Raw genomic sequence first — 144,179 nt, forward strand, 5'->3', positions numbered from 1 at the left:
GAGGACCTGAGTTCAAATCTGGCCTCAGAAACTTAATACTTCCTAGCTGTGTGACCCTGGGCAAGTCACTTAATCCCAATTGCCTCAGCAAAAAAAAAAAAAACAAAAAAAAAACAGGACTGATCAAATAAGGGGAGGAAAGGAGAGAAATCAATTAGGAGATCTACTCCAGATATAAATTAAGATTTTAAAATAAGTTAATAACAGTTTAAAATGGTCAGGAAATAAATTCTAGGTATATATTTTAAGAAAGAAATTGACAGAACCTGACAACTTGATTGAATAGTGGAAGATGGGAGCCTGGGTGAGCTGAGACTTAGAATACTACCATAAACAGGAAAATGTGGTCAAAAGGAAATAGCTTTGAAGAAAAATTATTCAGACTTTAGAATCATCACAGAAGTGACAGTGAGAAAAGCAAAAAAAATTACTAACAAATAGTTAAAAATGTGACACTGAAGCTTGAAGGAGAACCCAGGGAAAGAAGTAAAGAATTCAGACTCATTCACTAAAATATTTGAACACCTGTTCTATGAAAGGCACTATAATCATTTCCATTCAATTCAATAAACATAGGAGATGTGATTACTATGTGCACAACACTGCACTAGGTATCAAAGATATAAACAAAATAAGTCCTACACTCAAGGAATTTAATTTAAGGAGGTAGGACAGGAGAGAAGGACAAATAAATTGCTATGAAAAAAAGGATGACAAAAGTAAAGGAGGCCTTAAAGTCCTATGAATAAATTTGAGTGTAGAAAAATGGGAGAGTGGGGGGGATAAGGAAAGAGGTTTCTTCAAAGTCATTGCACAGTCAGAGAAGATTGGCAGGAAGATGGACTTCAAGGGAAAGGTATTTCACTAGAAAGATTTGAAGGGAAGGACCAGGAAGAAGCATTGTTAATTCCAGTAATAATTAAAGTGACATGGGTAGATGAGGGAGACTATGTATATTAGACAGGAGAAAAGCTAACACAGACACCAAAAAGTGAGGGAAAACAATATATCCCAGAAACCAAGGACAGAAAAGCTATTCAAGTATAAAGAATTTATTAAGTGTCAAAAACTACATAAACGTAAAAGAGTTTTAAAAATGCTACTGAATTTGATAACTGGGAGTTATTAATAAATATAATTTCAGAATAGTAAAAAAAAAAAAAAAAAAAAGAGTTGACTCAGACCACAAGGGCCTAAAGAGAGTAAGCAATGTGTAACTAGAAGCAGTCTTAGTAGGTGATTTATTCCAGAAATCTGACAGTAAAAATAAGTGAATCTGATAAAAACTAAAAGTAGAATCAAACAAAAGCCAGTAGGATGAAAAGGAAGGAAAGAAATGAAAAATATGACTAATACTTATTCTAATACTGCTGGAAAGGAAGAAAGAATAAAAATAGGTATAAGAGTTTTTTTTTAAAAGAAGATGAAAAAAGCCTCAACTTTTTCATTAATGAGAATAAGGGAATAGGACTTATGCCCTCCGACAGGAGCACAAGTCTGAAAGGGTGACTGGGCTTAGGCTAAGAGACAAACAGAATTGTCGAACAACAAAAGCTTAGTTTAAATTAAAAGGTGGAGATCTGTAATGAAGAACTGAGAGATATAAACCCAGGCTACATAGGAGGACAAAGTTGATTCAGAGTTTTATTTACCTCCTGTTCAACCTTTGATCCCTTATCATGGACAAGCAAAAGTATTTAGTTTTGTCATATTCCTTCCACTTTGAATGTTCCCAATTTCTCTACTCACCATGTGTTAAGTGATTCTCACCAGCTACTTCTGCTGGACTTTGCAAAGGCTTATTCATTTGAGTGTCACGTGCCTTTTTAAACAAAAGGCCTCACAGCAATCCTCTCTTTTAATCCCAAGCAGTCCTTTTATGAGGTCACCATGGAACTCTGTTAGCTATCACTTGACTGTAACAGATTGGTTACATTTGGAGGAACATCAGGACAAATATGAAAAGGATTCCACAGCCCAAAACTGGAAGAAAATGCTACAAAGTACACTCAAAGCAACTTTTTCATTACATTTTAACGATTTGTCTTTTATTGACGATATGATAAGTGTGAGCTTACAAATAAAGTTTAACGACCAAAATTATAGGACATTATCTCAAGGAGAAATGAATACAAATAATCCTATAGGATGGTATGTGTACAAACAACACACTCATGCAACAAATGGAAACCAACAAAGGGTCCAAATATGTAGAGGTTACCCAAACCAACAGTCAAAAGTTAAGATAATTCTACTCCTTTTTGTATATGTCCCAAAACAGTCTTGGAACTGGGAAGCTAGCAGTACTTAGTAAGAGGAAGCAAAGTAGAAGTAATAACAATTTTAGAAATTTATGCCTTAGTACCATTTAGTCCCTGGCAACCCAAAGTAGTGTAATTACTCATTCTAATTCATGGTACTCCATATCATCTTAAGGACAAATGCCTAAGAACTAAATAAATAAAGCAATGCCAAACTAAATTAAATTATTGATGAATAATTTAGCAAAACTTTATTTCATCCAAAATATTCAAAACCCAACAGAGAATATCTATATCCATCTGTCAAGTTTAAAAAAAAACAAAGATATAGAAGTAAGTTCTAGGTAGTTGGGAACTCCCATTTTAAGTCCTAACTCCAGTATGGATTACTGCTATGTAACTTAATGTGGGAGAGCTGCCTGCAACAAGAGAATGTTCCTTGGTTTGTCTATAGTCAAATGGCTAGTAGGTAGTAGAGGTAATACATGAACCCAAATATTGCTAATTCAAAGGTCAATCTACCCCATAATATCTTTCCATGTCAAATTAATATACAAAATTTTGCTGTATCCTAGAAAAATAAGAGGCTTCTAAATTGCAAGTTCCCAAAAGAATAATTATTAAACTGGATACTTACACTAGAATTTTAATTATCAAAGTCCTTAAACTGTTAATTAGGAAAAAAATATCACATTAAATATCCCTGAAAAGAATTAACACAAATATTTACTTTTTCCCAAAAGGTATGAATAGTTCAAATGAAGAACTGAAAACCAGTAACAACTCTTATGGGAAAAAAATCATATATGCTTCAACTTCACAAAGAGCAAATTAGCAAAAATGACAAAAAGGCTGACTGATTTCATTTTCAAGAGCTACAAGACAGACACATTAATACACTTGGTAGAGCTGGGATTGGTCCAACTGTTCTAGAAAGGAATTTAGAATCATGTTAAAAAATGACCAAAATGTCTATACCCATTAACGCAGTGTGCTACTAGACACAGACTCAAGGAGGTCAAAAACAAAAAGCTCCCTATACACCAAAATATTCATAGAAGCCCTGTTTGTTATAGCAAAAATTGGAAACAAAAAGAAGTTCCATGAACTAAGGAATGGCTAAACAAACTGGTAAATATGAATGTAATGCAATATCACTGCACTTTAAAAAAGGCTAAATATGAAGAATTCAGAGAAGCATGAAAAGACTTATATGAACCAAGCCAGGAAAACAATGACTATAGCAATAAAAAGATGGAAATTAAAAAAAAATAAATAAATAACAATTTTCTTGGTCCTGGAGAATTGAGAAAATATACTTTCCTTATTTCTATCTAGATATGAGGAACTATAGATCTTACTAAATTGCAAATGCTATCCAATTCAGTTGGTGACTTGGCTCATTATGCTGAAGTTCTTTCTCTGTTTATGACAGCATTCTGGTCAGGCAAAGGGGGGAAGAGAGATTGATATGGAAAATTTATGTACAAAAAAAAAAGTAACAATTTCTAAAATCACCTTTGTGTAATGCAATTTTACCATCACTTCAATTAAAAAAAAGGTTATTTCTACTCAGATTTCTTATGAATTTTCATAACCTTCCATATCCCATCAATGTTTAATTTTTCAATTTCCCATAATCAGTCTATTCTCTCCTTCCCAATTCCTTGCTGCTACTCCTAACTACACATACCACACACACACACACACACATACACACAAGATGAGGAGCCAGAGACAGAAAAAGAAAATGAAAGAAATAAGTATTCATCAATTGCTCAAAGCAAATAAATGCCTGAAAGCAAGCCTAGTGTTTTTGATAAACTTAGGAGAATGAAAATTATGCAAAAGTCACTGAAAAAAAATCACAAAATCTTAAAAAGGAGCTGGTGATGAACTACTAGTTCAATTCATACCTCAAAAATCAAGCATATTAAAATATAAGATCCTTTAAAGTTTATTTTGTTCACTGTATCTCAACTGACTGATAAAATGCAAAAAAAAAAAGCATAAGAGGCCTTAATAAATGCTTAAATGAATCATCTAAACAATAAACATCCTTCCCAAGTGATCATCCAGCCTAAAATTAAGACTCCAATTCCTCCTAGTAACAGAATTTACTAATTTCTGAATAAAGTTTTTTGCTTCACTACTGATCAACTATTCCCGTGTGTGTGTGTGTGTGTGTGTGTGTGTGTGTGCGTGTGTATGTGTGTGAGAGAGAGAGAATAAAGAGATGGAGATGGAGAGAGGGAGAACAGAATAGTTATAACAGCACTTTTTACAGTATCAAAGAACTGAAACAAGATAAATATCTACCAATTAGGAAACACCTAAACAAGTTATAGCACATAAATATGAATTTAGAAAAAATGGAAAGACAAATAATTGACGCAAAACAAGGAAAACAATGACACAATGTAAATGGGACAAGAACAAAATAACTAAAACTTGTTTCAAAATTGTGATGAGCAAACTTAGACTCAAAAAAAAAAAAGATATGAAAAGGCATCTCCCCAACCTTTTTCAAAAGTAGAAAAATACAGATGTGTAATAATGCTTACATTTTCAACCTGAAACTTTTCAATGTTGGTCCTTGTAAGCAACCTCCCCTTTTTTTTTTTTTGCCAAACAGATTGATTTTCTGGGATCAAGAATAAATGTAATCTTTTTTCCTTGTCAGATACTTGAAAATAAAAGTATCATGTCTCCCGAGTCCTCTCCAACTCTTAAAAAAAATCTCAGTGATAAACTAAACCAAGCACTATAAGAAGAGTGCTAGAACTTAAAGTTCCTTTCATTCACCACATTCCCAATGCCTAACACATTGCAGGGCAGTTCTTGGGTCATCCTTCAAGGCAGAGAGGTAGAATATTGAATTAAGCATTGAACTTAGAATCGAAAAGACCCAAGTTTGAATACCCTTCTCAGGCAGCATTGAACTTAGAATCGAAAAGACCCGAGTTTGAATACCCTTCTCAGGCATTTACTAGCTGTCTGACACTTAACCTGTCTCAGGCTGCTTCTTAACTCACACAGGATTGTTGAGGAGCAAATGAGAGGAAAAATGTAAAATTCTTTTGCAAAACCAGAAAAGCTGCATATTAACTATGGTTATTATCCCCACTTAATTCTAGTTCCTTCAGTAACAGAAAAATATGGAGCCTTGAACTGATTGCAACACTGCAGTTTGTGAATAGAGTAAAAAATGAGGAAGGACTAGAATTTCCCTCACTCTAGAGCCCAAGAGCGCAATATCTGAACTTCTATTCAACTAAAATCCCTATCTTTTGTTCTTCAACTGTTCATCATTCTGTCCCTTAGTACAATGTTCAGAGAAGACATGGATACAACAAAATTTGAAGATCCAAAATACTGTTAATCAAGGATGGCAACAAGTGTTAGCATCAGTATCAATAACAACTCTTCAAGTTTAAACTTGTGCATTTTAAGATTTATTCATTAAAGTCTTTAGACCAGTTCTACATAATGTCAAACTGCTAAAAAGGCAAATTAGTAGCAAAGAAATTATCCTTTTTCCTTTCAAACAAGGTAGTTTGAATTCATTCTCCTACAATATACTAGGACTGAAAAGGAATCCTAAGGAATTTAGTCCATTTTACAAAAATTGAGGTCCAATGATAGAATATTATTTTGCCAAGGTCACACAAGAAAGGGAACTTAATCAAGTCCATACTCAAGTCCAAATCTCCTCACTCATATCAAATGCATCCTTCTCTCCTCCACCTACATAAAGGACCTAACTCAAATGCAAAGAATTCAAAATATGTACAAGGAAAGAGTTAAACTATAGTATGGTTTCATTCACATTCCCCATTATCGTTCCCCATTCTTCCCCCGCTAAGGAAAAATAGCATTTAATTCAATATAATTCCTCAATCCATTTTGATCTTTAAAAATATCTGCAGCAGGGAATAGGCATAGAAGTCAGAAGTTTGAGTTAGTCAAGCACATCTGAAGAGCCAGGAAAATAAATTCACTAGTTTCCTGTGGGGTAAAAAAATCAAAGGATAGTCAGAACTTTGATCTGCAAACTAATTGTTAAAAAGTGAATGTAACAAGGCAATACACTGACGTTTAAATGACTAAATTTTATATGTTAAAATATAAATATGAATGTGAATGATAAATATGTTCTTTCAATCACTTTACAAAAAGGGAGGGAGGTTAAAAACAAGACTTTAGTTCAAGTTTCTATAGTGAACAGTTTCATTGGCTATTATGGAAGGGATCTTAGAACTTTTTTTTAATTTTTTTTTTTTTTTAGAACTTTTAAAAATACTAGAACTGATAAGGAGACAGGGGACTACCTAATCCCACCCTTTCGTTTTACAAATAGGAGAAACTGAGGCTCAGCTTGGGAACATGACTTGCACAAAGTGACACAATAACATGACTAACTAGATTTCAGCCCTTCTCTCACTTTAATGTCCCTTGTACATAATTAACTCAATTGCTTTTAATTCAATAAAGACTTGGGCTGGAATCTAATCATCTGTATTCTTTATCTGTTTCTACTCTGAAAGCTTGAATTTAGACTAGCTTTAGTAAGAATATTATTATGATCTCTGAACGTGTTGTCTTATACTCTTACTCCTGACTTTTAATATTCTTGGAGCAGCTGATGGCACAATGGATAAGAGCACCAGCCCTGAAGTCTGGAGGACCCGAGTTCAAATTTGATCTCAGACACCTAACACTTCCTAGCTGTGTGTCCTTGGGCAAGTCACTTAACCCCAATTGCCTCAGCCAAAAATAATAATAATAATAATAATAATATTCTTACTAAAGGCTTGTTCTTAAGATTCCCTATTTTAATAATCGTTTTCCTATACTTAAGATTTGGATGTCAAGTTTTACTTGTGTCCATTTCAAATTGTTAATAATAAGAACATTACCATTCCAATCAAAACTGACACAAAATGTATACTACCTCCAATGATTTCCATGTATCAGAAACTTTCTGAAAACTTTGTTCCATACCTGAAATTCAAGAGTTAATGCCAGAAGGCATTCAACAGATTAAATTTGTCTTTGTCCTCTCCATGGACATCATTACGCTTAATTAACCACAAAATAAAGTCCTAGAGTTGTCATTTCTAACTATTTCCCATCTGTTTCCATTTCTATGACTCCCTCAGCAGCCTAAAATAGCTCATTGAGACAGGTAACTTCATAAAACAAAAAAAAGCAAACTTTTTAATGGAAGAAGTCATCTTCATTACACTGAAGTGAAATTTTATTTGCTAAAGCTGATAATCAGTGCTTAAGTATTTTTTTTTCATTTCTATTTCATTTTCCTTTTATAATAAAAGAAAAAGAATAAAACAGATACCCTAAAACCTAGTATTTTAGGGTATCACTTCTGCTAATTCAGGAAAGAAAATATATGACATGATAATAAGCACTGATCTGGGGATGAGAAACCCTGGTTTTTCAGCTTCCGATCAGTTTTTCATCATGGGTCATGGATGGATGGATAAGTCAATTTTCCACTACGTACCTGCTTATTAATGTATAAAGGGAGTTGGATCAGAAAATTTCCAAGTCCTCTCTAGTTACGATATCTTAGGATGGTCTCATAACTTGATTTATTAATTTAAAAAAAGGGGGGAGGGGAACTGTAGCTCAGGTCTTCAAATGATAGTTTGGGGTCAAAGACTGTATCTCTTTACAACTAATCATACAGTATATTCTCGAACATTATCATCAGGCACCCGTCTGTTTGATCTTTACTTTGCATATTCATAATACTCTGACCAAGAGACTTTTGAAATTGTCCTAATTTCTTGATTCCTCATTGTCATAATCAAATTAGCATATCAGAGTTCAAGCTCTAAGAATATGGACTAACTATAGGATCACAGATTTAGACTTGGAAGAAACCTTAAAGATTATTTAATTCAAATCCCCTTACTTTATATTAAAACAACCAATCCTGGTTACACTTTAACTTACTAAATGAACACCAGTAGTACCATGGTCAGGAGAATAAGACAACATTACAAAAATGAGGTCAAGAACTTCCTCTCAAATTTTATGTATTCACCAACATGAAAATTAAACAGTTCTACAAAGGGTCAAAAATTAAGGAGTAAACAAAGGGAGGGAAATTTATTTTGGGCCTTTATATGAAGGTTTTAAATATGTGTGATTTCTCAGATAGAATCAATGATAAAAGTTATAAGAAAAAATAGTGTTAAAACTAGAGACTGAAAAGCAGAGTTTTTTTCCAAAAATCTGATACATTGAAACATGAGGAAAATTTTATTTTGCTCATTAAGGATCTTCATCCCAACAGATGAGAGTACAGAAAATAAGAAAACAAGTACTAAACCAACAAAATGACTCATCACATTATTATGTAAGGTTCAGGTTCTTCAGTTTGATGGCAATTACTTCCTGGGAATAAGCTACAGAAATCATTACGCAACATAGAATAACAAATCACCCAATTACCATCACAATGGCAATTCAGGATTTATTTAGGATGAATTGACTTGGGATGCATAGAATAAACTACATGTATTAAGTTGCTATGTCAAAAATTGATTCCATTTTTTTTAAAAAAGTTTTTGCAGACTTACTCATCTTAGTTGATATAAAGTATTCTTTGTTGGATTAAAAGTAAAATAACTAGCTATCCACCTAAGAATTTTGATCAAACAATAGAATTGTAATGTTTATTTTCTAACTGTACTTGACTATAACTAGAAACAAATACACAATGACTGAGTAAAAACAGGCTTTCAGATTGGAAGGACCTCAGAAGTTAACTAATCCAAATCACCTAAACAGTAAAGAAAAAAGTAAATTCAGAAATAGAAGTATCTAAATTAAAACGTGAAAAAAGTCAGTAACTGAGCTAAGCATAATGAAACCAAAACTTTTCTCAAAAAACAAACCATGAAAACATAGCAGTTTATTGTGGGGCAGTTTGAAAAACTGATTTAGAAGATTCCTATTCACTAAATAGAATTCAGTAGATTGAATTTGAAGCAACCATGATGAGTCAAAATCATATCTTCACTAATATGGTAAGGTCAAAGGGTGAGTATTGGTCTGAAATTCAGTCACAACAGAGAAGTTTCCTAAGCACCCCTTAGGCAGCATACAATATGTCAAAAGAACACAAACTGCTGATTAAAGTTTACTGCATAAATGACCTAAATACAAATTACTTTAATGAGATTGTATAAGTATCAACCACAAAAATTCAATTTGATCAACACACTTCAAAGTCCTAAATTAGTGGTTTTGCACCTTACCAAAGCAACCATTTAGATTAGATGATAACATGATTCTACAGACATCACCCCAATGAATTCAATGTGTTTCTGTGTGAAATTACTGTTTGTCTAGTTCCATGTTAATTCCTTTACAAATAATGTAACATATTTAAAAAGATATTTCTTCATATAAGGGTTTTCGTGTTTACATAGGTCCAGACACAATTTTCAACAATCAGTATTTTATATACCATTAATAATTATGCTCAGTATTTAAAATGGATTTTACAAAAGGCTGTCCTTTTTCTATTTAAGTTTACACCAAGCTTATTAATGTAACAAACGTTTCTTTGAAGCTACTCTTGAGAAATTCATAGTATGAGGAAAACAGCCAATTTTTTTTTTTTGTATTAAGTTTTGTTTGCTACTTTGAAGATACCCAAAAAAGAAGTAGAAAAAAATCCTTCCTTGACCATCAGTGAGGGGGGGTCTAATCCTATATGTCTTTATAAAGAGAATAAGGAGTATCTACCCTGACAATGATTCAAGGATAACTGGTGTAGGGTTAAAATGAAAAAGACTATCTAGAGAACAAAAGAATTTGAAACTTCAATAAGTTAAAGGATACAAAAAGAGTATCCACAATTTAATCAAGTAAACTGAGTCATGGACTATCAGCATCTTGTATTTTGAACCTAATAGACCCAGGGCATGACAAACTTCAGAAGACATGACACTCTTGAAATACAGAACTTTATTTAGAAACTGTTTAAAGTAGAAAAAAACCCTGTCAAGAAAGACCAGGTGGAATATGGTTTCCCAGTTAAATGGAATTTTTAGGGCAACAAAAGTCTAAAAGGCCACAAGAGAGAAATAGCACCACTGTAGTTTAACAATGGCGAGTTACTTGCATTTTTGGCATTATTATTAATATTCACTAATTTGGGGTTTTCCTCAGAATTCCACACAGATCATGCACTACACAACAATTTTTATCATAAATGCTCGCCTTCTACACACATTTTAGGACACCAGAATCTACCACCAGAAACAAATTGATACAAGAACATCAGAACTGATCAATCCCAGTAGTAGGTAACTGAGAAATCTGGCAGGTTCCTACCAAACAAAAGTGATGAAACAGGCTGAGGTGCAAAACAAAAAAGATGGGAGTGTTTAGGAATGAAATATTTTAAATATTAATATTTAAATTAGACATGGTACTGTATTTTCTGCAAAAAAAAAAAAAAAATTAACATTTAGTAACACACTCTAATGAATTTTATCTCCAAGGAGATTAGTGCACTGGCAACTACTATTCAGATACAGTGAAGGCTGTGGACAGCAGGTACCAAATAAAAAACAAACAAAAAATAAAAAATAAAACCCAGGCCTACAGATCACAAGGTAATCTCAGCCTTCACAGATCACTCCCCCTCTACCAGAGGTCCAGAAAGATCATGGAGCATGATCACCTGCCCACGGTTTGTCTGTTCTCAGCAGCATGCTTTAAGGGGCAGAAAGAAGAGACCCCAAAAGGGAAATATAAAGGAAAAGGAAGAATAAAAAAGGAAATGAAAAGATAGAATGGAAGTCAAGGTAATTTGCTCCCAAGTAAAATTCATTTCCAGGGAAGCAATTTTGCTCTCCAAAAGCAATTTTTAGGTAATAAAACTGGACACATCTTGCTTTCCAGAAATTACAATGCACAGAAAGTTTGGAGTGACATCAAAAAAACTACTACAGAAATGCTCAACAAAAAAATAAATTTGAGCTCTTCAACTCAATCATACATCTCAGAGTCAAAAGACTCTCTCTGATTGTTCAGCAAAAATCTAGCCTATTCTTTCATGGGGGTTTAACCACTGAGACATACCAAAAAGCGCTAGAATAAATTTCTTTATTTTGCATTTTGATCAATTTTTATGCCTGTAAATACTATGAAGAGTACCACAATGTTTCAGACAGTCATATATAAGAAAGGTTAGGTTCTTTCTAACTATAATTTGAAGCACACAGAATCTCCTGTCACATTACATTTTATAATTTGACATATGGAAACATTTTTAAATACTCTTAAGGCATTTATTTAGTTCTATGCTGAGATTTCACATTAGCTAATCCATTCTGTGAGTTTTCCTAACATTTTTCTATTTTGAGTTTCCATTTTTCAGTTTGTTACATAAAAACAACTTTTTCAGTTATCAATATATTTACCAACAACCAAATAGTCTGCCTCTTTGTTCCCTAAGTGAACCAGCTAGATGTTAATACTGCTCTGCCACAAGATAAAAGCTCCTAAAACTCAAAACCCATTGGAAAAGGAGTGAAACTTCTGCAAAGTGCACTTTAAGAAGAGGTACTTTTTGCTTATGAAAAGAAACCAGTGAGTCCTCTAAAAAATAATAAAAGGGAGTATTTTACAGTTAAGCACATGATTTGGGGTGAAGAATTCAGATGTTGCTGCTCTACTGGTACAGTACTTGAGTTATTAATACTCTTCTTGCTCCTCTTGTGGACCCCCTTCATCAGGTATCACAAAGCCTTCCTAAAAGAGGAAAGGAAAAAATGGTTTTATTCAGAATGGTATATAATCATTTACATTTACATACGGCTTCACAGTTTATAAAGTTATTTTCCCACACAACTCTGTATAATAAATATTGCAAAAAAATTATCATTATACACATTTTAAAGATAAGGAAAAAGAAGTCAGAGAGATGCAATGCAATTTACTAAAAAATGATAAAACAGTGAGATATGCTAGAGTCAGACCTTTGAACTTGATTGATCTAAATCTAAGTTCAAAATATTGTGCACTAACATTTGAAAACTGCACCATGCTAACAATTTACTGGCTATCAACAGTAACTGAACAACATATTAATATATCTACAACGAGAAAGAACTTGGAAAATGCTTTATATCAATCACCTCACGAGCCTCACAATAATCCTATGAAGTAGATGCTATTATTTCCATTTTACACAGTAAAATGGCCCAGTAATGCACTCAGAGTCCCAAGCTATTAAGTGTCAGAAACAAGATTTGACTCAAGTCTTCCTGACCGAGTCCTGGCTCCACCTTTAGCACAATGACTTCCATTAAAGCATTCTTTGATTTCAATAACAGGAGCTTGTTAGGAGAAAGGGGAGAAGAGAAAAGGAGGATTGGAGAAAAATATTTAAAAAAGAACATAATCCCTGACTACACAATTTATAGTTTAGTTAACAACTGTCTATAGAAATTAAAGGATAAAGAAGCATAAAATGCCAGATTTTTTTGGTACATTAGTTACTTTTGCTGAACGGTTTTAAGTTTTGTTCTTTTTTAAAAGGAATGAATCTCTGGGAAGAAGAGAAAACAAGACTTGTAGGTACCACCGTCCAATTTTCCTTACATTTCTGTGAAAGGAAAATTTTAATACTACATGTTTTTAAGTGTCAAGTCTGTCAACTATTAGAATTCAGTTTTCTGAAATATACATAACAAATAACAAGTTTCAATGTAGAACTATATACTATATGTACTCAGCATGTCTTCCCCTTCTAAACTAGAAAAAAAAGGAAAGAAAAAGAAAAACCAAAGACAACCAATGTCTAGAAAAGAACTGAGATAATTAAATTCTCCTTCATTTAGCACTCATTAAAGACACTCACATCTGTGGCATAGAGAATCTCCACAATCCTCTGCAACACTGGATCACTTTCCCCTTCATTTTCTTGACAGATCAATTCAATATTCCTTAGCTTTCCAAAGTAGAAGTCTCTCTCTTTCTCCAAGTCTTCAACAGTAAGCTTCAATACATTGATCTGTATGAAAGATAAAATAAATGTCATTACACCTGACAGTCTCATATCTAGTTAAAAATCCTAAAATGCCTCTTATATATTACCGTTCCCTCCTATTCTTGTGTTATTGGATAGAGAAATAGACCTGGAGTCAAGAAGACGAGGAATTTATTATTTTTAATTAACAAAAACAAAACAAAACAAAAATCTATATTTTCTTGTTTCTACTCCTCACTGAAGGGGGAAAAAAAAAAAACTAAGTCCTTTTTAATAAAATTGGGTATCATCAATCAAAACAGATTTCCTCAATGGTCATGTTCAAAAAAAATATGCCTCACTCTACTAGGTCCATCACTACTCTATCAGCAGGTGATTAGCATGTTTCATCATGATTCTTCTAGAATCAATTAATACTGATCATTTTGTTGATCAGTTTTTAAGTCCTTCAAACTGTTTTTTTTAAAATATGGTTGTTGTAAATTGTTCCCCTATTATAAGCTAAGTTATGAATAAGCTGTGATTTATGCTACTGAAGAATTTCCACACCAATGAAATTAAAGGACCTTATACTGATCCAGTATTTATCTATTTGTATGTTACTTCTTCCCTTTATAATGTAAGCTTGAGGGAAGGGATGATTGTTTTTATACTTGTATTCTCAATGCACTTTTGCACATGGAAGATATTTAGTAATGTTTGTTGAATTTAATTAAAATATTATCATTTACATAAATTTAACAGATAATTCCACTTCCATATAGTACATTTTCCTAAATTTGAACTAGCCCCCTACAAGTATGTAAAAACACATGGCTTAAACATTCTCTCTAACATTACAATGATAAGTCTCTACTTTAGAAAATAGTCTCCCTGCTTAACTAGGTTAGTGATCTTCAGTAACAAAATTAATGTAGAAGGTAGAAAAAGAGAAACATTCATTCAAGAAACAATTATTTATCCAATGCCAACAATGTATAAAACATTTTGCAAAGATAATTAGAGCAAAGTTCCTATCCTAATGCAACTAACAAGACAGCATTTACATACACAAATACTTAATAATTACAATGTAAAGTGCCACCACTGCTGATTAAACACAAAGAAATGTAAAAACTGTTCTAATACAATGATCAATCTTAACTCTAAAAGTTTAATGATGAGACATCTCCGTTCTCTGAGCAAAGAAGTGATACCTTATGGGTGAAAAAATAAAAGCATATGCTGTCAGGCAAGATCAATAAATTGATTTGTTTTGCTTAACTATACTTCTTTGTTCTAAGAGTCTAATTAGGGCAATGAAACTGTGAAATGGTAGTATGCAAAAAAAAAAAAAAAAACCCAACAATAACAAACATTTTTAAAGCATGCTGTAATTACTAAGTATACAATAAATATAATTCAGTAGAATATAAAAACATAACAGCAAATTCACCTGTCTATTCCCTCTCTTATTTGCATTCCTGAATCCTCCAAGAATTACAGCATGTCAAAAACTTAACATGCCTTTCCCTCCTTACCCCCTATTATCCTATTCCTCTCAACCTTCATAATTATGTTGATATTATTTATCATTATCCCTAAAATCAACCAGTTTTAAAGACTTTCTGTTCCTTCTGGATTCTTTCTTTTAACTCACCCCCCAAATTCAACCAGTACTCTTGAGTTTGAACAATTCAGAAACTCCCCGTTGCACTGCCATCCTAGTAGAACCCTTATCATTTATGCTCTTCCTGCCTCCAATTTCTCCTTTCTCCAATCTAACTTTCACTGCCAAAATAGTCTCCCAAATGCACAGGTCTAACCATATCACTATATTCCTTATAACCCATGAAATATAAATCCTTCATTTTATAATATAAGGTTCTCAACAATCTGGCAAACTCTCTGCTCCAATCAAATAGTGACCAACAATGCTCTGTCTTGTCCTTGTCTCCCCCCAATCTTCATGTACTAGTAAAGATGATATCAATCCATTTTAGAAAAAAAAAATTGTTTTTAATTAATAAATTGAAAGTGTTGTTTGTAGAAATTTTCAAAGTAATGAAAACCCAGTCATCACCACAACAAATCATTTTGTTTTCCATTAAATAAAAATTTAAAAAAACCCTGAAACTAGTCATCAAATTTTCAACATCTTTCACTTTTGATACTTAATTCCTCTGCTGCCAATTATTCCCTCCCTTCAAACTTTCCTTCTATTTCCATCCCACTCCTCTGGCTGTCCTGTGCAGTGATTTCAGTAACAGAAACAGTCACCACTCAACCTTTCTCACTGCATATGTCAAGTTTTATTTTGGAGGGATGGGAGGAGGAAAAGCTTTATGTTTGCTTTTCCCAAAAAAGTCATGTGTCAATGGAATGAATGAATGAATGAAAATAAATAGTATTAAGTGCTTACCATGTGAAAAACACTATGCTATGAAGATACAAATAGAAAAGACAGTCTTAATTCACATTTTAATGAAGGAGATATTTAAGTTTCAAAGAATCAAAGTATTTTATTAATTCCTATACAACTGAGTGCAATCATTTCTGTTTAATTCTAGGTCCTATTTATTTATTATCTCTCTCTGACTAAGACTTATGTACTGATAGACTAATCTATGGATTGTCTTTCCAACTATCCAACTAATAAAATATAAGCTCCATGAGGGCAGGAACTCTTCAGTTTTATTTTTGTAACCCAGAAACTTCAATTCTTTTCTGGGTCCAAAATTATTTCCAAGAAAGTATATGCTTTCTACTAAAGGTTCTTGGGAAATTTCTCTGCAGCTTATAATACTGATGATGAGCGGGTCACTTGAGTTAAATGTTTATTAGAAGCTTAAAACAAGCTCATCCTGACATCAAGATTAACCCTCAATTTCCTACACAACTCATTTCTCAAAATTTCCTTGTATATAGCAGAAACAATAAATGTCTGTTGAAATATCTGTTGGATAGTTAGGCCAAATTATCCCATATCTCACTAGGGCAATTCTACAATGCTTCAGAGTTTGATGAAATCAAAACAAAGTCAGTCAGGTGACTGACAAACAGGAACACCTGCAAAATACTATCTTAAAGAGAATTCCTCTTCCGTTTGGAGTCTTAAATGAATATTTTTCATGGAAGTGACAAACACCTTTGAAAAGTACACATCTACACATATTTGTGTTATGCTTTACTTGCTATTAATAACAGCTAATATATCTGTAGCACTTTTAAGGTTTATAAAGTACTTAAGATATATTATCTCAATTGATCTTCTCACTTCCCTGGCAAAGTAGGTGTCAGTCAACTGGTATCTACAAAACAATGCTTGTTTCATAATTTTTAAAAACTTTTGTTTTGGGACCTGGTATTACAAGTTTTTTTAAAAATAATGAAACAAGCATTGTTTTGTAGATACCTAAAGTTACATGAACACTTGCTAGTGTTCTATGAACCAATGCCATAAATTGTTTTGTTTTGTTTTTTCATTCTGGTAGAATTAAATAGATCATTTTTCCTATTTTCAGTTTATGAAAACATTATTTCTGTTCCCTTCTACTTTATAAGTACAAGAGTTCTTAACCTGGAGTCCATGAACAGTCCAGTGGTTCACAAATAAACTTTTGGACAGAAAAGAAATTACATCTTTTATTTTCATGAACCTCTAATTTAATTTTCCCTTCAGTTATTTAAAGACATTCTGAAAAGGGCTGCACAGGCTTCACCAGACTGCCAAGGGGTCCATGGCACAATCTCCAGTGTAGTTATACATTTGTACCTTAAATGATACCAAGAACCAAAAAGCAAAAACTACTGTACTTCCGTATAGCTTTCTTAAAGTTCCTTTTGCAAATCCTTAGAAGTTCTAAGAATCATTCTTCATGAAAATGAAAATTATGATAAATATACACAACAGAACTGTAGTGCTTCTAAGAAATGACAAATATGAAGAATTTGGAGAAAGAAAAGGTTGATATAAACCTATGGTTAAATGTTGGATCTCACCCTTAAACACAATCAGTTCCTTAATGAAAAACTTTGATATTCCTTTAATCTACCATGGCCTCCTGTAATTTCATCTCTCCCTATACCTGACCTTTCTTAAAGCCGTTCTTTTGCCAATTGCCCATGCTCTATTTCACTTTTCTCCCTTTCCAATCTTGATCTTATAGTTAGCCTATTCAATTTTATAATATCACCATTTAATTCTTGATAAATATCAATTTCAGAATATTCTCAACTTATACCAACTACACTCTTATATGCTGGTGACTGGAGCTAAAGGGAATCACTCACCTATGCTAACTATATATATATATATATATATATATATATATATATATATAATGAATTCACGTTATCCAATTTAAATTGGATTTTCATTACAGTATGGTGATCCTTTTATTTCTCCATAATTTGATTTCCTATTTCACTTCCCAAAATCTTTTATCAAGGTTTCTCTTCTCTCAAACCTTACAACTTTACTTTCCCTTCCCAACCAACTTCCCCACCCCCACTTAATTTACTGAGGCAACTTTAACTCAATATGACCTCTCTTCTCTCTTCTTCTCATCTCAAAACACTTTGACATCATCATCTACTATCTTCATTTCTATAAAGTTCTGCAAAGAAGTGGTCTTTTCTCCTTGCCAAAGCCAATCTATATGTGCCCTTGGTTCTATTCTTTCCCAGCCTTTCCAGCACACTGCAATCTCAATCACTTCCTTCTCCCTTTCTAATCTTCAACATCTCTACATCTCCTAATTCATTCCCCCACTAATTTCAAATAAGACCAGGTCTCCTTACAAAACCCTTCCTTAGACTATTAGGCTGCTGTCCTTTATCTACTGTTTCTCAACCAAACTCCTAGGGGGAAAAAGTTGCCTATCATCATCACTCCATTTCTCTACCAACTCATTATTCAAGTCTTTTCATTCTGATTTCTGACCACAAATACTAAATTGCTCCCTCCAAAGTTACTAATGATATCCAAATTGCCAAATATGAAAATCATTTCTTAATCTTTATCATTCTTGACTCCCCTGCTGCATTCGACAAGGCTAACCATCCTTTCCTCCCAGATAACACTTTTAGACAGAAAAATGTAGACAGAAAGCCTGTCTAGACTTTCACTACATTATTTTCTCCTGATTTTCCTCTAATTCTTTCTAATCCTTTCTAATTCTCAGTCTCATTTGCAAGTATGTCATCCATATCACAATCCCTAAGCTTTGTTTCCCAAAGTTTTGTCCTAGGCTCAATATTCTCTACTCTCCACATTCTCTCTTGGACCTCATCAGTTCCCATGGATTTAATCATCATCTTCATCTCAATGACTCATTGTCTCTATCTGACTCTATCTCAGATACAGATAAAGAAGTAGCTCCACCCTCAAGTTCACCTCCAAGCTTCAATTCCATATTACTATTTGCCTATCAACATTTCATGTCTCAAGAACTTTTTATGTCCAAAACAAAAGTCCTTACCCCCAAAACCAGTGCCATTTTCCAAATGTCCCTAATTTCTTTCAACGATACCTTCTTTCTTTCCCTTAGGTGAATAACCTCTCAGCATTATTCCCCAATTCTTCACATTAATTCAAATATCTAATCAGTTATCAACATATCTTATACCTGACCCCTTTTCTCTACTCAGACAGCTATCATTGCAATTGAGACTTTTATCACTTTTTCCCTAGATTACTTCTAATTAGTTTACCTGCCTCAAGTCACTCCTCACTTCCTTTTATTCTACACACTGCTACCACTGTGTTTTCCTTAAGCATAAATCAGACCATGAGCCTTCACTATTCATTCAACTCCAGTGGCTCCCAATCACCTCTAGGACCAAATGTAAAATCCTCTGTATATGTGTAATGCTGCACAACTTTAAGAGTTGATTTATTCATTTTATTTACATGCCCAATGCCTAGCACAAGCTTGGTACACAGTGGTGCTTAAATATTTGAAATGAAATGAGGCAGAGTGCATAAGTAGAATTAGTAAAATAATATATCCAATGACTACAAAACAAGAAAAATGGGAAAAATCAAACTGAATCCTTTGTAGTTATAACAACCTATACATTTGGTATTGGAAAAAAATTGAAGAAAATGTTTCTTCCTTTCTTGGAAAAGTCAGGAACTAAGAGAGTAGAATACTGCATCAAATGTCATACTTGGTTAATGTGGAGACTGATTTTGCTTAACTGCCTGTTATAAGACCTAGCTCATAATGGGATGGGGGAAAACAGGAAAAGGTAAGAATGATTCAGAATTTGTGGTAAAAAGATATCAATAAATTTAAGATTTTTTTCCTTTAACAAAAAAAAAAAAAAAAAAAAAGATATCTACCTGCTGGATTAATTCTGCCGACTCATCATCTCCATTTCCCATCCCTGGATTCTTTCTGACCATGCCAGGGCCTGTCTTGGAAGGTGCCGTAGTTCTCTGTGTGGAAATGGGCCTCTGTGGAGCTGAGAGAAAATTTAACTTTTAAATGGAATAATGAAAAAAAATATATAACCAAAACAATATCAAGGAAGAGATATGCTAGTAACCAATTTACTGATGCAGGTATTTGGTAAACCAAGTCAGTCCTAGATGGAAATAAGTACAATGATCTCTATTCTGAAAGCAATTCTTATCTTGTAGCATATTCATCATTAGGATAAAGGAAGCAATCATTTTAAATTACAACATAGGATTTACAGCTTGAAAGGACCTTGGAGACCTCATATAGGCAGAAAGTAACCATGCCACAGTCAGTGGCAAGATCAGAATTTGAATACAGGCCCTTGTACTTCAAAAATCCAGGGCTCCATCTCAGTGGTCTTGTTCTAGACACTACTCCACTCATATATGTGTATGCTTTAAACAATCACTAAACCAAATCAGAAGTAGTTTCAAAGAACTAAGCAACATTGTCCAATGTTGAGAACACTGCAACAATTCTAAAAGCATCATATGAAAGGACTGGTAACCCAGTCAAAATTCTAAATTAGCTTCCTGGTTCATAATCAGGCTCTACACATGGTTGGAGTGTACTAATTTCCTACAACTAAGAATACGAAGTCTTTTTTTAAGAATAAATAGCATTTTATTTTCCCAATTAAAGATATTTCTCAATATGTAATATAAAGATAGTTCTCATTTTGATAAAAGGAAAATCAAAATAGGAAAAAAAAACCCAAATAAGAAAACAGAAGCCAAAATAATGGTAAAAACAGGATGCTCTGATCCACATTCAGTCTCCACAGTTCTGCCTCTGGATGTGGATGGCATTCTTCATCCCAAGTCTATTGGAATTGTCTTGGAACAAGATACTGCTGAGAAAAGCTAAGTCTATCATCACAGTTGATCATCATATGATCTTGCTGTTACTGTGTTCAATGTTTTCCTGCTCACTTCATTCCAGTTCATGTAAATCTTTCCAGGCTTTTCTGAAAGCAGCCTGCTCATCATTTCTTATACAACAACAATATTCCATCATATACCATAACTTATACAGCTATTCTCTAACCAATGTACCCACTCAATCTCCAGTTCCTTGCCATCTAGAGCTGTTTACAAATATTTTTGCACATATGGATCCTTTCCCCTCTTTTATGTTCTCTTTGGGATACAAACCCAGTAGTGATATTGTAGATCAAAGAATATGCAGTTTTATAGCCCTTTGAGACTACTTTCAAATTGCTCTCCAGAATGGTTGGATCAATCCACAACTCCACAAACAATTGTAGTGCATTAGTGTTCTAGTTTTCCCATATCCCCTCCAATATTTATCATTATTTTTTTCTGTCACCTTAGCCAATTTGGTGTTGTTCTATTTGCATTTCTCTAATCCATTTATTTTTTCATATGACTACAGATGGCTTTAATTTCTTCACCTGAAAATTCTTTATTTCCTATGACCATTTATCAATTGAGAAATGACTTATATTCTTATAAATATGACTAAGAAAAACATGAAGTCTTGAGCCTGCAAACCTGAGGATCAAAAATTGATCCAGAATTGTACTTCACTCAGGTATAGATACCAATGAGCCCCAGCCTGAGCAACTAACTGTATTCTTAGCTTTACCATCTTTTGAATGCAATACAAAGTAATACTACCAGCTCTGAATTATATCAAAAGGACTCCTTATAAAACAGCTATATGAAGTCCAAAGATCATTCCTTCTTTTTTATTTTATTTATTTTTTTTGCTGAGGCAAATGAGGTTAAGTGACTTGCCCAGGATCACACAGTTAGGAAGTGTTAAATGTCTGAGGCCAGATTTGAACCCAGATCCTCCTGACTTTAGGGCTGGTGTTCTATCCACTGTGCCACCTAGGTGCCCTCAAAGATCATTCCAAAGCCTATGTCCATCAATAATTTTTCTCATTCCTCTCCAAACCTTTTAATGAAGTTTTACAGTCTTATCAAATCTCCTGATTTGGCTGTTGCCTACCTACTCTTGCTATCCCTGTTGGTTCTCTGTGAAGGCACAAAAAGCAATGAATAAAATCAGGAACAAAAGAAAGGTAACAAATGTCCTTTATGAATAAATCAGATTATTTGGCATAAACCACCAAAATATTGCATACAAATTCACCATTATTATCTAAGGTAACATTAAAAGAATCTAGTCTTTTCATAAGCAAGACTGCTTGATCAGATCTAAAACACAGGTGATCACTTTCCATGACATTTATACTTAAACTTAGGACAAATGTATACTTATTGTGTATCTAAGTTATATTTTAATATATTTAACATCTACTGGTCATCCTGCCATCTAGGGGAGGGGGGGAGGGGGTTAAGAGGTGAAAAATTGGAACAAGAGGTTTGGCAATTGTTAATGCTGTAAAGTTACCCATGTATATATCCTGTAAATAAAAGGCTATTAAATAAAAAATAAAATAAAATAAATTTAGGACAAGAGTTAAGTGGCTGTCAAAATCCACAATAAGCAACTGTTTTTCTTTAGCTGCTTTACACTTTTTTTTATTCTTAATCTGATAAAGCTAGATTTTTTTTTCCCCTTCTAATTTCAAAGTTATCATCTGAGAATTGATTAAAAGGAGTAGGTTAATTTGTATAACTTCGTGTTCTACCAATCATGAGCATAAAATAATTTTAAAGAACAAGGAACAGACAGAATCCTTCTTTACCAGACCATTTTATATGAAGTCCCAACTAGAGGTGAGTAGAGTTGCCACAATGACAACTTCGAAGCCTTTACTGTCTGCAATGGAATTATAAACCTGAACTAACAAGACTCATTTTATAACAAAAATACCAAAAGTTAGTGAATTATAATAACTTTGCTGCCTCAAAGCAGCACCAACAACATGTAGGCCCAACTTTTGTTTAGGACACTACCCTTACCTGCACCACTGGTACCAAGAGGTTTTTTTGGCTTATTCAAAACTGGAGTCATGAGGGAAGGGGCTACTGCTGTTTCTTGGCCTTGTCGAGCTGCTACAGGGTCATAGTCTTTCCCATCATAGTTTGCATCAAAAAATTTCTTGAACCATTGAACAAATTCAAAATTGTCCTGAAATTTTCCTTTCACTAATTTGTCCACAGGAATTATCTAAGGAGAAGGAGAAAAAAAATCAAAATATTTTAGTCCAAAGTAGAGACTACAAACTAAAAAATCAGTACTATGGAATCCATAAAAAAAAAAAAAAAAAGTTCTAGGAAACAAAAACTGACAATAAAGCTTCCTAAAGGCAGCTAGTTTGTAAGGTTTGGATTATGTTTATAAAAAGAAACAAAGAATGAAGAGAATAATAAATCAAAAATGAATATTAAATATATAATCACATAAATCTTCATCTGTTACACACAAATTCCTACAAGAATGGTCAGTATGATACCTATGATTCTTCTGGTATCTAATATTTATACTACTCATCAGATTTAAGTAACATTTACAAAAACCCTAGCCAATCAAACCTATTACAGCAAATCTATCCTTCCCTCTTCACTTCCAGTCCACCTTTCTGACTCCACTGGGGTAACCAAGTAGGAAGAAAAGCATGGTTTTTCATTATCACTTAAAGTGAGAACTACCAATTATCAGTCTTCTAGTGAGATAGACCACCACCAAGTCTTACCATTTAGGCAGCTACTATTATCTCCAGATACCTAGCCATTGTTATCAGACCTGCTGATATAAACAAAGGACCCCAGAGCCTTATCAGCCACTGCATTACTACCCTTACAACTTCTAAGCTGACTTTGAGCTGAATGAACATTTTTTTTTAATGTTTTTCTCTCTCCCTCCCTCCTCCAATTAGAACTGAGCACCTTGGAGAGCAGGGCTAACTGTCCTGATACCACTTGTATCAGGAATTTATATACTGCTGAGAACATAGTAAACATTTATTAAATATGTTTACATTCATTCATTTATACGAGTTAAGAGTTAACAGCACTAGTATTACAAAACAAGCCTTTTATCATTAAAGTCAAAGTGCATTAAATAAACTCAATTTTTTCATTAAGGTGGAATCTCATTTATCAAAAACTGCTCAAAATATGTAATGTCTTTGCTGGAGTTCATTAGTTTTTGCCACAAAAAAATTTTTATAGGATCTCAAAATTGAAAGGGATCTCAAAGGTCATTTAGCTCAACACCTGCTAGAAGCATCTTCTCAATAGCATTCCTGAGTGTTCACCTAGTTTTTTCTTTAAACACCTTCAATGATAAAGAGCACATTTTCTACCAAGGGTCATTTCATTGTTGGATAGCTTTAAATATTTTTAGTTCCTTCCTTATATTGAAAAAGGAATTCCCTGTTATCTTTCATCCACTAGTCCTAGTCCTATGCCTGAGGGGTCAGGCAAAGTAACCCTATCTAAACTACATTTTACAACTGAATGTATCAGAAATTTTAAGACCATAAACTTGTCCCCACTGAGTTTTCCTTCAATTGAGTAAACATTGTTTTTATGATATGTGATATGTAACAAAACAGAATGTGACATATTCATAATGGAGATAAATTTTTAATATACAATAATCTTTCTTCCTTTCCTGGCTTCCCAATTAATTGCTATTCTATGCAGATGCTTAATTTATATTTTCTCTTACAGATGAGGACTCTGAATTTATAAAATAGATAATTTCATAAAAGGAATTATCACAAGATTCTTTAAAAATGTAGGTTGCCTAGCATGTTTAAAATATCCAATTTATAAAAACTAAATTAAATTTACATTCAACTTTGGAGTTATTAATTCACCCCATACTTTTCCATCTTCTCTACCTTCTGTTTCCATATGTGAATATCATCCTACTGATCCAAATCCTACCCATCCTCCAAGGTAAAATTCAAAGGAAAGCTCCTCCATGTCGTCATCCCCATTTGCCAGTCAGAAGGATTCTAACTTCTCTAATCATGAACAATATTTGTACTACCCTTTTTGCACTTAGATGCAACACAGACAGAAATGTGGTATCTGTATATATGTGCTTTAACTTTCCTACTAGAAAGTAAACTATTTGAAACCTAGAATTACATTCATCATTATGTACAGTATAATGCTACAGTTGATTAACAGTAAACATTCACTATTTCCACTCTACTTAATGTTTGCTGAATGGACAAATTTTCTTCATGAGAGAAATATATAATCCTTGTACAAAGTCTTCAAGAAGGGGTTTTTAGCCTGGAAACCAGGAACTTGGGTTTTTGTTGGATTATATTTTTTATTTTGATAATTGTACTTCAATATATATTGCTTCCCTTGTAATCCCATGTATTTTACTTAATGCATTTAATAACATTATTTTGAGTTCATAGATTTTACCAGACTACAATGAAACCTATGGTCTAGAGACACATCATAGTGAATTGAAGGCCAACCTTATAATCATCCTCCTGAGACACACTAGCTTTGTAACCATAGGCAGGTCACTTAGCCTCCCTAACACTAAATTACAAACTTGCCAATATGTATTACTGGAGGCAATTTCCATACAAGAAGTTCCCTATACTTCTGAATCACAGATCAGGACCATAAAAGCAATATGACTAGCAGAATCTTTTTCTGACTTACTTAAATATACTAGCAAGAAAATAGTCTACATAAGCACTATTTATTCTATGGAAGTTACTATTCCAAATGATCCTCCTAAGGTTCCCTGGTCTCCTTCACCTCTCAGAAAAGCAGCTACAGCAGCAGGGATGAGGAAAATAATATATACCAGCTGGGCTGCCTTTTCCAACATTTCCAGAAATAATATGTTACATCTAACTCAAATAAAATGGGAGTCTAACAGATTTGGGGACAACCTCATAACAAAAACATTAATAATTTGAAATAATGTTTATTTGTTGAATTAAATGTTTGCCAAATTTCACTTCTGGGATGAATGCTTACAATGATTAAAAAAGTCTTTTTGCTAATAATAATGGATCTATAAAGCAGGCCTTATAGCTAAATGTTTCTACATTTTCATGGCTAGCTTATTCCAGCTAAATCTATAAATTAATATTTGTACTAAACAGTGCTAATAAAAACAAAAAGCATACACTCAAAGGAAAGGACATGATTCCAACTTACTTTGTCAACACCCATTCTCTTAAAACCTGCTTGTAGAATCTTGAAGTTCTGAATGTATTCATGTTCCAGTTTTGCTTGAAACTTCACTTTTTTTAGAGCAATGGAACCAGGGAAAAGCATATCCATAAACTGACAATAGGCAGCACCTGAACCAAAAGAAGAATGAAGTCAGTCTTTTGAAAAAGCTTATAAAGTCTTAAAAGTTGAAAGGAATCTTACTGAATGGCATCTTCTCTTTAAAGCAATCCCATCTCCCCTCCCCCAACATTAGTTTCAACAATTGATTTTTTTTTTTTTTTGAGCCCTTTCAATGAGGAGTAGAGCTTACTATCTGATGATGTACCCATTTCATTTTTGGAAAAATGAAAAAGGATCATACTCATGAGTACCAAGTTTTTCCTTATATTCAGCTAAAATTTACTTCTGAAATGTTCACTGAAAATTCTTCCTTTTCCCACTTAAGATACATAATGAAAGAAAGCCCAGGAAAAGGTTTCCCTCATGCTACTGGAAAATCAAGTTTTTTTCCACAATCAGATGTGTTAACTTATTAACCACTCCCCAAGTTATTTTGCAAAGTTTACCAAGTATAACATGGGGAAAAAAATGCAAAGGAAAATTTTAGAAGCAGATTGGTGAAGGAAATAAGTGCCAAATAGACAAATTAAAGGTTTAAAAAAAAAAAAAAAATTCCTAAGAGAAGACTGAAAGAAAAAAACTATCAGAAACCATGAACTGACTTCCCACTGTTTTTATTTTTGAAAGGACAATAACACAAGGAAGACAAGAGGATTTCTGTGAGAAGGGTGACTTCTTGAGATGAGTTAAGAGATCAAGAAATAAAAAGTAAAGAAATGTCATAATAAAAGTCACAGAAAAGAACAGCCTAATTCAAAGGTTTTCATTGCATAATAAAGGACACATCTAAGGCTATCTATTAGGCTTCTGGGAAATAATGTTGCTGATCCAGTCATTTCAGTTGTGTCTGACTCTTTTGTGATTCTTTTTGGAGTTTTCTTGACAAAGATACTGGAGTGCTTTACCACTTTTTTTCTCTGGGCTCATTTTACAAATGAGGAAACTGAGGCAAACAGGATTTCTCAAAGTCATACTACTAGTAAATATGTGAAGCCAGATTTGAACTCAGAAAGATGAGTCTTGACTCCAGACTTGGAAATAACAATAATAACAGCTAACATTCAGATAGTGCATACTTTGTTCCAGGGACTGTACCAAAGAGTTTTACAATTATGTAAAGATGAGGCAGTTAGGTAGTGCAGTAAATAGGGTGAAATGAATAGTGCCCAGCCTAATATCAGAAAGATCTGAGTTCAAATCTCCCCTAAGACACTTACTAGTCTACAACTCTGAGAAAATCATTTAAGCTCTATTTGCCCGTTTTCCTTAACTGTAAAATGGGTCTAATAATAGCATTTATCTCCCAGGGTTATTGTGAGATTCAAATTCCTGAGCATAGTGCCAGGCACATACGCACTACATAAATGTTAGCTATTATAATCACCTCATCTGATCCTCTCAACAATTTTGGGAAGTAGGTGTCATTATTATCCTCATTTTACAGTTAAGGAAACTGAAGTAAAATGACTTGTCCAGAGTCACAGAGCTAGTTACATATCTGAAGTAGAAATTAGATTGATGTCTTCCTGACTCCAGATCCAGGCTATCTCCACTGTTCTACCTAGCTTCCCCTCTAAATGAATATCTCAAAATTTAAATCAAGAATTCTAAATCTAATGTCCAAAGAATAAGGTCAGTGATTTTTCTTCTGTTCAAAAACAGCGAGATACAATGAAACAAACCAGAATGGAAGGCAAGTAAAGGAATAAGCATTTATATAGTGCCTACTAAGTTCCAGACATTTTGCTAATAAGCATTTTATAAATATTAATCTCATTTGATCCTCACAACAACTCTGGGAGGTAGGTCCCTATTATTATTCCCATTTTGCAGTTGAGGAAACTAAAGTAAAAGGAAGCTAAGTGACTTGCCCAGAGCCACATATCTAGTAAATGCCTGAGAGCAAATCTGAGCCAGGTCTTTCTGACTCCAGGCCCAATACTGTATTCCCTGCTTCACCTAGCTGCCTTTGAAAATACTTACTGAGCAAGCATCTAACATATGCAAAGTACTTGAGAATCTAAGAACATAAAAGGAGAGGTCAAAAGAAAGACAAAACATTTCTGAACTATCAAAATTATAATGTATCAGTACAAATGTACAAAAAGAACATAAACTGAAAAAATTAAAGCATTAAGGTACTTATAAATGACAACATAATATTATCAAATACATCTGTTATTAAATTACTTTTTCATATCTATATACATATATTATGTATAAATTATTTCATGGTCCAAGTATACGCTACAAAACTACAAAACATATGAAACTAAAATAACCAACAAATTATATGATAAGCTATCAGAAAACAACTGCTTAAAGAGTCAGGAGGTAAAATATTAGTCACAGAAATCATCTAGTCTAATATTCTGAAAAAGAAACTCAAGCCCTAAATTGCATACCACTTTAAGTGGAAAAGCCAGGAATGCAACTCAGATCTCCAGCACAATATATTTTCTGATGATACCAGTGGTTCCAAGTTGTTCAAATATGAGGATTCCTATTTAACTTTGTAAAAATTTCTCTTACTTTGTGTGTTATTTTATAATAGTATTTGCTCATATCAAAGATATTAATACATACAAATGCATGACATTTATTCAATCTACAAAATGACAAGATTATACAGATGGCTACACAATCCCATTCAGATAACTGCACTGTCAACAGGTTGGAAACCACTGAACTAACCCACACTATTTAACCCTTATGAGGAGGAATTGAAACTTGAGCTGGTCCTTAAAGGATCAACAGAATTTAGACAAAACAATAAAAATTTGAGCAAAGGCATCACAGTAATAATAAGCACTATATCCAGAGAGATCTACCTAAATAAAGTTTGACTTCCCGTTGTTGTTTAACAGAATATGGTAAAACAATGTTATGGAGAGTCTTGAAAACTAAACATATGAATTTGGCCTTAATGAAGTTGGCATTCAAGTCACTATAGATTCGTGAAGAGTACATGATGAGAGCAATATTTTAAGAAAACTTTTAATACTCTTTAATAATAAGGTTTCTAGCCTGGAAAACAGAAAAAAAGGAGTTAGTAAGTTAGGGGAGAAGATGCTGTTAAGATTTTGATATATTTAATTTATGATGAAGAAGTGGGGCAGCCACACAGAATGGAAATAGAAAAACCAAATTAAAAATTGAAAATACTTCTGATACTCCTCCCTCCAAAAAAACAAAAATCAAAAGAAAACAAAAAATAAGATCCAGATTTTGTAATTTCATTACCATGTGTGGGGATTCCCAATATGACAGTTTCTTCCATCAAGGCAGATCTGTAACTTATGATTTAAAGAATTGCACTAAGAGATTAAATTGCTTGTCCTTGGACACATAGCATCAGCAAGCAGTTCCTGAACTCTTAGAAGATTACACAATCTTTGAATATTAATAATGCAATAAGAACAAAAAAGGAATGAATACATGAATAAAAATAAAGTTGAGTTTTCTTTTGAAATTAGCAGGTAAGACCAGAGGCCTCAAATCTGCCTGGAGATAACAGCATTTTCTTCCATGATAGATGATTGTGACATAAACCAGATCTTGCTCCTAATCGTTTGGAAAAGAGCTAGAAATTTTCCAGAATCATCAAAATTAAGAGCAGAGAGTAGAAAGGTTTAGTGGAGTTGGAAAAGCACATCTATAAAAAGCAACTACAATTCAACACCCAAAATTTCATGCCAGATAGATATTTGTGATTTTGTACACAATTGCTTTTCAACCTTGCACGCGTGCGCACACAGACACGACACACACACACACACACATCTATATATATACACACACATATGTACACATGCACAGAGACATACAGATATACACATAACTATAAACAAAACACACACATACATGAGATATATTAAGTTTAGAATAAAACAAATAAGTAAAAGTTGGTCTCAGAAATCAATTTAGTACCTATCTTTTATCCTTCAAATTCCTCATAAAATCCATTTCATTAACAGGATTCTCTAATGGCATTCTCCCAAATATCACACATAGAAAGCTGTGGAATGTTAATAATGAATACTAAACCTGTCAACTATGTTACCACAAACTTATCTCCCTTTCCTTCCCTCTTCATTATCTTATCTGGTTAGAAAAAATGAGTAAAAGCTATATATGTTCATTGGTGTTTTCAAAGAGGCCTCTCTCTGAACCAACCAGAGGTGAATTTACTTTTGAGTGCTGTCAACACTGGAATGCTTAACTCGCCAACAAAAACCACAAAAGGTTACTTGCCATTCATATGCTTTTCTTTTCCACTGAGGAATCTCCACGTACTACTGATAGCTTTTATTTAGGGGAAGGATCTAGTTTCTTTGAATTTATACTTATCTTTGAAATGTTAAAAATATATGGCTATGATCCAACAATGAAATCACTTAAGCACTAGAAAAGCATTTAATTCATAACTTTTCCCTATTATTTCATTTATGCCTATTTATATGCAATCTATCAGTTCTTTAGTTCGGGGGAAACGCTGTCTTTCAACCCTATATGGTACCATTCTGATATCAAAGATTTAATTTTCTAGAAATTACTATAAAACACAACAAAACTCTTAAGTATTTCAAAATGGAATGCTATATGAAGCATTCAGAAAGAAAAATGACTATTTATAAATTAAAGTCTGTTTATAAAACTTCAATCGAGTGCATAAGTATGAACACTTTGCATTGAAAGAAAATTTCCATTTTAAACATGGTTAAAGGAGTGAGTGCTAGAATTATTAGCAATTTTTATATATTTTAAAGATCTAAAATGCACTTCTACCAAGGACAAGGACAAACCCACTATCCAAAACAAAACAAAAGAAAAATGTCTAATATTGAAAATTCAACAACTGTGAGAATTGATGAGAGCAAAGATTAGCTTCTTTATTCTATAAAGGGGGCAGAGACCAAATGCAAAAAAGCGAATAGCCTACAGCCAAAAACTAGCCAGGGGCAGAAACCAAACTAGAATCTAGGACTTCAAATTCCTGAAGTCCAGTATTCTATTTACTATAATACTGCTATATGCTATAAATTTCACTACCAAAAATCAAATCACAATAAAGTTTTATATATTTCATTTTCAATTTGCAAAGCTTTTTAACAAAATTAAAGTTACACAATTTCTACAATATCTCAGCTCTTTTTTTCAATAAATATTTAAACACTCAAAAGAAGGGTGTTATAGAAATATAAAGTACCCATATGTACAAACATATGGCACAATATGGCATACATATACATATAGCATAACACAGGGAGCAAAGAAAACCTGGGTTCAAATTCCCACCTGAGACACTTAGGAGGTTTGCTCTCTAACTCTGGGCAAGCCACTCAATCTCTCTAGGCTTCAGGTTTTGTGTCATCTATAAAGTGAGAGCACTGTACTCAATAGCTCTTAAAGACTTCTCTACTTATCTTCTAGGGGAGGGAGCAGGAAGAAGGGAGGGAAAAAAATTTTGGAACACAAAGTTTTGCAAGGGTGAATGTTGAAAATTATCTTTGCATGTGTTATGAAAATAAAAAGTTTTAACAAAATAAACAAATAAATAAATAAAGACTTTCTCTACCTCCAAATCTGATCCTGTGTAACAGGGCTGGTTTTAAATAGCCTTGGTTAAGGGAAAAAAAACTTTGATCCTAAAAGGCCTGAACTCTAGCTATTTAATTGTTTCTTGGGGTTTAAGAAGTTTGGGATAGAAGAGGTGGCACAGTGGATAAAGCACCAGGCTTGGAGTCAAAAAATCCAAATTCAGTCTGAGATCCTGATAAAACCTAATAAACCTAATCCTGTCTGCCTCAGTTTTCTCATCTGTAAAAGAAGTTGAAGAATAAAATAACAAACCCCTTCAGTATCCCTGACAAGAGAACTCCAAAGAGGAGTCAGAAACAACTGAAATAACTGAACAACTAGGATTGGAGATCCACCTATCAAAGGATTCTTACAGAAAATAGGAGGAGGTCTAATTATCTTCAAAGTCCCTTCCAATACCATGAATGGAAAGAACCACTTTAGTTCTTCATCTGTAAAACTTGAAATCAAACTTTAAAAGAATAGTAATAGGATTAACTAATGAAAATTAAACAAATGCTACAGACAACAAGTGGTTACAAATATTGCCTTCAAAAAAAAATTTTCAATATGAGAATATTTTCAAAATAGTTAATAAAGCCCTAATAGATAAGCAGTTAAAGATTATTATTAACTTTCAAACTGCAAACTTTGAAATATGATTGTATTATACTTAAAACTGTGCTAACTCACTAATAAGAGACAAATCAAAAACCAATTCTGAGATTTCATTGTACAACTAGTAAAATTGGTAAAACTGACAAAATACAAAAATAGTCAATAGTGGGAGGGGCTTTAGAAACACAGAAGAACTGTGAATTGAACCATTCTTGAAGACACTTTGGAATTATGTTTTTAAAAGTGTACATACCCTTTGATCCAAAGATTCCACTACTAGATAAAAAACAATCCCATTTATAGCAAACAACTCATATCAGATTTTTTTCTTTGGAAGTAAATAATAGAAAACAAGCAGATTCTCATCAAGTGGCAGATGACTAAAGAAATTGTGGTACATGAATATAGAGGCATCTAGGTGGTATAGTGGATACAGAATGGTGGAATCAGGAAGCCTCAGATACTTGCTAATTTTGTGACCCTACAAAGTCACTTACCTTCTGTCTGCCTCAATTTCCTAATCTGCAAAATGTAGGTAATAAAACCATCTACCTGACAGAGTTATTGTGAAGATAAAATGAGGTAACATAAAGAAAGACCTTTGCAATCTTCATAGCACTACATAGATACTAGTGATAATGATGAAGAATGTGATGAAATATTACTACTTCATAAGAAACAAAGACTATGAAGAATACAAGGTGGCATATGAAAACTCAAAAGAAATAAGACCAATAAATTAAGTACAATCAGGAAAACAATATCAACAATGACCAAAATAACACAAACATATTTGATGCAAACAAATTAATTGAATGCTGTGCAATTATATAAGCTTGGCCCTGAAAAAGAGCTAAGAAAATCTTCATTATAAAAAACTATAGCAATAAGATACTCTATATATGATAAGATGTGATCAATATATTTTCCCCTGTCTTTTTTAATCCTTGTAACAACAAATAGATTGCTAGGTAAGGGAAAAGGGAGAAACATGTTCTGAAATTAAGGTGATAGAAAAACAGAAAACATCAACTTTAAAAACAGAATTAAAGGGAGTTACATATTTGAAAATATAATCCCTGCTCATGACTTGGCCCTAACAATATAACAAAAATGGATAAAAAATTAAATAATGACTACAGTGTATTAAGAAGAATATAGCTAGGGAAAAACTCTTCTCAAGAGTTCATAGTGGGAAGCTTTGAAGAAACACAAAGCCTAAAGATGAAACTGCTGTTCTATCTCTGAAAGCCAAAAAGAGGAATTACTTGGTTATAGGAATAGCACCCAAGGGATAACTGAAGTGAAGTTACAAATCTGATTTATATTTGTAACAAATTTAAGAAATAAGAACTAATGTTTTCAAAGAACATTAATTAGGTGTACAGGTATATGGACTGACAATAATTCCTACTATCTCAATTTTTCCATAACAAGCAGGCTAAGTTGTGTCAGTTTGCAACATACTAGGTTATTCACTGCACAGCACCAACAAGATGAAGCGCATAATAAATCAAATCTTATTCAATGTGTGAATAACCTTGACTAAAAACAAACTGTGGTTCTAAAAAGGCATGTAATCTAGTATCTCCCTAGGTTTAAGGATCTAATGTAATATAGGAAAGTGAACTAACCTTCAAATTTAAGGACATTAGTCTACTTAAACCAAACTGAAAGGTGGTAAAGGGATTAAAGAAAATGAGGAGTTTGATATTCCACTCTATATCATAAAAGAAAAATAATGAAAAAAAAAAAAGGTACAATTGTATTTCACATGCACTAGAGCCTTAACTATTATGACACTGATAATTTCTATACCATTAACAGGACTAAACTCAAAACTTCCAAAAGATTATTAAAACCATTTGTATGCTTAAGTGAGATTCTGGATACCGTCCATGAAACTCCTTTAACCAAAAAAGGGAGAAATCTAAACTTGAGGGTTTGAATTAATGTAAAACTAGAATAGTAGCACAATCAGCCAACTTTAAAAAAAATAAATTGGAAAAATTAAAAATGACTTAGTTTATTTGGGAAGTTAAATATATATAATCTTGGAATGTCATCATTCTAGTCTTTGGGGCAATGTACAAACACTACCAAAACTGAGACTATGTAAGAAAACAAATTTAAGAGATTATGAATGAAGAGAACTAACAGAAGTAGGGAAAAATCACAGAATCACAGGTTTACATTTGGGAAGTACTTGTTACAAGATACTAACAATTGATGGATTCAAGTCCTATGGAAAAATGTTCTAAATCATTATGGATTAGAGAAATGCAAATTAAGACAACTCTGAGGTAACACCTCACTTTTCAGATTGACTAAGATGACAGGAAAAGATAACAACAAACTATGGAGGGGAAATAGGAAAATTGGAACATTAATGCAATGTTGGTGGATTTGTGAACTGAATCAGAAGAACGATTTGAAATTATGCTCAAAGGGCAAACTGTGAATACCTTTGATCCAGCAGTGTCTCTACTGCGTCTGTATCTCAAAGAGATCATAAAACAGGGGAAAGAATCCAAATGTGCAAAAGTGTTTGTGGCAGTCCTTTGTAGTGGCAAGAAACTGGAAATTGAGCGGATGCTATTCGGTTGGGGAATGGCTGAATAAATTATGGTATATGAAAGGTAATAGAATATTGTTATTCTGTAAGAAATAATGAGTAGGTTGATTTCAGAAAAGTCTTACACGAACTGATGCTAAGTTATCACTGAACAGAACCAAGAGAACATTGTATACAGTAACAAGATTATGTGATCAACTGTGATGGGACTTGGTTCTTTTCAAAAATAAGGTGACGTAAGGCAATTTCAATAGACTTCAGAGGGAAAACAAAGGAGACTGAATGTGGATAGTATAGCAAATTTTCACCTTTTTTGTGGTAGTTGTTTGTTTGCTTAGTTTTATTTTTCCTTGTGTTTTTTCCCTTTTGATCTGATTTTTCTTTCACAACATGACAAATATGGAAATATGTTTAGAAGAGCTGTACATCAGCAAAATAATGTTTTGGTCATGTATACTTATTGTGTATCTAAGTTATATTTTAATATATTTAACATCTACTGGTCATCCTGCCATTTAGGGGAGGGGGTGGGGGTGGGGGTAAGAGGTGAAAAATTGGAACAAGAGGTTTGGCAATTGTTAATGCTGTAAAGTTACCCATGTATATATCCTGTAAATAAAAGGCTATTAAATAAAAAAAAAAAAAAAAAAAAAAAAGAGCTGTACATGTTTAATCTATTTCAAACTACTTGCTGTCTTGGGGAAGAGGGACAGGGGAGAGAGGTAGAAAATTTGAAACAAATTTTTGCAACAGTGAATGCTGAAAACTATCTTTGTAGATATTTGGAAAAACAAAATAAAAAAGAAATGAGCAAGCTGATTTCAGAAAAGCCTGGAATGACCTACATGAACTAATGCTGAACATCGTACATAGTAATAACAAGATTATGTGATCAACTGTGATGGACTTGGCTCTTCTCAACAATTCACTGACTCAAAGCAATCCCAATAGATTTAGGATGGAAAATGTTCATCACTTCCAGAGAGAAAACTATAGAATGAATGTTGACTGAAGCATAGTATTTTTAATTTTTTTATTTTTTCTTTCTTTCTCATGGTTTTTCCCCCTTTTGATCTGATTTTTCTTACACAATAAGACATGTATGGAAATAGCTTTAAAAGGACTGCATATATTTAACCTATATTGGATTGTGTGATGTCTTAGAAAGAATGGAAGATAAGAGAGGGAGAGAGAAAAATTTGGAACACAAAGTTCTACAAAAAATGAATGTTGAAAACTATCTTTACATTAATTTGGAAAATTTAAATACAACTAAAAAAAAAAAAAAAAAGCATGCGATGGAGATAACAGAAAAAAAAAATCTTTATTATATGTTGAATTTCAGAGACAAATACCAAACTGAGCTACTTGCTTCAAACTAGTTAATTTAAAATTTGTTCATGAACAAATCAGCTCCAATAGAACAGTAATGAAATGAACCAGCTACACCCAGCAAAAGAACTCAGGGAAATGAGTATGAACTATAGAATCCCCAATCCCTCTATTTTTGTCTGCAGTATTTTTGATTTCCTTCACAGGTTAATTATACACTTTTTCAAAATCCCATTCTTTTTGTGCAGCAAGATAACTGTATAGACACGTATACATATACTGTATTTAACATATATTGGTCTACCTGCCATCTGGGGGAGGTGGTGGGGGGAAGGAGGGGAAAAATTGGAACAAAAGGTTTTGCAACTGTCGATGCCGAAAAATTACCCATGAATATATCTTGTAAATAAAAAGCTAGAATGAAAAATAAAATAAAATTTGTTTATGGTCTATGAAATTATTCTATTAATGTCTCTTACCTGAACATAAGTGTTCAATCTTTGTCAAGGTCAACTGCAGAGATTCATTGATCCAGGCCAGCATATCATGTCGACTCAAATTATCACTAGTTACTGAAGTTGAATACACGTTAACTGCCATCTTCTACATTATGGGGAGGAAAAAAGAAAAAGTTTCACAATATGGTAAACATACTAATGAGAAAATTTGCTGGAAAATCCTCTACAATGTGGCTTGTGCACAATTAGGATTGACAAACAATTCAATTGAGACATCTCTAATTGGGTTCCAATGAACATTTGGCTTTGCATTACTTCTTAAAGGTCTAAACAGAAAATCTAGATTTTAACTACCCATCTAGAGCTAATATTAGAATAAGAATCATAGACTAACACACTTAGAGGTGTTGTGTAGTACAACTCCTTATTTTACAAATGAAGAAACCGAAACCCAAAAAGAAAAAGTAATTTGCTCAAATTCACACAAGTAATAGGTGGCAAAGCTAGAATTTGAACCCAGGTGTTCTGACACCAAATACAACTAGATTTCCACTCTACTGTTCTGCCCTAAGTTGCTTTTCATAACCTGAAATGAATCACATGAGGCCAATAAATCTGAAGGAGATACATTTTGATGTGGTCAATTTAAAACCACAATGAAAAACTAGACAATGAAGAAAATGGTGGTTAATGGCTTCATGAACTGAAACTAACATAAGGGAATAACATTTTCTATTCAAAAAGTAACAAACTAAAAAAAGTCATCCAAAAAAAAAAAAAAAAACTGGAAAAGGATCTATTTGTTCAAAAACATTTATATCAACTCTTTTTATAATAGTTTTGTAATAGAGAGGAATTGTAAATTGGATGGACAGATGTTCATCAGTTGGGGAATAGCTGAACAAGCCTGTGGTGTATGATTGTAATGGAATATTATTATAAGAATTGAAAAGGAGGCTGATTTCAGAAAAACCTAGAAATACTTAGATGCTGAGTGAAGTAAGCAAAACCAAGTAAATAACATATTATATAAACATTGTTCACTAATAGCAATACTACTCCAAGAAAAACTGAACAACTTAGCTCTTCTCAGCAACAAAACGATCCAAGACAATCCCAAAGGACTAATGATGAAGCATATTATCAGAGAAAGAACTTGATAATGACTAAATACAGACTGAAGAATGCAATTTTTCGCTAATTTTTTTTTACTTAAATCTTATATTAAATAACTAATATGGAAATGTTTTATGTAATTGCATATGTATAACCTATATCTAGCATTTCAGGGATGGGGGGAAGGAAGGAAGGAGGCAGGGATAGAATATGAAACTCAAAACTTTAAATAAAAATGCTAAATAATTGGGAGGAAAAAAAGAAAATGTCACACTTCATAACTATGAAAAATCTAATGCTATATATGCAACTAAGGACCCAAAATACTAAGAGCATAATGAGATTATCTAGAGTAAATATCACCAACATGAGTATTTATTGAGCACTAAACCTAAGTTCTATGTATTATATGGTAAAGAAGTAACCCTAGGTTTTGTAGGTTACATTAGGTTATATTATTGTAACCTAAGTTATTCAGTTCAATTATGTTGGAAAGGCCTCATATCTAGTTTTTGGAATAGACTGCCCGAGCTTTCTGAATATATGCCTAAAGAAGTAGCAAAAAGAGGGGCAGGTAGGTGGTGCAGTAGATAGAGCACCAGCCCTGAAGTCAGGAAGACCGGAGATCAAATCTGGTCTCAGACATTTAACACTTCCTAACCGTGTGACCCTGGGCAAGTCATTTAACCCCAATTGCCTGAGCAAAAACAAAAACAAAAAGAAGTACCAAAAAGGTTTACCACCAATAAGGTAGCCACCATATGTAAACAGTATGTGTGGCAAGTTAATTAGGAGTTAGTCACTCAACAATCGCCATAGAGATGGCAATTATAAACAATAAGAGAATCCGAAACATCAATTTCTGAAAATAAATTATTTAGGAAGCAATTCTTAATTAGGAAGCAATTTGGAGTCAAAATGTCTGGATTTAACCTTACCTTAGTTACTTTACTTAATAACCACACGAGCACAGGAAGCTAACTCTTCAGAACCTCACTTTCCTTATCTGTAAAAACAGACATCACTATACTTATACTACCTGTCTTTCTGGGTATCCTTGAGGGAAGGCTTTTTCCACTTTCCCACATACTACATATGTTACTGATTTATTATTCTGAACTTCTTTTAACTGTTAGTACCATAATAAAAATAGTCTTTTTCCTCCTCAGTAATGCAAGTTTTCATTCCATGATAAAACTAATTAACAAAGAAACAATTTAGATAAAGAGTAGAAATATGAGGAAAAACCTGTGAATATCTAAAATATTTCTCTCATGGCACTTCCTATTCTTTTTTACATTTACCATCTCCCAATTCATATCAGACTTATCTATGTCCACATCTGATCACCCTTGGTCCACAAGTCTCTTAAAAGCAAGAACTAGGTCTTATTTATCTCTATTTCTCATTCAAGATCTAGAATATAGGATAAAGCTCATAGAAGGGACTTAGCAAGGGTTTATCTATTTAATGCTGAACTCAGAAAAGAAAATCCCATATCTTGGCTTACAAAGTCAAATCTGAACAAAACTCCTAATATATCTCAACGTATGTTTAAATAGGAATCAAAAATTACCAAATATATAACAATATGCAGCATAGTTCATAGCTTTGCGAGCAGATATAAAAGAGAAGTCGCAGGCTCTACCCTGGAGAAGGATATATTCTTATTTACATAGCTCAAATGTGCAATGTGTGATTCATAATATGTATCATGCAAGCTTAAAATCCAAGCAGATGGAATCTTTGTCATATGTATTCTGTCCAATATACAACTGAGTATATTTTAGTCTTCCACTTTCAAATCCTTTCATTAATAGTAGATTAATAATTAAGTCACCTATGGTACAATATAGATAGGCAATAAATGGCTATTATATTCCCTTGTGTATACAAATTCAGTCAATATTCAAATGATAGATGACCTGGATTTCTGCCCTACCTCTGCCAGCTATGAGACTTTCTATGAGATTCATTTTCTTTACCTGTAAAGTGGGGTAATTTCCCCAAAAGTGACAGGTAGTTTAAATATCAATATCCTTATTTTACAATAGAAATGTTTATTAAAATGCTGTACAATAGAATGGATACTGTAGCTTAGGGAAAATGGGAAATAGAACCTCAGAGATGTTAAATGCCATTTGTACAGGATCACAGCAGTTAAAGATTTTAAGAGTAAATAAAACTTGAAACTAGCTCTTTTGACTTCAAGATTAGTAATCTTTCCCACTATATCATGCTTACTTATACTACCTACTACAGAAGATAATCATAAAGGTCAAGTGGCATAGCTATGAAAAGACTTCCTTACCTCTAATATGTAGTATAACTATTAGGAACTAGTTACGCAAATCCACATCCTCTCTAATATGTAATTCCAATCTTTAGTCGTCTCTGGGACCAACCCTATCTGGCCCCTACAGAACACTAGGTTCAACCTATCACATGACTTCTTTACCCACCCACCCCCAGACCTTTATCCCAAGTCTCAAATCTACCATGCAGCTGAAAAAACAGTGACAATATGGAGTCAAGGCATTTGGGGCAAATAATATCTGATTCTCACCACCTGTGTCACCTTGGTCAAGTCCCTGATACTCCCTGGGTTCCATTTTTCTCATCTGCAAAATGAAATGGCTGGATTACCAGGAGCTGTTAACTTTATGTGTGCCATGGACCCCTCTGACACTTTGATGAAACCAGACTATGGAATCTTTCTCAGAATGTGTTTAAATACATAAAATAAATTATCTCAGTAATCCTTTACCAAGAAAATCAGTTAGCTTCAAACATCTAACAATGTCTCACCCTCTATGCTCTTTTTCCACCCCACCCCCCCCTCTGCCTCTCTTTCTTGCTACCCCCTTTCCTCAAACAAGGATACCAGGGAGCCTAGATCTGTAAACTAAATCATCTCTTAAGATCACATATGACCATCAGTACAGGCCCTCCTCCCACAAGTAATTCCAACCATTTAGCTTCCTGGGTTGGTCTCTGCCCACTCAAATCTAGCACAATAAAACAGGATCATGTCTCCTGCTTCCTGTTCCTGAATTAACTTCAAGTAATGACTCCCCATACCAGAGCAAGAAAACTCCCTTTCACCACAACAGCCTATCATCTCTTAGATAAGAAATTGGGACTGTAAACTCAAAGAAGCAACAACACAGAGTCAAGCAAAAATGTTAATAGTTCAGTGTCCAGGTCAAAGGTAGTAATAGTCCCCTTATACAATGCCCTCGTAAGATCATAGATGAAGTTTTGTGTTAAAGATTCATGCACCACGTTTTGAAAATACTGATAAGCTAGAGAATATTGAGAAGAGTGGTGATGGATCATGAGTTCATGCCAAGAGACTCAACTGCAGGAAATATGGATGTTTGGTCTGAAGAAAAGAACACTAGAGGAAGCCACAATAATTGTCTATGAATGTCTAAAAGGTTGCAAGTTTGACCCCACCGGGCAGAATTAGGTGGAATCATCGACAAATTGCTGAGGCAGATACAGAATTCCTACGTGAAAAAACTTCCCAAAATTAAAACGATCTAAAAGTGGAATAGGCTACCTTCTAGGGTGATGGGTTCTCCCTCACCAACTGTCAAAGCTGGTCTGCCTCATCAGATATGTAACCGAGAATAAGCTCGACGAGGTAAGGCCTCAGAAGTCATTCCAACGCAGATATTCTATAATCCTAATTCCAATCATGTGAGCTACCAGGAGTATTCCCTACCATCCTACATAGAATATCTCATCAACTCCTGTTAACTACTGCTAAACTACAGAGATTTCCTGAAGGGAAAATCCCTTCCTGGATTCCCCTCCCATCCTTCCCCGCCATTTCCCCATCTCGAAAGGCCATTCTACCCCGGCTACTAGCACCCATTTCACTTCTACTCAACCCATCCCAGCCCCCTACCCCCAATACATATTTCAACTCTCCTTCCCTTCGAAAATGCTCCCACTTAGCTTCCCTCTCACTCCTCAGTGACCCCAACTTCCGGCCAAAGGATCTTCCTCACCTTCATGCCCTCCCCATCCACGCTCCCCGTATAGACACCCCTGCGCACGCGCACTCATGGGTCACGGCCCGACCCCTCCCCCACTTCCCTCTTCACAAGCTCCTCCGGCGGAGCCGCCCGGAACCCCCACAGGCCGCAGCTCCCGCCTTCTCCGGCTCCCGCTCCGCAACCCAAACACCCACCCTTCTTGGCTTCCGCCGCTGGGTCCAGACCGCGCCCCCGTCCCAAGTTCCCGTCACCCACTCCTCACCGGCTTCTCGAGACGCCGCGTCTCCTCTCTCGCCGGCACCCCAGTTCTGTCTAGGTCTTGTTCAAACCGCCCGACCCCGCCCGCGCGATGACCTTATACGCACCCCTCCTTCTCCGACGCCGCGACGTAATAGTGCGTCATCCCGCCCAGCCGGCTTCTGGGAAAGGAAGGAGGCAAAAAAAAAGAGACACCGAGTGGGGCGGAGTCTCGGGCTCCTCCAGAGCGAAGCCAAGGTGCAGGGGCGGGACAAGGCTGGGACTGGGAGGACACGTGGTCCATGGCATTCAATGAGATCCAGACTTCGGTGAAATCGCGGACCTGCCCAGAATTCTCACCCTGAAGCACAAGGTGTGGTCTGCGGTCTGCGGTCTGCGGATCAGTCTTAAAGAATTATTTGTCTTACAACACGCACTCAGAAGCTCGGAGCTAGAAGGGTGCTTGGATGTCAGATTCACAACTGTAAATATATTGATGTGACTTAATAGCGGGGTAGCTGGATGGCGCAGTGGGTAGGGGGCAGGGCCTGAAGGAAGACCTGCTACTAATCTAATCTTGCCCTAAGACCCAGGCAAGTCGTTTGCCTCAGTTTCCTCCTCCGTAAAGTCAGCTATTTTAAGGCATGTAATAATAAAACGACAGTCAGGTGATTTGATTAGAAATCAATAAATCAACAAATTCTCCTGCTCCGTGCCATAATACAAAAGCAAAAGTAAAAAAAATCCCGGTCGTCAAGGATCTTCCTCTCTCTAGGACATCACCAAATATATACAAAATAAATACAAGCTAACTTTGGAAGAGTAAGGCCTCTTAGACAATTAAGATTAAGCTAGTCTTGAAAGAAAACTAGAGTTTCTAAGCGGAGATGAGGAGGAGAGAGGACGTGCGGCATCTTGCGTGAACTGTAAGAAACCATCTAGTACAACCACATCTTTTTACTATGTACAAAAAAGAGACCCAGTGGTCTCTCATAGGCAGGAACCAGAAGATCACTTCTTCAAATCCACCTCCACAACAGCGTCAAGGAGAAAGGATGAGCCTTTTTCTTCTGGACCTTTGAGGCTGTGGCGGTCATTAAGGGGGAATCTCAAAAATATCTTATACATTTGTTTGCTTTCTCAAAGGAGAGGAGAGTGGTGGGAAGAAGGAAAAGAATTTGGAACTCCAAAAAAAATTTTTTTAATGAATTGTTAAAAAATTTTACCTATCATTGGGAAATACTTTTAACCTGAAAATTTTCGGTGTTTTTAAAAATATTTTATTTTTTTTCCAGTTACATAAAAAAACTTTCTTTTTTTTTACATTTTGAATTACAAATTGTCTTTCCCCGCCTTCCTTCCCTTCCCTGAAATATCAGGCAATTTGCTATAGGGTATATAGTCATGCAAAACCAATTGAAAAATATTTCACAAAATAAAAATAAAAAAATTAAGGAGGATATCTAAAGGTAGGAAGTGCTAGAACTGGAAATCAACCGAAACAGATTCTGTCAGGTGTCAAAAGGCAAGGCGACCTGACACAGCATGTACATCTAGGGTATGAGACTAGAAAATGTTTGTGTGAACAATCTTTCAAAGAAAAGAAAAAATGGGAAAAGCAGATTTCAATATTTATCACCATAGCATTGTCACAGGTGCCAAAGGCAAGTTGCTTCCACTAAAGGATGACAATCAAAGCTGCCTTACAGATCCTTTTAGGGAGGTAATTTTGATTCCTATGCCAAGATTGTACCTGTTTGCAGATTGCTTGCCCTTTGAGCAATAAGAAATAAATGGTTTCCTCTTAGAACAACAAAAAAAGTACCTCTGAAAAGAGTTTCCTCTTCAAAAACTCTCCTAGCCTGAAGCATGTATCCTTTCCATTACATGGATAGTAGAAGTCCCACAGGGATTTCCCCTGGAACTAAAGGCCTATTCGATGATGCTGTTTTTCCCAGATCAGTACTAAAAGTCCCATGGAAGAATCTTAATAATCTTGACATTAAAGGAACAATTAAAGCTGAAAGAACACTGCATTTGGAGTCATAGGACCGAGGTTCAAATCCCAACTTTATGTGACTGTAGATAAATCACTTAAATGCCTTGGGCCTCAATATTCTAATCTAGAAAATAGGGTAATTTAGAGGAGTTTTGAACTAATTATTTTTCAAGGCCCCTTGACTTTACATTTGTTTCTCTTGATTTGTTTTTAAGGGACTCTTGCCAAATCATTGTAGAAAATAAAGATTAAAACCTAGGTTCATTCCTCAGAAAAAACATAAAACATGAATCATTAATATTCCAAATCAGATAGGTAAACTGTCAAGTTACAGATTAAATTATATTTAGAAGGTTCACAGATAAGGTTGATTGAGGGAGAAGATATGTCACCAAGGAATCAGGAGACATTTGAGAATTTTCCTCTGGCTTTTTATCTACAGTATGTTTAAGGTTTTTAGTAAATTTTTAATACCATTGGACAGGTTTTGGTCAGATGAGGTTAATAGTAAACAAAAGTTGCAGAAGGGATAAAAGGAAATTAAATTTTTTTTTAATTCTCATTATACCATAAAATGCAATATAAGCCCCAGACAAGTCTAGAAATGCTGGGATTGACAAATACATGTTTTATTCTTTAGGTTTTCAACATTCATTTGACATTAATTACAGAGATATAGTCGCCAAAATGTGAGTTCCATGAAACCAAGTTGATTAAGTCTTCTCTACTTAGCAAATGTGACACAGAAAAGTGTTAGACTTCAGTTTAAGTTCTGATGATAATACAAACTAGATAGGTAACAACAGGCAAATCATAAGATTCTAAGAATAAACCAGCCAGGATTCTAAGCAAATTCTCTCCTTTCCCTGTTCCCAAGCCTATCACTCTTTCCATTACACCCTGCTGTAAAGCTACTTCAAACTGAGAAATCTGTTTGACCATGTTTTAAACATAAATAATAACAAAGTAATAAAAATCATACTACTCCATAAATCACAGGGTTGTGACAAGGGAAGCACACTGTTGTATCTGAAAAACATTTGTACACATGAAAACTAATGGAGTGTCATACTCAGCATTAGTTCAAAAGCCTGAAGAGAATCATCTGAAAACTAAAATTTTCCTTGTTAGGAAACCATTGTGGAAACTTGCAGTATATGCAAATAGTACTAGACAAGCTACCTCTACCAAAATGCCCAAAAATCACCTTAGTGTTTTGCTTCTCCCAGAGAGCAACTCTGCTCTGCCAAGATTATGAAATGCCTACTAATATTGTATTTAATTTATACTCTAACATACACATGTATTGGTCAACCTGCCATCTGGGGGAGGGGGTGGGGGGAAGGAGGAGAAACATTGGAACAAAAGGTTTGGCAATTGCCAATGCTGTAAAATTACCCATGCATTTAACTTGTAAATAAAAAGCCATTAAAAAAAAAAAAAAAAGATGATGAAATACCTAACCTCAAAGCCCATTTTTTTTAAGAAAGGAGAAAAAAAAAAATGGTGATTGAAACAGAAGAGAGATTGCCTGAAAAGGAAATCCTTCTTCCATGGGCTCATAACTCATTGAATTCCACAGTAAGAAAAGCATTGGACTTGGAATCAGAAAATCTAGTTATAAAATTGAAGAATGATTGAACAAATAGTCACATATTAACATAATGAAATGTCATTGGGCTATAAAAATTATGATTAGAAGGAATACAGAGAAACATGTGAAGATTAAAATTACCTGAAGCTGAGTAATATACACAGGCACAGGAAAACCATGATTTTATATACAATGACTATAATGGAAATTAAAAGGACATTAAAAGAATCTCAGCAATTGTGGTGAAAAATCTTGGGCCTAGGGAAAGAGAGAAAGAGATACATCATATACTTTTTGTTGTTGGGGGATGGGCTTTTGTTATGAAATGGTGTGCATGCTTTCAGATGTAGTCAGTATATAAGTTTTTACCATTTTCCTTTCTAACAAGAGAAAGGTGGTCCACTAAGTAAAAGAGTGCTGAGAGTGTATTGGCAGAGGAATATAAAGGGAAATATTAAAACAGAAAATAAAAAATTTTGAACATAATAAATGAATGAATGAAACTTAAAAACAGTAATAAAAACTTGGATACAGTTGCAGATCTGCCTCTTGCTACTTGTGCCACCATGAAAGAGATATTTAAAATTTTCTAATACTTTCTAACACTCATCTAGCAAATGAAACTACTTATCCCCAGAGATAAAGGACAGAAAGAGCATTGGACTGAATTCTAGAAAACTAGCCTTCAGTTCAGCTCTGTAATTTGCTAAATGTATAACTTAGTAAGTCACTTGTCTTCTCGATGTCATGTTTATAAAATTTATAAAAATTATAAAATGTCCCTCTTCCATACTCATCTGTTGTCTTCTACCAGTTTCCAGTATCAAACTAAAATCAAATCATTACTGTCAGTTACTGGGAAAGGTACAGAAATTTCCTCTTAGGGTTACATTTACAATACCTGTAACTTTCCAAAATGTGTCTCATTGACCCATATTTTATATTTGTATCATTAGAACTTAGCAGTTTGAATACAGTAAGCACTTAGTAAATGCCCAGTTCTTCCTTTCTCATTCTCTATCAACTTAAGTTATTTTTAGATTTTCTTTCTTCCCCAAATTTCCTCTTTGAGCTAAAAAATTATCTGAGTCATAATTGGAAAAAAAAAAAAAGAGTGGGGGGCTTACTTTCCAAATTATCAACGGATGAATCAATCAGCAAACATTTTTTGAGCCTAGAACATTTATTACATGCTCAGGCACTGTGTTGGAATGCTAAGGATAAAGACAAAAAAAGCAAATCCTACTCTAAGAACTTACATTTTATACATTCATAGCTTACTATGTACAGAATACAAAATGTAATCAAATCAAAATAATATAGTTCTGTGTTTAATAAATACATGATTCCTATAAAATGCTTCTGACCCAATTAATACCCCAAATAACCTTAGGCATCCCGAAAGTCAGTATGTCAAAAACAAAACTTTCCCACCAAAACCATCTCCCTTACTTCTCTCAAGGGTACCATTATTTCAAATAAACAAACAATATTCTCAGCTCTTCACTCTCCTTAATTCTGACTGCCAAACATCTCTACATCCTTCCCCTTCTATCCATTCACACAATAACCACCCTACTAGCTTAGGACTTCACCCTCTTTTATCAGAATTATTACAAAATTCTAATTGTTCTTCGATCCAAGTTCTCCCCCTCTACAAGCTCAACAAACAGCTGTCAAACTGGTATTCCCCAAATATTGCTTCAGGAATGGAAATTGTTACCTATTCTCTCTGGCAATAAACAAAAACTCCTTTGTGTAGTGTTTAAAACCCAGCATAATATAACTATCCTGTCAGGTTTATACTATTTTATTCCCCTTCCCATAGTATATAATTCAATCAATTGGCCTAGTTATTTTTCCCATTACATCCCGATCTACTAGCTCTGTTTTTGCACAAGTAGATCTTCATGTTTAGAAGGCATTTTTCATCATGTTTGAACTTCCTTCTAAGTTCAAGTGTTTTTGATTACTACTTGCAAGTACTCTTCCCATTTAAAATGCTTTGTATTAACTTTGAATATATTTCATTGTTGACTTAGCTCTAACATGTTTCATAATAAAATGCAAGTTCTTTGAGCATGGGGATGGTTTAATTTTCACTTATTCTTGGTGCCTAACATACTAATATTATTCTATATTCTATATTATTCTTGGTGCCTAACATACTAACATAACTCTCATATGATAAAGTCTTGCCAAATGACTGTTAAGAGTAAAATCATTGTCCTGGGTTTTTAGATCATCTGCAAAAAAAATAAATAACTAATTTTGTTTCTTCTCCCCTTGATTTTTTTTTTTTTTTTTTGGTCCTATTGTTTTTGCTGGCATTTCTGGCACTATAACAAATAATAGTGGTGAAAATGGACATCCTTGCTTTGCGATGTTGGCTCTTGGACAGAAAATACTTACCATATTAAGGAAAGGTCCATTTATTCCTCTAAATAGTGGTATAATTTTCCAAAAAGATGTTCAGAATCTATTGACATGTAGTTTTAGTAGTTTTCTTACGATCTATTGTATTTTATAGTTTTGTTAATATTGAATGAACTCTGCATTCCTGGTAAAAATTCAACTTGGTCATCATGTATATTTATGTGTTGCAGCAGCCTCTTTGCTTTTATTTAACTTGAAAATTCTGTCAGTTTTCAGTAGAGATATGGATCTCTAAGAATTTCCTGTTTTGGCTCATCTTGAAATTAAGCCTTCAAAGTTAATAAAGTTTGCCTAAAAATAACATGCCATTATCACTACTAAGTCTACTTCAAAGGGGTCAAATAAAAGACTTAGATTTTATAATATAGCAACAATTTTTGTGATATTAAGAACTGGAAAATTAAGGGAGGGACCACCAATAGGGAATGACTAAACAAATTATGGTAAATGAATATAAAGAAATACTGACACTATAATGGCAAAGGGGATAGGTTTAGAGAAATCTGTTGAGACTTATATGAAGTGATATAGAATGAAGTGAGCAGTAAAAGACTTTATATAAGGACAAATAAAAATCTTGAAGTATGATCAATGCAGACATCAACCTCAATTCAATAAAACTGGTGAATACACCCCATCTTCTAACACAATTGGTGGACTCAAAATACAAAATGAATATTTTTGGTCAATGGGAAATTGTTTTGGTTGACTATGCATATTTGTTATAAGGGTCCTTTTTCCCCATTTAGAATGGATGAGAAATAGAAAAAATACTTAACTGAAAAAATAAAATAAAATAAAATAAAAGGGTCCTTCTGCCTCCTCTTATCAAAGTACTTCCAATCCTTTAATATCCGATTCACATTCCATAAAATCACAAAGGACCTTAGAGGATATATAGTTGTATAGCTAAACAAAGATAATGTATACAATATCCCAGAAAGAAATCACAACAAAAAACTACCTCTAACTACAGGAAACTTACTAGCATTAATCTGACAGGCACCACATTTTTTTTTTTTTAAATCGTGTTATCTTGTCAGATTCTGCCCTTGGCTACCAGCTTTGCCTTCCCAGAATTAAATTGGTCAAAACACTTTAAGATACTGTGTCAAGCCAGTAATCATTTTCTCTCCTGTTTGTATTTCTTGCATTGTCCACATTTTTTTTTTAAACTATGTGAGTCTTGACTCTCTATGTGAAGAATATCTTGAGGGCAAGGACCTTATCATTAGAATTCACTTATTCCTTCATTTAAAATCATATCCATCATTACCTTCAAGTGATTCCATCATGTAAGACTAAAACTATTTCTTATACCAGACACCCATGCACTGAAATAGAAGGGATGGGTGCTTTTTTCATTTGTCTCTTTAATGGATGAATTTAATAGTAGCATTCAGGTACCAAAGGATATGTATGTTAGTGATCTTTGTGTCATAATTTCAACCTTCTTAGTAGAATGGCTAGACCAACTTACCAATTCACTAAAATGTTAATTTGCCCATTTCTGACATGGCACCCCACCAATACTTATCAATTTTGTCAATATAATGGGTAGGAGGTGGTACCTCACAGCTGTTTTAACTTGAATCTCTAAAAATTACCTGGAACATTTTTTTCATACATCTGTTAGGTTGGATTTCTGCTTTCAATTTTCAACCACTTGTTTATATACTTTAAACATATATCAAGTGGAAGATGGCTTGTTCCTTACTTTTATCTTTCAAATAATAGTTTTTTAATCAAAGCAGACAAGCCAAAACTTCAGAGCACCAAAAAAGCAGCGTACTATCATAGCTGACAAAGAGTTTACTGAAATCAAGAAGTCAAGTGAAATATACCTATTTGGACCTGAATAATTCAGGAATTTGCTTTGCTTACCTATTTATTAGTATGATTTTCTCTGTTTTTGTTACCCAATTGGACCCTGAAATTTTTTCCACTTAAATGTATCCTTATAATTTTCATAATCAATTTCCATAATCAAAATTTTCCATTTAACCTATGATCTTCTTTATTAGTTCTTTGACCATGAACTCTTCCCCTAGATATAGATGCAAGAGGTGACTTCTAGTTTAATCCTTTGTTTATATGATCATTAATATCTAAATAACTTATCTATTTAGAGCTAATCATAGGAGACAGAATGAGTTGTTGGTCTAAAAAGAAGTTCTGCTAAAACACTTTTCAGTTTCTCCAAATTTTGGTCAAATAATCCTGATTTTAAAATATGCTTCCCAATTATAGACAGAAAGGTATTGCCAGCCTCATAAAGTAATACAATTTGTTTTTGCTTAATGGTGGGTGAAGGTGTACAAGATGGGGAAAGAGAAAAAAAGGTATTAATTTTTAAAAGTATGCCAGAGATTTTTAACACTGAAGGATCATGACTCCTTTTCACAGTTTTTATTTAACAATACATCCATCAAAACAACTGGCCTATCCTGGTAATGCCAGGAGGATCCTAACATCACCTTATTTCTGAATTCAAAGTGAATTGGGAAGCTCGGGTATCTTTATTATATCTGTACTTATTATAAATGGCATAAATAAGACTGGATTACAAAATGTTGGATGAAAAAAGACATGAGTTCCTCTATTAACTCTATTGTTTTAAAGATACTAAGACCAAAAGAGCAAAACCAATATTCATGTGATCAAACTGCAGATTGATAAAGACCTTATAAGTTATATAATACTTTTCATATTTTATAGATGAGAAAACTGAGAGCCAAAGTCATAGTATATGAAAAAAAATTGATTGCTTTGGTGTAAAGAGCAGCAGATAAAACTCCTCTACCAATTGATAAACGCAAGTATGCAAATTAATGCATGTTTCTAGACATGGCCAATGCAGAATTTGGTTTGCTGAACTTTATATATTTATAAGAAGTTTTATTTCTTTGTCGTTGGGGATGGGGAGAAAGAGGAGAGGATGCAAACATAAAAATTAAATTTAAAAATTAATTCCTTTACCAGTGCAGGTCAGCATCTTCTCTGAAACTAAATACTGAATTTGTCTATAGCAGAGTAGTTGCTTCATTTGTCTAGAATTACACATGAACAATCAAAGAGGTAGTAAAAAAAAAGACAGCAAATTATAGATGCAGAGCATTCATCAAAGCATCCAGTAAAACAGTCAATGATTACTAGATAATACCAGAAAGGGGCTACAATAGTTATTCAAAATCCAATGGAAGGCAAAATAAAACATTCCTAGAGGCACAGTGAAAACCATATCCCTGGGACAATCAGACCACCAGAACTGTACCCTCTACTATGAGGGATATGAAGGCAAGCATTAAAAACAAGACTGGTAAGAATTCAGGGCAGAACAAGGATTTTTCTGACAGAATTTTTTTTAAGAATTCTGGAGGCAGAGTACATTATAAATAAGACACCTTCTCTCCAAAGACATTACTATGAGAATACTAACTTTTCTGAATCAATGATTAGATACAATTTCCAACCAATGATCTTTTCATCATCCTTGTGTCATTGTAGCATACTCATTGAACCCTAATCTCTCACCTCTGAAGTTTGTCCATGTTCCTTCTTGGGTTTTCGAAAACGGGCTTGTTTGGTCTGTTTCATTTTATCTCGGCCTTGAAAAGAGTACACTATGTTGCCTGAGCTTGGTGTCTAAGGACAATAAACATTTCTGATGAGCCAGATTTGAGCCACAAAGGAATAACATGTTTTATTATGCTAAAGAGCTCATTTAGCTCATTAGAAAGGAGGTACATGCTCATCGTCTGTCTTAGCAACCTCAAACCCTGAGTTTCTAATTCCTAAAGGAGCCCTGGCATTAGAAGGCATTTTTCCACAGAATCAGACTCTGGAGGATTCAATTCTACTAGTTACCCCCTTGGGCAACTATCTTCTCTCTAGAATTCCAAACGAGGGGATTAAACTAGTCCTGAGGTCCTAAAAGTCTTCTGCAGCAGATACTCCCTCTATAGCACCTAAAAGATGGATGATGGCAGCCACTGCATATTCGTGAAAACCTTCAGTGAGACTGTGAAGGGGTCGTCCTCGTGTCACTTCGTTTCATAAAATGGGCAACAATGCATGTTCATTTATTCATCCGTGATGAGTATATGTATCTGTGGTTTAATTGTTTGGTTCTGAGAAGGGGACATGGAAGACACAGAGAAATGCAATTCAGATGCATTTCCCCACGAGGGATAGATACCGCATGGTAATGTGTTTGTTTTCCAGTCACCCTCATGCATCTTATCTTCCCCTTATGACATTTAATAAAAACAAAAGGAGGCCATAGAGAAATACTGATTTTTAATTAAACCATTATAATAAGGTAAACTCTAGGCATTCATCAATTTCCATTCTAAAAACTGGGAAAACTTTAAACAAGGCAGTTTTTCATTTGTTATTTGGCTATTGTTACCAAAAAAAAAAAAAAAAGAAAAAAGAAAGAAACACAAACATAAAAAGATAGAAAAACTGTCAACAGTAATGTCTTTATTCTAGAAAATAGCACCAGTAAGAGTAAAAGGCCTTAAAACCATTACAATAGCATTTCTGAAATGCTGCCTCCCCAGTTGCTTCCTCCCCTTAAAAAATTTCCTATATGGAATTAAAAGACAGGTGTCATAGCAGATAAAAATTTTCTGGAGGAAGCCTCAGGGTTATTACAGACTTTCCATCTTTTAGATGAAAAAATAAAAACAAAAAATGTGCATCTGAACCCCAAACATGACCACTACAGGAAGGTGATTCAATACAAGATTGTGGGGTTATCATGCAATCAACCTCTGTCACCACAAATAATGCACCTAGCAGTTACTAAGCAAAGTGCCACCTGAGTAAAGAAAAGATGAGGACTTTTCCTTCCTCTACCACATTTTGGGAGAGAAAGTGGTGAGAGAGCCAAAGTGACGGGGAGGTTAGCAGCCTAGAGAATCATAACACACACTTTTAAGGCACATATTCATTTAGCTGCCTGTTCAGTCTTGGGTCTTTGACTGCAACATTACACAGGAGAAAAGATATCCCAAATCCTAACAAAGAATGAATGCTTCTGTTTACTACTCCAGTCCCTCTATCTTCCCCATATCCCCCCTTTAGGGCCATCATGAAGTAGTATAGCAGGACAATGAATAATTTCAATTAGTCTGTGTCAATGACTTACTTTAAATGCACTGGAAATGTGTTGAAACCAGCCCAGCTGGATTTATCACTTTCCAAAATGCCTGGAGGTATTAAATGGGCATTGATTTGCACCCAAGTTTTTCAAAATCATTAGTCCTTGATTTTTATTTTAATTTTTAAGGTGAGGGAGTTTTTATTCTTTTTTTATTTTAATGAAGTAGAAAATATTGGAGAACATACAAATTATTGTTACTAATTACTAGAAAAATCATCATTTGCTGCTCGGTTTCTTTCAGCTTCATCTGTATATAAGTCGGTCTGTCAGTAGTTCCATACAGCTATGTTTACAACTTTCTCAATAGGATTATATTTCACTGCACAAGGAATAACAACCCCCCCAAAAAAATTGTTTTAATGGCATTCTTGACACCTGTGTTGTCTTATTGCTTCAGAATATGACCTACCAAGGTTTGACACCTTATTTCTACATACTTAAGCCATCATTTTGTGAGGGGAAAAAAAAAAAAAAAAAAAAAAAAAAAAAAAACACTAAAAAATCTCTATTTCAAGTGTAGTTAAAAAAAAAAAAAAAAAAAAAAAAAAAGACAGAAGCACCGGTCTTGCCCCTCTCAGTGGCCACAATCAAGTGGTAGAACTTGTCTGTAAGGCTTCAGAGAAATAGTTTGAACAGGTCATCTGAAGGAGTGTGTCTCAAAAACAAGAGTCCCACTGAGCAAATGGGGAGAAGTCTGAGGTACATGTAATGACTGATGGTTTAGGTCTTGGTTTGACCTTATTCATCACAGCAACAAAACTGAAGAATAGCAGAGACTAGAACTTGGGAGGGGAAGATGAGAGGGGGAGAAGAACCTAGAAGTTCTGCCATCCCTGGTCACGGTTCTTCCCCAATATTACCCTCCTCCCATGGCCAAAATCCCCTTCCACCTGTCAGTTCCAGCCCATATGTTATTCACAGGCAAAGTAGTCCTTCAGTGGGGCAAAAAGATGCCGGATAACAGGGACGCTCCAGGATCTGCCCAGCAACTTCTGGCGAGCACCTCGACCCATATTTGACACGTCGGTGTAATGGACAGGAAAGCCAAAAATTCTGGGAGCAGGAACAAGGCAAAATACGGGGATATGAGAGGCAGCAAAATTGATTCACCCAAGGCTGGTGCCAAATTTTTTTGGGGGAAAACTATAGTTAAAGTAAAGATTGAGGTCCTTTAATGTATACCTATACTAAAATTCCTAAAATTGATCTGGTCCAATCTTAACACATAAAACACATATTTAAAATTGCAATTGGGGAATCTATTCAATTTCAAAGATAATTCAATTTGAGCCTGCAACTAACTCCCCATGACACCTCTAGCCATCATTATTCTATACCAATAATAGTTAATAACTAGCAAAGCACTGTACTGTGTGCTTTAATTATTATCTCATTTCATCCTCATAACAACTCTGGGAATTTAGGTTCTATTATTATCTCCATTCTACAGATGAGGAAACTGAGATTAACTGATTTGCCCAGAGTCACACAACTAATAAACATCTGAGGCTGGATTTCAATTCAGTTCTTCCTGACTTCAAGTCCGTGTTCTATGTACTATGTCACTTACCCACCTCACCAGTTGCACACCATAGCATCCATTAAGGAAAACCTAAGGTCAACATTTGATGTGTTTCTTTAATGTCACTAAGATAAGAATAGTACATGGAGTCAGGGTATTTGGACTCCAGTTGTGAAATCTGTGTTGCAAAAAACACCACCTACCTCTAGACAGAGAAGGAGACTCAGGGAGATTAAGGCTTTTTTTTTTTTTTGGACATAGTTAATAAAGAATGTTTTGCTTGACTATATTTGTAATAGTTTTTATTTTTCTAGCTTTCTCAATAGAAGAATAAAAAAGGAGGTAGGCGTAAAAAAGGAGGTAGGAGAATTTAGAGATAAATTTTTTTTTTCCTTTTCCTTATTCCTATAACAATAAGCAAGTCATATACCCTTTGAAGGTATAATTTTCAACTATAAAATAATATGGTTGGAAAAAACACTTCTATAAGGTCACAATATCAGATGGGAAGGAGAGATCACATAATCTTCTGAGCCAGATCCAAGCCTGATATATAATCTAAAAGCCTAGAGATCTGCCTCAATTTAATGCACTAATGAAAAGTGAAAATATTGGTGGACCCAATCCCATCTTCTCTTTTGAGAAACACATAGTGAATGGTCATTAAGAGATCAGCAAAGACACAAAATTGCTTTTATCTTGGAAATCTGCATTTGGTCTCTTCCAAATGGGAAATAAACAAACTAACAGACTGATCACATCTTTCATGAAACCAAATAGAGGACAGGACTAAACATTATCTCATAGTCTATTCTCCCTTTATATACTTAAAACAAAATTAGACATTACTATACCTCGACTATTGCAATATTTCTACCTAATCCTTGAAAACCTTCAAAGTCTACCTGCTGTCTTACATGAGGCCTTTCTTGTCACCCTAGCTTCTAGGAAGTAGTGAACTAATTAAACAGATATATATATCGTAGTGATATGCATAGATGCCTTGTCTTCCCAAGTAGGACAAACTCCCCAAATCCAGAGGCCCCATTATATCTCCAGAATCAAGCAAAGTCACAGGAAAAAAAATTAATAAAACAGGAATAGGGAAAAGATAGAAGGGAAGTCCAGGAACAGATACACAAGAAATATGTCAAGTTGCTGAATTCTCTTACTTTTCTTAAAACCATTGTGTTAAGCAACACAACTGACAATCACAAATGTGTGGATAGTTTAGAAAATCACCAATTCTATAATTTTGCCTGTACTTGATCCCATTCCAACCCACCTTCTCTGTTTCTCTCTGGGCCTTCAACCCCAAGTCTGCTCACCTTTCTAGCTCTGTGCACCATAATATATCTTCTTTGCCATTCATGATAACAGGGAATTGCTGATTTTTCCCCTGTTTGATCGAGTTCGACTTAGTAGTTATTGTCTGTACTTTCTTTAACTGGGGAACAAAAACATTAGGTAAAGAACAAAGAAAACTACTGGGTCACTAAGTGGGTGAAAGAATGACTGATATCCAAGTGGAAGACAAAGCTTTGATTTGAGTAACAGTGAGGAAAGGACAAAACCATTGTATGTACAACTCAAGGTCAGTGAGAAAAGAGGATGTAAGCCAGGCAAGTCAGTCACAATCAATAGAATTCTAAACAAACCCAATTTACTGGAGCAGCCAACCCCCAAGGCTATGCTAAGCCATTTCTTTTATCTTCTCAGAAGAGAAAGAAAAAGCAGCTCAGGGTTTCTGGTCCTCAAGAAGCCTCCATGTGACAATTCAAAAGCAGAAGTTGTTAGGCTCTAGAAATCCTTCAGCTGGAGGCCAAAAAAGGGGGAGTTCATAAGAAATATGCCTTAAAAGTCTAGCCAGACCTCTAGAGGGCATAGATAAAATAGATAGGGCACTGGGGAAAAAGACAAGGATCTCCTCACAAGGAATCCCAAGGGTTATCCCTTTCCTAAAGGAAAGGACCCTAAAATATCAAATCCCTTAGATTCTAGTAAAAAGGCACACACATTTTCATAATGAAGAGGATAATGTTTCAGAACAAGCTTACCTTCGCTATCCTATTGTACTCCAGGCAGTCCTGAAGCTCGAGTTTATCGGTCTTTGATGCTATCACCGGCCTGGGAACAGCCAAAACTCATTATGTTCTACAGTCCACAAATAAATCTACTCTGCTTCCAGCTGCCTTCTAAGCCAGTGATTCCTTTATAGTCTCATCTACTGTTAAGACTAGCAAACAATGACACAACTTGATAAGGCAGCTCCAAAGCTGCATCAATAGAAGGCTCTAAAAGCTCTAAAAGAAGATGAGAACATACCACAAGTTTTTAGAAGAGGCATGGGTGGGGAAAAAGGACAAGGAGAGTGATTCAAGTTATTAGGACTGGAAAATGGACTCTGGGAGACAGGGAAGAGTGAGATACCACACAAAACTGATGATTTCATTCAATAATTTAAAAGGTTAAATAAAAGAGCTGCAGTATGGGACAAAAAAATGAATATTAGAGCTTTCCAGATTTAAACAAGAGTCCCTCGGCCTCACTGAAATTCTCCTAACCTGGAAGTCTTCTTTAAGAGATTTCATGATCATTTGGTTAGAGACAGCATACTGAAATAGAAAAAAGCTCCCTGACTACAGTTCTAAGATTCTGAGCTAACACAGACTTCAGAGTGAATGTACAATGAAAAATATCAGAATTTAGAATAAAAAGGGATCACACTAGTGTCTCATGATACAGAGAAGGAAAGCAATTTTATCCACAATTTTTATTGCAGGAGAAGATGCTATTTTTGTGCATACATAGGAAAGAAAGAGTTCTAGTACCATAGGAAATAATTTGACATATAAAAGGAAGGGCAATTTATGAGAGCCTGGTTCTCAAACTGAATTATGGTGAATAAATCATGCTTCTTACTGAGGGCCTCATTCACTTCACAGGATAATTAGAAAATGACCTAAAATGTCCATATATGTCCAGGAAATACAGAATCCCAGTTACCTGAATCCAATCAACCAAGGTTGCAATGACTAAAACTTTGGTTGAATATTATTAGAGTCAATCCTCCAATTTAGGCATTATTTACATAAGGTTCTGTGACCAAATACTCTTTATTTAAAACTGTAGTTGTAAATATTTCTACTGCACTGCTACTACAAGCAAGATTTAACAGCAAGAAACCACAAATATAAGTCTCAGAAAAGGAATTTTAACATTACATATATGTCAAGCCAGGACCCTTTCTCTACAAGGCTAACAAAAGAACTCTACTTGTATTTCTCAATGACTACATATCTCCAAAAATAAAAATAAAGATCACTTAACATGCCTCCTTTTTGTGGGAGTGATATGAATCTTCATACTTCATACTATGAATGTCCTTCCTTAGAAACTCCCAAACAACGAAGACCCAGAAAGGGACCTTGAACATTGTCTAGTCTTCCAAATTCTCACTTCTAAAATCATATTCATATGTTGAAACTGATTATCCCTCATGACTTCCATACTGTAGAGTCAAAAATCAAAAATTTCTCCCTGTTGTGTTTGCTAAATCTAGTATAGCCTATAGAGGGAATAAATATACTACCAAAAGGTAAATTGATTAAGGGAACAACTCATTTTACCTTGTAGCCAAGTACTTGGCACACAGTAAGAACTTGCTTTGTTGAATGTCAACAAATAATAACCTTCAGATATAACTATCCAAAGATGAAAAACTGTGACAAAGTTTAGTAGGTGCTCATTTTTTTCCTCCAACACAATTTATGTGATCCTCAGAATACCATGTTTCATATTCAGTAATATTATTCTAACAGGGGACCACATTGTACTTGGAAAAAGACAGAACAGGCAAGACTTTATCCCTATTTAATTTCAAGTTATTGTGATCTTTGAGCCTCTCCAGTATTCATATAATCCACTCAGACCAACAATTATAATTTATATAATCACTAAAGGTAAGCAGATCAAAGTTCTGTGGATTGCCAAGAAAGAGAGACTTGCTTCTGAACCTATTCATCTCAGACTATGATAGTTTGAGGTAAAATATACTTTATTTGATCATTCAGCAAGGAATTCTCTCCCCATCCCCCCCCAAAAATTTTCCAAAATGCCTGAAGGAGATAAGATGCATTTGATTAGATGAAGTCATAGGTAAACTCACCTCACTAGTCTGGTCTATGCTGTCCAAACAGAACTATATATGAAAGTGAAGAAGTCTCTTAAACTTCAAAAACAATCCTGAAACTATATCTCATTGAGCCAACAAGAGAGTCAAAGTCATAATCTCTGGATTATTGGAATAAATCTTAGACTAATGCAAATCCTAAAAGAACTACCTTGCCAATTCATTGGAGGGTTTACTGTCATGGCTTAAAAGTTACCAAGTAGGGCTTTTCCCTATGCTCCCAAGTCCAGTCAATCAAAATCACTAATAAAATTAGGGTAGGATTCTGATTTTTCAAAAATAAGGAAAACTGGGCTGTTAGAATCAGGGTAAAATGAAGCCACCACAAAATATAAACTTCCCCCAAGCCATGCATCTCAGGAACATTGTACTACAAAAAATTTTCTAATAATAAGACTTCTATTGTTGTATTATTAAGAGCCAACATAGTCTCATAGTAAACAGGTAAATTAAATGAATAAAATGCAAGGTAACCTGACACCAAGAGGAAAGAAACTCTTGGTTTACTCAAATGGGCTGAGGAAGAACCACTCTTCCCACTTCCATAAAACTCAGGACACACACCAAAGATGAGATGTGGTCTCTCCCATATCACTCCTGCCTAAAGTTCAGCCATCTTATTGGAGAAGTGAAATACTCTCCAGATAACCTAAAATAGAAGGGTAGGAATGGAGAAAAATACATTTGTGTACTTTGTCCTTCAAAACATTTTTCAATCAGGGACTCCAGTAAAAAATCCATTATCAGGGCCCCAGTGAGTATATTACAAAACTTAAGCTAGGAGGTTAGTTACTTACCTGTTCATTCCAGGCAGGTTGCCCCAGTAATAGCGAGCTCGATGTGCAGCTGAGACTTTTATGGCATCAATCATTACTGGGTTACACTGTAGAGCAAAGGAAATTTAAAAAAAACAAAGGAACCAAATATCAATATAGATAAAACTTAGGAGTGGATATTGAGGCCTCCAACCTGTAATCATTAATAATGATTATTAATTGTAACAATGCATAGACAAGAGGCCTGGGCAATATTGTTATAATGAATTCTTAAGTTTTATAGTTTGCCTATAAAAGGATGTGGCCAGGGGAAAAAATGGGTACAAGCATCTGATACTTAGACTTTCTGTCCTGGAGGGATGGGAATAGGGTTGTAGGATCTCAGAAAAGATCTTAAAGTAACAGTTTATTACCACTGCTACCCAGTCTCACTACATAACATACAAACGTTTCATATGAAAAATTATGGGAAGATTTTTAAGTATTTTAAGCTTGTAATTTCCAAGGAAAAAAAAAACTACCTTTTCAAGATAATAAAGTAGATTCTGGAATTCTGGAAAACAACCAACCTTGGTACAACAAACAACTTCAGAATAATAATTAAAAACCAACCCAACAACTTAGACACAACATCCTCTTGGGGAAGTAATCTACCTATGATACTTTAAATATGTGATCCCTTTTGACACTATTCTGATCTCAGATATATGAAGATAGTTCATAATCCCATCCTCCATTTTCCCCAAAGGTAATGAGATCACTCACCTCCAAAAACCTTGAGATGTCCCTCTTGTCATTGACCCTCATGGCCACCACATTTTCAAACATCCAAAAGAAAGGGCGTTCATCCCCTTCTTTGGGACGCGTATAATTGAGTAAATGGTAGAATTCAAAAAACAGCCTTCCTGTGCCCTCTATTGTGAAAACAAGAGAAACAAGATAGGGAAAATCAAAATATAAGAGGTACCTGAATGCCAGCCCTTTTGATTTAACATCCCACCATCTTTTGTGTATAGTAGATTCAGTATTATGTCCTTCATTCTTAAAAACCTGTAATTTTATACCAATGTAGCAAATCCTTTTAATGCTGATTCTTTCCCTTTGCTATATAAATAAATAGAAATTTAGAAATATTTTAATAGAAAATCATAAAATGTAGAACCAGAAGGGATTGTAAATCTTCTCAACCTCCTCTGGCTAAGAAAAGACCCTTTGACTCCTGACACCACACATAGCACTTTATCCTATTTCACACATAGCACTTTATCCTACTACTCTGGTCAAGACAAATAAAAATCAAATTGTGGTCAGAAAGATAGCAAATAAAGCCAAAAAGGCAAAATAATTACCCAGGTTTGCTCCTAATTTGCTACCTTTCCTAGCTTCTTTCCTAGGCTTTCAGTTTATGCACCCACAAAATAACAAGATAAAATACATGATTTCTTTCATTTCCAATATTCTATACAGAAATAAATAATGTTTACACAAACATAAGAGTCATTCTGTAATATCGCACAAGATTTTGTTCAATTCTATATTTCCTAAAGAAACAAAAGTATTGTAGGGTTGTTGTTGTTGTTGTTTTTGGGGAGGAAGAGAGGGGTTGGTTTGAATTTTTTTTTCTTTAGTAAGTTAACATATACTTGGAGCATATTTAGTTTGTGATCCACAATTATGGGAGATTGCATAAATTTTAAATTTTTTTTTTTTAATGCATTGGACCTTTAACTCAGGTGCCATATTTTATTTAACCATCCCTTCAATCAATAGGCCTCTACTTTCAAATTCTTTGCTAGCACAAAAGTGATGCAGAGTAAATTAAATATGCACAGTAAAGAAACAAATATACACTACAACAAACATAATAATGAAATTGAAAGAACAAATCATTCAAAAGCACAACTATGGAGAATAAGCGTGACTCCTAAAGTAATACAAGATGCATCTACCATTTCATTTCGTTGCATGGATCCCTGGGTGTGATGGTTACATTGCACATATTTTTTGATATCTTGATTAATTATGCTGATCTTTCTTTAAAGATATTGTTTGTCATATGGAGTGGCTCTGGTAAGTGAGCAATAATTGGGAAAATTTTGGTCATGTATAAAATATAAGCCATTCCATATGATAATAAATATTTAGAAAATTTAAAAAAAAAATAAAAAAAAAAAGAAAATTTAAGCAGATATCAACAAAAATGTATCTTTCTTTTTTAAAAATGTCTGACCTAAGGAACATAAGAGTATCAAATCTGTTAAGGGCAATAAAATTTTATTTAAAAATAAAGATCCCTACAAAACTTTCATTTCAGTATCTTTGCGAAAAGATTCAAAAGGACAAACCTTTGTAATGAACCCCAAGCCATTGGATTTTCTCTGCATGAGCCCCTTGGGAAACCTCCCAAACTCTTTAGAAAACCCAAAAATAATGATTCTTACCATACAAGCCCTTCCTGGCAGGATTTACATTTGAAAGATCATTGCATGGACTTCCACCAATAAGCAAATCGAATGGTCCCCATTCATCAATCTGAGAAAAACAAATCATGTACTACAGCTGTTTCAGAACGCACTCCAGAAAAGACAATAATAATAAACTCATTCTGGGCTTGCCTGCCATGTTGCATTTCAAAAAGTGACATTATGTTCTTTCCTCTAAAGTGATATTCAATGCTATCAACCAATGCATAAATATTAATTAAATGCCTACTATGTGCCAGGCACTTTGCTGAGCACTGGGACAAAAGACAGTCCCTGCCCTTCAGGAGCATATAATATAATGGGAGAAAAATTAAGCAAATAAATACATATAAAACAAGCCATATACACAATAAATAATTAATTAAAACAGAGACTCTGGATTAAGAGGGGTTGGAGAAGGCTTCCTGTAGGAAGTAGAATTTTAGTCGAGACTTAAAGTTAACAGTCAATGAGGAGGAGGGAAAGCATTCCAGGAATGGGGACTACCCAAAGAAAATGCTGAGATAAGAGATGGAGTGTCTTTATTAATAAAAAATCCAGGAAGCCAGTGTCACTGGATCAAAGAGCACACATTATACAGTAAGCTATAAGAAGACTAAAAGGAAAAGGGATGGTGATAAGAGGATGCTAGATTATGATGGGTTTTCAGAACCAAACAGAGTATTTACATTAGATCCAAGAAGTTAATAGGAAGCCATGGGAATTTATTGAATAGGCGAGAAGGGAGGAAAGAAGAACAATACAGAAGAGAGAAGAAACGGTGACATAAATTGGCCCAGTACTTTAGGAAAGTCATTTAGCATCTGAAAGGAGAATGAATTGGAATGGGAAGAAACTTGAGGCAGGCAGACCTCATTAGCAGATTACTGTAGTAATTGACACATAAGCGATAAGAATATGAGTAGAGTGAGGGCCATGTCAAGAGACAAAGGGGAAAAGGAGTCTTATATAAGAGATGTCACATAAGAAATATTAGATTTCCACTTCACTGATGCATAAATTTAATTAAAAGATGACTCTATGCAAGGAACTGAAAACTAAGTGGATGCCCATCAGTTGGGGAATGGCTAAATAAGTAATGGTATATGAATGTAATGGAATATTACTGTAAGAAATGACCAGCAGGATGATTTAGAAAGATCTGGAGAGACTTACATGAATTGATGCTAAAGAAGTGAGTAGAACCAAGAGAACACTGTACACAGCAACAATAAGATTATATGATAATCAACTGTGATAGACTTGGCTCTTTTCAAAAATGAAGTGATTCAAGGCAATTTCAACAGACTTGTGATGGAAAGAGCCATCTGCATCCAGAGAGAGTACTATGAGGACAGAATGCAGAATACATTATAGTATTTTAATCTTTTTTGTTGCTATTTGCTTGGTTAGTTTTTTTTTTCTTTCTTGTTATTTTTCCTTCTTGATTTGATTTTTCTTGTCCAGAATGATAAATGTGGAAATATGTTTAGAAGAATTGTACATGTTTAACCTATACTAGATTACTTGCTGTTTAAAAGGAGGGGGAAGGGGGAGAAGGGAGAAAAATTTGGAACACAAGGTTTTACAAGGATAAATCTTGAAAATTATCCTTGCATATATTTTGAAAAATAAAAAGCTATTACTATTATTTTTTTTAAAAGATGCTTCTAGCTACACTTGGAGAAAGAACATTGGGAAATGAGTATGGACCACAACATAACCACTTTGTTATTATTTGCTTTCATTTTTGTTTTTTCTTCTCAGGTTATTTGCCTTCTTTCTAAATCATATCTTTCTTGTGCAACAAGATAACTGCATAAATATGTATATAAATATTGTATTTAACATATATTTTAATATATTTAACATGTATAGGACTATCTGCCATCTAGGGGAGGGGATGGAAGGAGGGAAAAAGTTTTGCAAGTTTTGCAAAGGTTAATATTGAAAAATTACCCATGCATTTGTTTTGTATATAAAAAGCTATAATAAAATCAAAAAGATGCTTCTATGTACTTAAACTTAAGACTTTAGTTCCTCCAGTCCTACTAGAAAAGGTAGTTTCTCCACCATCAAGTAGGGTATACACATATATACCACATACATCAAAACATATTTCTTTTTTTTTTTTTTAATAGCCTTTTATTTACAGGATATATACATGGGTAACTTTACAGCATTAACAATTGCCAAACCTCTTGTTCCAATTTTTCACCTCTTACCCCCCCACCCCCTCCCCTAGATGGCAGGATGACCAGTAGATAAAACATATTCTTTCAGAAAGCCAAGAAAGAAAATTCTAGTCAGTATCTACATCATATGTGTTTATATATGAACTAAGTTAAGGGTCAAGTCAAAAGAACTCTCTCCTCTTCCTCCTCTTCCTCCTCTTCCTACTACTACTAGACTGAGGTGAGCCCAAGGGTACTCACCTGGCGCTTTGTGATGTTTCTGACGTCATGAACATATTTGATGTTCCCTTCATGCTTGACTGTCCCAACAGCAATTGAATCTTCACAGATCTCTGAAGCAATGTACTTATCTACCTTGATACCCAATTCTTTTAGCACTAAATAGCCTGTCAAAGGCAGAGGAAAGTAATGAGGACTCACTTTTTATTCTTGTCCCTATAGGGATGGGAATCTATACACTCATATGGTCAAGTAACCAACTAGAACTATGTGAGATAATATGATGGCAGGGAAGATTAAATATCATATACAAATACAAATATTGTTGGATACCTTCTCTAGTAGCCAAGGTAACAAAGGGATCACTTACACTCCCAAAAAAACAAATTATGACAGAGAGAGCCAGAGCAATCTAAGAAAAACAAATGATTTAAATGGAAAGACTTTCACCATGAGCCTAGTCACCAAGTGGCAACCTGAGGCACATCTTAAACACATACTAAGGAGGGTGATTAGATGATTTGTTCAAGTCTACCACTCAGGAAATTATCTATTATTTGGACGTGGAATTGGTGGAATAAGTAGAAGGGACAACTGTTAAAAACCATAAAGTCAATAAAGAGTGCAAGAAATTTGAACTTTTTCCACCCATGGTTTAACAATAATCTCAATGGAAGAGTTGGAAGGGCTTATAGATACATACATGACCCATGCTTCCTCATTTCCAAAGATCAGAGAAACTTATGGCTTCCCAAGAGCACAGGTTTTTTTGTTTTGTTTTGTTTTTTTCCTGAGGCAATTGAGGTTAAAGTGACTTGGCCAGGTCTCACAGTCAGGAAGTGTTATGTGTTTGAAGCTAGATTTGAACTCAGGTTCTCCTGACTTCAGGGCTAGCCCTCTATCCACTGTGCCATCTAGCTGCCCCAAGAGCACAGTTTTAAAGTAGGAAAGGTCAAATACATTTACTGGGTTTAATAACCATCTTATGCTGATCCTTTCTTCATTTATCTAGGGTTCTTCTAGAAATATAAGAGTATTTTGTCTATCAGAAACCAGGAATGCTAAGCCTATAGCTTGGGAAGATCTGGCATAACAAATGTTTCATTAGCATAGCAGGAGCTAAGGTCATCTCCATGGAAGGGATGATAAGAGTTCAGATCAAGGCCAAATCAAAAGTAATCTTCTTTGGTGTGTGGGGTTAAGGAGAAAGGGGAACAAAAAGGGGAAGAAGTATCAAATAAACACATATTTCCAGCTTCTTGCCTTTGTCAAGTGCACTAATTACATAAGAGCTCTATTTCTATCTCCGCTTAATTGATATGGTCAGGCTATCTATCAATTCTTAGAATGTGAAAGCATGTGCTATCTATTCACCAATCCTCAAGCATTCTAACTCTTCCCATGCTTTGCATTTGTGCTTCCTCATTCCTGGAAAGATTCTATTTCTTTAAAAATTCAATTTAAGTACCTACAGATTCCATTTTAATTTCATTCCCTGCAGTTTGAAGTATTTTAAATTATCCCCAATCACTATTTAAATTTCTTATCTTTTCCATTTATTTATCACTATAAAAGGTGCCTTCCATCCAATAACATATAAGCAAAAATTCTTTAACTACAACATAAGATCCTTAATACTACATGTTTACTAAATTTTAATTTTTTTAAATTTTCTTAAATAAATACAATCAAAATTCTTATTCTTCCTTAGAGATTAGTTAGGTGACCCCTCTTCCATTAAGCCTACTCTGACAGGCAAGCTAAAAGAGATCCTGCCTATTAAGGACTCTCCAATGTAAATTCTTTAAGAACAAAAATGACCATTTTTATTAAACTTTCCTGATTTGCAAAACAAAACCATAAATAACCTCAGAAACTTCTCCCATTTTATGGACAGGAAGTTTCAAAGTTACTCACTTTTCTCATTTCTCCTATGCCCACTAATTGTAAAGTGAGTTTGTGAAAAAAGACCAGAGAGGAGTCTTGCTACCATAGAAATGGAGATGGATAGACTGGCATCCTCATTGTCATCCCAGACTTAGGAGAAAATAGATCAGGAGCATTTTCAGTAGACTCACCTGTAGCTATACCATCAAAAAGGGACAGGACTCTGATTGGCCGTCTCTTTGATGCAGGGACTGCTGGATACAGTTTTGGAACTGCCTATCCAACAAAACAATAGCAAAACAATTAAGAAGCAGGTACTGAGCAACTACTGTGAAATATTTTTCTCACTGAAACAAATTACTTTCTATATAATAAGATCCCAGTTTCTAATATTTCTCAGCCAGATTTCTGGCTTTTATTCAGTTACTGTACCCTTAGGAAAGAAACCAACCCTCAGATAGCATTACTGGTAGTTAACTGTTCAACTCAAAAGTTTTGGGACAAGACAATTCACCATGGAGAGCAATAACAATTTGTGTTTCCAGTTTGTCCTTGTTCACCATAAAAAAAAAAACCCTGTTCACTTATATCCCAAAGAGATCATAAAGAAGGGAAAGGGACCTGTATGTGCACAAATGTTTGTGGCAGGAATCTTTGTAGTGGCCAGAAACTGGAAACGGAGTGGATGCCCATCAATTGGAGAATGGCTGAATAAATTGTGGTATATGAATGTTATGGAATATTATTGTTCGGTAAGAAATGACCAACAGGATGATTTCGGAGAGGCCCGGAGAGATTTACATGAAGTGACGCTGAGTGAAACGAGCAGGGCCAGAAGATCATTATATACTTCAACAACAATACTATATGATGACCAATTCTGATGGACCTGGCCATCCTCAGCAATGAGATGAACCAAATCAGTTCCAATGGAGCAGTAATGAACTGAACCAGCTACACCCAGCAAAAGAACTCTGGGAGATGACTAAAAACCATTACATTGAATTCCCAATCCCTATATTTTTGCTCACCTGCATTTTTGATTTCCTTCACAGGCTAATTGTACAATATTTCAGATACACCAGGAAAGTCTTATATGATGAAAAGGTTTGGGATTCATTATAAAGATTGCACTTTTAAAACTGTCCTGGTAAAAATATTGAGAATGGAATGTGGGGGAGATTTTTAAAAGTAAATTTTAATTGTTGCCCAAACTTTTCCAGATATAAATCTTTCAAGAGAGTCCTGGTTCTATCCTGAAGTCTAAAATCCCAGACTTAGAGCTTGAAGGGACATTAGGTCTGTGGTTTTGGAGGAAGAAAACTACAGAAGGCCAATAAAGAACAACCTACATAGGAAGCCAGTCTTTTTCAGTATCTCACAAGAATACACCCTTCAAGCAGAAGAATACATTAGATAACATTAACATTTCTCTAAAATACCAAACTATGTGTAATAGTTCCAATTTTTTCATGACATTCAACTTTCTTTTTTCTAAACAAAGAATGAAACTGTGATACACAGAGCAGAAGTGAAAAGGATAAAATTTCTACCAATACTATTTACTAGATGACCTTGGGCAACCCATTTAGCCTTTGGGTCTCTTCTAAAAATGGAGAGGTTGCAATATCCTTATGGTCTCTTTTAATATTCAAGTTATACAATGACAAAGAATTAGTAGTCATCCTCTTTCTACAAATCACAATACACTTTATCCTTTGAATCTATGTCTCCAGAAAAAAACTGTTAAGGGACTTGAGTTACATTCAGTTGACTGGATTATTTTCCCCCTTGTATATCCATTCTTTAAATAGCTATATGAATTCCTAGCCTTCCTTTAAAAGCTCATAAAGTTCCAGTGTCAAAGCTGGAACCCAGCCAAATGTGGGGTGGGGGTGGGGGAGAGACTCATTTATCACAGATGAAAAACCCTACAAATGCCTTACATATTCCTGAGTTATGTCATTGGTGAAAAATTCCTGAAGGCGAATGCTCCAGTCCTTTCGACGCTGTAAGACCCCATAGCACCGCTGAGGCTGGCACATGTAACAGCTCCAAGGCTCTTGTGCTTTGGCACTGACCGACGTGCCTGCTCCAACCAGCACATCAAGGCATTCGACACAAAAACACCTGTGCCCAGGAGTAAAGAGAAAAAGAGATTAGCCAAAGTGCTCCTACATATTGCAACTAAATGGCTTGAGCACTCAAAGCCCTGTGCACCTAAGAAGATTAAGCCAGGTTATCATGTCCATCTTCACGTAACCAATTCCACCCTCTATAACTGTTCCAAATCTTCACCATTTTTACCACTAGAATCAAAGAAAGTAGACAGTTCATTATCAGATATTAATCAAATCAGAAACACCTTCTACGACATCAATTTTTTATCTGTCAAATGAAGAGGATTTGCACTTTATCTCTAAATCCATTCTAAATTTCTACCACAGAATCCTAAAACAGAAACTCCTACAACATCCCTTATGTCAACTCCTCACTTGAAAGCTTCCAATGATTGAAAAGGAAGGAGTCAACTGGTAAAAAAGGAAAATGATTTCCTAATTTAAAAATTAGGTGCACATATTTTAAAAGAATTCCATTTAAATAATAAGTTGTGTTTTAACTAGAACTAAAAGGAGAAGTCATATATAAAGCTAGAAGAGCCAGAAGTAAAAACTTAGGCGGATCAGAGATGCTTAAAAGAGACTAGAAAATAATATCCAATGATCTCTGGTAACTTATACTGGTCTGGGTGGTCTCAGAAGCCCCCTAGTTCGAAGGCTATTCTTTAGTGCCCCTGTAATCTTAGCTCTCATCATATTATTTGCAAAGACAGGATTTGAAGAGAAGGACCTTTTCTAGGTCTCTTTTGATAACCCAACTATTATTTTCTGAAAAACAATTCAGAAAGAATGTGAAAGAAATTATTCGCGGTTTAAATCCTTTAAACAAGACTTTTATTTTTTAATTTTATTTTAATAGTATTTTTCCAATTACTTATAAGATGGTTTTCAACATTCATCTTTGTAAGATTTCGAGTTCTAATTTTTTTTCCTCCCTTTCTCCTATCTCCTAGCCCCTAGCTCCTCATACTACCAAGCAATCTGATATAGGTTATATGTGTATATTCATTTTTAATATATTTCCATGAGTCAGTTGAGAAAGAAAAATCAGAAAAGGGAAAAACCATGAGAAAGAAAAAAAAAAAGAAAAAAAGGTAAAAATACTATGGTTCAATCCACATTCAGTCTCTATAGTTCTCTCTCTGGATTCAAAGTTTATTGGAACTGCCTGAACAAGACATTTCTTAACTGGCTATACCTCTCTGGGATTTCTCTGACTTTTCTACCATTGCCCCAAGAAGGCAATGAGAAAACTTCAACATTGTACAAGATCCCATCAGCCTAATTTTTTCTCAGCACTACTTTCGGCCCCTCTATTTGATAGGTGGAGCTACAAACTCCAAAATGTCTATTTCAAGGAGGTGGCTGAGTTTAGAAAATCCCATTTCTCACCTGGCTACACTACACTAGGCACTTATGCGTCTCTTGATCCCCATTCTCCACTTTTCTTCTTTTGGATTGAAAACAGGGACTCTTCTTTTTTTATATCTGTATCCCCATTTCTAAGCACAATGCCTGGCACATGGTAGATGCTTATTAAACATTTATTGACTTTTGTTGTTATTATTATTCAGTCTTTGGCAAAGATACTAGAGTGGCTTGCCTTTTTCTTGGCAAACTGGGGCAAACAGGGTTGAGAGACTTGACTAGAATCACACAGCTAATAGGCATCTAATGATAGATCTGTACTCAGTTTCCTATCTACAGGCCTGGCATTCTATCCACTTTGACACCTGGCTGCCCATTTATTATTATTAACTAAATGTTCTAGTCACATCAAAAAATTCAAATTCAAACTTCTGAGACAACCATATGAGAAATAGTTTAATAAATTGTAGCATCTTAGAACATTTGTAGCATCAATTGAACAATAGCAAAATTGTAGCATCAATAGAACATTAATAAATCAAGAATGAGGAATTTAGAGAAACTTGAAAATACTTGCCATATATTCATTTAGAGAGAATGATGAAGAAACAAGAAAACACAGAATGAATAAAATAAATTAACAAAATAGCAATAAAGAAGCAGTTTAAAATGTTGTAATTGTAAAAGCTAACCTTTATCTCTGTACGTGAACATACTTATAATGCCCCATCCTAGCTCTCAGTTCAAGAGCAAGGAGCAAATCTACATATATTATTGAAAGACGGTCGTGTGTTATCTTGCCTCACCAACACACCTTTTGAACTTCCCAGGACTGGTCAATCACTCTACCACAGCACTCCCCCATATGTGTTATTTCCTCCTACAAAATAAGCTCTAAGAGGAGTAGCCTTTTTATTTTTCTGTTTGTACATCCAGTGCTTAGTATGAAGCTTTATAAACAGTAAACTCTTAATGCTTTCCAAAATTTATTCACTTTTGTGTTACTGACAAAAAAGCTAATGCAGTAGTGATTTCATTAAGAGTAATGGAATTTTCAGATTGAAGTAATACCTCCATAACCATCTAGTCAAAGTCAAGTACAAAGCAGACTGCTCTCCAGAACACAGAGAGATAAACAAGAAAAGGGCTTACCGGCAACAGCTTGAATTGCTACATAGTAAGAGTTCCCGTCCCTCACAGCATACAGTACAGTACGATTGATAGCCATCATCATCGTACATATAGAACAGCTCTAGAAATCTATCCTGGTTAGAAAAAATGGAAAGATAGAAACACATTTGGGAAGAATTGCCTTTAAGTCCCAGAATACTAAGTCCCACCCACTGGATACCTAGTCATCGGGTCAAAGGGTTGGTCTAGGCCCATGGAATCCACTAATGCTTTAGGGAGGGGTTTGAGGGAAGAAATGAACCACCCCTGACCTTGACCCTTTTCTAAGGAATAAAACTAATAGGTAACAAGTAACATAGGAATCTAAAAAGAAATGTGTAGTTGGACTATCAGAAAGAAAAGCCATATATTTTACTAAGACTTACTTTACATGTATGACAAAGACCCCCATCAAAGAGAGGGTGGAAAGAGGGCGGGTTTTTTCTTCCACAGGCTATGCAGTTATCTGTAACATACACAAAAAGGGAAGGGGAGATAAAATAAAGTTGATATATCAACAGGGATAATAACCATTCTACCCAAACTATACTCAAAAATTCCCCAATAAAGGAATTTATAGATATGGTACCCCAAACTCAATGATTAGCAGAATCAGTATTCTGACTTCTGAAAGGGGTCAAGAGAAAGAATTAATGCACTTTCTTTGGCACTCAGAGGCCGGGTCTTAGGTGTCTAGTGATAGAGTACAAACTCGACTAGCCTGCTCTATGTTGTAGGCCCCAGACCAGATTTCACTGTTAATCAGTGACCATGCCACCTGCTTAACCCCTTCTTCCAAGTTCTGACAACATGGTCTATGAACTGACTGCTCCACACAACTCCTCATCCGTGTGATTCACCCCAAGCCAACTCCATTCCCATTTTAACACTCTCTGAACTACTCCTTCATGCATGCTGTTTCTATTTACTAGGATGCTAAGTTCCTTGAGGATATATAGGCTTTCTTTGTATCCATAGTGCTTGATACATACTAATTCCAGGTACTACTTACCAAAAGTAGAACACAAATTGAAATTTTTAGTTTACAACAAACATAATCTTCCAAAGAATCATAAAAACGTTAAAACAACAAAAACACGCTCAAAATTATATGAACTGATGCCAAGTGAGGGAAGCAGAGTTAGGAAAATAATATAGATAATGACAACAATGTAAATGCAAATAAATGCTAGAAAATTAAAATGATCAAGGACTAAGGGAAACCATCTTTTCTCCTCCTGTTCTTATTTTTCAAAGGTGATAAGGTGGGAAGAGGCATGGCCACAAAACACTGTATACAAGGTCATAAGGGATGAGTATGGACTTGAAGGGATCCACAAAATGAAATATCTAAGTGCTATAAAAACAGACTTCAATAATTTTTTTAAATATATCTTTCTATGGGTTTAACTCAATAAGTAAGAAAGGGGAAAATGGTTAAAGAACCAAACTAGTACTTCCAATTACAGCATAGCACTAATCATTGTGCCTTGAGATAAGGCATGGCACTCATGCAAAACAAACCTATGGATAAGCATTTCTTTGCTTCCAAATGCCTAAGCAGCTTTTTGCTCCCATTAACTTTCCCACTTTAATGATAAAGGTCTTGTTAAAGATAAAGGAAATAGTAGGATTCCAAAACTACCATCCTCTTTTGAGGCTTTAAAACTATGTCTGGAATACTAAATTAGGATTAGATGTGGAATTTTTAAAAAAATCTTTAACATCTTAAACCCCTTTTGATATGAAGTGGTTCCCAAGTCAATTGAGGATAACACATTGGTACCTACTACTTCTTAAAAATATTCTCAGGTACATATGAATATGACTGCTTCTTCCCTTTAAGAAATCTGATCTGGCCAACCTATAATCTGCTACGAGAGCTCTCCAATTCTCAAAGGTACTTAGTAACAGAGTCAGGCATTGAAAACAATTGTTCTGTCCACTGTAACACTTTAGTCTTTTAGACTGCCTCCCTAAATAGCAAGTCATCAAACTTAAAAATTCATACTTTTTAATCTCTACAATCAGTTCCTTGGACATAATACTTAGAAGTCTGGAGTCAGCAATTCTTGATCTAGAACTAGTCACCTGTAATTTATGACACTTCTTGTGGCTAAACTCATTACCTCATTTCCTATCCAGTTCCTCTGTTCATTACTCAAGCATTATCATTACTGACAATCTATTCATTCCATTAATTTCCTGATTCACTGCCCCTGTCCTGCTCAGTCAATACCTGACCAAAAAATAAATACCGATAAGCTCATTTCTCAATAATGGCTGTGATTTTCTTTACTTACCATGCACCTGCCCTAATCAGAGGAACATATTCCTGTCTCCAAGGCAGAGTAAGACTAACCACATCATGTTTATCCCAGCCCATACCTACATTTATAAGATGCTGTCAAATATTTAAAGCATCCCAGTAAGGCAGGAGAATAGGTTAAGCCAATCTCTGGGAAAAGACCTTCTGTATTACATGTAGATCAGGAGGTGAGATCTCAATTCTACTCCCAGACGTGGGATTAACTTTTTCTTCTTTTCTTACAGTCCCTTCTTTTCTGTGCCATCCTCTGACAAACAAAGGGATTGAACTACATAATCTGCAAATACTCTGGATTCTAACAGTCTGTGCCTCTTGTAGCTCTGAACTTCTAATAGTCTGATGACAAACAATACCACCAGCCACTATTAGTTGTAACATGGATGTAAGATCACCTGCCTCACTCCTAAGTGATGGCAGAGTCACATTCTTTACAAGAAGCAAATCGAGACTCAAACATGAAATGATTTGTTCAATGCCCCACAGCTGAGTCCCCCCAACAGTTCTGCTCACTCCCATCACTCTACATATACTGCCTGAACACTGAAAATGAACTACCATAGTTACCTACAAATTGCAGATCAGAGAATGTAGCCTCTTTAAAGGCAGAAGTTCACTGGGATTTTTTTATAGCCCCAGTCACTATAACACAAACAAGAAATAGAGTATTTGTTCAAATGAATTCAGAGATTCTAAGACAAAATGCTTGCAGAGCAGGTATCTATTCCTAATGCCATGTGGCCTAGAAGCATTTAGGTAGTATAGTTAACATTTCCTAGTTGTGTAACCCAGGAGCCAAATAACTTCTGCTTGCCTCAATTTTCTCACCTGGAAAATAGGACAAAAACAGCACCTATTTCCTATGGTTACTGTGAGGATCAAATAAGATAATACAAAATCTTAGCACAGTGACTAATGCATAACGATAAAAAATGCTTGTTAACACACACACACAAATTCTGCAAGGAATCAAATCTGACTAATTTCAAGTTAGGGCAGCCAGAAGCATATAATGAAGACAACATACCTTCAGGGTTGCTTTTGTTGTTTATGATGTCAGAAACCATTTTTTCTAAATAAGAAGAAATTTGGGTGGGAAGGATAAAAATGGTTTGGTTAATATTTTACAAACTTTTGTGACACTCAATTTATAGTTTTATTTTTGAAAAGAAATTAAATTTATATAAGCAGTAGATAGTAACAGCCCATCCACCCAGAGGAGAAGACATATCCATAGAGGGAAAAGCTAAGTTTCTCTCACCCCACTACCCCAAAATGAATTCAACCCAGAAGCTGAATGCCAATAACAATCACCTCGACTTTGCTCTTCTTCTACCCGCTCTTTGTTGTTATTCAAGCAGCTGGTCCTCAGGCGTTTCGAAGGAGGTGTGCTATCTTGAACAGCGACTTCCTCTATAGTCCTTCTTCTCTGTTTGGGCTCTATAAAAGATAACTCATTTAACCTCAGAGCATGGGCTGGAAGCTGGGCCAAATTTAATTGGTTAGTTTCCAATATTCCTAAAGACAATCATACTTAAGGTAACTCATTCATTCTCAAGTAAAATAAAATGTGACATCAAACATATTTCTGAACCTAACTATGTGTAAATACTAAGGAAAAAAAAAAACTTGTGAAACTGAAACGTGGACTATATTGACATATTTCTTTGCAAGAGTGGGAGTCTTATAATAATTCTTCTCTAAACCTAGGCTTAAGCACCTAAATTTTCCATTGCACAACCATCTAACCTCCTTCAAGTGTGACAGAGTCAAATATTACTCCCATGAGTAAATAGCAAAAACTGATAAATTGTAGCTACCCAGTTCCAATAAGTTGCTGGTTGTGATAATAATATCTACTTCCATGAGTCTTCCTAACAATCCTCTTGCCACATTGTCCTCAGACAGCCATAGTTTTGTTTTTTGGTTTTTTTTAAACCTCTTTTAACACATTTTCTGGTTACTAGATGAAAAGTATGAACAAAAGAAAGGGAAGAAGGTCCCTCTATGTCTGTTGTGCATCATAGTAGCAAATGCTTAAATCAAAGAACATTTTCCCCAATTTGCTAAGTGTTTTTATACCAGGAAAAATTTTTTTCTTAAGTCTGATATCAAATAAAACCACACAAATTCAAACAAAACACAATTGCTTGGCTTCTCCTCAACTCTTAAGAAATTCTATCTCATCACATAACTCCATTGCAAATAACAGAGATGAACATGGCCTAAGCCACAGTTCCTACCTGGAATGATAGATCCATCTGATTTCTGTTTTGGTTTAAGTCCTTCTTCTCCCATTGGCTGGAAGCCACCATGAGCCCAATCTAACAAGGGCTTGAGTTTTTCATCCCAGGAAGCACCAGGAATGGCTGGAAAAGTCTTGCCAGCCCGGCCCTTGGCCATCTACAAAGCACAATTTTTAAAAATTAATATCTGGGTCAAAAAAGGATGGTTCAGCCAGTTCCTTCACAAACTTCATGAACCATTTCAATCAATCAAAAGCGTATGCTGCTGTTAATGACTTATCTATTCTCAGTAATACAATATTCTAAGGCAATTCTGAAAGACTTATGATGAAAATGTTAACTATTTCCAAAGAAGTGTTAAAGTCTGAATGAAGATCCCAGTATCCTTTTTCTTTCTATGTTTTGCATGACTAAACATGTATGGTTTATGTCAAATTTCCTGCTTTCTCAATGAGAGAAGAGAGGGAAACAAGAATTTGGAATTTGGAACTCAAAATTTTTTTAAATGTCAACACTTTTACATGTATGGAGGGGGGGAATAAAATATTTATTTTAAGTTGTTTGGAAAATAATCAAAGAAGAAGACATGAAAAGACACCAGCCCCCCAACCCCACAGTTTTGCATAGATGTCAGAGCTATGGATGTGAAACACTGAATATGATTTCAAATATTTTTTTAATGTCTTAGTTTTTCCTTAAAAAACATTATTTGTTAAAAAGATGGCTCTCTGAAAGATTAGGGGTAGAGATATTTATCAAAACATAATCACAAAAAGTTTGGATTTGGGGGGGAAGGGAAATCTAACATGAATTCCATGATTCCTAGGATAGCAGATTACCCAAAGTTATGATAATTTCAAGATTTACAAATAGGTTTTATGTCAAGAGAGAGTGAGACTTAATTAGACCATTCATTTATTTGAGTTCCAGGGAAATTTGAGGAGAAAGTTGACAAGATGTAGACTGTATCCAGGAAAAGAAATTACATCTTAATCATGTGCTACAAGAACAGATGAAGTTTTATCTGCATAAGATTAGTCATTGAAGAGGGAGTAAAGGTGGGGTGGAGAAAAGGGGTTGCGGAAGGAGAGAAATAAAAGACATGACTAATCACAAATTGGATAAAATTTGGAAGGCTTAAACTTGTTCTACTTGGTCCCTGAAGTAGAGAACTTGCAGAGAAGCAAACATTGGCTCAATCAATGTAAGGGAAACCTTCCTAACAGATCTATCTCAAATCTGAATTAAGTTCTTAGTTACTGGAAAGTCTTCAAGCAGATGCTCTGTGTATCTTTCCTGCACTATTCACATACTGCTTTCCACAATGGATGCTGCCTTGAATCACAGCATTTGTTAGTATACTTCAATTTAGAATCAAGTTCTCACCCCACACTTTGATGGGAACACTGACTTCATTCATAGGAGTGTCTTGCAAGGACAGCTGCTAGGATGGTATGTGGGGAGTGAGGAGATTGTTGGGCAAAGGGGAAAAGAAACATGTAAGGCTGAGGATTCCACAGAGGGGTGGGGCTGGTTAGCAGTGCCAACCAGGGGAAAATAAGTTGGGATATTGAGAATAGTGACAGATGTCAAATATCATGCTGAGTTTTTTCCTTCACAAGCATCAGTCAGAAATGAGGAATTTGAGATGGGTGAAGGCCATCTCAAAAAAAAAAAAAAAAAAAAAAACAGGCAGTCCTAACATCGCCCCGAATAAAGTTAGATACAATAGAAATTGAACTTGTACAAATCACATCACCAATTACAGAAGGAGACTGGATGACATTCCCTTCCACCTTTAGTCTTTTGCGTTCTAAGGTCCTTGGGGTAGAAGAAAAGTATTGGCAACATGGATTTAGAAAACAGAATAGAGAGATACCCAAGTTTACTAGCTTAAAAAAACTATTAATGAATATTTTTAAGTCCCTTAATATCAGTGTTAATTAGTTTACTAACACATAAATGGGGATACATAACACCAAATGTCTAAGATTACTACTATGAGACAAGTTCTTTCCTAAGGTCCTTTCCGTTTGTGGTCTAATATCCCTCCCAGTTCTAACATTCCATGAATGTACCCGAAGAGTCAAGGCAATTATGCTTTGAGTTCCCCTGATACCAGATGTTAAGCTTCAATAACAGCATAAAGTCAGAAGCAGCCAGGATAAGAGGAAAGAACCTTAAGATTCCTTAGCCTAACACTATTGTCCAGCGAATAACTAACAGCTTTAGAGTAATCTTGCTACTTATTACCTTTGTACAAGTCAGTTCTCCCTGCTAGGACTCAAGTTTCTCCCTACTGAAAAGGGAAGGTGGTTAAAATCGCCCAATTCTGAATCCTATGTTGATTGCCTATACATTTAATTTGTTGCAAATTATTCTTAAACTACAATTTTCATGAGGCAATTCATATTTCCTTCCTATGGATCCAAGCCAACATGGGCATATTAAAAACTTTCTTTTTAACTCGCCTAAAAATATTCAGTGGAAAATAATCTCAGGAAATAGATTGATCACAAGGAATAATTAATCCTAAAGGGGAAGGGTCCAGGAAGATTAAATGACTGTTTTATTAGAGTAAAATGTTTGATTTTTCTAAGATAAATTTCCCTAAATCTTCTTTTTGTTCTAAGAATTCTTACTCAATATCAAGAAAAGCTCATAACCTTCCACCTCCCCAAAACTTCCCCAATTACAAACTCAGTATTTATCTCAGAGGAGGTGAATTAGATCTTTCTAACTGGACGCAATCAAATGTCTCTATGTATTCAGCCATCCCATGACACTCTCCCACAATTACCTCTAGGGCTTGAAATAAAGCCTTCCTGTAAGATACCAGCTTGTTAAACGAAGGTAAATTAAAGTGTTGGCTAAATAAAGCAAGACTCACTAACTTGTCTGAGGGGACCTAAAAAGAGAAAAAAAAAAAAAGTTGCATTATAGATATATGTGTAGCATACAGAAACACTAAAAAAAAAACCTTGGGCTTTCTCCTTAGCATACTCACAAATCTGCCTCATGAAAGAGAAGGCATCTATAGATAAGGTAATAACCTCAGGTGTTCTTCTATCATCTGTGATTCTGAACTAAGATTTCAAGTGCTCCTGAATCTGAGTATATTTAAGATCATTTAGAGATTATTTCACACTCCAACACACAGCTATTGTGTGAATGATAGTTATGCCCCAAACTCTGAGAAAACATCTTTTTTTCTCCAGAATGTCAACCCCTGTTCTCATCTTAGGTAGAAAGAAGGAGACTTGGCAGCACCATAAGTATGTGAGCAAAGAGTAAAACACCAATTATAGTGACACCAATTCTGGTTAATTCCTGAAAAGAGTAAATCCCCACACCTCCAGGATCTGCTCCATTTGGATGATCCCAACAATGTAATGACTATGGGGTGCACAGGAAGTTGAGTGAGCAAAGACCTGAATCTTCTTTAACATTAGCTGGATATCATAATTTGGACAATTTCATTTCTGGAATCTCCACTTACATCTAGTTTGTTACAAATTATTCTTAAACTACAACTTACATGGAGCAATTCATATTTGCTTCCTATGAATCCAAGCCAACATGAGTATATTTAAAAACTTTCTTTTTAACTCACCTGAAAATATTCAATGGAAAATAATCTGAGGAAACAGATTGATCACAAGGAGTAATTAATCCTAAAGGGGAAGGGTCCAGGAAGATTAAGTGATTGTTTTATTAGAGAGTAAAATGTTAACCTAAAACTGTATTTTAAAATATTGTACCCTTTTCTTCATTCCAGATTTCTATAAATTTACAATCAAATTATTGTGCTTGAGATATTTCCAAGCATATGAGGGGACATCTCCGCCTGAGCAGGTAATGCCCAAATTTAGATGTTCTTAATGTTAGCTTAATAAATTTGTTCCTTGCAGACTGGTACCTAAAACCAGTGTTTCTTTCTTCAACATGTTCACATAATGTCATATGACTATATGTGTATAAATACCTATTTATTTAGATTTAGAGTTGGGAGATATCTTGGCCACCTTTTCTCACATTTTACAAGTAAAATGTGTACCTGTCCCTAATATGGGACATTATTATTAGGGAATCTAGATATCTAATTGAACCAAAATTTCTGTATTCCCTATACCTGTCAAACATATATTAAAATTTAATCTTGCTCTTTAACAAGAAAAAATAAGCAATTTCACTTTGAATAAGGAAATAAGTCTAGAATCTAATCGTGGTCCCAATTCTTTGACCTAGAGCTCCCTCTGGTGGCCCATGAAACTGCTAACATAACTAATTATTGCTTTATTGTTCTTGGAATTTTTGATAAGGAAATTTCATGGCAACAATTCTCTCAAAATGTTGATATTCTATCTTCCAAGCATCTCTCCACTTCTGACAGACCTTTGATCGAGTTCTACTGCTTATATCAGTGTTTCAGGAAAGGGCTTTGCCAATTACATACTCCATGGCACCAATCATTATCCCTTATTACTTACCAGACCAAACACCTTTCAGGCCATTATTCTCTTTTATACCTTACCTCCCCCTTTGTTAGAACTATGAAAGCTCCTTAAAGGCAGGAACTATTCTCTTAAATTTTTATACCTAGCAGATGGCTTGGGCAAATGGACAGGAATTACTAAATGCTTTTACTATTCCACCATGGGAAAGGTAAGGGGGAGGAAGGAAGGGACGAAAGGAAAGAGGCTAGGATGGTATCTTTATGGCATCTTTAAAAACCTTGTCACATTGCCTTTGACCACCTCATCATACAGGCTATTATTAAGCTGAATGTACATTTCATGTTTTAACCAAAGAATTTACATCATTTCATTTTGAACTTTACAATTCATTGAAGTGATGTCTGGTCCCTATTTGAAAAAGGGGACCTGAAGAAACAGAATGCTCAGAATAAATGAATTGAGAGCTGAAACTCGCCCCCAGTCCATTCAATGATATCAAGAGTCTCTTAGATATCAAATCACTGTTGCCAAAATCAGGGACTTACCTCAGAATATTTGCCATCTCCAAACCACTGTACCCATCTCATGCCAGGGATGACCTGGCGCTTTGTATTAGATTTCCAGGAAACCACAATAGCAGGCCACCAAGAAAAACCTTTAATTTTCCCCCAGACAAGTTCACCAATGTGAAATTCTTTTCCATCCTAAAAGTCAATTACAAAAAAAAATCAGAGGGAATAGTGAGACAATGAAAAGTCAAAGTCAACCAGTAGTATCTATCTATCTATTTGATTACCCCATGATCAGTTCCTTTCACTACACTGACTATTTCAAAATCTTCTAGTTCATGTGGCCAAAACTCTGAGTGCAGTTAGACCCAGATTAAAATGCATGTTAATTTGTGATTTTCTAATAGACTAAATCTGCCAAAGGGATTCATTTCTAGTGAAGTTTTTCACACTCCTGCCTTAGTTCACTCTCATTTTTAGTGCTTATAAAGATAAGATATTTATTTGCCCCAGTACTGAGGGGCATGACCTGAGTCAGGATCAAAATTCTGGCTTTAAAACTCATTTGTTTCCATTATGAAGTCTTACATTAAGGAAGAAGACTAAGTGTCTTTGCAGAAGAAAAGGACTTAGAAAATGATTAGATGACCCAGATTTTTGAGCAGCAACTCTATGGACAATGCTTTTTGGACTTTCATCTTCTTTACCACAATCTGGCCTACCCTACATTTCAAGTATTCCCTCTCATATCTGTGACTTTCCTCCAGCTGTCATCACATGCCTCGAATTCATTCCCTCCTTTTTACCTCTTCCAATTCCTTAGCTTGGCCAGTGATTCAGCTCAAACACCACCACTGTATGGGGCTTTCCCTGGCTGTGGCTGTCTTCCTCCCAAGATTACCTTGCATCCACTCTGTATTTATATTCCATAGAACTGTGGTCATGTTGCCTGCCTCATAGAAGGCCATTTCCTTGAGTTCGGGACACTTTGATTTTTGTCAGTATTCCCAAGGCCAAAGACAAGTGTAGCATGTGATAGGCAATTTAATAAATGTTGATGATTCACTAGAGGTTAAAAGGAAGCGTTGGACTTGGTGACCAATAGTCCACTTCACTTCTAACGGTATGTGATACTGAGGTGGCCATTTCATGTCAAGTTTCCATACCTGGTATTCTATCTGATCATGGCTGTCTAAAAGCACAATTGGGGAACCCAGAGAATGACGACGTCTTTCTCGAGCACTACGCCTGGTGGTAGTGTTACTCCCAAGATCATCAGTGAGATCAATAGTGAGGCAAGAGCTCAGGGAAGCCTGGATACCAGTGGGAAGGTTGCCAGTGGACTGTCGACGCCTATTACTCTAGAATGAAACAAATCAAATTGGTAGAATGAAGAGATACAGCCTGACAAAAATGATGTCATCAAAAAGTGATCAAAAGAGACAAAAACTGTCAAAATCAAAGCCAAGAGTGAATAGAGCACCAGCTCCAAAGTCAGGAGGACATGAGTTCAAATTTGACCTCGGACACTTAACACTTCCTAGCTGTGTGACCCTGGGCAAGTCACTTTACCCCAATTGCCTCAAGGGGGGGGGGGGGGAGAGGAAGGGAATCAAAGCCAGGATGAAGATGGTGGATCCAGAAATAAAGTTAAGGCAATGGGAAAAGATTCCAAAGAACAGATTAGTAAAACACATACAAACACAAATAAACTCATAAATACCAACTTACTAGTATTTAAACCAATTGTAGGAAAAGGACAAGATTTGTGAACTCACTGATAGAATATCCCACAGAAGGAAACTCCTAAAATTCTGTCTTAACTGCAGGATTTGAAACCAACAGCTTTGAGACCGTTTTTCTAACAAATAAACATGACTAGAGGCGAGATGAAACTCTTCAATTGATTAAAGGTTAGATGAGAAGTTGAGAAAAAGAATGAAGTTTGGGTATATATAAACAACCTGAACCTTGAGGAAAACCAATAAAAAGCTCCTTAAATGCATTGAGCGCAATGGACAGATAAGGACAAAATTTTTGTGAGAGATGCTGCTCAGACAAATACATCTGGCTATTGTCTCAAACCTTAAGATCTTTCCAGCTTAGAAGGGAATAGCTCCTACAGACAAACAAAGGCAACAGAATTAACTGACCGTCCACAGTACTCCATCCATAAGTCAGGTGAAACACATTCACAGATATGAAGAGGTAAAAAATAGAAAAGTCAAAGAAGAAGGAAGAAGAGAAAGTGACCACCCTCCAATGGCGCTGGGAGAAGGAGAAAGGTCACAGATAACACAGAATGCCCTATAACCCAAAACAGTCAAAAGAGATATGTGTGCTTACTCATTTCCAACACTCAACTCACACACCTATTAAGACAGCAAGAAAGGCACCAAATGACCATGGCAAGAGAAGAAAATAAACCTAACTTTCCCTCCCCAGGCTCCAGCTTAAAAATCAAATAAAGTTGAGGAGAGAACCATGAGTGGCCTTTGGTAGAACGAACCCTCGTCACAGGAGTCTCTTTGAAGTCAGAACTGATTTCTTCAGTTTCTTTTCTGCTGAGCTTATTGGGCTCAGCTCGTGAGGCCAGACGTGGTGGAGGTCTGCGTCTTCCCCACTCAGTGGCACTATCCTCACTTTGGGACTGGACCTGGAACAAAGAAAGCACATGTACAGGGTCTCAATAAAGGACATGGCTAGACTACAGGGAAAGAAGTAGGGACAACAGATTTCTATCATTAAAGTTTTAATCAACAGTAAAAGGACATCTCACCACTTTTTATAAAGGGACGTAAGCAAAATGTTCTCTAAGTAGATTTTGTGAAATATTCCCCTATCCTTGACTAGCATAACTTGACCTTCCATAAAAAACTCCCTTTTCCCCAACAACTTCCCTCCCCCACACAAATGTCCTATTTCCCAGAAGACGATGAATTCTCCAGTTTTAAATGACCAAGACTGACTCAGTGATGAGTTATCAAAAGATGTTATCAATATCTAAACCAGCTAATTATCTGTTCTTAATACACAATGCCTAAGAATCCTTTGTGGGCTTTGGTGATAGTCCAACTATGGAAGTAATCACAAGAGACAACAATAATTTTGCAAGCTGATTGGTATCCACAACTTTAAGAATATCAGCAATCTTATATGTTCTGTACAAGAAGATTCAAGAAATGATGAATCCCTATTCTAAATTAAAAACAATCAAGGTTTCCAAAAACCTGAGGATACATTCCAAAAAACACTTTTAAAAATTAGAATCCATAGCTAGGTGGCAGAGTGGATAGGGTACCAGCCCTAAAGTCAGGAGGATCTGAGTTCAAATTTGACCTCAGATACTTAACACTTCCTAACTATGTGAGCTTGGGCAAGTCATTTAAACCCAATTGCTTCAGGAAAAAAAAAAAAAAAAGAATCCAGTAAAATTTCATTCTTTCTTCAAATCATAGGTAAAATGAAGCTAAATTGGTTGGAAAATAAATAAAGTCAAACAAAACCAGTTTGGTAGAAACTGGTCTTGGGAATAAAAAAAAAAATTAGTTTATCTGTTAGGATCAGACTCAGAGCAAGTTACTTCATCTAATTTTCAGACTCTCATCTATAAAACAGAGACAATATTATTTGGACTTTCTACCTCACTTTTTTGTAAAAAGTAACATGAGAGTCAATGACCAAAATAAACTAGTGTTGGATAAACCCAAAGACTCAAGCTTCAGGGATAAAGCACTCGCTATTTCAAAAAAATTTGCCGGGAAAACTAGAAAATAATATAGCAGGAACTAGGCATCTAACATCCTATACCAAGATAATGTCAAAATAGGTTCATGATTTAGACATAAAGAATGATATTTAAGCAAAACAGGAGAACAAGGTACTGTCTATTTATCTGATCTGTGGAGAAGCAGAGAATCTGTAGCCAAAGAAGAACTACAGAACATTATGAAATGCAAAATGGATAGTTTTGATTACACTGAATTTAAAAGTTTTTGCACAAACAAAACCAATGTAGTCAAAATAAAAAGAAAAGCAGAAAGCTGGGCAAAAAATTTTATAGCCAGTATTTCTAATAAAAGCCTCATTTCTAAAAAACATAGAGAATTGACTCAAATACAAGCCATTCTTCAATTGATAAATGGTCAAAAGATATAAAGAGAATTTTCAAATGAAGAAATTAAAGCCATTTCTAGTCATATGAAAAAATGCTCTAATCACTAAAATGCAAATTAAGACAATTTTGAGGTACTACTTCACAAAAACCGGTGCACTAATGCATTCTTGGTGGAGCTGTGAACTGATCCAACCATTCTGGAGACCAATTTAGAACTATGTCCAAAGGGCTATCAAACTATGTATACTTTTGATTCAGCAGTGTCTCTACTAGGTCTATATCCCAAAGAGATCACAAAAGAAGGAAAAAGCCAAGATATGCAAAAATGTAACAGCCCTTTTTGTAGTGGCAAGAAACTGAAAATTGAGTGTGTGCCCATTAATTAGGGAATGGCTGAGCAAATAAGTACATATATGGTATATGAATGTAATGGAATATTATTGTTCTATAAGAAATGATGAGCTCAAAAAGTTATCAAACTGTGCATACCCTTTGATCCAGCAGTGTTACTACTGGGATTATATCCCAAAGAGATTATAAAGAAGGGAAAGGGACCTGTATGTGCACGAATGTTTGGGGCAGCCCTTTTTGTAGTGGCTAGAAACTGGAAACTGAATGGATGTCCATCAGTTGGAGAATGGCTGAATAAATTGTGGTATATGAAAATTATGGAATATTACTGTTCTGTAAGAAATGACCAACAGGATGATTTCAGAAAGGCCTGGAGAGACTTACACGAACTGATGCTGAGTGAAATGAGCAGGACCAGGAGATCATTATATACTTCAACAACAATACTAGATGATGACCAGTTCTGATGGATCAGGCCATCCTCAGCAACGAGATCAACCAAATCATTTCTAATGGAGCAGTAATGAACTGAACTAGCTATACCCAGAAAAAGAACTCTGGGAGATGACTAAAAACCATTACATTGAATTCCCAATCCCTATATTTATGCACACCTGCATTTTTGATTTCCTTCACAAGCTAATTGTACAATAATTCAGAGTCTGATTCTTTTTGTACAGCAAAATAATGTTTTGGTCATGTATACTTATTGTGTATCTAAGTTATATTTTAATATATTTAACATCTACTGGTCATCCTGCCATCTAGGGGGGGGGGGGGGGGTAAGAGGTGAAAAATTGGAACAAGAGGTTTGGCAATTGTTAATGCTGTAAAGTTACCCATGTATAAATCCTGTAAATAAAAGGCTATTAAATAAAAAAAATAAAAAAAATAAAAAAAAAATGATGAGCAGGGTAATTTCAGAAAACCCTGGAAAGACTTACATGAACTGATATAGTGAAATGAGTAGAACCAAGAAAATACTGTACATTGTTGACTGTCATTTTTTAGCTCACATATGCTGGGTCTAAGTGCCCACAGATCTAAGTACATGGTGTGGCAAGTCCTTAGAAAATGTTCCAGTTATTTATCAATCAACTCAAGAATTTTTCCATCACATAACTCTCTCTGTTCAGGTTCAAAGGTGACTTACATTTGAACTTTCAGGCTGAATCTTGGTTTCTCTGTATAGCTTTGGCATCACAGGGATTTCTGATACTTCTGAGTCATCTGTCAGCTCCTTTTATAGAGAACAAATTTGGAAGTTTTCATTTTTTAAATAAATGGGACCCAAAAAAAAGCCCTTCTATTTAAAATGATTATAAGATTAAGAATTAAACTAGTATTTCCTTAGTATATTATATTCAAACCTAAATGCTATGAGAAAAGATATTATAATCTGGATAGGGAAGTAGGCAGGAAAGGTGAGCAAATGTAAACAGACCCTAGTGTGAAACTAATCCAATGGAAAATGTGCTGGACTTGAGTCAGCAAGACCTGGGAGTCAAACACTGTCATTGGGCACTTACTGTGTAATAACAGGCTAGACATATATATAACTATAAGTCTCAATTTCCTCATCTATGAAATAATGATAGCAATGCCTATCTCACCATATTATTTCTGAGAAAGCTCAATTGAGAAAATAATTGTAATTCAAGTACTTTAAAGTCACTAAAACATCTAATCTAATCTAATCTAAAAACACTAAAACTAATTTTTAAATATGGAACCCTGATGCAACTTGACCATTATGCCAATTTGTAAGCAAGACTTCTACATAAAAACCTTTTTTCTATAAGGGACTGGAGAACAACCTCCCCACCCACCCAAATCAATGTTTATTCAAGTACTCATACAATCAGTATCAGAGCAAAGAAGTAAATGAGCCCTAGGTTTTTCTACATCACTGAAACTCACTACTCTGTCTACTCTCTTCTTCTCTAGGGGCCTCAAGTTTCAGAATCTTGAGTTAGAAAGGGGCCTCACAGACATCTCATTTGACTCATGCCTAGAACGGGAATGCCCCCTAGAACATCCTTGTCAAGAATTATCCAGTTTGGGCTTATGAATCAGTGCTGGGAATAACATTAATCTCTCCTAAGATAGCCCATACTGGCTTGGACAGCTCTCACTGTCATGAAGCCTAAAACTGCCTCTCCATTACTCCTAGTTTTCTCACTTCTGAGGCCAAGCAAAAAAAGTCTAATATGTCTCCTCTACTAACATCTTTTCCAATATCCAAAGGCATGATTTCCAATACCTTTACCAATCAGGACACGACCCTTTAAAAGGGGTAGGGATGATATAGACCATACATCAAAAGGAATTGGAGAAAAGATTGAATTTTGGTGATGGGGATGGGAAGACAATGAGAGATTCCTGGGTAGTGAGGACCTTTGCTGGAAAAACTATTTCATTAACCTACTTCTTGAAGTTCTTAAAGTCTAGAGAATAATGATGATGCCATTCTGGAAGAATATGAGTAAAGGGCAGAAAGAAGAGGAAGAATGAAAAATCCGTCACCTCTAACAATCTTCCTTGTTCCAACAGTACAGCTGGAAACCCAATGAATGGGGAAAAGCTTCACCTTGAAGCTTTTCAAGTCAACAAGTTCTCCTACCTCTTTATCAAGAAAGCACCTGTGTACTGATCCAGGTCCCTGAGCCCCTCAGGAGAAGGGCAAAGGGATATTGGGGTAAAGGGCTCATTGGATGGGTACCTCATCGAAGGTGATCATATGAGAGAGTTCCCTTTTCGACAGTCCCCGTCGGCTTACCCTACGACCTGTGGAAATAATAAGACGGTTACCTTGGCAGGTATAATTATGTCATATGAATTTTTTTAGCAGACTCAGATTTCCCTTGTTTTTCCCAAAAAGTCTGATTCCACCCCTATTCCCCTGTGCTCCAAAGTTACATCCTGCAATATAGAAAAAGTCATTTTTGATCTGATTTTTCTTGTGCAACATAATTGTAGAAATACATATAGAAAAACTGAACACGTTTAACATATTATTTGCCATGTAGGGAAGGAGGTGAGGGGGAGAGAGAAAAAAATTGTGGAAGGTTTTGCAAAGGTGAAAGTTGAAAATGATCTATGCATATGTTTTGAAAATAAAAAGCTTTAATAAGAAAAAAAAGTCAATGGGATTGGTTCCTATTCCTTATTTCATCTCCTCTGTTGCCTCATTTGCAAAAACGGGAATAATAAAGCTGATGGGGGGCAACTAGATGATACAATGAATAGAGCATCTGCCCTGGAGTCAGGAGAAGCCGAGTTCAGAACTAGCTGCAGATATTTAAAACTTCTTGGCTATGAGACCCTGGGCAAATCACTTAACCTCAATTGCCTCAGAAAAGGAAAAAAAAAAAAAAAAAAGCAATAATAACGCTAGTAGGGAACTATATATTGGCTCTATAAATAAAGAGAAATTAACAATCAAACAATGAAATAAATGGTCCCACTCTGAAGAGTTTGTAAGAGAGCTATAATATAAGCATGAAGGCAGTATGGTTTAGCAGAAATATTATTTGTCTATAATATAACCCCTTAAGATCCTAATTCAGACCTGCCATTCACTATGTATGTGTGTGACCTGAAAAAAGCTCTTCACCTCTGTGGGACCTCACGCATTTAGTTCCAGTTTTATGTTTTTTAAAATATTTACTAAATTAAATTTCACTTGATTATGTAAAACTCAGGTTTTTAAAGTAGTTGTATACATTGTTCTCTTCTCCTACTCTATACCCAACTCCCCCAAGGAAACTTCAACACTGTAGACTAATTTACTAAGATTCCTCACTTCCTTTGATACATAATTGAACTTTTATAGTCCATCCTTTCAGGATGATGCTTATGACAGGAAACAGTACTTCAGAAGAATTCTAAGCAGAGCAAAGGAAAGATTCTTTCCTCACTCAAAACTTCTACTCACAATCTGAGATTTCATCCATTTTTTTTTTTAGCAGGTTTGGTCTAATAATAGACCCAATAAGTACCAAGAAATATGGTATCCTGTGAATTTCCCAATCTTGAAGTGGCCCTTGCAGGATTCTTCATTTTATACAAATTAAACATGTTTGGAGAGCATAAGAAGGCCCCTAGAGCGTCCTCCCTTTCAGAACTTCAAGGACACATCCCCTTCCAATTTTCAAAAAACATGAAAACAAAAAAGAAAATTACCTTTGATCTCCAGGCTCTCCACAGCTTCCAGGACTGGAGGAGAAAGAGTGTCATCATCACTGCCATTGACCAAACTAAATTCTTCTTTGTTGGTCTCCTCACCATTATATCTTCTTGTTTCTCCCTTCATTGTACCCTATAGGAAATGGCAGGGGGAATGGAGCGGAGAAGAAGAACATATAGTAGACACATCCTAGCATTAGTCTAAGATAATACAACTCAACAAGACAATGATGTACACCTCTACACCTAAAAGCATCTAATGAAGATATTGGGATCATTCAGTGATCAGAAAACCTTGCCTTACATGCACCATTGGTACTTGTTCCACAAGATATCTTCACCAACTAACTGAAGCTCCAAACCCAACTATGCTGGATAAAGAAACCCCTACAATCAAGAATGTCCAAGAGACATTGAGACTGCAGGGAATCCAAGAATCAGTGTCTTGTTAGGGTGAAGAAAAGGAAGAGAAACAAAGTGTTGATTCAAGCAGTTAACACTATGATACCCTTGCCTCTGCAGATAGGATCCAGGTTCTGATCTCTTACTTGTAGATCCTACATAAGACCTGTTCCACATATTTCCTCTCTCCTCCTCTGATGCTAATCCTGACCCCAAATTCTGTCTCTTTGAATTTCATGCACCAAAGCTATTTTTTCTGTTAGTTTCAAACCCTTCCTTTCCACTTCTGCCTCTTTTTTCTGCTCTCCTCCTCATTCTCCAGATCTTCTTCTCTTCCTTCTCTCCTCCCAAAGAATCACTTTCTCTACTGTCGATGGAAGAAGATCTACCTTGCCAATTTTTTGGACCCAACTGGCTAAGATTTTTGCCTATCATTTTCCTTTTCCCTACTAGTTTTCCCCAATCAAGCACTAAAAGTTCAAATTCTAAGAAGGAACAGGGAATCACCAACAGGAAAGTGGTCAGGAGAAAAAAAATTTTAAGTAGGAGAGGTCAAAGGCCTAAAGACTACCAATCATCCCTTCTGTCTGTAATTCATAAGGACTTCTCTTTTCCCTTGCCTCCCAAAATCCCAAATGAATAGACAACACTACTGGTTCCCTAATTTCCAAATTCAATCATATTAAAATGGAGCTTCAGCTCTAGCTACTACTGTTAATTATCTCCTGGAGTTCAGGGAACCTGGTATACAACTGTCAGAAAGGGAAAAAAATGAACTTCTTACAGTATTCAAAAAAAAAAAAAAAGAACTTCCAGCATTAAAAAAAAAAAAAATGAACTTCTTATAGCATTAAAGACCCTTTAGAATCCTACTCCTGGCTGCCTGCCCAATCTATTCTCCTTCATGTCTTTCCTTTGCTTTGCTTTTTTTTCTCCCCACTACCATGCCTGGACAACCTGTGAGCACAAGCCCACCTACAACTATTTTTTTCTGTTGGAAAGACTTTCTCTTTCTTAGGGCCACAATTCAAATAAATTCAAAATACAGTACTTCAGGAAGCCTATACCAACACTTTTCAAATCAAAGCAGAAAGTAATGGTTTTTCAAGTCAATAAGCAAATAAATGCTTCCCTTCCCCTCTTTCAAAGGTAAGGGACTAGATATGTCATACTGCATACACTGAAATCTGCATTGTTACAAGGGGAAAGAGATATACTCAGAAATTAAGATAATATCAATGAATACATTTTAATATAATCTCTCCTCAAACATCTTTGCTTGCCCCACCCCCCTCCTTTGTCTCTCTCATGTTCCCTTGCATAGGTTATATGATTAATGTCTTCCCTTTTTGAGCAATTAAGGTATACACTCCCAAGAAGTTTTCTCTCATATTCCTATTTGCAGCACAGGGACCATTACATAGGAGCTTGATGAATGTTTAAATATAATAAATAGAGAACAAGTAAGAGACAATTTTCCTTGAATGAAACCTGTTCACCATCCATTTATGCTTTCCAAGAAAAAGTCAGACTCCAGAAAACCCTTCAATTATCACAATGAAATCATCTGCATTCTCTCCACTCTTGACTTCCCTGTAAATACTTTGTCTTTTACCCAGAATTTTAGCCAAGATGAGCCTATAATACAGATGTATCCAGAGTGAGAGAGAACTGTGGAGCCTGAATATGGAATGAAGCATAGTATTTTCACCTTTGATTTTTGTTTTCCTTTCTTGTGTTCTTTTTCTTTGTGGTCTTTTTCATGCACAACATGACAAATATGAAAATGTTTAAAAAGATTTGTACAAGCATGATAAATGTGGATTTCCACATTTCCACGTATAGAAAAAAGGGTTAAAGGATCCACATGTGCAAAAATGGTTGTAATAGCCCTTTTTGTAGTATCAAGAATGTGGAAACTGAATGGATGCCCATCAATTAGAGAATGGCTGAATACATTTATAAGAATGTTATGAAATAGTTTTTTTAAATGTTTCTACAAAATATATATATATATATGTATTATTCTATAAGAAATGATGAGCAGGATGTTTTCAGAACGTCCTAGAAAGACTTTCATGAACTGATGCTAAGTGAAATGAGCAGAGCAAAGGGAACACCGTATACATCAACAAGATTATGTCATGAATAACTGATTAACATGGCTCTTTTCAACAATGAGATGATTCAGGCCAATTCCAATAGACTTGTGAAGGAGAGAGCCATCTGTATCTGGAGAGAGGGTTATGGGGACTATGTTGTAGAGCTTATGTTGTACAGCCCAACATAGTATTTTCACTCTTTCTGTTGTTGTTTGCTTGCACTTTGTTTTCTTTCTCATTTTTTTCTTTTTGATCTGATTTTTCTTGTGCAACATGGTAAACATGGAAATGTGTGTAGAAGAACTGCCCATGTTTAACCTATACTGGATAACCTGCTGTATAGGGGACAGAGGAGGAAGGGAAGAAGGGAGAAAAATTTGGAACAAAAGGTCTTGCAATACAAATGTTGAAAACTATCTTTCCATGTGTTGTGAAAATAAAAAGCTATTAAAAAATGAAAGTACAAATTATAAAAATAAAAAAACACAAACAAAAAAAAAAAAAAAAGATTTGCACATATTTAACCGGTATCAGATGGCTTGCTATCTTGAGAAGGAGGAGGTAATGGGCAGAGAAAAATTTAGAACACAAAATTTTACAGAAAGGAATATCGAAAACTACCTTTACAAATATTTGAGAAAAAATAAAATCCCACTGAAAAAAAAATAAGAGAAAAGGAAAACTGAGGATAGGTTTTACCCAGTGTCTGGTTAGGGACAGCCCCGGGGCAAGGCCCGCTTCTTTGTCTCATTCCCTCGCCACTCTTTCTTACAGAAGGCACCTGTTTCTTTGCGGCTGTGCAGGCTGACCTAAAGGAAAGCTCTTTCTTTCCCATCTCTCTCTGCCCCTGCCCGCTGGCACCCGCCAAACTTTAAAACCCAGGAGTTAAAGACTAGTCACGCTCAGTCCCCTCTTTGGTAACCGCGTTGAGTTAGTTACTTCACCTTTGTGGGCCTCAGTTTCCTCGTCTGCAAAACGGGCCGGTGAGAGCCGGTGCGGGGCCCTCGGGGCCGCAGGAATCCTGGCTGCCCAGGGAAAGGGGCTGCCACACCCTCCCTGGGCCGACCCCCGCTTCTGTCCCAGGGGCCCAGGCGGCCGCAGCTCGCCGGGGAGATCTCCCTGCCAGCCTCCGGGAAAGGGGCGACAAGGAGGCTCAGCCTCAGCTAGCCCACCTGGCAGGCTCCTCCCCGGCAGCAGCCAGCCCCGCTTCAGTTAGGGAGCTGCTTTCCCTGCAGGCTAGGAGCCAGCCCGCTGCAGGGGGGGGGGGGGGGGAAGGACCAGCTGCGCCAGCACCAAATTCACAAGGGGGCCCTAGGCGGCAAAAGCAGGAGGCGTACCAGAGCGCCGCCTGTCGGCAGCTCCCAAGGAGGATGCATCTGCCCTTTCACTCCTCTCCAGCCCCCCTTTAACAGGGCCTTTGGCTGGCAGATTCCCATCTAGAATTCAAGAACACATAGAATGCACATGGTTCTTGCTTTACATGCAGGGAAGCGATTTGACATAATGCAAACACGCCCCTGCCCATCCGCTTCATTTAGTCAAACAACACAAAGCACACAGAAGGCAGAGTTCTTAGCACGGGGAAAGATGCACAAGAAGTGTTGTCTTGCTGATCCCTTTCAGTGTTCTAGGCTTTTGTGAGTGACGACGCTCAAGAGCAGGTTTCATTTGCAAGTCCCAGATGCATTCCCCCCAAGCAGAAGAGTAACTCTATTTCTCAAAGCTCTATGCCCTGGCAAAGTTTTTTCTGCCGCGGAGATATTGGTTCAAGAGGGCACTCTTTGATAAAATAGGCTAGTTTCCGCTACATTAAAGATTTGCTCCCACAAGTAGGGACCTCCTTTTATTATTTTTTGCAAGAATTCTGGGAACGTCTTTGCTTCTTCAATATCTACATTAGCAACCTCTCCTGATACTTACACATTATGAAATCCTGCACTACTTCAAAATTGAACAAACCAACCACTGCTTGCTATAAAAAAGCAGCATTATTCCTTCAGGGTGCTTTACCTTTAAATCTTCAAAGAAGCTTCAAAAGCTCTAACTTGTCAAAAATCTTAAAGGAATATTTTTCTGTCCACAGAATTAATAGTTTCTCCATCTTTGGAATAGCATCTTCTCTGTTTCAATAGATAACTTCATGTAAACACTGCCTTTTGCTATACTCCTTGATCCAGGCAGTATCCTTCACTAAGGTGTTTACAATCAATAGCACAAGATTAAGTTCATGTACAATTGATGACAATTTCAGTCTTCCTTTATATTTTCTAATTATTTTCATTTTAAATTCCAAGTCTATTGGCTTATGTTTACAAAATGGTTCACTTTTCCCCTGAAGAGCATGTTTGTCATAGGCATGATGAAAAAATAAGGATCGCTATTGAATACTAGGAATGCTGTGCATCATTTACTGTGTGCTGACACAGGGAAACTGACTTAAAGTGAACTTCTCACTGCCCACATAATATAGTGTCTGCTTTGGATAATTTTTGCAACTTTTTTATGTGGAATGTAATTTTTTTCATCTAAGTCAAATTTACATAAAGTTTATTTAACAATGAGCAAATTTACATAGATATCATTTCCACCAAGACAAATGAGATGATTCACCCCTAGATTAAGCAAAACATCTGTGTGAATGAATAAAGTCAGTTTGTTCTAGAGCTGGCAAGGATCAGATGTGCATTATTTGAACTGGATCTTCATCTCAAGTCTTAAATATTTCTTATTGCTTTTATCACCAAGCTTCTTCACTTCATTGCTTAGGGTTACACAGCTAACACATTTCTGAGTAGGACTTCAAGCACTGCCAACCACTCCACCCCACCCCCAAGCAAAGCATTTGCTAAATGATCAATTCCCTACTTCAACTCTAGAGAGCCTCCCTCTACTGTGCATGTTTATCCAAACAAGCCATTTACCCAGGGAAAAGCAGCAGACCCACACAGCCTCTCCAAGGTGGTCCTGAATTACAGATTGAGAAAAGGCTAGTCAGAGATGAGTAGAATTTAAAGCTAAAAGGGATTTTGTCTGAATAAATATGATTTGCTTAAGGTGACCACACCAAAATATGAGAGCTGGAAATAGGATTCCAACCCAGCTCCTACGTTCATCAAGGTGCCTCAATTCCTCTGCTATTTCAGAGCTGCCTTACCTTCTGGGCTGGAAGTAGTCATTTATTTCATGCCAGGCTCCCTCCTATTCTGGCCCCTGGGCTATTTAACCAGCTAACTCAACTCAACCCAGACACTGGGCAGCAGCAGCTCCTGGGTCCAGGGCTGCGCCTTTCATTCTCAGCTTTAATTCTCTGTCCACAACAGGAAGGAAGCATGGCCACTTTGCCTTTTCCTCCTCTGAGGGGCGGGGGAAGGAGAGGAGGGAGGGAGGGAAAGTGGAGAGTAGTTGCTGGCCCCAGCTTAATACAGGCCCTGAAACTCCAAATCCCCCTCCACACCCCCTGGCAGGCCTCATCCTCCAGCCATACACTCAGGAGGAAACAGAGCACGGGTCTCCCCCAGCTCTGGTTATCTCCTCAAGGGCACATGTCTTTCTTTGGGTTATACATCAGAAGGCCTGATCCTTGATGTACCTTTTTAAAGGTGACTGAAACTGCGAACCATCAAACCACACACATAATCCTCCACCATGAAGCAATCTAATTCCTCACACCAGGGGCCCAGGTTGTCCCAACTCCTCCTGAAGCCTGACAATGATTAACCACCACTCTGCAATAAATAACATCTTACATTCTTCAACAGCTAACCTCAGGCCTCCAATCTTCAACTACATTTCCTTACCCTAAATGTCTGTTCACACAGGTAATAGCAGGCAGAAGCAAGACTGGAATCCAGGTCTCCAGACTGCAAAATCTGTTACTCTTTTCAACTTATCTGTCTGCCTTTGGGCATCCCAGAATAAAGACTGTCCCTCACAATAATCTGGCCCTCTCAAGTTTGATGCCTACATGTTTCCCACAACAGAAAGAGAGGGAACCAGGAAGAAAAAGCATCTATTAACTGTCAACTGTGTGCAAGATACAGTTCTAAGCATTTTTTTGCTTTTGTGCTTTTTGCTGAGGCAATTAGAGTTAAGTAACTTGCTCAGGGTCACACAGCTAGGAAGTGTTAAGTGTCTAAGGCCACATTTGAACTCAGGTTCTCCTGACTTCAGGGCTGGTGCTCTGTCCACTGCGCCACCTGGCTGCCACAACTGTAAGCATTTTTATAAATTGAAAGGTTCAAGGATTTTTGAAAGCCTTCAGGCAATTGGTAAAATTGCCTTGAGGATAGGGAATCAGAAAATCTAAGCTGATAGCTGACAAGGTTAATTGCTTGCTTTCCTTAAACATTCTGAAAGTATACTTTCTCTGAAAGAGAATTATACTTTTCAAAGATCTTTTTTACAAAAATAAGAATGCAAAGAAACTTACTAATCACTGTGTACAAGCATTAAGATTCCTGGGTTTCCTTATCTGTAAAATGGGCTTCCACTGGATCATCTCAACAGATTACAAAGGAGAACAGACATGTAACTTTAAAGACTTAGCCTGTTTGCCTCAGTTTTCTTAATTGTAAAATGGGAATAATAAAAGCACCTACCTTGCAGGGTGGCTGAGAATAAAATGAGATAATGATATTTATAAAACATTTTGCACAACATCCGGCATACAGTAGGCAGTATATTAATAGCTATTATCATTATTGATATGTATAGGGTCTATACTGAGATAAGGACTTTGAATAGCTCCTCACTCTTGAGTAATGCTTCCTCACTCCAACCCTCCAAGATAATTCACCAGGCCAACATTTAGTTTGAGGAGTTTGCAGAGGAGAAAAGAGTTAGAGGATAGTAGCAATGATGTATGATGTTAGGAATAAAATTATCTGGATAGAACACCAGCCAAGTGTCAGAATCACCTCAGTTCAAATCCACCTTCAGACACTTGACACGCTAGGTGTATGATCCTGGGCAAGTCACTTAACCCTAAGTGCTTCACAAAAAAAGAAAAAAAAAAAAAAAGAATAAGGTTATCTCTGAAAAGACAAACAAAAACAGCTCTTAAACTCCTTGACCACCTCTCCTCCATCCCTCCAGAAGTCTAACCAATTGATAATGAATAAAATCAAGAGTCAGAAGATGTGTAAGTCCTCTCATTTCAATGACATCAAAGACACAGAAACCCAGATCTGTTCCATGACTGAAATGTCTCAAAAGGCTAATGCTTTAAACCCATCCTTAACCTTTCTATACACAGGAATGAAGACCTAGTCAACCTACTATTATGTAAATTCTAGTAAATGAATATGAATTATAATAATTAGGCCTCAAAGTCTGAAGCAGTTTTACTGAATTAAGTCCATTCAATTTCCAAGCTTTTATAGGTGGCTCCAATCTAAGTGCATATTTGTGGTCATTTCTAGTACTAGTCCAAGAAGCCTCTTAGAGAGTCAGCTTAAGTTCATCCTAAATTTGAAGCCAGAATGACATAGATTCAAATGCAAACTCTGACTCCAACCATGTGATTATGAATCAGTCAGTCAACCTTGGAGAGTCTCAATTTCTCATTTATAAAAATTTATAAAAGGCAATACCTTTTAAGCAAAGTTCTCTGATCAGCATTATCTCAAAAGGCCCCTAAAATAATGTTCTTGTTTCTTGAACTAAGAAATTGCTTCATCTTTAATATGGAAAAAATATTAATTGTATTACCTACCCATGGGCACTGTGAGAAAAAGCTTTTAATAAAGTTGGCCATCTTACATAAGTACCATCCATGATTCTCTAAAGTTTGTAGGATCAAATCTAAACTCCTTTAGCCAATATTTAAAGCATGCCTCCCCCAAAACTAGGCATCCAGCTTTTACCTTTTACTACTCTCCTAAAAATTGCAGCAATTTGATAGATCTTCATATTAAACTCATCAATTCTCTTTTCAGGTAAAGTCCTGACCTGACATAATCCAATATACAACCACAGCAAAATTATACTCCATATTTTAAAAGAGCTTTAGTGCCTAAGAAATAGGTGATCTTCTCTGAACCCACAGTCCTGACTCTATACCTCTCACTGGGTCCTAATCACACAACATACTTTATTTGTTGCAAGCAAAATATAGCTTCAAAATCCAGGGCAGTCAGATTGTCTAATATATAAATATTACTTCCTGGGAAAAAGAGTTAATTTAACTCTAATGCTGTTTTCTCATTTATAAAATGAGGACCAATAATCCTATACTCAGGTTTACAAGAATGTTTTAATGATGGAATGATGAATAACTGCACAATTTTGAAATCCTTATACTGATTGATGCAATGTACAGCAGCCACATTCCAGGGAATTGAAAATGAGTCATGTTCCCTACTCATCTCAAAGGGAGATGACACATCAAGCCATAAAATAAATCACTTTTTTGAAAATAAACAATGAGAAAAACAAATAAACAAACAACGGGAGAGTGACTGTCCATCAGGACAGGGCTAAGGGGCGATGTGAGAGAAAATGCTTGTTAATTGAAAACATAAAAATGACAAATACAGGAAAAGATGAAATAATATAAAGTGCTTTGTAAATTTTATATAGCTGACATTTACAGATCATACTTCTCCCAATTACTCCTACTCTGACCTAACTTCTTTTAGCAATCTTGATCCTAAGTTAACTATAGACTATCTTCCACTCCCTTACCCCTAACTTGCCTCAGGTCATCCTAATCCTGAACTCTAGGTGTATATTATCATCTGTTTTCTCAGTTTCTATATGCTGAGCTTTCTAGGTAGCAAATAACATGGACTACACTATCTTTTCTCAACTGGGTCCACAAAGATGAAGGACTGGATTTGTTCCACTTAGTGTCAGAGAAGACAGAACTAAGAGGTTCCAAAGTAAAATCTTAAGTTTACTTTAATGACAATATTCCTAATTATTAAAACTTATCCCAAAGTGAAAATAGGCTACTTTGCTAAATATAGGTTTTCTCCTTCAATGAAACTCCTCATTGAAATAGAGGCTAGATGACAACTTATCTGGTCTATTAATAAGGTTATTCTTGGTCCTTCCATAGGTTTTTAAATGGTCAAAGATCCCAAATCAAAGTGAAGATTGTTAGTCTGTGAATTCTCTAAGGAACCGGGTGAATTTAGCTGGGTAAGATTGTAGCCTGTAATAGCATCCAAGACTCCAAACTGACAATCCAGAACTCTTTCTCAACCTGCTGCCCAGAGGCAGCCTACTTTATCTCTTCAGAAGGAAGCAGCCAAGAGGAAAGGGAAAGAGAAATGCTTTGTTCTTTGCTGCAAGAAAATGATGTGTCCAGAATTCTTGCTACTGGCCCTAGGGGTTATTAAGGATGTCCTTACTAGGAATCCAGGGAAGGGAGGGAAATAACGTTCTATGGAGCAGAGAACAGTGATGTTTTGATTATTAAAGCACTGTTTCTGCTATGTAAGGCTTATAACTACTGATTCAATATCCCCGTTTTGCAATAAAGAAACATCAGGAAGTAGTAGCAGAGTCATGAATATGCTGTACATCCTCTAGAACTAAGCATCTTCTAGGGTCATACTTCCAAAGAGGGTCAGAAGATGGGAGTGTAAAGAATGCGAAACATATCTAGAAGGAAAAAAAGTCTTATTACAACAGGGATTAAAGAAAACACATGGAACATGAACTCCAATAATATGCCAATTCTTCATAGTATATTAAGCTCCTTTTAGAATATTTAAGATTTAACTTCATATCTCTCAGATTGGCTAAAATGATAGGAAAAGACAATGATAAATGTTGGAGGGGATGTGGGAAAACTGGAACACTAATGCATTCTTAGTGGAGTTGTGAAATGATCCAACGACTCTGGAGAACAATTTGGAACTGTCCAAAAAGCTATAAAACTGTGTACACTCTTTGATCTAGCAGTGTCTCTACTGGGTCTGTATCCCAAAAAGATCATAAAAAAGGAAAAAAGACTCTCATGTGCAAAAAAGTGCAGCCCTTTTTTGTGGTGATAAGGAAATGGAAACTGAATAGATACACATCAGTTTGGGAAATAGCCGAATAAGTTTTGGCATATGAATATAATGGAATATTTTTGTTCTATAAGAAATGATGAGCAAGCTGATTTCAGAAAAGCCTGTAAAGATTTACATGAATTGATGCTGAACAAAATGAGTAAAACCAAGAGAACATTGTACACAATAACAATAAGATTGTGGGATAATCAACTCTAATGTGCTTGGCTCTTTTCAACAATGAGGTGATTCAAGGCAATTCCAAAAGTTGTGATGGAAAGTGTCGTTTATACTCAGAGAGAACAAAGGAGACTGAATGTGGATCAAAGCACAGTATTTTCATGTTTTTGTTGTTATTTATTTGCATGTTTTTTCCCCTTTTCAACTATTTTTTCTTTCGCAGCATAACAAATATGGAAACATATTTAGAATTGTACATGTTTAAACTATATCAGATTGCTCTGTCTTGGGAATGGAAAAAGAGGTAGAAAAATTTGGAACACAAGGTTTTGCAAGGGCGAATATGGAAAACTATCTTTACATACTATTTTTTTTAATTAAAGCTTTTTATTTTTTAAAACATATACATGAACAATTTTTCAACATTCGCCCTTGCAAAACCCTGTGTTCCAATTTTTCCTCCCCTTCCCCCCAAGCCCTCTCCTGGATGGCAAGTAGTCCAATATATGTTAACCATGGTACAAATATGTTAAATCCAATATATGTATGCATATTTATACAATCATCATGCCATACAAGAAAAAAAGAGAAGCAAAATAAAATGCAAGCAAACAATAAAATGAGTGAAAATGCTGTGTTGGGAACCACACTTAGTTCCCACAATCCTCTCTCTGGTTGAAGATGGCTCTCTTCATCACTGAACAATTTTACATACTATTTAAAAATTTTTTAAAGAATATTTAAGGCTTATGTGAACTATTTTGTTCATGATCCTATGAAAGTGCAAATATTATACCCTTCTGACAGATAAGCAAGCAGATTCAGAGAGCTTGTTCAAGGCCACAGCTACTAAATATAGAATCCTTTCCACTATAAAGTGCTGCTTCTAAGACAACAGCAAGAATAATTCCCATTTCCAAAGCACCTTAACTTAAATTGTTCACTTCTCTTCCTCTCCCCACCTTCCCTCGATCAAATACCGGTAGAAACAATAAATATTATATGAGCTTCAGTTTAAGTAACTAACCCAAAGGACACAGTACAAAGAGCCAGCACTCCAGAAAGTCTTGAAAATAAGGTCAATACTCTTTCCCCGATTCTATAGTCAACTCTAACACGATACATTTGCAAATCCATAAAAGATATACCATTCTGCTTGTACTGGTTAAATAAATCCAGTGTTAGGGGAAAATACCGTAACCAAATGAATGCATTAAGTAGACTAAACTATCACACCACATTAAGTGCACAGAATTCTATGCTGAACCCACAAAGATTAATCTCCCACCCCTACTGGCTCAAAATGGAGAGTTTCTCTCCTTGGGGACAAGGGAAATAAAAACTTTTTTATAGAAGCTAAAATGGCCAGTTCTTCCTTCACCACCTCTTAGTCAAGGGGGCTAAGTATGAGCAAGGGTCTGACATCAAATCAGTCAGACAGAGTCAAGAGTGGAGGTCCTGTGACTAGGGTTCTGATATGCTAACTGAGCAACCTTAAGATAGTACAGAATGATAGTGAAACCAGAATAGATGGACCAAAGGTCACTCCAGAGTCTTAGAGTATGATGAAAAACCAAAGCTAGAAATCATGGACTAAGGTAGTTATCCAAAAGATCTAAAGATTCAGAGTTAGAAGATCTTGGTTGTAGGTTCAGCTTTGCTACTTACTACTTCTCCTGGTCCAAGTTTCCCAAGATGTAAAAAGATGCCTATCGAGGCATAGTGTACCCAAAAGTATTGAAATTATAGAACTTGCTAGAGCTTGACATGATTAGACTTCTCTGTTATGTTGTAGACATGGCAAAGGACATATATGGGGTGGACATAAAGAAAAGAAAAGAATCTTGAGATTATGGCATAATTCAGTTCAATGTGCAAAAGGATAAAGGAAAAAATAAATGTTCCAATGAGAACCTTCAGTGAAGGAGAAGTTGTAATAATAGTAGCCTGTTCTTTCTACTTTGAGATAATTTGAATAATTAGGGAAATTATTATTTAATAATTAAGAATATTGTCATTAAAGTAAACCTAAGATTTTCCTTTTGTAATTTCCTTCCATTGGTTCTGCCTTCCCTGACTCTTAAATAACATGTAGCAGCCATAACATGTAAATTTACACACACACACACACACACACACACAAAAAAAAAAAAAAAAAAAAAACAGAAACTTCACTGTTGTTTGGGATCAAGGGGAGAAAATGGTAGTATCATGCCAAATGTCCATAAATTAAAATAACTTCTTATATAAATGAGAAAATGGGCAGCTTCAAGAGATAGTTGACCCTCCTCTTACTGGGGGTCTTTAAGGCAAGCTGGATATAACAGAATTGATAAATGATCTTTAAGATCCTTCCAGCTCTAAGAAGCAATTTAAAGTGTTAATTGAAAATTAGCATAATTGAAAATATATGACAAACACTGTGACTATAAAGGGAAATGCCACAGAAGAAAATTGTCCAGGAACAGTAACTCCCAAGTGAAAATTTTCTGTACAGAAATGTGGTCCCCTCTTAGGACAGAGGACAAAACAACCAGTTTTTCCCCCCAAAGAACTTCAAAAGTTTCTGAAGAAAAGTTCTTCTGAGTTTAACCAGACAGAAGACATTCTTCCTTCCAAATGTTCAGCTTACAGGATGATTGGATTGCTTTAAGACAATCTTTTAAGATTTTTTTTTATGAATATGGAAACTAAGGTCTAGGAGATGGCATTCATCTAACTTCACAGAACTAATTAGATTTAAGATTTGAATGCAGGGCCTCTGACTACACATTTGATATTCTTTTCCTTGACAGCCTTAGAAGTTGACAAGTATTAAAATAAAAGATGCAAAAGGAAAAGCCCTTAATTGGGGGAGGAAAAAAAAAATCAAACCTCATTTCTTCTAGCTGCTTCTAATAACCCCACAGATCCTGAGGGACAGCAGCAAGTCTGTTCCCAGGCTAGGGAACAATGCCTGAAAAGTGGCCAGTCAATAAGATACACACACACACACACACACACACACACACACACAGAGAGAGAGAGAGAGAGAGAGAGACAAAATCCCCCAGAAGCACAAAAGCAGCATTGCAGGAGGTCTGAAGGACAGGTCTGAGGAAGATGGAAGCTCCCAGTAGTTGCCTTAGGCCTTGAGCATTCTAGGGAGTCATACAGGACTACCAGCATTTATGTTCTAAGAAGGGCCAAAATTTTTGCCACACTCTATCCCATACAAAATCCAGGCCCCCAACAACATCCTGGCCTGGAAGAAACTAGGGACCAATCAATAATGGCTGTCTTTCTTAAAAGAAAGCATTTCCAAGGACATTATTGTGATTCTACTCAACCAGCTCTGTATCCCAAAAAGTGAGCTAAAAGAACAATTGGAGATGGTAGGAAAAAACCAAGCTCAAGAAAATCCAAACAATCCACAATTTCCATGGTCATGGTCATGGAGGATGTTTCAGTTGATCTCTGTGTATCTGTAGCCTAGCACTTACCCAAGACATCTGTGATCATCGGATTTCAGCCTACTCACTGACTAAAAGTGGCACATTAGAGCAACCACTAAGGTTTAAAATCATCACAAGAAGCAAGGGAAATACAGCTATAATTCTATCCAGAATTTCACTTGTAGCAAACTATGATTAGGATAAAAGATGCCTGAGTTCCACTTCAAGCAACAACTCCTGTGGAAGCTATCCCCTGGTCTTCCAAAATCAGATCAAGGCTATTCATTGGTCAACAAATTCCTTTGGGAAGTAGTTATGTCATCCATAATGATCATATTGCTATCTCCAGCACTTAGGAACTTTCTGGGTTACTCATAGCATCACCTGTGCTCAGGAATGCATACTGGGCTAGAGCCCATCCCCCCTATCCTTTCTATCCCCTGCTCTCCCTTACCTATATGCTTACCAGCAGCCTCAGTACACCTTAGTTTACTTTGTACTTGACAATTTAAATTAAAATTTTAAATCAGTCTTTTTTAAAAGGCCTGCTCAAGTTGATTAAGTTTGCAGATAACTATTTTTCCTTCTTCCCTCCCGGCTCCCCAAGGGGAAACCAAAACGAATGCACCCTCTAAAATACTAATTCCTACTTGGAAGATGATGGCTCAAGGTCACAGGATTAAAAAAAGAAACCTTTATGTAAAGATTTGAAAACTCAAAGGATTTAAAAAAGAGAGAGAGAGATAACTTCCTTAGGGACCTCAATTGTGAAAAAAATATTCTGTAATTTTTAAGAGATTTTTAAAATTTGCATTCTTGGGGAAGGAGGGGAAGGGGGGAAGGAAGGGAAAAATTGTAACAAAGGGTTTTGCAATTGTCAATGCTGAAAAATTACCCATGCATACATCTTGTAAATAAAAAGCTATAATAAAAAATAAATAAATAAATTTGCATTCTTTTAAAATCACAATCTAACTTACCCAAAAAGCAATGAAAACTAGATCCAAAAGTAGATAATCATAACTCACTCGGGACAAGGAAAGCAAAATGTCATCAACTGGAGAAAGAACAACAATAGACCTCTACAATTTCTCATGGAGGACTTGATTCTTCCAGCTCCACAAGTGTTGCTCTGAAGTTCTGCCTGTAAGTCACATAGCTAGCAATCTGGATCACAAAACCATAGCCTCCTCTCATCTTCCACTAAATCATAGATCAAACCACTCCTCCAGGAATGGGCAAGTTAATCAAGTGACTCCACTTATTATGCTTGTGATGTTGGAAAGCAAACTAAGCTCTCAGACTACGTACCACCTCTTAGAAGGAAAACTTCAAGGAAGGGAGTTTATTTGCTTTTGTATTTGTATCCCCAAGGTTTATAATGATCTCTAGAACATAGAAAGTGCCCAGTGAAATCTCATTTTCATTCCATTTTATTACTAGCTTGCATGTGAGCAAGTTATTTCAGTTCTCTACAGTAAAATGATTTAGATCAAATGATCTCTTAACAGTTACAATTCTAGAGTTAAATGAGAGTTGAGAAAAGGTTATCTTAGTATTATCTACAGGGAGAATGTAGATAGCAAGACTAAAGAATAAAGATGATGAAGTTGGGGAAGAGGTCAAACCATTCTAAAAAAAAAAGTCTTCAAGTTTATGCTAATATCTCACAGAGGATTTGCAGGGCATAGTAAGTAATAAGCAAAATGAAAAGACAAGATTGAATGAACCACAGTCTACATACACTAGTTTAGGAAACATACACAATTAAATCATGGAACTGAATTATCCTAAATATTTGAAAGATTTTTCACAGTCATTTCAGATGTAGATCACCTCAGATTGTATCAGAACTGAGATTAAATTCTAGGATTCCTAACCCCAAATCCAATGGTCTTTCTATTTTTAATCATTAATATACATTTACAGTGTCTACTATGTTCAAATCCTCCTACTAGAAAAGTGGGAAGACAAAAAGCAATCTTTGTTCAATTTTACTATTTTCTACAGAGAGAACTTAATAGCTAACATTTATATAGCACTTTAAGGCTTAGAAGCACTTTATAAACATTAATTTCATTTGATCTTCACAACAGCTCTGAGAGGTAAGTGCTATCATTATCCCCATTTTACAAGTGTGACCTGAGGGGAAAGTTATAGGAATTGTCCAGGATCCAGGCCTTGGGATCTTAAAGTCTTCCTCACTCTAAGTCCAGCTCTCTATTCACTTCACCACCTAGGAATTTTCATATATTCACAGAGAACACAAACAAAATACAAGATAATCAGGGAGGGAAGAATATATCCCCTGACTCAGACATTGAGGTACCTCAGTCTATAAATTCTTGGACTGAAGGTCTTTATAACTATGTGTTGAGATATCTCTAAATGTCATCATCTTCAATTCACTAGGCCTAAAGATTTATTCTTTCTCTTCTTATCAACCTTCCCAACTTCTTTTTCTGTTAGAGTCCCTTCACCATATCTATATCTCAAAGACTCATTCCTCTCCTTCATTCATATCCAATCAGTTACCAAGCCTGCTACAAGGTCCTTCTATGGATTATCACAACTGCCTAATTGGTTCTTCCTGCTTTGCTGGTCTGTCTTCTACCATCTCTCCATCTTTCACAGAACTTTCAAAATCATCTTAATTATGCCTATCTGGAACTATGCTCAAAGAACAAATATAAAATTGTATATACCCTTTTACCTAGCAATATCACTACTCAATCCGTATCACAAAGAAAAATTTTTTAAAATAGGGGATGGAGAGGAAAAGACTTATGTACAAAAATATTTATAACAACTCTTTTTGTGGTGGCAAAGAATTGGCAATTGAGGGAATGCCCATCAATTGAAGAATGAATGAATATGTTGTAGTATATGATAGTGGTGGAACATTACTGTGTTTTCAGAAAAAACTGGAAAGATGTATATAAACTGATGCAAAGTGAAGTTGAAAAGAGCCTGGAGAACACTGTACACTGTAACAGGACTATTATATGACGATCAATTGTAAATGACTTTATGAAACGAAATGATACATTATATCTATATTAGTCAAATTAGCCAACCAATCAATATACATTTAGTCTTAATTAATAGATCTATTATCAATATATATATAATTAATCAATTAACATACTTAAACTTATCACTATATATTTAATCAACTAATCAGGAATAACCAAATAGGAGAGATTGTCTCTTATAAAAGGACCCCAGATTCTTATTTTTTAAAATCCTCAAATCTTTTATGAAGGTCCCAAAATGTATACTACATAATCAGAAGGTCACTTTATAAGTTCATTTACCTGATCACAGGAAGCCTACTAGAGAGCCACTCCAGCTGAGCAAAGGACTAAATCCAGAATGACAGATGTGATTCAATTACATGGTTAAGACCCTCTTTTCTTCATTATCTCTTTATCGCATGAGGAGATGGCTATGAACATTTGGCATGAGTGACACTGGAGGACAGGCTGTGGCCTAACTTTCTACCAGCCCCAGATGCTTTGACATTCATTTACCAGCCTAACTCCTAAGAGCTTGCTCCTAGATTTTTGTAGGACTTTCTAAAAGGTCAAGAAAGGTTTGTTAAGTCAAATTACTATAGAATAGTAAGTCAAATTGTGGTACAAGGATATAATAAAAGATTACTGTACCTTATAATGCTGTTAGCTAGATGTATTTTACCATATTTCTTGCATTAACAAGTTATATTTTAAGATTAAAAAAATACTGCTGAACCCAGTGAACCCAGATGCATAGGAATTTATATGAACTGGTACAAAGTAAGCAAAATTATTGTCCTCTGATCAGTTTTTACCCCTTTATCTAGGCTTCTATTTCCTGGTTTTTTAGAGATACACTCCTTTAAATCACATTCAACTGCTGAACCAATTCCAGCTAGATCGACCTCCCTCAATTCTTTCACTTCTATTTATATGTTTATGTATATGTATATATGTGTGTGTGTGTGTGTAATATTATTATATAATAGTTATTTAGACTCTTTGCTTACACTTACACATAGCCTCTGAATCATACCAAACATCCTAGATGGTCCAGGCCCAGGTCAACTCTCAATTTCTTCTTGACCATATCAAGCCCATAGTGAAGCTCTCTCTTCTCTAAACCTCTATAACCCTTCTACCTTGGATAAATTCTATGTCTTCTTGCTCTCTGCATACCCCCACAGCACTGAACAAGACCTTGTGAGAATTGCCTCAAAATATTTATGGAATTGGCAAAACTGAAAGGCCATAGGATGGAAAGTGGATTAAGGAAGCCCCAAAACTTAATGTAGACATAAAACTTATTTTTTACATTTTGAAAAGCTAGACAAGTGCTTAGAACATATCATCAGAGGGAGAAGGGATTATCAATTCCATTTTACAAATGAAGTACCTGAGACACAGTTAAGCAAACTAATTTGCCTAAAACATGTAGAGTAGATCTGGAACTTGCGCTCCTTTGTGATTTGGTGAATCAAATACTGGACTTGGAAGTCAGGAATTCTATGATTTAGAATTCCCTTAACCCAAAGGTCACTTTAATTCAGTGCTTTAAATTTTCTCATATGGAAAATCAGAGAATTAGATTCAGTAGCCTCTAACGTCGCTCAAGTTTCTCATCTAAGATGCTATGAGAAATTGCCAAGAATGCCAAAGAGCCCACTATCACAAAACAGACTCTTGTGAATGCTTGTAAAACTTTGAAAGACCGATATTCAGTACATAGTCGGCCCTTAATAAATATTTGCCTCCTTTATCCACATTGTCACCATGTTTCAGTTGCCTTCTCCCTCTGACACTGTGACCACCTCTCCAAATGGTCAATTTTTCCCAGAATCTTCACTTTGATAAAAGATCCAAGCCAGCTATTCTTCACTTCATTATGCCTCAAAACAGGTATCATCCTTCCATCCCTCCAGCTTGTTATTTCTACCCCCAGCACTTAACACAGTGTCTTTCAGAATAGTAAACAGCTAGGAAGCACAGTAAATAGTCAGGCTGGCAGTCAGGAAGACTCATCCAAGAATTAAAATCTGGCCTCAGGCACTTACTAGCTGTGTGACCTCAGGCAAATTACTTAACCCTGTTTGACTGTTTCCTTACCTATAAAATGAGTTGGAGAAGGAAATGGCAAACTATTCCCCTAGCTCTGCCAAAAATTCCTAAATGGGGTTACAAAAAAAAAATCAGACAACTGAAAAATGATCTAACTGAATTCTTCTATCACACCATTGCTAAGTAAGCTTAAGATCTGGTTCTTAAATACCCAGATTCCAAGGTCATATAGGTCTTCCTACTTGTTCCCTCCAAACAATGGAAGACCCACATTGAAACCCTTCTTTAAATATTTACAAAGCCCACAATCATACCTGAACCAAGGCCTACACACATATAATAAAGACAGAAGGCACTATTACCCAACACACCAGCTTTCCCTTCTGCCCTTTGACCTGGAAAATGGTTAAGTCCTGCAGATAAAACAAAAAAGATGATTAAAGGTCAGCAACCAGTTAATTTAGCTGTTTCAATCATTGTCACACTGATGACTTGGAGCAATTTCCTGTTCTGGAACTCAGTTTCCTCATTTGATTCCTCTTTGGGATAAGGAGCTTTTCCCAATTCTGATTCCTCATATGCTTCCTCAAATTTACAGTAGCTTTCTGTATTACCTTAAGTGTTAGGGCTCAGAACAAGTGACACAACCAACTAGAAAACTCAAAGGATGCCATCACACTGCCCTTAGCCTGTACAGTAAGGATAAGTTAGAGCTATTAAACACTGTAGATCTAGTGTATTGGACATTACAGTTGAATCCCAAAACTACTCCCAAAAATACTTCCCAGTAAGCCTACTCCCTCATTTATTTCAACCAACCCACCCCACCCCACCAGAAGCTACCACCGTAAGGTTAATTTGCAAATCAGTATCCCAGCCCAGTTAGAGTTGGCTCATTAGCATCTGGTAAACCCACTCCACCCCAAACCCCAAGATTAGATGGATTGAACAGGTCTTAATCCTTTGTTCCCTTTCCAACCAGTCTCATAGGTAAGTACATTTTTCCTCCCTTTCGTATCTCTCCAATACTATGAATAATTCTTTGAGATTTATCAACCAATATGCAAAAGAAAGTGCTATCAAAACATCTCATGTAAAATATTTTTGGTTGGTTTGTTGATCTGTTTTTGTTGAAAACGAACAATTCCGGAAGAAAAGGACTTCAACATAACCACAGTATCTATCCCTAAAGGAGGAAAGGCGATAGGTAAGTAGACAGACAAGCCTCAGAGACATGATTTCCATCAGAGCTCCCAGAGAGAAGAATGAAAAAAGGCAACTGAGGATTCAAACCCAAAAAGGAGTCCCTGCCCTTAAGGGGCTTACATTCTAAAGGAAGCATGGAGGAGGGAGGATGTTTGAAGTCTGGGTGAGGGATGGTAAGGAAAAAGCCTTAATGAAGAAAAGGCAAAGAAAAATTAAGGGATGACAGTCTAGCCTATACTTACAGGCAGAGGACAAGTTAGTGGGTAGTAGTCACAACAGTTATTCCATGTACACTGCAGGAGTTGGGTCAAGGTGGCCCATATTCTGAGAAATCCATATTTTGGCCCTCCTTTTGTACCAGAAGTCTAATTTTTTTTCCTTCTTATTTTATGGTTATTGGTTACCCCATGACTTTGGGGTTTTAAAACCTAGGGCTGATTTCTTTTCTCAGCTGATATATATCCTGTGAGGCATTTTTTCCAACATATGGCAGTTTTATCAGCATTGAATATGTGTTCTGATTTGTAACTTTTTTCTTCACTCAGTTTCTTTAGGATTTCAGGAAACTCCTTATTTGCCTTTTGTTCTGCCTCTTGTTGCTTTTCCGTTGCATAGACCAAATTTTTTTTTTTTTTTAATTTTCAAACCATCCTTAGCTGGCCTGAAAATCCATAGGAATAAACACTTCAACTTCATTTTCTTTTAGAAAATCATAAAAGTACTTAACCTTTTCTAATATGACGCCAGAGTCTACTGGCAGGCCTTTTTTAAATAAAAATCCTATAGCCAAAAGAATATTGTATTTTCTATGGGAGAGAAGAAGATCTCTTGCTTCATATAAATGCTTTGCAGTTGTTGGTGTAGCTGCAGCAACTGCTCAAGGATTTCCTTCTCTTTTTTCGGGATATGCTTTATATCTACTCATTAATGCCATAATGGTGGCCAATGGCAGCAGCTGCTTGGCCTGAATGAAGCATATCTAACAATTCTACTTTTTCCTTCAAGTCCATCACTTTCCTGTTTCTTGGGAGCACTTTTTGAATCACTAGGAACACTATGCTTGGCATCCATGATTTTAAGAGTTTATGGCGTTTAAGTAGCACATAATATAAGAAAATCAAGATGCAAAGAACAAGTGAGATTGCCATAAACAAACTTCATAACTCCAGACCAGAACACAGAAACACAGTTTCAAAATTGTGTATTCATTTATATTACTGAACAGCCAAGTATTTATGGTATTATGCATCACAATACCTACATTTTATGCTTTTATGAGTTACTAAACTTTTTATGACATCTCTGTATTTCAATACTTTGCGAATCATCTTCTGGCTTTCACATTCTTTTTGCAAACTGATTTTTTTTTTCCTTATTTTAAGTTTAAAAAAGAAAGTATGCATATTTATATCAAAAAATGATATTAAAAGATAAAATAAAAATATTACATAATACTATAAAAATATTTAAAGTATACACATATATTATGCATTTCTGAATTTCTAAACGGTTTGTTTCATCTGCTGTCTTTCACTGTCCTCTACAGTTTCTGCAAAACTCCCAAAAAATTCCCATTTAATTTCACATGCTAACTCTTTGATATACTGAAACCCAGCAGTGTAGAAGGGACAACTATAGAGCAACAGGGAAAATGAAAATAGTTTCAGATAGTGGGAGGGAAATTTGTCTAACATTAAATTGACTTAGCATTAAAGTCAGAGAAAGAGAATAATTTGTATGTCTATAGAGCTGATTTTTGTTATTATTATTTGAGGGGGTGAGGTATTTAGAGTTAAATGACTTGCCTAGGATCACTTAGTTAATTCATGTTAAGTGTCTGAATCCAGATTCAAACTGAAGCCCTCTTGACTTCAGGGCTGGTGCACTATCCATTGCACCATATAGTTGCCTCTGAAATTGGCTTTTCAATGATTGTTTGGTAAAGGCCAATTAAAGGACCAGGTTCAAAATAAAGATTTTCTATTTAGCATCGCTTATTTCTCTTCTCAAAACCCATTTCCTCCTCAATCAAGAAACATTTATTAAATGCCTACTCTACACCAAGCACTGAAAAAGGAAGTTGGATTAGAAGATTCCTGGGCAGCTAGGTGGCAAAGTGGATAGTGTCAGGCTTGGAGTCAGGAAGACTCAATTTTCAGTGCCAAGAAGATCCCAGCTGGGGTCATGGAGACTCAATCACAACTGAACAAAAAGAACCCTTCCAGCCTTAAATTTATAATCAATACTTCTACCCTAAGAGTGATTTTACCAAGAGCTTTAACATCATAAAAGATCTGCTCTATAACTAACTACCTATCACCTGTAAGCTTAGGCCCTATTCCATCTAGGTCCAGAAGTTTCCCATGGGTATTCTCTCTTCACCTGGAAAATTGCCCAGAAAGCTCCCGTGTTTGCCATTATTTCCAAAATTTCTCCTTTGAGAGCTGTGATGATTTTTTCTAATAACATTACAACCACAACAAATTTCAGCCCACATTCCACAGTGCTTTATACCATAGAACTTGAATTAGATGAGGCCTCCCTTTATCTAGTACATGTGTACCTATAAATACTAGCATCCCTCACCATACAGAAGAAATCAGGTCTCTTCCATTAAGTAATATTACCTATGTTTTAATGCATTTTTATTTTGTTAAATTTTTCCCAATTACATTTTAATCTGATTTAAGTGTGGGTAAGAATACAAGTGTTTGACACTTCTGAAACTTTTTTTTTTTTTAACAAAGTATACTAAGCAGAGAAGGAGTGCTCAGATTAGAAAGAATGAGAAAGTGAGAAAGACAGAAAGAGCTAGTTCTCTACTGGTCAATTCTGATGAGTTTTAAGAATCTCAAAATATCTATTTTGATCATTCAACTAATGCAGAAATCATATAGAGTTCTAAGAAGATAATCCTCTCCACCCTACCTCACCCAAGTTACTCGAAGCCTGCTTCAAGGTAGCCTGGAAACTGAAATGTTCACACCTCTTCCCAGTTGTTTTAGGTAGAATAAGTTTAGCGCTTCATCCCTTTTCCATAAGTCAGTTATTGCAAGTTATTGCAGTTATAGCTTCAAAAGTCTTGAAAGGCTAGGAAAAAAGGCCAACTGAAAGTTGTTTATAAAGGTATAATCCTGGGAAAGCCAAATGTTAAGTCATCAGCAACTAAGTGTGAATTGAGGAGCTGGGAGAGAAAAGGGGCACAGAAAGGATACACAAGCCTGTACAGGCAGACAAGGACATATGGCTAAAATAAAAAATAAAAAAACTTTCTGGTTAGTAGCTGAAGGGCTACAATTGAAGAATGTTATTTGGCTCTAGGGAGCTATCAAGGGAGCCACAAAACTTTTCTGGTTCTAGTTTTCTGCCCAAGTTGTTCTTCATCTCCATATTCCTGTCCAATGTTGAAAAATTTAAAAGAGTCAGCTACTCTAGTTAGTCAATGGGATAAAATCAAGATCATTAAATCTTATTTCTCTAAGCCCTGAAAATTTACAAATCACTTTTCTTACCTTGATAAGATAGTCTATGGAAGGAGTCATGCAGTCAAATTCAATTTATAGATGAGGATACTGAGGTCTAGAAGGTCAATCATTTGTCCAAAGTAGCAGATTAAAATAATTAGTAGAACTGACTTCACAATCAGTCCCCTTTCCAACTGTATCATGCTCTCACCTCCATTTTATGGGCAAGAAAACTTGAGGCTCTCAATAGTTATGACTTCCCAGACAAAACTGGAATTCTAGGCTCAGTTTGCTAAATTCATTCCCATTGATGTTCTTGATTCCTACCGACTTTATAAGGTTATAACTTTAAAACACTATAAAAATGAGACCTAACAAGTATGTCTATGAGGACTAGATGCCTGTAACAATGCATACAAAAAGAAATTTAACAACCAGAGTTAGCTACAAAGAAGAGGTGTGAGAATAAGGGTTATCACTCTCCCCCACCCTTATTTCAATTTGTTGTAGAACTTTTTTTCTCTATAAAGGATGGCTGAGAAGAAAGACAAGGTAAAGGGGGAAAAAAGACAATTTTTTAAAGTCTATCACCTCTTCACAGCTTTCTTCTGGGTTTTTCACTTCTCACTTTTTTCATTTAGCAACATTGACCCTGATAATATGTAGACAGTCACCAAGAATTAAAGGTAAACCCCAAACATTTACAAGTAGCTTAATATGACTTAGGGGCAGCTAAAATGCACAATGGACAGAATGCTGGGCTTGAAAACAGAAAGACTCTTTACTAGATGTGTGACTGTGGGCAAGTCACTTCATCCTGTTTGCCTCAGTTTCCTCATCTGAAAACGAGCTGGAAAAGAAAATGGCAAACTATTCCAGTGTCTTTCCCCGGAAAACCCCAAATGAAGTTATGGAAAGACAGACATATAACTGAAAACAATAACAAACAGTCTGACTTCATTTTGTGGGTAGAGGAAACAGATCCATAAAAAGGAAAAGTCACTAAATCTAAATCAAGACCCTCCTATTCATTCTTTCTCCAGAAGAACACTTTATTAATAAACTATAGAATACAATGACCTATGGGTGTACTAAGTATTAGAAATACAAAGAAAGATGAAAGTGCCTAAACTTAGGCCATTACAATGCATTCCCTATTACTTGATCTAGTGAGACTAGGAATAAGGACTTGAACCTAGGAATCACTCTTAGGAACTGGACTCCCTGACAATACTTAGCCATTACAGACAGCATTTTCTTGGTTGCTAAGACCCACAATATAGATTGGGGTTTCAACTTTGGGGTTTTTTGTTTTGTTTTGTTTTGACCTTGGATCTATGCATTTCACTCACAACTGGGCAGCCTTGAGTTTCCTTTACTGTAAAATGGGATTAAGGTCACCACCTTCCCTACCTATAATTCCAGGGCTGCAAGAAAAGAGGTGAATGGAGTTAGTGTTGTTATTCTGCTCTGGCCCCTAACAAGGAACCACTCACTGTGATCTTGTCACAAGTTCTCGTCTTTGGATTGTGCTTCTCTTCTCCTCTATTAAATATGGAAAAAGATATCAATAAAAACTCATGATTTAAAAATTAGTGCTTACTAATAATACAACAGACTGTAAGTCTTTACTTTTTTAAAATTAAGAAATAGAAAAATTAAGTAAATCCTGAATGAAAAAGGATATTTAATAAATTGAAAGACTTTTAGATATTTGTGACAAAAACAGTAGAATTTAAGAGAATATTTGAGATAAAACATCCTGGAGAAATAAGGTTAAATAGTAAAGGCCAACTATAAGAGACTAAAAAAAAAAAAAATAGTGCAAAAATTTTTTAAACAAAATGGTGCTTTTCTTAGGAAGTAGCTCTGCTTTTATTCTCCTTTCCTAAGAAAGAACTAAGGAACTAAAACCAACAGCACTGGCTCAATCAAGTCATTTCCATTGCTATAAATTTCCTAATCTGTAAAATGGGAATGACAATCCTTGGGACTAGTACTTTGTAAAACTAGGAAAACTCTATAGAGGTCTTTGGGATCCTTTTAGCGGAGCTTTTAAAATTCTATCTAGTCAGGTACCTTCTAGATCCAAGTCCTAAGGCTATATAGTATAAAGGTGGGGGAGGGGAGAGGCCTGAACCTCTCAAGTGGTCCAGAGCACCTTCACATCAGCTACTACACCAAACCTGGCCTTCAGCCCACAGCCCAAACCTTGGGGGGAGGGGTTGAGATTAACAAAAGCCAACTCAAATAAAAATAAAGGTAAGCCTGGAGCAAAAGGGGAGGAGGTGGGATACAAAAGAATCCCTAGGTGAGACTAGGAGGAAGAAATTTTCAAACTTCTAGAGAGGAGGAGCTAGGAAATGAAAAAGATGTCTGGTTAGAAGCTATTCCCTGGACATTTTCTATTGTTAGAAGCAAAAGGAACATTAACTAGACCCCCTCCTGGCCTTCCCCAGCACAAGGGCAGGATGTGCTAATTGGGAAAGACAGGGGTCTCAGTGGGTCATGGGGTAGAGGGCAGTGCAGTCCCTATTCCCCACGCCCTCAATTTTCCCAACCCAAGAGGAACTGAGCTTGCAGACTTAAAGTCTCTTCTTCTACCCTTTTTATCTTCTCCCAACCCACCATATCCCGATAGTTCGAGCCTCTTCCCTCCTCACCTAACTGTAAACTGGAACATGGTGGATGGTGATAAAATTGAGAATTCAGATTTTTTCTTAATGGATTATTCCCTCTCCAGGAATAATTCCTATTCCACTTGATCTAAAATCTTGGGATGTACAAGTGGAAGTAGACAGCCATCTTCTGGCCAATCATTTCATTTTCAAAAGCAAACTGAAGCCCAGAGCTCCAGTGATTGACTTGCCATGGTCACCCTAATAAAGGAGCACAGCCAGTATTGAAACTCAGGTCCTCGACTCAAAATGCAACTCTTTTCACTATATAATCTACCTAATCAAGCAGTTCCCACCTGACTAAGTCAGGATCCCCCTCCAAACAAGCTGCTCAGGAATTGGAACCTCTCCCCCTAATTCCAACATATTATATATTAAGAGAAGGACAGAAAAATCGACACCAGGGTATTGATTTTCTTTAAACTGAGAATAGTGATAAACTGTCAAGGAAAAAAAAAAATGGACACCTTACTAAGGGGCAGGAGATGGAAAATTGGAGGAAAGATGAATAAACTTCAGGCCCAAAGATAGAAGTGATTAACCTAGAGCTACAAAGATGAAGAGGCAAGAATGATTGGGTATTTGAACTCCTATATCCTAATTCCAAATCTAATTCGGGGGCCTTCTTCCCTGCCCTCACCAGATTTGTAATGGCTCCTAGAATTCTCTAAGTGAGGAACCTAGATTCCTTTTTATCCAGCCAAGGTTACAGAGTTCAGATGAAGCAGAAAGCTGGGGATCCTAAGAGGCTTCTCCAGAAAGATCCCTCTAACCTCCAAACCTGGCAGAATTCCGGCACCCTAGATCAGAAGCTGCACAAAATTAATTCCAAATCCATCAAATCGTTCTAAACTAAAATATAACCCCAAGGCACTGTAAGCTGGTTCAACTCAGGTTATACAAGGTTGTATACCCACTAGGCCCCCAAATTGCCTCCATTCCCCATCCAATATGGCACTTCTCAAACTTCTTCCAGCCTCTCCTCAAAAACTTTCCCCAAGCAACAAGCACAAACAAGGAGTGATTCTGTCTTCCCCTACTGCCTAAGGGAAGAAATGTAGTGGAAAGTAGCCCTGGTGCCAAACACCTGAGGTGGGGTCCAGCAGCTCATTCCACTTCCAGCAAGTCTCATTTTCTTGCAAATGATCCTGGTACTATTGCCTTAATTCAAGGGGGTACAAGGAAAGCCTTCCACAAATTTTAGAAAGTGCTTTAGAAATAAGAGTTCTAACTGCCCAGCCCTTGATCATCTGTGAAATGGGTACAATACTTGTACTTACAGGCAGTTACCAGGCCAAATTCATGGACAGATATGAAAATGTCCGAGAAAGCATCGAGTTCCACATTAATATTATTATTCTATTACTGCCAGCCCCTTCTTCCTACCCTCCACATTTTCCTTTTAAGAATTCCTACTCTCTGTTTCCCCACCCCGGCACATAGGCAGGACATTAAGCATCAAGTATAAGGAGACTTAGTTTGGAAATGCATTTTGTAACTACAAAATTAACAAGTGGAGCCTCTCCAAGGATCTGAACAGTTAAACCCTAAGAGTCCCACCTTCTCCCCTCCCCATCTAAGGCCCCAGGTGTGCGTAAAGAAAAGTGAAATGGACTAGGGAAGGCAAGAGACTGGAACCAATGCACTACTGAGTTTTGAGTCCTGCCAGCTTTTGCCCACTATCCAAGCCCTATCTCTTCTCCAGCCCCTCAAAAAGACCCTTTCTCCTCCCCTCCTACAATCCTCCCTGGGGCACCCTCCCCCAAACCCGTTTCCTTTTCTTGACCCAACAGCCTCTACATCAAAAGAAGGATGCTTTTCTTCTTCCCTCTCAATTTCCCATGGCCCCCTTCTCTTCCAAGTCAATATGGACCTCTTCTCCCCACACGTAAGTGTCCCCCTACCACCTCCCCCAATGAAATGGTTTTTGTTTCCATTTTCCCATTTCTCCCCTCCCCCACTCTAAAGGGGGAGTTATTGATGTGGGAATGGACGCCCCCTCTGCAACAGGTATCCTTTTGCTCCTGGGGGCAAAAACCCTATTTTCCCCAAGTTTCCATTCCCTTTGCTCTATCCTCTCTTCTCTCCACGGATGGATACGGCCCATGGATTATGGCAGGACAAAGCACCCTTCTTCCTCTTTTATCTCTCACGGTTTGGTAAAGCTAACCCCCCGCTTTTCCCCCTTTTCTCTTGGCGGTGGAGGTGGAAGGAAGCGGACGTACACACCTCACTTTCCCGTCTTCTTCCTCTGCTCGTCTTTCACAAGGATGGATGCTTCTTCTTGCCTTCTCTCACTTACTCGAGAGACCAATAGCCCACTCTACTCTCTAGGCGGAAACCCCGGCACCTCTGAGTGGGGTGGGGGCGGGGAATGGGCGGATGCCCCTCTTTTCCTAGGAAAGGTGCCCCTCACCTCCCTCCCACCCGGAGGGACAGTGGGAGAGTCCCTCGCCACTTCGGTCCCAAGGGATAGGTTAGTCCACATGCCATCAGCCCGCCCCACCCACCCACCCTCCCACCATGCTGGGATCTGGGGAGGCTGGGGGCGTGCTCACCTGCTCCGCTGGTCGGAGAATGGGAACGCAGTGCGGGCTTCGGTGCGGTTCCGTGCTGCTTGCAGGGCCGGCGGACTGGGGGACACTGGGTTGCGCGTGGAGTTTGCAAGATCCTCAGGCTTGACTTTTCCCGGGTCTCGAATCTCAAAACAACGACCTCGAAACTATATTTACTTGGCAGCAGGTTAACTCTCCAGGTGCTGGAGTGCTCTCTTCCCTTCCAACGAGAGGGCTCCGGTAAAGAAGTACCGAGCACAGTGGGCTGTGCGCAGAGACCGAAGCTGCGAGCAGGGGGCAGCTGAAGTAGGTGGGGAGGGGGCGGAGTCCCAGGCCCTTGCAAGCCCTTCCCCGACTAGCCCCTCCCCTAGCCGGGGAAAGGGGAGCCCCAGCTGCCAACCACTCAGCATCCCAAGAACTCGTAGGGCGGAGACTGGAGGGGAGGGAGAGAGGGAAATTTGAAATAGTTCATTGAAACTTTCCCCACCCCCCAGTATGGGAAAATCCTTGCGGAAAAAAATCTTCCAGTCCTGGAACAGCGGGATAGAAGATTTTCTAGAGTGTATTTAGCTACTTTTTAGAACATTTCAGAGTTCATAAAGCCTTATTCTTCCAGCCTAAGAAGCCTCACTGGCTCGACCATCGAGTCCTAGAAGAGGAGCTATATGAAATCATTAGCCTGAGGCACAGAGAGAGTAACGGGTTCCAGGAAAAGTCACACCGCAAGCCAGGGCGAAGAACCCCAACAAAAAAAAATCTATTAAATGCTCAGCTCTTTTCCTTCCTACTTTGAAATTCTTCCCTAACACATACACCTGGCCAAATAGAAATAGTCACCACCTGGACTCTGAATGACCATCTCTCTCCCAACACCTCCCCTGAATCTTACCTGCCAAATTCTCTTGCCCGAGGCCCTCCTGCTTTTGTCATGGATCTTAAGAGAAGGATGCCTGCACTCCCAAGTCCCAAGTATTTCACTAAATTAACTCATATTTTGAAAAGGCAAACTTTCTGGATCTCAGTAGAGTTTATATTATACCTGTAGAGGTAAACTGTTAGAGTGTAAAAGGGAACTTAAATCACCTATAAAAATAAGATATAACCCTTCATTTTACAGATGGGGAAGCTGAAAGTTTTAAAAAGGGAAGTGATTTGCCTATTGTAATACAGCAAGTTAGCTGCAGAATATACAAAACCAGAATCCAGGCCCCTTCCAATAGGTCCATTGCTCTTAAGGTTTTTAGTGGAACAAAATAAACGTGAAAATGTTTTGAAAAGCTTGATGACAAAATATGATACTCTAAATAGGAAGTATGTTATTATTATTGCTATTAAGTATAGGACCTAAAAGTGAGACAACAAAAACACAAGGCCCCTAACAGGATTCTGATTCAAAGGGTCACATGGAAAAGAAACCACACCTCTGTGGTTTCAACCACAAAGCTCTAAGGACAAAGCACATAAGTCTCAGTGTTTAACATAAAACCTTCTGCTGTTGCAGAAGTCCCCTGTTATGGCCACCAAAAGGCCTGGGTTCTAGTTCCAATTCTCTCATCGTTTTCCCTTTTGACCTTGTGTAAACCGTACCTCTGTGGGCCTTGCTTTCTTCCACTGAAGAAAGAGGATCCTGGAGTATCTGGTCTCTACTGTCCCTTTCATTTCATGTTTTCCACATGCTTAAGGCTTTTCCACATGCTCTGGCCTTCTGTGGCATAAGATCTTTTCCAGTTCTTGATATCCATGCCTATGAAGGATCCATCAAAAAGTCCTAATTCCTAAAAGAAAAATAATTATATAAATCTATTTCTAAAGAGATGGGGAGGAGGAGCTCATGAAAAATGGCAAATGAGAAGACTGAAAAGTCCTTCACAAATGTTAACTCCCTTACCCACAGGATGCCATATCAAAAGATCAACCCTTCCTACTCCTTCCTGGAGAGGTAAATATCTTGGTCTCCTCCCCAGAGCTGACCCAGTGCTTAAATCTCCCTCCTTATAACTCCTACCTGAAAGGCCCAACTCAGTCACCCAGAGACAATCAGTTGTGAAACGAGAATTCTCCCATTTATTAAATTGTATTTCGGCCAGAAGTACCTCAAAAAGTGAAAGTGGTAACAAACTTGTTAAATCAGCAGTCAGCACCTTCTCCTGCTCAGGCCATAGCAGGCATAGGCCATAGGACTAATAAAGAACTGCAGGAAGCATGACTTGATATCAGGGAAGGAGAAGAAAGGGGAGAAAACCTCTTCTACCAAACTAGTCAATTTTATTCATAATGAAACTGACTCCCAGCCCTGACTTCCTACTCATTTGCTTTCTAACAAGTCTCCTTCAGATTGAAGTTTACCAAAGTTATCTTTGTGGTACAGACCACAAGGTGAGCAGGGAGGATAGAATGCTGGTCCCAGGAAACCTGGTCTTCTAGACTAATGACCCTTGGAAGTCTTTGTCTCCATGTTCTATGTGGCAATAAATAAAGATCATGTCTCAAGCAGATGGAATGGATGTGAAAAGTCACCTAATCTAGATAGAAAAATTGAAACAAAGAAGGGAAACAGGTTGCCCAGGATCATACATGCAGTAAGAGGAAAAATTCTCCATAAATTGTGAAATGGCCCAGACATTCTGGAAATCAATTTGAAACTATGCCCAAAAAACTAATAAACTGACTACCCTTTGACTTGTGATACTGTTATTGGGGCAAAATAATCAAAGAAATCAAAGAAAAGGAAAAAGGACAAATGTGAAATATGTGGAAAAAATACTTATAGCAGTTCATTTTGTGGTGCCAAAGAACTGGCCATTGAGGGAATTTCTTTCAATTAGGGAATGGCTGAGCAAGTTTTATATAGCATATGAATGTAATGGAACCTGATTGTGCTAAAAAGAAATGATGAAGAGGCTTGTTTTAGAAAAACCTGGAAAGATTTAGAACTCATATTAAGTGAAGTGAGCAGAACTAGGAGAACATATATATATATGATAATAGCAATATTATAAAGATAATCAACTTTGAAAGACTTAGTTACCGATAAACACTATCACCAAGGACAATTTCAAAGGACTCCCAACAAAACAAGCTATCTACCATATTAAAGTGCAAAATGAAGCATATTTTCTTCTATTTTTTCCCTTTTTCTTTGAGGGGAGGGGACATAGTTGATGTGTTGTTTTCATTAGCAATACTGGACACTATATGTTTGTAATGAATTTTGTTCTTATCTTCTAAATGAACGAGGGAAAAGGAGAGCAAGCAAGAGATATGAAAACTGAAAAATGATATTTAATTCATTTTTTAAGAGTCTCCAATAACAACAACAACAACAAAAACTCTCTACAGCTAATCCTAGATCTAGTAGTGTTAGAGGCAGAAGGAGAGGAGGGGTGGGGACTAAGAAGGATAGAGGCAAAGAGTACATTGCAAATTGTCTGCAAAAGAGATCTTCCTTGTCCCTATTTGGGAGCACAGGGATGCTGGAAACATTTGTGAGTTAATCCTTAGAAAGTAACTTTATATTCTAAAACCAAACTGTTCAAAACAGGAACTGAATTATTATTATAGTAGCTTTAGAGATCTGGATTTATTAATTTACTCCTACTTTATAAATGGTGGAATGGGGAAGCAGAGGAAAGGGAGGAGAAAAAAAAAAAGAGAGAGACAAGGGCTGGGGAAGGAATAAGAACTAGGATGTAGGAAAAGAGAAAAAAGAATGAAGTCTAGTCTAGATCATTTAGTATCTCCAGAGGCCTATTTAAATTTTATGCACAAAGATGATGATCAAAAACTTTTTATGGGATCAATGCAAGAATAAACTTGACAACTTTTTCAGGTGGTTCCAGCTTCCCAGAGGTTGGAAGATGAACTATTAACCTGTCCTCAAAAAGGCAGATCCACCAACTCCATATCCTCACCCAAGTCTAAACTGCTACTGGCAGCTCAGATTACAAAAATAACTGCTTTCCTTCCCTGCTTACTGAGTGGCTATCAGTTAGTCATAGCTAAACCTAGATTTGGCCTCTTGCTAAAGAAGTCCTTTGCTCAGAGACCCACAGTGGTATTTCCCAAACCCTAAAGCCAATCTTTGTAAATCTTTAAAAAAAGGAAAAAAGAAAAGAAATCAGCCTATTAAGAATCATGGTGCCATAGGATAGTTTATCTCTCAGACTTGTGGAGGAGGAAGGAATTTATGACCACAGAAGAAGCAGAGATCATTATTGATCACAAAATAGAAATTTTTGATTATATCAAATTGAAAAGTTTTTGTACAAACAAAACTAATGCAGACAAGATTAGAAGGGAAGCAATAAACTGGGAAAACATTTTTACAGTCAAAGGTTCTGATAAAGGCCTCATTTCCAAAATATATAGAGAATTGACTCTAATTTATAAGAAATCAAGACATTCTCCAATTGATAAATGGTCAAAGGATACAAACAGACAGTTCCCATACGAAGAAATTGAAACTATTTCTAGCCATATGAAAAGATGCTCCAAATCATTATTAAACAGAGAAATGCAAATTAAGACAACTCTGAGATACCACTACACACCTGTCTGATTGGCCAGAATGACAGGGAAAGATAATACAGAATGTTGGAGGAGATGTGGGAAAACAAGGACACTGATACATTGTTGGTGGAATTGTGAATACATCCAACTATTCTGGAGAGCAATTTGGAACTATGCTCAAAAGGTTATCAAACTGTGCATACCCTTTGATCCAGCAGTGTTTGTACTGGGCTTATATCCCAAAAAAATACTAAAGAAGGGAAAGGGACCAGTATGTATAAGAATGTTTGTGGCAGCCCTCTTTGTAGTGGCCAGAAACTGGAAACTGAATGGATGCCCATCAATTGGAGAATGGTTGGGTAAATTGTGGTATATGAATGTTATGGAATATTATTGTTCTGTAAGAAATGACCAGCAAGATGATTTCAGAAAGGCCTGCAGAGACTTCCATGAACTGATGCTGAGTGAAATGAGCAGGACCAGGAGATCATTATACACTTCAACAACAATACTATATGATGATCAATTCTGATGGACGTGGCCATCTTCAGCAATGAGATGAACCAAATCAGTTCCAATAGAGCAGTAATGAATTGAACCAGCTACACTCAGCAAAAGAACTCTGGAAAATGAGTATGAACCACTACATAGAATTCCCAATCCCTCTGTTTTTGTCTGCCTGAATTTTTGATTTCCTTCACAAGCTAATTGTACATTATTTCAAAGTCCAATTCTTTTTGTGCAGCAAAATAATTGTATGGAAATGTGTATATATATTGTATTTAACATATGCTTTAACTATATTTAACAGGTATTGGTCAACCTGCCATGTGGGGGAAGGAGTGGGAGGAAAGATGGGAAAAACTGGAACAAAAGGTTTTACAATTGTAAGTGCTGAAAAATTACCCATGCATATATCTTGTAAATAAAAAGCTATTAAAAAAAAATCATGGTGCCAAGAAAAATGAAGAGAATCCAACTTTAGAGGGTATAAGACCTAAAAGGAAAAGTGAACTTCCAGTAAAATCAAGAAGAGAGGGATTTCTTAGCCACACTATGAAATCATTTAGAATTCATAAGGCCATAGAATATCAGAACTAGAAAGGACCTTACCTCATTTTATACAGGAAGCAACTAAGACCTAGAGAGAAAGTCACTTACCCAAAAAGACCCTTTCATTTACTCATATAACATATGATCTTTTTAAGCTCTACATAGAATTTAGAGGGAGGGCACCACTATACAAATATATTCACAAATATTCATGCTCTCCAATTCCTCCTTATGTCTTAAATCAAAGAATTTCAATATTGGACCTTATCCCTCTGCCTCCCCACCACCACCTATCTCTCTCTCTCTCCTGCTCCCTTCTTCCTCTCCTTTTCCCTCTCTCTTTCTCTCCTCTTTCTTCCTCTCCCTATCACTGTCTTTCTCTTCCCTTTCTCTCTCTTTTTCTTCTTCTTTCTCTCTCCTCCTCTCTTCTCTACTTTTCTCTAACTTTCATTTGCTTTGTACTAAAAATGATACAGAGACATAGAAAGGATTTGCAAGCAACTGGAAGAAATGGCGGGAAATGTAGGTCATATTTCAGGACTGCCTACCTTGGCAAGGCTTTCATTCATACACATACCACAATCCATCTTTCACCATTGAGAAGGTTTTTGTTTTCCACCCAGGAAACAAAAGCTTAACAAGGAAAGAGGGTACAAAATAAATCCATAATAGCATCCTGTCGCCAAACCAGCTGAAGATCTAGGCAAGTTGGACAAGACCATTTTAGTCCAGCCCTCTTCACAAAGTAGTCCAAATGCCAACAGGATGATTTCAGAAAGGCCTGGAGAGACTTACAAGAACTGACGCTGAGTGAAATGAGCAGGACCAGGAGATCATTATATACTTCAACAACAATACTAGATGATGACCAGTTCTGATGGATCAGGCCATCCTCAGCAACAAGATCAACCAAATCATTTTCTAATGGAGCAGTAATGAACTGAACTAGCTATGCCCAGAAAAAGAACTCTGGGAGATGACTAAAAACCATTACATTGAATTCCCAATCCCTATATTTATGCACACCTGCATTTTTGATTTCCTTCACAAGCTAATTGTACAATAATTCAGAGTCTGATTCTTTTTGTACAGCAAAATAATGTTTTGGTCATGTATACTTATTGTGTATCTAAGTTATATTTTAATATATTTAACATCTACTGGTCATCCTGCCATTTGGGGGAGGGGGTGGGGGGTAAGAGGTGAAAAATTGGAACAAGAGGTTTGGCAATTGTTGACGCTGTAAAGTTACCCATGTATATATCCTGTAAATAAAAGGCTATTAAATAAAATAAAAAAAATAAAAAAAAAACAAAGTAGTCCAAATGACTTTTTAGTATCTGAGCTTCTGCAGAACTTCCTTGAAATATCCCAGAAAGAGAAGTAGATATGCACTCAGGTCAAATGAAAGAAGGCTCCCTCTCACTACTTTCCCAGAGGAGAGAGAAGTGTACCATCTTCGTCTAGTACAATGTTCCTGTGTGCTTCATCATGACAACCTAACAATAAAGAAGAGTTTTCTTCTGCCCAGAGAAGCAACTTCTTGATATTGGCTAAGATAGTGAGGAATATTCTTGTTCAAATTCTACTTCAGATATTAAACCTAAGCATTTCATTTCACTTCTTTGAACCTCAGTTTTCTCATCTATAAAATGGAGATAATAATAGCAGCCACCCTTCCAGGTTTTTAAGATAATCAAATCAGAATATATATAATGCCCAGTAAACTTAAAGTAATACTTTAAATGTGAGCTATTGTCCTTATTTTTGCTTTTAGGGATGTTAGCCTTCCAAAGGGAAGGTCGTTTCAACTCCAGGCAAAGTAGGATCCTAGTAACAATGCTTCTACTCTGGTGTTTCTGCTAAGTGAAGAGAGAGATGAACATTCCCATTTCTCAATAAACATAGCGTTATCCTTATATTCTAGTTTAGATTTTTATAGGACTTTAAGGTTTACAATACTCTTTCCTTGAAAGGCAATGTGGCACAGTATCTAGAGTGCCTAGGTGAGAGTCAAGGTCTGGATTTAGATCCTGCCTGATGTTGTATGACATGAATTACTCTCAACCTTAGTTTTTTCATTTGTAAAATGGGGATAGGAATATCTGAAGTACCTATCTCAAAAGGCTAATGTAGAGAGTTCAAATGAGTGTAACATTAAAATGTACATAAAAAAGTGTACATAAACTACTTTGTAAACTTAAATGTGATACATAAGTTATTATTTATCATAATTTTTCATAATCATTCAGAGAAGTTAAATAGCAGAACAATTGTTCTTATTTTACAAATGAGGAAAATGAGTTTCAGAGGAACAGAATATTTATAGTCATACCAACAAGTGTTGGAGCTGGGGCCATCTTTTGACTTCAAGTCCAGGACCCTTCAATTGAGAAAAAAACAAAATGAAACAAAACCTGAAACAAAATACAAGGAGAGAACCTCTTCCCTCTCCCCTCTCTCCAGCCCCTACTCCAACAATGCCCTTTTTCTCCCTCTCAGCTTGGCCCATCCAAGTTAAACCCAAGTGCCTGGGAAAAAATCTGAGTCATTAGTCTCAATAATTATGTCAGAGCTGAAAAAATCTTATGATGATCTTGTCCAAGTTCTTTTATTTTATACCCAAAGATGCAACCACCTTGAGGGCAAGGACTACTTTTGTCCTTTTGGGATAGCTTGCAGATGAGGCACAGTGTATTGGAGTGCTGTGCCTGGAGTCAGGAAGACCTGAGTTGAAACCTCAGTTTCCTCATCTGTAAAGTGAGCTGGAAAACCACTCCAGTCTCTTTGCTAAGAAAACCTCAAATGGAGTCATGAAGAATCAATGAACAAGAACAACTGGATATAATGCCTAACCTAGCATAGTGCCTAACACATAGTAACTACTAGCTAAAAATGAATTAATGTGTTATTGTACCATATCATATTGTATCATATCATATTATAGTATATGCTTATTGATTTGACAAGTTAAAGACAGAATTGAGTCTAGAAGTGACCCAAAGCTCTTGCTTTTTATAGCACAAGACTTTAATCTCTTTATCTGTAAATTGAGGGAGATGGATTAGTTGGCCAATATGATCCGTTATGACTCAAAATCATAAAATGAGTCAATTCTATTTTACATGAAAACTCATCTCATTTCCTTCTCACCTCTTTACAAGACCCACTGTCTTTATAGAGCCAATATCCAGGGAGCAAGTGTTTGAGACAGGCTTTTCCAGGTATGACAGAGACTCCAAAGAATCAATGAGGAGTTAGAGAGTCTTCTGCATTAATCAAATATCTAATTAGACATTTGTAGCAACACCCAAGACTAAGTGGAACCAAAGTATCTCCCTATCCCTACCCATCCTCTCCATTTCACCATCTGTCTTGATCAAAATTGTAGATGTAGCAGGGAAAGAGACCCATTCTCCTTCATGTTCCTTCCCTTCTCACCTTGGATGTAAAAAGATTGTTTTATTGTTCAGTTTGTTCTGACTCTTAGTGATACCATTTTCTTCTCTAGATAATATTTTTATTAAAGTTTTTTATTTACAATCCAGCTCATTTTACAGATGAGGAAACTGAGGCAAACAGTTTTAAGTGATTTGTCCAGGATCACACAGCTATTAAGTATCTGAGGCCACATTGGAACTCAGGTCTTTCTGACTCCAGGTCTGACCCATTATCTACAGTATTCAATTTCACCAATTTTTTTTTTTAATGATAAAGCAAAAAGAGCTCCAGAATTTGTAGAGTCCAGGGTTCAAATCTCCAACATTTACTAGCTATGTAAACCTGGATAGGCTCTGAGCCTCAGCTTCCTCATCAGTAAAATGAGAGTATAATAATACTTGCAATACTTGCCTCATAAGGCTATTTTGAAAAAAGTGCTGCTTTGTAAACTTTAAGTTTCTATAGAAATAAACTGCTGTTCATTGTAATTATTCTTTATTTGTACCCATGCCAGAAACCTGAGGCAGTGAGGTGTGTAGAAAGAGCACTGGGTCTGAAATTAAGTCATTTTTGCCCTGCCCTTCTTTCTCTCAGGGCCTTAGCTGCCTCCTCCATAACATAAGGCTAAACTAGAAGATCTCTAAGGGCCTTCCATCTCCACAATTCTGTATTCTAAGGTTTCTTCCTGCTCTGAACTCCTATGTTCTAAGGTTCTTTCCTGCTCTGATTTTCTGTATCCTAAATTGATTCCAGCCAAAATATTCTTTCTTTCTACTTTATGATTTTGATTAGGCTTAGAGCTATCCCTATAAGTCTAAGGGGTGGGGTATTGGCCCTTGGAATCAGGGCCTTATCTTCCCTGAGGCAGGAACCTTTCTTTCTGTTTTGTAAACCCAAGTACTGAGAGGCTGATAACCATAATTGAAGAATTGTCAGGTTCCTTAAGAGAGGGGTTACTGAGTTACTCTGATTTAGAACCAGACTGAAAGAGAATTAGGTGGATAAAATTCCAAAGAGCCCAGACTTTCCTCTTTTCTAAAATCTAGAATTCCCCAGCTGGAAGGAACCTTAGATTTAAAGGGCTTTCAGAAGCCTGCAAACTTCTTGTGGCTGGATAAGAAGAGTTGGAGTTAAACACCTATCTTGATCCTGCTACTTTGTAGGGAGAGACCAAAGAAACTGGGGAAACATTGTAGTGTTCAAGAAAGAGTACTAAATTAAGGAGTCAGGAAATGAAAAACAATTATCTTTTGCTTTTCTTTGCATCCCCAGCAGGTAGCACAGTGTCTGGCAGAATACTTAAGAAATATTTACTGACTAACTTGCTCTTCTTAGCTGAGAAGAATCATTATTAATTAGTTTAGTGATATTCCACAAGTGTAGTAATTTTAGTGATATAATTATTTATTAAAATATTAGTCTAGTCAACTAATATTAATATAAGAATTATACATATTAAAAATATATTTTACATATATTTAGGGCAAATTGGGATGGATTCTTTTTTTATTAAAGCTTTTTATTTTCAGAACATTTGCATAGATAATTTCCAACATTTATCATTGCAAAACTTTCGGTCCCCCAAATTTTTCCCCTCCCTTTCCTCTACCCCTCCCCTAGCTAGTAAGTAATCTTTATTAAACATGTACAATTCTACTATGGAATATTACTGTTCTGTAAGAAATGACCAACAGGATGATTTCAGAAAGGCCTGGAGAGACTTACACGAACTGATGCTGAGTGAAATGAGCAGAACCAGGAGATCATTATATACTTCAACAACAATATTATATGATGACCAGTTCTGATGGACCTGGCCATCCTCAGCAACGAGATCAACCAAATCATTTCCAAAGGAGCAGTAATGAACTGAACCAGCTATGCCCAGAGAAAGACCTCTGGGAGATGACTAAAAAACATTACATTGAATTCCCAATCCCTATATCTATGCCCACCTGCATTTTTGATTTCCTTCACAAGCTAATTGTACAATATTTCAAAGTCTGATTCTTTTTGTACAGCAAAATAACGTTTTGGTCATGTACACTTATTGTGTATCTAATTTATGTTTTAATGTATTTAACATCTACTGGTCATCCTGCCATCTAGGGGAGGGGGTGGAGGGATAAGAGGTGAAAAATTGGAATAAGAGGTTTGGCAATTGTCAATGCTGTAAAGTTACCCATGCATATAACCTGTAAATAAAAGGCTATTAAATAAATTAAAAAAAAAAAAAAAAGAAACAATAAAACAAAACCAAGAAAATGAAAAAAAAATATGTACAATTCTGATACATTCTTATAAAACATCTCAAACTTTAAACAACAAACTATAAGTTCACTGTTCAATAGCTTATTATAAGAAAAGTTCTAGGCTCACTTGCATAATCACAAAAATGCTGACTAGGGGACCTCCACTCTTGCTTAATCATCATGAACATGCCCAGCAGGAGTGAGATGTTGTGATGTAATACAAAAAGTCCTCCAAATTATTTGTATATCTTCAGACTACCCCTTCTTGCCCAACACAAAGATGGGTCCATCTTTTGGCCACTGTCTTGACCATCCTGTGACCACCCATGCTGATGAATCGTTTCTGGTTGTCCTGAAGGGTAAGAACGAGGTCTATCAACAAATGAGATTCTGTATCATTCTTTGCTTCTTTTGTGTGTCTGGGTGTCAAGCTCAGTAAAGTAAAGCCCTGAGGACTTTATCTCAGATATGAGATACATGTCATTAGAGGGGGTCATGGACCCTTTAATAAAGCAGTATTGGCTCTTAGCTCTGCCTCGGCTTCTTTTATTGTAGATTGGACAATTTTGGCCCAATGCTGGGCACCTTATACTATGGCGCTAACCAGTAGCAGTAATCTTGTGGCATTCTCTTTCCTTTTACTCAGTCTCAGGATTTTTTTCTCTGTCAAATATTCTCAGGTCTTTTATACCACTATGTTGCAATAGTAGAGAGACCTATGTTCAAATCTCAGCTCTGCCATTCTTTTATTCTATGACTAAAGCAATTCCTCTCCTTCTCTGTAAATGAGAGGGTCAAACTAGACATTCTCTAAGGTCTCTTCTCACCTCTAAATTCTATGATTTTATGTAGAAAGATTTAAAGCACTTAAATTTCAACATAAACACCAGAGCCTAAGGTTCATCTCTGGCCTTAGAAATTCCCTTGAGCACACACACACACACACACACCCTCTTGTTGGGATCAAAACAACTTCAAACATCTCTTCCCACCTCTGGCAATGACATTTTGGATTACATGGAGATCACTAAGGAGACCAGCAGCCTGCTAACCTGGCCTGTCTTGAAGACATTTCCATTTAATCTGAAGCTATTTGGTCACCTGATTGACATACAGGCAGGAGCCTACTCCTATAAGGGAAACCAGAATGTATCCATAGCATGCACAAAGCTTTCTGTAGCACCAGCACTTATGGTAGGAACTTTTTCTGGATTTCACTTTAAATATATCCTTAAAATGCTTTCAAATGATGACATAATAAACTACTCAGCTCAACATTCTCTAAGTATGCACTGGATGCTAAAGAATATATAGACATTAAACAAACTTTCATCAAATGTCAGGTACTGCCTAAATATTGGAGACAGGAAAGACAAAAACAAAATAATACTTCATGGGTGGGAAAAGAGGGAGCAAGGTTAGTTATAATATGTATACAATTCAATCAAACATTTTATAAGCTCCTACTATGTGTCAGCTGAGCACAAAGGATATCATGTAACTTTGTAGGGGAATAAACAAGCAACTGGCATTTGGGGAAGGGGGAGGCAAAAGACCAGAAAAAGCTTCATGATGATAATACAAACTGGGTGTGGATATTCATATACCTCTCTTTCTTTGTCTCTCTGTGTCTATCTCTTTCTGTCTGTCCCTCTCTCACACACATACACAGAGTAATTTTAAAAGGTAGAAAGCACTAGCAACATATAGAACTTCAAAAAGCTTAAAAGGCAATCTATTTGAGTAGATTTGGAGTCAAAAGACCTTGAATCCCAAGTCTACTAACTTACTAACTATATGATGTTAAATTTAAGAAAAAAAAAAAAAAAGATGAATAGTCTAAATTATCTGGAAGCTACCAGATATTTTATGTTCTGTGATCTTCTGCTAATTGGGGCAAAAGGGCAAAGAAAACACACAGAAAATAATTAAGAGAATGGTATTTCGGGATATAATTATGAAGCTGCTTAATAATATAAAGCAAAGTATAATTATGAGAATTAAATTGATAGGATTTCAGGAAAGGGACATCACTGAAGACTGGAATACTCAGGGGGAGGTAGACCTGAGATAGGAGGATTCTTGATTTTTTAAATTTGCAGCAAAAAAAGAAAAGGGATTCTTTCAGAAATTCTTAGACCTAGAATCAGAGGACTTGAGTTCAAATTCTGACCTTGCTATTTGCTAACTGTAACCTTCAGCAAATAATTTTCCTTCTCTGAAACTCTTCCTATAAAAGAAAAGACTGAACTTCAGGGAAAATTTAAGCTTAATATAATGGACAGCATTCTTTCTTCCTTTTGTACTTCTTAAAAAAAAGATTAAAAGAAGAGGCTGAAGTTTTGAGATCCACACATCTTTTTTTTAATAAATTTTTTATTGATGTCTAGTTTTTGCATCATCTAAAATTCCTCTTGAATCCCTCCCTCTCCTATCCCCTCTCACAAAGAATCTTAAAGAAAAATTTTTTAAACAAGAAAAAGGGTGGGTGGGGGGAACAATTTAGCAAAATTGATCAATATATCTAAAAAAAATTGACATATGCAATGTCCCACACTCACAGTACTACCCCATCTCTGGGAAAGAGGCATTTTCTCATATCTCTTTTTTTGGGGCCAAGCTTATTTTGCTAAGTCTACATTAAATCATAATTCTTTTGTGGATATTATTCGATTATAGTCATATATATTGTTTTCTTGGATCTGCTTGCTTCATTTTTCATCAGTTCATATCCATCTTTTTACTCATCTATATTTATCATGTTCTTCATTTCTTACAGTAAGGGAATGAATGCTATATTACATTCATGAACCATGGTCTGTTTAACCATTATGCAGTTACAGAATATCTACTTCCCTCCTGCCCCCAGCTCCTTAGTACCAAAAAAAAAAAAAAAAACCCCAAAAAAAACACTGCTATAAATATTTTGATGTTCTATTTTATTATTCTTATTTTGCCAGTAATTTTCTTGGGATTATAATGCTAAGCAAGAAATCTCTCCTGTCAAAGAATATGGATTACATAATTCCAAATTGTTTTCAAGAATGATGACACTAATTCACAATTCCACCTGTAATGCATTAGCGTGTCTTATCTTCCCATAACATTTCCAACATTGATCAGTGCTATCTTTTTCCATCTTTGCCAATTTACAGGGTACAAGGTGAAACTTGAGGGCTATTTTGATTTGCATTTCTCATATCATTCGTGATTTGAAACAGTCTTTCATGTAGGAGTTTAGTACTGGATAGTTTTGGTCTTAGGAGTTCATTCCAGAGATAATTCCATATGTGTGTTACAACAATGACACCACATCAGGGCAGCTAGGTACCACAGTGGATAGAGCATCAGCCCTGAAGTCAGGAGGACCTGAGTTCAAATTTGACTTCAGACACTTAACACTTCCCTAGCTGTGTGACCCTGGGCAAGTCACTTAACCCCAATTGCCTCAGCAAAAAAAAAAAAAAAAAAATTACCCCACATCCCCCCAGTTAGAAGAAATTTTTAAAATTATTTAATAAGATCATCTTTTTTTTTTTCTCCCAGAGGAGGGAGATCTTTACTTAATTCCTATTCAGTTTGAATTAATCTTGGCTCTGAGCTTACTATATAACCTTCAGTAGGTCATTTTACTTCTCTAGGCCTCAGTTCAAACTAATTGAAAATATGTCTGTTAAGATCCTTTCCAAAAAAAAAATAAATAAAAAAAAAAAAAAAAAAAAAGATCCTTTCCATTCCAGTTCCACAATATTATAAATGGGTATGGTAAAAGAGGTAAGATCTACAGATTCCAAATATAACAGACTTAAGGAGTCTTAGGAGCAGTCAACCTAAAGTATAAAGCAGAGTCACCATTTGCAGTTTTAAACCCTGAGGAAATCAGCATGAAATGTTTCTTCAAATTAATCTTTGTCATGAATGATGTTTTTAAAAATTTCAATAAATAATTAAGACAAATTTAATTTAGCTGAGCTAGAGGGGCAACCAGTTATTACAGTGGCTCTCAGAAGTACAAGGATTGACAATGCCCTGAATCTGATAACTTTTTTTTATTCATACTAATTAGGTGCTAAACCCAGTTGCTAATTTTTGCACCCAGTATATTCTGGTGTCCTGGGGAAATTTTTCTGTTACCAGAACCCTAGTTCCGGTTCTAAAGGAAAGAGTATTGGAGATGGGGGACCTGCATTTGAATGCTGGCTCTTCAACCTTCCACTTGAATTCCCTGAGGCACATCATTTTCCCTTTTCTGTGACTTCTTCCTCCTTTATTAAAAAAGGTTATACTTGCTTTACCATTTTGTGTTCTCCATTATAAGAGCATTCCCATTTAGGGGAGGGGGTGGGGGGGTGGGGTAAGAGGTGAAAAATTGGAACAAGAGGTTTGGCAATTGTTAATGCTGTAAAGTTACCCATGTATATATATATCCTGTAAATTAAAGGCTATTAAATAAAAAAAAAAAAAAAAAAAAATAAGAGCATTCCCAAATCAGATCTGGCACGCTAAGAAATTAAGGATGGTAATCTAAGAATCCTCCCAATCTGAATATCCTATGCTATAAATCTCCTTTTAAAAAGCTGTGATATACTCAGCTCTGATTTTACCTAGCTTTGTAGTTCTAATTCTCCAGGGCAACTTTCTCTACTTTTTTAAGTGGGATGGACTCTTGGGCAGTCTGCTGAATAAAATCTAAGGGTCCCCTCCCAGAATAACGTTTTTAATGCACAAAATAAAGTGTATACTATTAAAAAATAAAAAAAAAAACCTTCATCAATAATTATACTTAATTATATATAAATATATGTTTAAAGCTCAAAAACTCCTGGTTAAGAACCCCTGATTCAGAGGTGAGATTAGAGGAAAAGAAAGAGTCAATGAAAGTGCTGTAAAAAGAATTCTAAAACTTCAATATGGATGAGATTTGCTAGGAAACGCCTCTTTCTAGGAGAAAACCAAACTACATAAGAGATTTGAGAGGTAGCAGATGGGATTAAGATGTCTTCCAGAACCAGCCATTTGCATTTATTCAATCAGTGAACATAATCTGAAATTTTGTGATTAGAAAGCCTAATTGGAATGAAGGGGGAATGACCTTGACAGAAGTTTTGTTGTTGTTGTTGTTTTGTTTTTTAAAGGCAGATTTTAGGAGTAAGAATTTGTTAGTATAGCTCTTATACCATTAACTTGAATCCAGCCTATTTATTTGACAATATCTGAGCTTCTTAGCAGGCATGGCAACTGACTAAATAAATTACTATCAATCTCTATATAAGCAACTAAGTAATGGATCAGAACTTACCCATCCAAATGATTGTAGTCCTCTTCAGAGCTTTCCTACTGGTAGCTTTTTGTGGCAGTATAATTTGACTATAACTTCTCATAACAAATTTGGATTCATAAATATGAAACATGGAATATTAGAGCCAGGATAAATCTTAGAACATGGGATTTCTAAATGTTTGTGACAGCCCTTTTTGTAGTGGCAAGAAACTAGAAACTGAGTGGATGCCCATCAAGTAGAGAATGACTACGTTAAGGTATATGAATGTTATGGAATATTATTGTTCTGTAAGAAATGATCAGCAGGATGATTTTAGAAAGTCCTGGAGAGACTTACATGAACTGATGCTAAGTGAAGTGAGTAGAACTAGGAGAACATTTTCCACAGCAACAGCAAGATTATATGATTATCAATTCTGATGGCTCTTTTCAACAGTGAGGTGATTCAGTCCAGTTGCAATGGTCTTATGATGAAGAGAGTCATCTGCACTCAGAGAAAGGACTGTGGGAAATGAGTATGGATCACATCATAGTATTTTTATTCTTTTTGTTTTCTTTCTCATTTTTTTCCTTTTTGACTTGATTTTTCTTGTGCAGTATGATAACTGTGGAAATATAGACAGGAGAATTGCACGTGTTTAACATACATTGGATTACTTGCTGTCTAAGGGAGGGGGTGGGAGAGAAGGAAAAATATTTGGAACACAAGGTTTTGCGAGGGTGAATGTTGAAAATTATCCATGCATTGTATACTTATTGTGTATCTAAGTTATATTTTAATATATTTAACATCTACTGGTCATCCTGCCATTTAGGGGAGGGGGTGGGGGGGTAAGAGGTGAAAAATTGGAACAAGAGGTTTGGCAATTGTTAATGCTGTAAAGTTACCCATGTATATATCCTGTAAATAAAAGGCTATTAAATAAAAAATAAAAAAAAAAAATAGAATGTTAACAATTGTTTTAACATGTAATTGGGAGAATAAAATATTAATAAAAATTTTTAAATAAAAAAAAAAAAGAAAATTATCCATGCATATGTTCTGAAAATAAAAAGCTTTTATAATTTAAGTAAAAGTATATGGGATTTCTGATCTGGGATAGATCTTAAAATATAGAACATAAGAATTGGAAGAGACTTTAGAAGAAAAAAAATCAGAGCACCACATTTAAACATTCAGGAGAGGGCAACCTGGATGGTGAAGGAAAACAAAATTATTCTGTGAGGCCTAGTGAAGGAATTGGGAATGTTTTGTCTGGAGAAAAAGAAAACATGATTTGGGATAAAGTTAGCTATCTTAAATTATTTGAAGGGCCATCTGTGGAATATGAATGACTTGTCCTGACTGTACCTAAAGGGTATAATTAGAAGCTATGGGTAGAAATTGTAAAAAGACAGATTTAGACTTGGTATAACTAAAAACTTTTGCACAATAAGAGAAATGTAAAAGTGGAATAGCCTGTATTCAGAAAATAGTGGGTTTTTTCCTCTTTTAAGTCTTTTTTATAGAGGATGGATAGCCACTCATTGCAAATTTTAGAACAAAAATTTTTAATAGTATTTTTTTTCCAATTACATGTGTAAGGACAATTTTTAACATTCTTTTTTACAAAATTTTTTGAGTTCTAAATTTTTCTTTCTCTCTTCCCCTCTTCCTAAAATGGTAAGCAATTTGATATAGGTTATATATGAGCAATCATGAAAAATACATTTCCATTATTAGTCATCTTGTGAAAAAAGAAACAGACCAAAAGGAAAAAAACATGGAAAAAAAATTAAAACAGTATGCTTAGATCTACAATCAAACTACCAGTTCTTTCTCTGGACATAATTAGCATTTTCCATTAGAAGAGATTCTTGATCAAGTATAGTTGGGATTAGCTGGTTTATGAGTTTCCTTTCAATTCTGATACCCTTCAATGTGGATCTGGAAGGGACTTTAGAATAATAGAACATTATTTCTAGAAAGAATCTTGATTAGAACGCTAAAGCCACTGTAGAATGTTAGAGGTGAATGTTAAGGCTGGAAGGGCTCACAGAGAACCTATAAGTGAAAGCTAAAAGGGACTTTATAGCACAGTATCAAAGCTGGAAGGAAGATGATCACCTAAAGTACAGAGGAAGAAATTTTGAGCAAAATATTAAGAGCTTGCAGAATATTCTTTTGAATGACAGTCATTAAAGGAGGTGAATCCAGCTCCAATGAAGGCTGATTTGATTTTTCACTATAAATAAAACCCTCCAACATATATACTTGATATATATGGGCTAATTTTAAAATTTTATGATTAAATGATTTATTATAAACTGAATGTTAAACAGTAATAAATTTAACTGAGCTTGCTTGATGCTATTTTTTATTTAAATCAATTTCTTCCAATGCATGAAATACCACAATTTCTCAGATACTCCCTGTCTTCATCAATATTCTTTGTCCAATCAGCTTCAATAACTTTTCTTCTACTTAATCTTGTTGCTTTATCCTCTCTTCTGCTTATATCTGATCTCTTTACTTTTCAATATTTCATAAAAATTTCTTTCAGATTTCTTTATCTTCACATTTATTTATCTTCATTGCATTGCAATATTCTATTAGGTTGATGTACCACATTTCATTTCATTTACAATTAATGCTGTCATGCAAATCTTTGAACAGATTAGGGGTTTTTTGTTTTTTTTTTTGTTGTTGTTATTGTTTTGACTAGAAGTTTCAGGGTATATTTCAAACAATGGGGATTATTTGGTAAAAGGGTATGATTCTATTTGCAACTGACTGAATACTGTCAGACAACTCTCCAAAAAGATTCTACGAGTTTGCAAAAATTACATTATTCTCTATAATCCCATCAACATTCAATATATGAGGAGGACATTAAGGCCCAGAGAGTTTAAAGTGAGATTATGGAGTTTGAAAGCTGCAGAGTCAAGATTTAAATACAGGTCCTCTAAACATTAACCATCATACTACAGATCCTGACTATAAATCTTAAAAATACAAGACTCCTTCCATTGTCCATAGGTCCTTTATACATACATTATTAGTTATGACAGAAATACATACAGGACAACTAGAATACTCCTTGTGCACATAATTCCTTAGTTATAAAATATTTGAAATTAGAATGAATGAATGGTACAAATCATGACCCATTTTGGGTGTGGATAGTATAGGCAAATTACTTATAGAAAACGTGTACCAAATAGCATGGCCACCAGCAATGTAGGACAGGTCTAGTTTGCTGTAATTTCAAAATTTGTTGATCATATCAACAGAAGCAGGATGTGGGTAAAGACTGGCTGGAGACTAGGCTTTTCAAATACCCGTCAATTTGCATTACAGACTTTATAATCATTCATTTTTTTACCTATTCAATTTATAATTACCTTAATGAGGGAAGTGGGGACCATGTGCATCTGAAAGGATTTAGTTAAGCAGATATTTAAAGTAATGGAATAGAAGACCAGAATTTGAAAGACTGGACTCTTGCCCCAAGTTGAAGAAGATATACCCTCTTATGGTTTTGGAACTAAAGACCCTTCTCTCTTTCTCTTTTTAAACTCATTCTGTTTTAAAAAACTTAAGAGTATCCTGATCTTAAATAACCTCTATCTAGTCACAGAAACATAGAATCTAAAACTTGGAAAACATAAAAATAATAAAAGTTGGTATTTTATGCCCCTAATGATCAAGAAAGACTCTTTAGGATTTAAAAAATGAAAGGACCTTGTTTTGGCCTTTTTTTGTATCCTCAGAACTTAGTCTGGTGCCTGACACACAGTAAGTGCTGAATAAATGCTTGACATTTCTTAAAACCCTCATTTTACAGAAAAGGAAATTGAGGTCCAGAGAGAATTGACTTGTCCAATATCACATAAGTAATAAATAGTAGGGCCAGGATTGAATCCTGATACTGTATAATTCTAAATTTACCTCACTACATGAATATTGGCTCCCTTAGCTCAAAGATTATTTCTTTTGTTGTTGTTTTTACACCCAAACTCCTTATTACTGAGCCTGGCATGCAAGAGGCACTATGTATTTTTATTTAACATTTTTCCCCCAGTTACATTCAAAACAAATTTTTTTTTACATTTGTTTTTAAAATTTTGAGGAAAATTTTTCTCCCTTATCCCCACCCACAATTAAGAAACCAATGTGAAATTATGCAAAATATTTTCAAAAAAGTCAAGTTGTGAAAGACAACATAGATCTCCCACCCTAACGAAAATAAAAACTCTCATGAAAAATTAAGTTAAAAGAGAGAGAGAGAGAGAAGAGAGAGAAAGAAAGAGAGAGATAGAAAGGAGAGAGAGAGAGAAAAAGAGGAGAGAGAGGAAAGAGAGAGAGAGAGAGAGAGAGAGAGAGAGAGAGAGAGAGAGAGAGAATGCTTCAATCTGTATTCAGACACAATCAGTCCCTTCTGCCAGTAAGATAGTCCTTCAGAGAAGTAGTAGATGATTGTACTACTGAGAATAGCAGTCATTTCAAGCTGGTCATCCCAGAACATTGCTATTACTTTGTATACAATATCTTTCACTTTGCTTGGGTTCATGGAGGTCTTCCCAGGTTATAATAATTTTTTTTTTCTGAGAGCATCCTAAGAGGCATTATATGTTTACTAACCGATAGGCCCCAGAGTTGGGCCTTAAAGGAAGAGATTTCCCTTTATGGCTTAGTTCAAGTGCCACCTCCAACATAAGACATTTTCTTTTCCTAATTGTTAATACTCCTGGCAATTACTTTATGTTTATCTTGTACTTGAAATTAATTTATCTGTATATGCTTATATACCTCCAGTAGACTGTAAGATTTTTATATTTATTTTTCTATCCCCACCACCGAGCAGAAGGCTAAGCTCATACTAAGGGCTTAAGCAATGCTTATTAAATTGAATAGATGGAGTTTTAGTTTATATGGAGAGGGGAGAAGACATAAGGAAAATTGGGATAAGGAAAAAATCCAGTTTGATAGAACATGGCCAGATAAGGCCATGTGAAGGAGAGTACTGCAAGATAAAGCTAGACAATTAGCTTGAGGACAGATTGAATGCCAGAGTTTTGAGATGATATTTTAAGTAGGCAGTGAGTAGAAAGTCACCAAAATTTTTGAGTAGAAGAGTGATACTGACATAATCCTAGTAATCATAGAAGTGGTTAGGAAGAAAATCAGGCAGCATTGTAATATGAGTAAAGTAGGCATTACTGCCTCCATTCAGCAAATGGAAAAACAAGCTCAGAGAGGTGAAATGACTCTCCATAGTCATGTATCTAATTGAGTTGAGACAAAAATCCATCTTTGCGTCTTAGCCTAATGTGCTTTTTTTTTTTTGACTGAGGCAATTGGAGTTAAGTGACTTGCCCAGGGTCATACAACTAGGAAGTGTTAAGTGTCACATTTGAACTCAGGTCCTCCTAACTTCAGGGCTGGTGCTCTATCCACTGTGCCACCTAACTGTCCCTCCCACCCCTACCCCCACCCCCATTTTTTCTAATGCTCTTTTTAAAAAATTTAGTTCAATTTTTTTTTTTTACTAACACTTTTTCTTTTCTTTATACCACTCACTTCCTCTACACACACTCCTCCACCATAGGATTTTCCCTTGTAACAAATAAAAAAATAGCTATGGATAACTATCAGTCACTCTGTCTAACAGGGTATGCAACATTCTGCCTCTACTCTCTGCCTCTAACTAAGTGAGTGAGTGTCTCAGGGACTTAGCTTCATTTCTTTGAAGCTCTTTTTCATAGAATCTTTACTTCCAGGAGTCCAATGTGGTGACTGGCGTGAAACATGAGATAAAAGCAAGATTGGGTATCATGAAGACTTAAGATTTGAAGAAGAAGCATGAGAGAAAACCCATGATGCAGGGCAAATGTCTTAACCTCCTTGGGTAGAACATGATCATAGTTTGAGAAGAGGGACTTTAGAGGTGATTATCGATTCCAAGTCTCTCATTTTACAGAGAAGGCACTAAGGCCTCCAAAGATGAAGTTTCCTAGTTTCCTCCATATCCCAGTCAAGTCCCACTTTCTTCAGATCTTTCTAGGTTCCCCTACTTACCTCTTCCCTCCAAAGTTACCTTCCATTTACACTATACATATTTAGCACACCATCATGGTACATGTTCCTCCATAACAGGGATGGTGTTTTTGCCTATCATTGTATGCTCTATCAATCTATGTGTCAATCACTGTGCTACGAGGAACCAAGACAGTCACTAGTAAGTGCTCAATGGTAGCAGCTAGTTGGCACAGTAGATAGAGTTCCAGACTTGGAATCATAGACTCATCTTCTTGAGTTCAAATCTAAATTCCAACATTTCCTAGCTTTGTGACCCTAAGCAAATCGCTTAATCCTGTTTGCCTCAGTTTCTTCAGTTGTGAAATAAGCTAGAGAAGAAAATGGAACCACTCCAGTATTTTTGCCAATAAAAGCCTAAATAGAGTCACAAAGAGTCAGACATCACTGAAAGGATTCAATGGCAAATAAACTGCAAGTTAATGATTGTTAACTGAAAGCCTGAGGTCAGAGAAATAGGAAGTAGCAGAGGAAGGATTCAAACTCAGGTCCTCTGCCTCTGATTCCAAAGTTCTTTCTACTTACCACATAGCCTCCATAGCCTCCATTACTGCATTACTTTAGTTTTCTTATTTATTGAATGAGGTTAATATTATGGCAAATTTCCTTTATATGATCCTAATCTTTTTTTTTTCTTTATTTAATAGCTTTTTATTTACAAGTTATATGTATGGGTAACTTTTCAGCATTAACAATTGCCAAACCTCTTGTTCCAATTTTTCACCTCTTACACCCCACCCCCTCCCCCAGATGGCAGGATGACCAGTAGATGTTAAATATATTAATATATAAATTAGATACACAATAAGTAATATGATCCTAATCTTACATCATTCTATCTCTACCTGTTCCTTACTACTCCTACATCTACTAAGAGATAATATTTGTAAAGCTTAGCACAACACCTGGTACTTGGTAGGCATTTAATAAATGTTTGTTTCCATAGACACTTTGTCTTCACAATAAACTTCAAGGCTTTTGTCCCTCAATTTTATTCTAGTCCATCACACCTTCAATTCTATACTATTCTCTACTCTTCCACTGTTCTTATACAAGCTTTGAGATCTGTTCTGTTATAGACTCAGAAAGTCTCTAAGTTAAAGTGGACCTCAGAAAGCACCTAGTCCATCTTGAAGCCTTACTCTCCTCTCCAGCTTCTTCAGCATTCTACCTCCGGGGACCTCTAGAGATAAGGAACTTATGACCTCCAGAGGAAATTCTTTTCCCTTTTCTGATAACTCTAATTGTTAAGGTTTTTCTATATATAGGGTTGAAATCTGATTTCATTAGCTAAAAATTATCTTAGCAACTGCCCAGTGTAGAAAAGAAGTCCTAGAAATGATCAACTTTTAGCTTCTAATCTAAAGGTAAAAATCTCATCTTCTTTTATCAGTGGCAACTATTATTATCCATCTGAAATTTCTATCAACTGATAGCAGCATGGAATGAGAAATTATAGAATATCAGAGCCAGAAAGATCTTAAAGATAATAGTAGCTAGCTCACTTAAAGTTTACAAAGCTCTTTATCTATTCTACCTCATTTGATCCTTACAACAATCTTGGGAAGTTGGCGTTGTTATTATCCCCATTTTATGGATGAGGAAACTAAGGAAAAATGATAGCCTAGGTCATACAGGCTAAACTGAGGTTTGAACTCAATCTGAGTTCCTTCAATCTATTTTTTCTTTTTATACATGTAGAAAAATAAGGGGAATGACTTGCTGGGTGTCCCAGATTTGTGAGAAGAATAGCCTTGGCTTTGTAGTTTTCTGCTTCTTTCACTTGAGCCCACTCTAACTTTTTAATTCAGTAAAAATGTAGAAAGCACTTGTGCTGAGGGGAATGGAGGGTCTAAGGGAAAAAATGCAGGAAGGAAGATCTAGGCTGGAGTCCTGGATGTGCAGCTGGACCTGTATCATCTTTTTTTTTTTTTTTTTTTTTTTTTTTTTTTTTTTTTTTTTTAATTTAATAGCCTTTAATTTACAGGATATATATACATGGGTAACTTTACAGCATTAACAATTGCCAAACCTCTTGTTCCAATTTTTCACCTCTTACCCCACCCCCACCCCCTCCCCTAAATGGCAGGATGACCAGTAGATGTTAAATATATTAAAATATAACTTAGATACACAATAAGTATACATGACCACAACATTATTTTGCTGTACAAAAAGAATCAGACTCTGAATTATTGTACAATTAGCTTGTGAAGGAAATCAAAGATGCAGGTGTGCATAAATATAGGGACTGGGAATTCAATGTAGTGGTTTTTAGTCATCTCCCAGAGTTCTTTTCTGGGTATAGCTAGTTCAGTTCATTACTGCTCCATTAGAAATGATTTGGTTGATCTCGTTGCTGAGGATGGCCTGATCCATCAGGACTGGTCATCATCTAGTATTGTTGTTGAAGTATATAATGATCTCCTGGTCCTGCTCATTTCACTTAGCATCAGTTCGTGTAAGTCTCTCCAGGCCTTTCTGAAATCATCCTGTTGGTCATTTCTTACAGGACAGTAATATTCCATAATTTTCATATACCACAATTTATTCAGCCATTCTCAACTGATGGACATCCATTCAGTTTCAGTTTCTAGCCACTACAAAAAGGGCTGCCACAAACATTCGTGCACATACAGGTCCCTTTCCCTTCTTTATAATCTCTTTGGGATATAATCCCAGTAGTAACACTGCTGGATCAAAGGGTATGCACAGTTTGATAACTTTTTGAGCATAGTTCCAAACTACTCTCCAAAATGGTTGGATTCGTTCACAACTCCACCAACAATGAATCAATGTCCCAGTTTTCCCACATCCCCTCCAACACTCATCATTATTTTTTCCTGTCATCTTAGCCAATCTGACAGGTGTGTAGTGGTATCTTAGAGTTGTCTTAATTTGCATTTCTCTGATTAATAATGACTTGGAGCATCTTTTCATATGACTAGAAATATTTTCAATTTCTTCATCTGAGAATTGTCTGTTCATATCCTTTGACCATTTTTCAATTGGAGAATGGCTTGATTTTTTATAAATTAGAGTTAATTCTCTATATATTTTGGAAATGAGGCCTTTATCAGAACCTTTGACTGTAAAAATATTTTCCCAGTTTATTGCTTCCCTTCTAATCTTGTCTGCATTAGTTTTGTTTGTACAAAACTTTTCAGTTTGAGTATAATCGAAATTTTCTATTTTGTGATCAGTAATGATCTCTAGTTCTGCTTTAGTCATAAAAACCTTCCCCTTCCACAGGTCTAGAGGTAAACT

The 144,179-nt window shown here is 35.9% G+C and overlaps 3 protein-coding genes across 7 annotated transcripts in view; all 3 read right to left on the reverse strand.

Moving 5' to 3' along the window:
* The window catches only part of EFCAB8 (EF-hand calcium binding domain 8), a 143,586-nt gene extending 133,839 nt beyond the window's left edge, over positions 1 to 9,747 (reverse strand). Inside the window, exon 1 of the mRNA XM_031954095.1 lies at positions 1,750 to 9,747. Coding sequence (XP_031809955.1) covers positions 1,750 to 1,807 — 58 coding nt within the window. The 5' untranslated portion in view covers positions 1,808 to 9,747. The remainder of the gene's footprint in view (positions 1 to 1,749) is intronic.
* A 500-nt stretch (positions 9,748 to 10,247) lies between these two features.
* On the reverse strand, positions 10,248 to 42,055 carry MAPRE1 (microtubule associated protein RP/EB family member 1). Of its 3 annotated transcripts, none has more exons than XM_031954093.1 (7): positions 41,921 to 42,055; positions 36,557 to 36,680; positions 25,835 to 25,980; positions 22,646 to 22,853; positions 19,628 to 19,749; positions 13,171 to 13,323; positions 10,248 to 12,059 (listed from the first exon to the last, which is right to left on the reverse strand). In XM_031954093.1, exons 2-7 carry the CDS (start codon positions 36,675 to 36,677, stop codon positions 12,003 to 12,005), a joined length of 807 nt encoding a protein of 268 aa, XP_031809953.1. In that variant the 5' UTR covers positions 36,678 to 36,680; positions 41,921 to 42,055; the 3' UTR covers positions 10,248 to 12,002. The 3 variants fall into 3 exon arrangements, with proteins under 3 accessions (XP_031809953.1, XP_031809954.1, XP_031809952.1); XM_031954094.1 differs by having other exon boundaries at positions 42,024 to 42,042; XM_031954092.1 differs by lacking the exon at positions 41,921 to 42,055 and adding an exon at positions 41,671 to 41,692.
* An 11,593-nt stretch (positions 42,056 to 53,648) lies between these two features.
* On the reverse strand, positions 53,649 to 118,638 carry DNMT3B (DNA methyltransferase 3 beta). 3 transcript variants are annotated; one of them, XM_031954097.1, is made up of 22 exons: positions 118,302 to 118,638; positions 89,197 to 89,332; positions 87,791 to 87,798; positions 86,165 to 86,251; positions 83,053 to 83,199; positions 81,710 to 81,904; positions 80,580 to 80,738; positions 78,378 to 78,485; positions 75,575 to 75,734; positions 74,646 to 74,771; positions 74,359 to 74,403; positions 71,392 to 71,471; positions 70,988 to 71,100; positions 68,294 to 68,477; positions 66,539 to 66,623; positions 64,482 to 64,627; positions 62,026 to 62,116; positions 60,350 to 60,498; positions 59,606 to 59,691; positions 56,674 to 56,743; positions 55,945 to 56,063; positions 53,649 to 54,147 (listed from the first exon to the last, which is right to left on the reverse strand). In XM_031954097.1, exons 2-22 carry the CDS (start codon positions 89,324 to 89,326, stop codon positions 54,006 to 54,008), a joined length of 2,430 nt encoding a protein of 809 aa, XP_031809957.1. In that variant the 5' UTR covers positions 89,327 to 89,332; positions 118,302 to 118,638; the 3' UTR covers positions 53,649 to 54,005. The 3 variants fall into 3 exon arrangements, with proteins under 3 accessions (XP_031809957.1, XP_031809956.1, XP_031809958.1); XM_031954096.1 differs by having other exon boundaries at positions 87,734 to 87,798; XM_031954098.1 differs by lacking the exons at positions 55,945 to 56,063; positions 56,674 to 56,743 and having other exon boundaries at positions 87,734 to 87,798.
* Between the last annotated feature and the right edge of the window lie 25,541 nt (positions 118,639 to 144,179).

Source organism: Sarcophilus harrisii, chromosome 2 (genome assembly GCF_902635505.1).
Source record: "Sarcophilus harrisii chromosome 2, mSarHar1.11, whole genome shotgun sequence".
In the NCBI taxonomy this organism is placed as follows: domain Eukaryota; kingdom Metazoa; phylum Chordata; class Mammalia; order Dasyuromorphia; family Dasyuridae; genus Sarcophilus; species Sarcophilus harrisii.

Coding starts and splice junctions, on each gene's coding strand:
- MAPRE1 (XM_031954092.1), bottom strand. Junction 22,854..25,834: donor AGAGAATGGGTGTTGACAAA/GTAAGTTGGAAT, acceptor CCTTCTCCTTAG/ATAATTCCTGTGGACAAATT. Junction 13,324..19,627: donor CGGCAGAATTAATCCAGCAG/GTAGATATCTTT, acceptor TCTTTCATACAG/ATCAATGTATTGAAGCTTAC.
- DNMT3B (XM_031954096.1), bottom strand. CDS start 89,326: ATGAAGGGAGAAACAAGAAGATATAATGGTGAGGAGACCAACAAAGAA. Junction 60,499..62,025: donor TGCCAGGAAGGGCTTGTATG/GTAAGAATCATT, acceptor TTTTCACAATAG/AGGGCACAGGAAGGCTGTTT. Junction 59,692..60,349: donor ACATCTCAAGGTTTTTGGAG/GTGAGTGATCTC, acceptor TTTGCTCTACAG/TGTAACCCAGTAATGATTGA.